Raw genomic sequence first — 144,179 nt, 5'->3', positions numbered from 1 at the left:
GTTTTCATAAACCTAATGTGATATTCCTTGTAGTACTTCCTCAAATTCATAATCTTCTTTAGGCCATTCCTTCCAAATTGCAAAGAGGAAATTCCTCTAGTTTATATTAAACCACAGAGTCTGAGCTTTCTCTCTTTTAGCTTGAGTTCCCTGTAAACAGAACAAGAGATAAAGAATTCATGTGGAAATTGGGGAAGGGGGTTATATTAGGAGTTATATAAATAAGTGATGAAGAAAGACCAGGCAGAGGGAACCACTGACTTGCAATGCTGTTGAGTTCTAAGTTCATCCTATATGGAGCTCTGGAGCTGAGTTGGACCTTTAGAGTTTTCCCAAATTGAGGCAAAGGGGCTGTGCCTTTGTTTCCCCATATTAGCCAGTTGTTGGCTGTGGGCTGTCCCCAGTGACTTTGGGCAAGGCAGTTCCTAACAGTGGAGGGCAATTCCCATTGAAGGACTGAGTTGTGGGTTGTCCACAGTTGTTATTGCCAGTAGCTAGGGTTGGTCTTCAGCGGGAATTCTGGGTGAAGCACCAAATTCTCCATTTGACAATAACCAATTGCAGAATGTTAAAAATGATAATTTAAGGCTCATTAAATTAAGATTTAATTTTTAGCTAATTAGTTTAGGTTGTGCTGAAAGAAGCTGCAGTTTAGGCTTTGGCTACAAATATAAATGATGAGTAAGCACACATATGTGTGGAAATGTATGTATGATCCATCTATTACAATGCTCTTTTAAAATAGGTCATCCAAGCCAGTCTTGACTTAGAGAACCATTTACAATCACTCGAAACTAAGCAAACTGCAAGAACTATGAATACTACTACTGGAGTGTCACTGTCGAATTGAAATAAATGGAATTCACACAATTCTAAATCCCTTATTTCTGTGATATTTTTTGCTCTGTGATTCTTTTCTTCATAAATCTGAAAACAACAACAACAACAACAACAAGAGAAATAGATTCCAATTGAAAAAAGATTTCACCACTTTCCTTGCCTCAAAAGAGCTGGGAATTCATATTAACTAGGCACTTATGTTTCCAAGGAATATTGCCTCACTTCAGGTAACTGAAATTATGGTGTTATATTGTTAGGATATATATGGAAATAAGAAAGTATTTCAGTCAAGAATCGTGACTTCGTAGATTAAGAAAACATGAACAATTAGGGTTCTTTCAAAATATAGTAACTCTTGTACAGTTAGGTCCACCAAAAAAAGGAAATGAGAAGCAGTTCAAGTTCACGATACATTATGGTCTTTTTGAGTGCATTCTACTGAAATACCTCCATAAGCAAAGTTGATTTTATATCCATTGTGGAGACTCAACTTATTTCTCTCTGTCACTGATTTTGAAAAATATATATTTGTACTTCTGCTCCCACAATCAATGAGATGACCCCCACAACTCTCACTCCATCCTAGGTCTCCATTTTGAAACCCTAAGATTAGTTAAGCAAAATCTTGGGATTACACAGCCTCATATACCAGTGTACAGATAATCTATCCATGTCAAATGGACATGCCTGCTCCAAACAACTAGTCAGGGGTTGTAACAGGATGGTTTAGAACATATCCACATCTGCCAATAGGACATGTGGATGTATCCTTGCCAGCAGGGCTACAAGGTCAGGACAATTTTGGTTAGAAGAAGCAAGATGTAGCAGCTTCCTACAGTCATGTAGACAGAGAAAAACAATTCCATTTCCATATTTAACGTTGAGATTTTCATATAAAAACTATTACTTAAATGCCTAGATTTGCCAACACATACACACACAGAGGCACATACAATAAAACACCTCTGAAAATGCTTAAAAATTTATACACCACCTTCAGTTGTTTATTTTTAATTTCAAGATAAAAGACCTCTAGAAAATGGGCAGAAAGTATTGGAGGAAAATAATCTGTGTATTTTTTTTATCAGAAGTTCTAACAAAAAAAAGAAATTAACAGGGAAATATCAAGAAGAATAAAGCAGTCATTAACAAGGATTTTCTCAGAAGACAGCTAGATATATTGTGAAGACAGGGGATTCTTGTTTGGACTTGAGGAAAATTTTGGTTTAAAGAAACAATTTTTAACAAAGATCAGCAATATATAAGCATGTCACAGAAAGGGTTGTTATTATAGAGAAATCTAAAAGCTTGGAAAATATCTGTGTCACATTTATTAATTACCTGATCTTCTTTAAGTTTATGGAACTACCTTTTAAGAAAACTATTTTTGTGGGGAGAGGACATGGCTCAACTGATAGTGCATCCATCTACCATATGGAGGGTCTAGGGTTTGATCCCCAGGACCTCCTGACCTGTGTGGTAAGCTGGCCCATGCGCAGTGCTGTTGCCATGCACAAGGAGTGCCGTGCCACGCAGGGTGCCATGCAGGGGTGTCTCCACATAGGGGTCCTCCACGTGCAAGGAGTGTTCCCCACAAAGGGGAGCCACCCCGCATGACTCAGCAAGGTGATGCAACAAAAGAGAGACACAGTTTCCCAGTGCCATAGGATAATACAAGAAGACGCAGAAGAACACATAGCAAATGGACACAGAGCGTAGACAACAGGGGGGAGGGGATAAATCTTAAAAAGAAAACTATTTTTTTTGTGCTTAATCAATGCAATAACAGCTAATGATAATGCTATATTATACTGATGTGGAACTAGAATTTACAAAGCTCCCTCATTTGACCTTCATGCAGATGCTGAGAAGAAGTCAAGGTAGAGCAAGAACAAAGACTCTCTTTTTTTTTTTTAATTTATTTATTTTTTTATTGACTTTGTAATAATATTACATTAAAAATATATATGTGAGGTCCCATTCAACCCACCCCCCCACCCCACCTCAAAGACTCTCTTTTAAGTCCACTGTTCAGGGCACTGAGATACTCAATAACTATTTGGTAAGCTAACGATAAGGAAAATAGAAGGAGAGGTGCAATTTAGTCACATGAATAATGAATTCAGAACTAAAGCTTAAGTGTTCTAACATGTGCTCTCTACTCTTTCACTTTTCCCTATTTTGAAGACTAATAAAAATCCATAAGTGCAATTTGTAATGGGTTTTAAAATGCAATGTTAGAGGAGAGTTTAAGCACATTTTGTATTATAGTATTAGAAAACCAGGGATGTTTTACGTAAATTCCTTTATGAATATGATATTTTAATTTATCTAAACCACGTATTTCATTTAAAATTCTCTATAAGTAGTAAAACACCATATGGGAAGAAAATGACAGACCAGACACTAACTGCATTTTTTAATGTGCCAAAATTCCATTTTTTTTTAACATGCGCCTCCAATTCCAGTGGTAGCTCTTCAGTGGAAAATATGATTTCATTATAGGAAAGCCTCAGGGTACAAAAGCAGTGTGGGTTCAAAAACTAACTTTTTTCCCCAGTGAAAGAAACATCAAAGCTTCTATCTTATAAGAAAATATTTCTAAAGGTGAAGAAAGTATTTTTGCTACCAAGGAAGAGTTTACATTTTGTCACTCGCATATTTACATTATTTTTTTAACCCCCCCCCCCCACATGGCTTGCGCGTTGTCTGCTCTCTGTCCATTCACTGCATGCTCTTCTGTGGTTTTTTTTTTTAACTTGTCTCCCTTTTTTTGTTGTTGCCTCACCTTGCTGAGTCAGCACTCTGTGGCACTTGTGGGCTGGGTGGCTCTCCGTGGTGCTAGCGGGCTAGGTGGCACTCCGCGACGCTTGTGGTCTGGCAGCTCTCCGCAGCGAGCGGGGGAGCCTGCCTTCACAAGGAGGCCTGGGTTGCGAACCCAGGGCCTCCCATATGGTAGATGGGAGCACAACTGATTGAGCCACAGCCGCTTCCCATATTTACATTATTTTTTAAAAATCAGAGTGTGGGAGGTTATTGTTCCAGTTAAATTTGCAAAGTCCATAGGTAGCTTAGGGCAGAAATTCAAGGCATATTTCTTAAAGCGTGGCACATATACCTCACAACCTGTAATCACTCTAGCAGCTTGCTAAGAAAAATATTCCTGGGCCCAACTCCAGACCTGTTAGTAAGAATCTCTGGGAAGCTGGTGCAGGAATCTGTCTTTTTAACAAGTGATCCAGGCGATCCATATATTCACTAAATTTTGAGATGTATTGATCTTATAAATGCTTCCTTTATCTGCCCTTAATGAAGAACTAGGCTCAGTTACTGTACTAGGGCAGACATTCGAAGCAGAAAATCAATGAGAATAAAGAAAATCTTATAATGCCATCTGAACATATGTACTTATCTGCTACCACAGATATTGCTACTAATTCTCTCTGACCAATGTGTTTTATTCTACTTTTTCATTTTATTTTATTTATTTTATTTTTTGACCAATGCAGTTTTGTTTTGTTTTGTTTTGCATGTGTGTGTTTTGTTTGTTTGGGTTTTGTTGTTGTTGTTAGACTAGTAAAAAGAATTTATTTGGGAAACGGGGGGAAGAACAGAGCTTGCTGAGAAGTGGGAGAGAAGTATAGAAATATACACCAAGATTTGGTGTGGGCTTCTCTAGCTAGAGGGAGTGAGCTCTGCCTTGTGTGGTTTCCTTTTAAACTGCTCATTATTCCTCTCCGTTGCTAATGCTAAGGGAATGGACCCCAGCTATTATTGGTTATTGCACCAATGATGGGGGCCAGTGGTGAGGCCTGTATGGAACATCTGAGGCCAAGGGGAGGTCCTGGAAAGGGAAATGGGGACCTCAAGTTTAAACTCGAGGTCTCTGTGGGGTTTGCAGCCATGAGGTCTTGCAGCCGTGTTGTCTGTCGGCCATATTGTGAGCAATGTGTTTTAAGTAGACAACGAGCATCTCTAGTGTTGCCAACTTGGAATTTCTTAGCATTTAATAAACTATTTTTGGAGAAACTATTTTTACAAGAGCCAAGCTTTCCTTCTTTTTAGAATACCTAAAACATATTTGTACAGATTAGATACATTTTTAAAGTTTGTCTCACTGAATTGCTTATTACTTGTAAGTCTATAACAAAAAATGTAAAAATATCAAAACCAAATCACATTTATGTGTATTGTAAAATAATTTTGAATGCAATGATATGGACATTTTAAAAAATGAAATTCAGAAAATAGTATGTAAATTTTTTGAACTGTGAGAAAATAAAATACAGGATGGAGTTTTAAAAACTTCTGTTGTTGTTTGATGAGAATATAGGTGAATATAACTTTAAGTCTTATATCTGTGTTTTCCAAATTTTCCACAAAGAACATGTATTGCCTTTGAAATAAAATAATAAATATTAATTTTAAGACATCATAGATAGTTTATTTGAATGCATTAGTAATAAAGGTTCATTTACTTGCCTAATTGTGCATTGTATATCCATTTAAAAATATTGATTGAGAACTTACTGAGTCCCGGGCTTTAGGTTTGGTTCACAGATGGGGTAGTGAATAAGACAGCCGTAGTTGTAGAGCTTACAGTCTAGTGGGGGCATATGGGCAATTAAAACACACAATTAAGATTTAGTCTGAAAAGTGACATAGGGGAAGACATACGTGATTCTCCAGGAACATTACACAAAACTCAAAACCTAAGTGGAAGAAATTAGGTAATGCTTCTAGGAAGTAGAAGCTACTAAATTGAAACCAAATATGAATAGCTGATGATCAGGTAAAAGGAAAAATAAATATAGGTATCAGTATGGTGCTTTCAGAACCTAAAAGCAGTATAGTATGGCTAGCACTTGCAGTGAATGCATGTGTCTGTGCGTATCCACTAAGAGAGTCTTCATATGTAAAAGTAGGCAAAGCTCAGAGACCAGCAATACAATCTGGGCCTAGATAATGAAGGACCTTGTAAACCATGCTTCTATATTTGGATTCTGTTTCAAGTAAATAAGAATCAATCGACAGGTTTTAATAAAAAATATGATCAAAATTGTTGTTTTAAAGAGTGATGGAAAATGCTGTAAAAGTTAGCTGGATAGGGCAAAACAGAAGTTAATAACACTAGTTAGAAAACTGTTATATTATCCAGGTGACAAGTCATGGGAATGGGACTAAACGGAAGCAATGAAAATGAAAAATGAGAAAATCAAGACTTGTAGTCAAAATTCTTTATACCTGACTTGGGAAACCGATGAAAGGTAATGTCATTTGCAGAGGTAAACATAAGAGAGTACTTTTGTGGGTAGAGGAGTGAAGCGAAGGTGAATAGTTCAGTTTGGGACATATTAAGCTTGAGATGTGTGTGACATATCCAAGCTTAAATGTCTAGAAGGCAGTAGGATGTATATAGTCTGGATCACAGAAGCATATGTGAGAAATAATGACATCATTATTCAAATCTAATCAAATGGATTTGATTCTCCAGGAAAGTACAATGAGTGAGATGAGAAAGAGGCCTAAGATACAACTCTGAGGCAGATGCCCCAAAGAAAACACAAAAGAACCTTTAAAGAAAATGAGACAGAGCTACCAGAGAAATAAGTGATCAATTAGACAAAACCTGCTAAGGCAGAATAAATTCGATTAAGAGATAAATACTTAAATTGTTTAATACTGCTAAGAGATGAAAAAATAAGGAACAGCAAGGTTTTAGCAACAAGAAAGTCATTATTTACTTTTATAAGGGCAATTTTAGCCATATGATAGGAGCAGAAGTCAGATTATACTGGGCCTGGGAATAAGTGGAAAGCAAAAATGTAAAAAGAGAGAGTGCAAGGGAACTATATGCCATCAAATCTATTTGTGTTGTGTTATTATTTTTTTAACAGGGAGTTTGGAGGTTGTTTGAATGCTAAGGGAAAGAACCTAAATAGATGGAGATTTAAAATATAGAAATGGGAAAAAAATAGCTAAATTAGAAATTATTTGCCCGCAGTGTTGAAATGTACAGTAATTGAAATTAAGCTTAGGAGAGCAATTTTTCTTATAAAACACACCTTGAGATTAAGTTGAGAGACAGCTTTTTTAATATATAGAAGGGGAAAAAACCCTGCTCTCAGAATTAATCCATGTGTACTACCAGTTGCATCTAGCACAGAAACCCTGAAAGATGGGAGTAAGGAAGTAGGTGATTAATTGGGAGAACCAAAAATCATAAAATAAATTCCCCCACAAAAGCTCATCCACCCACCCACCAGTTAATACACTTTATTTCCAGAGCAATGATTAATCCAGAGATATTGTAAAAATACAACATTAGTTTCCATAAATACCAAGATTTCTTTCCCTCTATTTCTTGCTGCTCATTGTAACCACATGTAATCTTTAAGCAAAATATGTTTCCTTAATCTCACTTCATTCCTCTGCTCCTTATAAAACCTTCTTGGCTAAAGTCCCATAGAATTTTTCATACTTTCCTTTAAGCTTGTTTACACTGTGGTTTTGCTAATAAATAGTGCATTCACCAACCTACAACCCAGCAGCCAATTCAAAAAATATATAGAATTTCCCCTTGAATGTAAAAAATATGTATATAGAACTTACTCTATGTAGTGAGCAATAAAAGAAACTTGGCAACAGAGTTATTTCTAAAACTGTGCTTGTAAATATGGAAAACAAAATTCAATCAACTGTAGTCCTTGGAATTTTATTTTGTTATTAATTTGTATAGATACAAGAATAATTATATCTACCCTCAAGATATGTTTATTAGATTATAGAAAGACACTAACTGCATCATTCTCTTGTCTCAGTGACCAAAAATAAGTACTTATATACCTAATTAATATGCAATATTTTTCTATGATAATCTCAAATTCTGCAACCAGACCTAGAGGAAGGAGGAAAATGAGCAAACACCATTTTAAACAAACTTCCCAACCTGCCCCAGAAACCTAAAATAAATAAAAATAATTAATCCTTTTGGATACTGGAGTCATATTTTCCAGAAATGAGCTCTTTTGAAAGCAGTGGGCATGCGAAAACTACTAAAAGAGTGCCAGAAAGTTAAATGAAATTCCTTCTATGTATTTTTTAGTTATATAATTTATCTATTCTCATTGCTTTTTAAACAAACTCTTTCATATAATGTGCTAACCTGTTTCATAGCTACAGACAAGCCTTGGAACTAGAAAGAAGATCCTTTTGGTGATTCCTTTCTTCTTTAATAATGTTTTTTTAAAGAGTAAGATAAAAGAATTCTAATTCTATCTTAGGGAGCAATTGACCCTCTTTTTAGTTCAATGAACTACTGCTGTATGTAAAATGCTGATAAAACTACTAAAATCTTAGCTTAATGTGGACAAGAACAATGTGGTCCACTGTTTTAACTCAAGAGCCTAAAAGAGCACCTGACGCAGAGTAGAATACAAAAACTGTTTGACTGAATAAATTATCTTCATTAACTATCCCTCATAAAATAATTTTCCTTCTTAGTTTTATTATTATGAAAGGAAAAACTAAAGATCATGATAAAATTTGGAAAAGACCCCCAAATTAGTAAGTGATGGAGTTGATACTCAAAGTCAGGTCTTCTGAAACTAATTTTTGAACTTTGGCCTTGTAAAATAGACATTTAAGCTCATATAGAATAATCCACAAACATTACCTCACTTTGCAAGATATGTCTTATTATTGCCATATTTTAAGATTTATAAATCTATAACCAAAAATAACACAACCCATTAAATGGTTGACTTGGGAATCAAATCCAGGTCTATCAAAACCTAAAAGCCATAATTTGGGATTTGTTTAAATAATCTGGTAATTTGATTCCAGGGTTAAAATTCTCATTTTGGGAGGCAACTATCATATTTACCGTATATTTGCTACATTAATAAGTCATATTATATTACCCAATGTTTATTTCTAATCATTCTTTTCTTGCTTATGGTTGATGTTACTTTGGATTTGAAGGCTCTTAAGGGCTAGTGGCGTAATTTTTTAAAAAGCTGTAGACTTTTATAACTTTTGCTTCTCTATGATATTTCATCCTCTTTTTTCTAAATCATGGAAATCATATTGAACTAAAAGAAGCCTGAAAATAGACATTTCATTGCTCATTGCTATAAGAATTGTACGACTGACTCCCTAGCTATTAGCTCCTGGCCTCTTGAATTCTCATGTTTTTTCAGCTTTATTTTCTCCCAGGAGAAATGAGTTCAGAAGAGGGATTTTTAAAAGAAAGCCTATTATAGAACAGCTACTGAACACCACCTAACATTGAGCAAAAGCCAAAAATGTAGGTGAATGCCACATTACTCATTGCCCACCCACTTGGATCAGTCCATTTGTGACCCAAACCAAGGTGAGTGGGTCAATGTGGGGGTGGACCTGAAAAGTGGCTTATGCTCTGCTATCCCTTTCTCACAACAAAGGCCCGAGCATTTAGATATTCATTTATCCATGTAAGTCTCTGAAATTTGGAGAGCACTTGTTGGCATTATATATTATCAAACTTGCATTATAACTTCCTCAATGACTGCAATGTTACAATGGAGGGAGATAAGGAAGCTTTACCCCCAAAAGAGAAAAAGAAAAAGGACAACCTGAGTAGCCTAGCACACTGGACGCAAAAAAATGTTGAACTGTTAAACTTACAAGATCAACTAAATCATTAAAGGAAAAATAATAACATTTCCACCTAGAATGGACAGGACAAAAATGCATTATTCCCTTCCTTTTTTCTTTCCTTCTCTTTCTTTCTTCAAATTGTATGGCCAATTGGAGAAAGAGTAGAGAAATTCTATATCATAAGCTAGAATGGCTTGTAAATTTGATTCTATTCATGCCTGCAGAGAAGTTTCCTAGGCTTTGTGGACTGGGCCTGTGAAGAGTTTGGCATCATTGATTCTCAGAAATCAATTCTCTGAGTTTGGGTTTGTGGATTATTGGGGGAAGTAGAATCTGGGATGCTTAAGGGTTTTGGGTACTGCTTGCTTTCAATCTCTTTTGGACTTAACATCGTTGTCTTTTTGTAGAGGTTGAGCTTTCTTTTTAGAGATTAACGTGTATTTTTTGGAATGCTGTTACTAGAAGTAAAGAAACCTCATAATTCTATTAATTTAGTAATGAGAAATAATTTCCATTTGTCCATAGGTGAAATTAAGTAAACATGTAAGCTCTTAGAAGTCCACTGACTTAAATATTATGGTTATTGCAGGATTAAATGGAGTACTGCACAAAAATATTTTCCCTCCCTCCCCAAAATCCTTTGACATATTAATAAATCTACATTAAAACGATCACGAGGGGATTTTTCCTTTTATTTTATTATGATTTCTCTTATAGAGAAACAAGAAAATTTGCAATCAGTAGGACAGAAAAGTCATGGGATGTAATGAAAGATAAACCACAGGACAGAAAACCTCACCTCAACAAAACCAAAGCATGCCCAGGAGAGAGCTCCATGATAACGGCCTATTTGGTGGGAGCCCGGAGAGGCATTCACACAGTTGGCTGGTATGGATCCAAGAAATGAGCTTTGGATCACATAACTAGGCTCATTAACTGAAGGGCTGTTTATAAAATAAATGAGACAGCCCCTTTCCCTATTGCACTTATTTTAGTTAGCTGGCTGCAGCATCTGCTCCCTGCATAGCCTTGAGAATTGGTTTCTAAACAAAAGGAGAGATTTTCCTGACAACAGGGAAGAGGGGGTGGTTTTAAGGAGAATAGGGTTTTGAGGCATTTCTGGAATACCACAAAATGAACAAAAGTAAAGAAATGGGCAGGAGAACACTAACAATGTCCCCCTTACTTTCACATTAATGAGGTCCTGAGCTGGTCTGGCCTCTCCCAACCAAGGCACTGAAAGAAAGGCTTGCTTGTTGACAAGACCCAGAATTCAAAGTTCTCATTCAATGTGTGTGTAAGGGACATGGGGCATGTGGATGACAAGAGTGAGAAAAATGCTTGTATTTATTCCTTATTCAATAAATAAATACTTACTAAACGTCTACGATGTACCAATGTTCTAGACACAGAATATGGCTGTGAATAATACATAGTTTCTGAGGAGCAAGGACTCTCAGTTCTCTATTGAACAAAATACTGGTAGGTTTTCAAGCATATCTCAATCCTTGTTCTTTTACCTGATTGGGAATTAATTTTCCAAATTGAAAAGTTGAGTAAACTTCCTAGTTTTATTTCAATGAATCGAATACTGTATTTGTTAACAAAAGTAACAGTGTTCAAATGTAAGTGTTCGGACTCACTTTGAACATTGGGTAGATTTTAGCATAAACTTACCATAAACAAATATTCCCCTTTTGATCTGAACGTAAAAACAGCTAGTGTACATAAAAAGTATTGCTAAAATTAATATTTCTTATTGAAATTATTCTTGAATATAATCCCAGGATTTGTTTTGCTCATTCATTCTTCAATGCTTTTGCCTTCCTTTACTTTTTCTCTCATTAGACATATTCTACCTGCTTTCAAGAACTAGCAAGGGCAAATTAAATTTCTTGTATGAAGATTTCCAAGACCACTTGGATTTTTTTTGCTTAATCACCTGAAAGCTTGTGGTTCCAATTGTGAATTTGTCCATTTTGTAATATGTTATCAGGTTTAGCCTTAAAAATAAATGGGATAGCTGATTTACCATGATTCCTGAAATTCTGTCAAAAAAATGTGTTCCATTGGAGTAAACGTTACTTCCTTCAGTTCAATTAAAATGCAAATACCACCAGATGGTATATGTTCCACAACTTCTTACCACTGTTTAATTAGATTGCTTTCCTCAGTAACGGTAAGAGTAATTGAGGAAGCCAGACAATTTTAAGGTATTTGTTAGTCTGAGAATATTCAGAGGGGAAGAAAAGAGAGGAAAAATTTTGAACTAAGTGGATAAAGTACTCAAAGCAAATTTATATATATACCCATGACAGACCACCTACATCAACATTTTCCAAGAACCAATCTTAGATATTTTTTTGTGCTGGTCTGTAATTTCATCCTTTGTATGTCTTTTTGCCTAACAAAACTGCAAATTTCCTTAAGGAAAAACTACTGTGATCCAAAAATAGTTTCTACTACAGTATTTGGCACTCAGGAACTTGGAATACATGCTTTTTGTTTTAAAAACTTCTTTTGCTTATTTTTACTTTTCTACAATAAGAAAAATAAAATATAAATAGTGTGGTATACAATTACTTATAATCAGTGTTGCTATGAATTTTTAAATAAATTGTCATTACCATGTAAATGTTGCCCAAGACTCAAGGGCATTGTGAGTCTCAGGCACTGTTTATTGAATAAATGCTAATTTAACAAATGTTTAATGCTGCCTGAGTTTTTTGCTCTCTTATACAGTTATGAAGAAAGTGAAGTGGAGAAGATTTTGTTGTTAAATCTCTCCTAATTATTTATTATGATTTTAAGTGATGTTTTAGAGAATACAATGATTACCCCTAGAGGTGATATCTGTATGCAATTAAGGGGCTAAGCCTAGTGTCCTTGATGCATATTTTAAGACTGCAGTATTTTGATTTTAATCTAATTTTAAAGGAAATGTTTATTCCTTGTCATTCTTCTTTTATTTGGTTTGCCTTTTGCATAACTTCTTTCCATTTCTAAGGAGATTCTTATATTTCTATTACTGGTATTTTCCTTTATGGCCTACATTCTACTTCAAACAATTTCTCTCCTTTTTTCATAAGTCCTAATGAATTTTTCTTCTCTTTTCTTTCTTATTCTTCACTTATTTCTAGTGATCTCCAATGGCACATAGCGGTACTCATAGCCATTGCTTAGATCCTGTTAATTTTAGGTATCATTTGCTGGACCCACCATTAGTTTGGATGTGTGCCCATGGAAAAATCACTTCACCTTCTAGGCCTTGGTTGCCTCATAAAAAAATGAGAGGTGGGCATGAAATAGAGAAGAAAGCAAATTCTTTTTTTTTTTTAAGTTTAAATTAAAAAAAAAACTTTATATTACATAAATGTTACACAAAAGATATAGGGAATTCCCATATGCCCCCACCCACACACACACTTTCCCACATTAAAAACAACCTTCATTAGTATGGTACATTTGTGATAATTGATGAACACATATTGAAGCATTTCAACTAACCATGGACTATTTTTACATTATAGTTTACACAGTATCTCACACAATTTTGTTGGTTATGATGAAACATACAATGACCTATATCCATCATTGCAATATCATATGTGACAATTCCAATATCCCAAAAATGCTACCATATTACACCTATTCTTTCCCCTCCCTCCCTTCAGAACCTCTGGTGACCACTGTCTTTATATCAATGATAAAATTTCTTCCATTGCGAGAATAATAATAGGTCTATAATAGAATAATAAGTCTACTTCAGTCCATTTTTCATTCCCCAATCTTGAACCTGTTTCTAATTGAGAGGGACTTTAGGTCCCATGGGGCAAATAGATGGAAATATCTTGCTTGCAGAAGCAAACACTCTCTGTTCCTCGGGCTGGGTGTTGTCCATCATCTCCTTGTTTTTTGTCCTGGGTGAGTCTGGTGAACTAGAGTGTAGGTCGTGCAACTCTGCTGAGGTTCAAGGCTCAATTGGCACATGAATGGACCAACGATTTAAGTCTCTGGGACATATATTTAACAAGTATTGTGCTAATTATAGGTTCAAATAAAAGGAACAGAAGAGCCGTGTGTAGGGGAACTATAAATGAGCATAAATTCCAGAGTAAGGCCCACTGACAGGGTGCAGAGTTCCTGAGTTTGCCTGTCCTGCTTATATGTCTGGATGTCTCTAAATTGCTCAGGAGCCCTGCTGTTTGAGGCACTGTTTACTTTGGCAGTCAATGAGATCCTGCTGAGATGTCCATAAGTATAACCTCGGAATGACCTCCCGACTCATTTTGAAATCTTTTAGCCATAAATATTCATTTGTATTTAATATTTGCTCCTTTTGGTCAGGGTCTGTTTTCTGGATGCATTGCTAGTTGGTGCTAGGTAATAATCCCTTTGTGCCAGGTAGGCTCATTCCTGGGAATCATGTCCCACATGGAGTGGAGAAGGTAGTGTGTTTATATGCTGACTTTGGCTTAGAGAGAGGACACATTTAAGCAATAGGAGACTTTCAAGAAGTAACTCTTAGAAAATATATAATACTAGGCTAAGTTTCAAGTTTACAAGCAAAGCTTCATAAATACAACCATCAATATCAAGGACCTCATAGTGGAAACAATTAAAAACAACAGCTGGGGGGGTACTGGGCTCCTGGCCGGGGGGTCACTGTTGTGGGCCCTGGGAGAGCAGCGGCAATCCTCCAGGTGCAACGGCAAGAACCAGGAAGGAAGGAGGGCCCAACAGTGGGCTCTTGATACTAATGGCTACACTTCTGAGCCTATGCACCTGCAGTAAGAACAAGGCCTAGAGTAGCATTGTGCCTGGGGGTTTCCTCCTGACAGCCTTCATGTTACTCAAATGTGGCCACTCTCACAGCCAAACTCAGCGTGTAGATGTGATGCATTCCCCCCAGCGTGGGACACGACACCCGGGGATGAGCCTCCCTGGCACCGAGGGATCACTACCACATACCAGCTGAAGAAGCAACTAGAAAATGACCTTGAATTAAAGATTCAATGCGGAACAGCAGAATATACCTGTCTACATATAATAACATGACTTCGGGAAGCCGTTTGACCTAATGTAAGGGGGAAATGGAAAGGAGAAATGAGATTATAAGGCTGTGAGTCTCTAAAAAAGAGTCTGGAGGTTGTCAGAAGGAATACTCCTATGTACAACTGAACAGAGTCTAAGAGACAGATAAGGTAGATACAACCCCAGGTATTGGTTCTTTTGAGGGATAAAGAGACCCACGGATTCTATGGTCATGGCAGAAGGGGTTCACTGCCATGACAGATGGCCCTTCTTTGGAGCTGGTGTTTCTGCGTGATGGAAATGGACTCAGAGGGGATCTCTTTTCACAAGACTTGCATGCTACTTTATTGGAATTGTAGTTGGTGCTGAGTTTAAGATATATGTAGGGGATTTGAATCTCTGGACTGATAATATGACACCCAGGCCCAGAGCCTCAACAGACTTCAGCTCCGACACTTTGACTTATTGGACTTACTCCACTCAGCTAACATGGAGTTGAAGAAGGTCAACCACCACAACATGGAGCCTAGAGTGTCTACAACTAGAAGCGGGAAGAGTGCATCCAGTACCCATGTGGAATCTAAGCCCTCACTTGACATAGGTGTGCAATGGGCACAACCAATCCAATGTCCACAGAGGAAATGTGCAATGGGTGTGGGAACGGTAGCCATGGGGGCTGCTGGGTGTGGGGAACGGGAGGAAGAGATGAGATGTGGAGGCGTTTTCGGGACGTGGAGTTGTCCTGGATAGTGCTTCACGGACAATTACGGGACACTATAGATCCCCCCAGGGCCCACTGGATGGAACGTGAGAGAGTCTGGGCTATGATGTGGACCATTGACTGTGGGGTGCAGTGATGCTCAGAGATGAACTTACCAGGTGCAATGGATGTATCACGATGATGGGAGAGAGTGTTGCTGTGGGGGGAGTGGGGGGCAGGGGCGGTGGGGTTGAATGGGACCTCATATATTTTTTTAATGTAATTAAAAAATAATAATAATAAATAAATATTAAAAAAAAATATCAAGGACCTGGCATAACGGTCTGTCTTCCTTCACTAGGCACTATCCTTGTACTTTGGTGATTCTTGCCACTCTATTAGAGAATAAAGCAGGACCCCCCCATGGTGGGAATTCAATATTCTTTCAGTTATTGTTTGGGTCTCGACCCACAGAGGCAATGCCCTGTGAACACTTGAACATATTCATATGCCTTAGAGGCATACCCCAGGTGCACCCCTCCTCACACATCCTCCCATCACCAACACCCCACACCAGTGATCCTCCTCCCTTGCCACAGGAGTGAACTTTCTGTGATCCAAAACCTCTCCAAAAATGAAACCAACCAAATAACCAAATAAAATTATTAAGAAAATAAAATAATGTTGCAAAAATGACAAATAAAATACCCAAACTTTTTAAAATTTAAATAATATAAAAATTTTTTAGACATTTTGTCTTTCATCATTATAAGACCTGTTGTCTTGGATATATAGTAACAATTTCTTCCATACAGTTCCCCAGTGTCTTATCTTTCCATTTCATCTCCAAAGAAGCTTTAGGTTACAGAGAAGTCGCATAGAAAATATAAAGGATTCCCATATACCCCATGCTTATTAAGTGTCTGGGCACTTTACATATTCAACAATGTACCTACTACCAGATACATGCTACCATTGGGGTTATTTTTCTCAAAACTTACTCTTTTTGATGAGTACTCAATTCATGCTCATTTTATTATATTAAATATAGATTCAGTAGGCTGAACTTAGTAATTTTCATCTTAATCTGTTTTGGCTCCATGTAAAATTCAACTATTATTTTTCAGTGTATTTCTAATATAAAATCTCAATTTCAAAGCTTCCTTCAAGTCATTCAGGTTAAATTAATGAATAACTGCCAAGAATAAGTTTTGTTTAGGTTGTGGACTTTCTCTTCCCCTACCCCCTTTTCTTTATCTGAGCTACTACTAATGATGCAAAGAGCACAAATTGCATTTACATGAATGTCACACATTGGTGTGGTTGAGTTCACAGCTTTTCTCATTTGGTAATTGCTTTCCAACTACTTTCAGAAAAAGTTTCATTTTCTGAAACTTCCTAATTTGGGAATAGTAAAGACTGAGTGACTAATAAATATAGTTGATCGTTCTGGTCCTGCGTACTCTTTTATGTTTCAGTAATGCTCCAGAACGTGCAACTGCATCTCTAGTAATTCGGCTACCTAAATTCTTTCAAAGCTTGTTCCATTTCTGCCCCAAGCTATGCCTATCTCTTCCAAGCTTACAGACCCCCTCTCTTATTTATTGTCATTATCCTTGACTTGAGACCACTGGGCAGAGAAGAATCTTCTTTAGAACTTCTCAAAAACTTCAAGGAAGAGAGAAGGGGTGGATTTTGATATTTGTCCTTTTTTACCCTGCTGCTCAATAGCCATCTAATGTTTGGATTCTTTCTTTCACTCTCTAAGGACTGGGCAGCATGGGCTAGTTCTACCTAGTAAACCTCCTGTTAAAAATACTAAAGTCTACTCTTCCTGTCAATACTTCCCAAATTTTATGAGTGGAATTTTTGGGTATATCAGCAATAAAGAAAGAGAGTCTAAGACAGGAGGACCCAGTCCCTCCAAACTCTAGTTTCCCTGAGACTATGCATGATACTGGTGGTCTCTGGAATTACCCATTCACTCTACAGTAAAATGGTAACTGAGAGTTGGGAGAAGTTGGCCTATCATATGGCCTCAATGGTGAGGGATAAGATGGTCTTGTAATAGAAACTGCAAAATACATTTAAAGAATGCCGCTGAGTTGAGTACCTGCTGCACCATTAAGAACCAAGATATGAGGGGAGGGGATGTAGTTCAGTGGTTGAACACCTGTTTGCCATGTACAAGGTCCTGGGTTCACACCCTGTTACCTTCTAAAAAACAAAAAAACAAACAAAAACCAAGATGGTGTACAATTAGTTGGTAAGAGGGCTCCATGGGACTCCACTCACAACAAAAGCACAGACCATAAGTTACACCAGTCACAGGATGTCAGTAAGTAAACAGTAAGTAACCAGTAAGCTAATAAGATCTCAGAAAATAGAAGAACCAATGCTAACTCAAAGGACGGTCTATTGGAAGCTCCTCCCCCACCATTCCCAAGACAAATTTATCCCTATATACTGATGCCATCTTGACTAGGAGAAAGAGATGGGATAAATTCATTTAATAATCACAGGAACCCCTGGAGTCATTTCAATTATCTTTTCTAAATCTAGATGGGAAAATAGAAGTTCTAGAGAATAATTGGTCATGAACACAAGTCAAATAAGTGTTAACAATGGAATTAGAATCCAAGAAGTCTGCAACCAGACACCATATGAGTATTAGACTTTTTTGCTTTACTGCCACCTGCAAAAGATGGTAATACAAGGATTAATAAAACAGCTTCAGCCCCTGAAAGCTCATGGCACAAGATTACATCTTATTTGAAAACTACTATAACTGGAAGGATATAAAAAAGTTCTTTGAGGAAATTTAAAGGAGAACTTATTTGACAAGAACAAGATATTTACATTTCACCATAAGGGATGAACAACTACTAATATATAGCTATTGTGTGTGAATATATAACAAATAATATATAAAGTATGCCATTTGCATAAACTGTCCTCAACTTTTGCAAGTGAACCAACCCCAAGCATCAAGCAACTAAAACTATAAGTTTCAAGTCTAGTATTTTACCTTGTTCAAAAACAGTAGTGAATTTCCTATTCCATTTTCAACTTTGCTCCACTTCCAGATTAGATTGTCCCTTTATGTCCCTAGTTTACAAAATCATAATCTTAGTTTCGAAGCATATTCCTTAAGTGCACTCCTTAGACTGAATGACTGAATTCTAGTTGAGACCCTTAGAATTCTCTTGCAGGTAAATATTCCATTTACCTATCATTCTATTTAAGTGATAATATAATTCCTTGCCAGTCTAAATCCTTATAGTGAGTGTGTGGTCCCTTGTAACAACACCATGGAGGCTCTCATGAGAGGAAAATACAGACTCTGTGCAAAGGCAGAGTCCTTCCAGGCAAATGGGCACGACATCTGGAATCATTGTTCATTTGGACTCCTTGGGAATTCTGAAAAGACTTATAAATAGAATCCTACATAACATCTAAAGCTAGGGGCAATAGCATAGGAGAATAATCTACTTAAATGACTCTTTTACTTAATTTTTGTTCCTTCACTCAAATAAGACCATACTTTTTCAAGCTTGTTACAATACAACAGTATGACTTCTAGGCAATCCTGAGAGAGAGATAGGCAAAAAGTGAGAAGCCAAATGTCTGGAATAGCTTATTGAAACAAGCAATGAATCTTTCCATACCGAGCTGGCAAATATTTATTGAAAACTTTTGTACAAGGAATTGTGCAAGGTTTTAAGGAAACAGCTATTTTTACTCTCCTAGTGTTTATAGTGTATTAGTAGAGTTAGGAAAATGCCCCGTAGTAGACAATCCTACAGGATCTTCAAGACATACGGAATTTCAGAGTTCAATCTTATTTCTCCAAAATCTCTCTCTTTTCAAAAAACTTCTTCAAAAGTTTTGACTGAATTATGCATGTTGTAAATTTCCAAGAATCCATGAGATTCTTCCTCATTTACACCAACCTAACTGATTTGTATATCAAAGAAACCAAAATGATTGATACCAGGATAAAATTTGTCCTATAGTAAGTGGGCTCCTGGATGCAGACCAGATACCTGGAGCAAATTTCACCAAGAAGGTGATTCTGGTTGTCCAAGGGTATGAGCTAGTTAGCATCATTTCTGCCTTACCTCACGATCATGTCTGTCTTTCTAAATCTTAGATAAATTATCTATTTATTTTACAGTCTCCTGTACTGCATTCTACTCTTAATAAGGGAGAAATTGTGTTTTAATCATCTCTGTGTCACCAGATCCTACCACTCTGGTTGCACAAAACAGCTTCTCAGTGAGAATTTGTTTAACTAATGTGAGGAAACTATTATAAATAATCCACCACTATAATGAAATAATCATCAGCATTACTTACGATGCTGAACTATTAGAATCAATCTAAATATCACTTAGCAGTCAATCACACAGACATTAAAGAGATGTTTATATACATTGGAAAATAACTTTGAATATAAATTTTACTGAAATACCATGATACAAATTACATATAAAGTATGACCCCAAAACTTTAAATTTTTAAGCCTAGTCATAAGGTTAAAGACTGGAAAAAGTTGTGTCATTATTTATCATTAAGTAGTAAAATAATAGAAGTTATTGTTGTTTTAAAAGTTATTTTATCCTGTATTTTGCAGTCTGGCATCACTGCAAATGATAGTATGTTTACTAATCCTATAACATATATGATAAAAAAAAAAACAAATGCAGGAGGAAGGGAAAACAAAATGAAAGTGGTAGGAAAGGCATTTTGTAATATATGATTACTAGTGCCTTGCTAATAACAAAATCAAATACTTTACAAATATTTAGCCAATTAACAAATATGAATAGTGTTCTCTGAATCATAAAAATGCAGAAAAGAAATATTTAATCCCTTGTAAAAGTGTACACTAGCCATTGTAATATTGCTTCCTTACACTCAAAATGTTCAAAATGTTCTCACTTTCATTTTTTTCTCATTGTTTTTGTAGATTTGGTATTATGCCAAGAGGAACATCTTCCAGCTGAATAAATACAGTTTTCCCCCAGTTCATTGGAGCATTGAAATGTACATTGAGAATAATTTGAAAATAATTTGTAGTTTTGGCCGAAGCGCTAAGATTTTTTTTTTTTTTTTTTTTTTTTTGAGCACTTGCCAGGTTTTCTCTACCTGGTTAATCACTTTTGGAGAGATGTAGGACTTCCTTAATTATTTCCCATTCCTCTCAGAACACATAATTCAGGGAAAGACTAACTCAATTTGTGAATTTTCGGCTTGTATGTAAAGTTAATTTCTTATGGGTGGAGTCGTTATGATTCTCGTGTTCTTGTGCTCTATAACATCCTGGGATGGGAAATCACTTATGTATTTAATCATTTGTATCTCTTATTTCAATCTTCAGCCTTCAAATGTTCTATTTTATATTATTACAGAATTATTCACATGGTTTAGGAAACAGGTATAGTTAAATTAAAAAAAAACACAAAGTTTGCCAAAAGTACATCTGGAAACAATGTTAAAGGCATCGATTCATTTCTACAGATTGCTATAGGAAAGGTATTCTTTAAATGGAAAAAAAAATATCTTCAAACTATTGCTGTTCTTTTAGGAATCATTTCTAATATTTCAATGTTCAGTAACACTTTAATATCAGTAGTAACTGTGGAAGAGGCAAGTACTGATAATGTATATTCAAGTTAATTACAGTGACAGATCTTGGATTTCATTTCTTGGTACCACCCAGTTAAGAAAGAGCTAAATGCACAATGTCAGTTTATGGATATCATGTACATAACAGACAGAGGTTTCTTGGTATGTTCCTACTGCAGCCAACTGAAATGCCTCCATCCCTCCCTTCAGTGTAATGAGAGAACCTTTTTGGGCTTTGAGGCTTGCTAATGCAAACCTCTTTAGTTGTATCTTTAAAAACAACTATCAAATAACCCTTTTGTAAGCTCTACTTTCTGTCATCTACTCAGAATCTGTTCTCTTCTTATATTTTTCTATTTAGTTTGGCTTTTGACCCAACGTCTATCCCCTCAGGTGGTACCAATTTGACTCTTGGGTTTTCCAGAACAGAATGTGCTTCCATAAGCCAGCTGGCCACAAGAAATGTGATTGTGGCAATTTACTGACACAGTAAGCTGCTCCCTGGCCCATTCCAAAGTTGCAGGATCTCCCTCAGGATAAAAAAAAAATCCCTAAAAAGACAAGCAGGTAACACTCTACATCGTAGTAAAAGTCTACCAGCATAAATCATGGATTAAGGACATATTTATACGCAAATTTACTGAGTATTTTAGGCAAGCATTCACATTGAACAAAGACTTTAATCGATTAGATTTATGTTACAAACATTTTGTTTTGATGACTGCAGAAGAGAATTTCATTAATTAGTTAATGCATGCATACATATGTCAAACAAACATAATTAGGAGTTTACAATGCTCCAAACAGTATGATACACATTGATGTTGCAAAGATACTCTGGCTGGAAGACAAATAAATAAATAAAAACAAATATTTACAATGCAACATAATAGTGATACAGACAAATATTTACAATGTAATATAATAGTGATACAAATTCTGGAATCACATTTTAACATGAATATATGTACAGAAAATCTTAATTTCACAAGTAATCCATTAATATTAGAAATATAGTTCCCATCATTACTACTTCTTAGAATCATGAGTTCTATAAGATTATTATTTACTGTAAAATTGTTACAGTTTTAATTATCTTAAACATTTTCTCTCAAGCTTTGATCTGCCTACACTAATATTTGTTCCCATAAAGAGGTCCAACTATGCACAAGACATTGTGCTAACACTTTTGCTGTATGGCCTAATATATCCTTAAAGCTACCTGGAAGGAAAATTATTGCCATTCCTATTTTATATATAAGAAACCAAACTTACATGAAACTAATTTTAACAGTTTAGTATACTTCAGATTGCAAGCATCAGAAACTCCAACTGAAAATGAATAAACTAAAAACGTCCCCTAGTTTGCCTTCAGTCTCTGGCTCCATTCAACATATGCCATAAACATGCTGTATTAGCTCGAGAATTTACCTCTTCTTCTTTCGAGTTCAGTGGGTAATTCGAAAGTCTGGGTAATTAAAGCACTATATTATATATAATCTTCTCATCTGACTGTAACACTGTTGCAGCAATTGTCCCCTTGTGATACAGGCAGTACATTAACATGACGTTCTTGGTTATTACCTACCACCTTGTCTCTGATGTCATTTTTGGGTGGCATTTCTAACACGCCTCAGATTTCTAGTCTCTCAAGCATCATAGACAACAGACCCTATGCCAATTTGCTTTTAACAGCAAAATGATATATTCTTCTTAATGGCTTCCAATAGGCCACTTTTAACTAAACTTTTCGGTTTCTTATAAGGTCTTACTAAGTGCAAAATGTCACCAAACATAATCCAATGTTTGAAATTTTTCCTTTTAGCTCCTTAGAGCAGGCTCACTAGGGTCATTGTCTAAATTCTATGACCCAAAAGTCAACATCTAATTAGCTGATTCACCACCACAAATAAGAATTGCCAGTCTCCTGCTCCAGGATACAAGATATCTCAAACTGTCTATTCTATTTCTAGTTATCCAACTTTAAAATGTTAGGGCCTATTACTTAGAATACTTTCACATTCTGATACGAAAATCTGAGTCAGTGAGAGTTCTTTAGTGCAAATAACTGAGAACTCAACAGTAAATGGCTTCAGCAAAAAAGGAATTTATTGGTCTATATAACTGAGACTTCCAGAAGTAGAGTCCATCTCTGGCAGAGATGCAGTAAGGCACAAACCATGTCATCACTGTTTCATTGTTTCACGTTCTCTGAGCAACGCCTTCTCAGTGGGCTTCAGCTTAGTGAGATGGCTGCAGCAGTGCCAAGTGTGGTAGAGTCTCGAGTGAAACCTGGTGAAGGAGCATCACCCCAGCTCTAGCATTTCAAACAGAAGCCTGTTCGCCTGTTTTTTGCTCTGATCTTGTCTCATGCCCATACCTGAGTCAGATATTGGGTCTGAGGCAACATAATACCCTGATTAACTGAATAAGTTCACTTGCTCCAACTTTGAGCCAAGGAGGAGGACCAATGTAATCACGTGGGCTGAGAGTTAGGGTAACATAAAAGACCAAATAAAAGGAGGTGTTTTTTTTTTTATGGGAAAAGAGGGAAATAATATGTAAAACCAGTTAAGAGCAGGCCACACTGATGTTGGATAGCTAGCATGTGACAGGAAGAGAACTTGACCCTACATAAGTTTTAAGAACAAACCTCACAACTCTCTAATTCCAATATTAAAGGTTTCCACAAAGTAATAGTCTAATACCCTGTATCTTTCATATATTAAATGAATATATGAAAAAAAATATCTTATAACCCCTTTTTAGTATATCATAATATTTTGCACTTGATTTTTATCAATGGCACTTTTTTGTGGTTATTAACAAATCAAAAATGGGTTTGCAGTTCATTCTGGTGCAACTTCAAGAAACAGAGCCTTCATTATCTGGTAACGAACCTTAATCTAAAAGAAACAATTGAAAGATAGCACAAGTAAATCTGTCATGCCCACACAAGCCCAAAGGAATAAAATTTTTTGAGATAAAAGAGTATCCTGATACTAGCATAAAATTCCCCTAATTGAACCAAAGAGATGGGCAAGAAAAGGCAAGCAATCAGCCAGTTGTTACAGCCTTAGAAGAGAGTGGAAGCAATATGACATTTAGACAACAGAACAGAATTGACAGGATTTTTTTGAACGGGCACTAATGTGAGTCCTGGAGAACCCAGCCTTAATGTCTATACTGAAATTTGTGGGGCAGCAAACACTGAAGAATTTTTTTAAAGTAGAAATAGAAATAAAGGAAGAAGACAATGAAAATTTGATTAGCACTTTTGTTCAACTATTTCTATGATTCTTGAAGGAAGGACAGGTGGCCTATTAGCAGCTTGCTGGGTGATGGTGGTATTGGACATTGTTACAGTTTGAAAAGTATATGCACTATGCCTACTTTCATCAATGCATCTAATACTCCTTTCTCTTGGTTGGGGGCAGGGAGCTTTTACTTGGCACCATTTTCTAATTAGAATGAGAAAATTTTTTGAAATCCAACTACATCCTAATTTAATTTTAAACACACCCATTGTGACAATGGAGAATTTTAGAAAAGTTCGGAGCTCTAAAAATTGTTAAAGCACTCTGAATCTGTTTAAATACTACTAGAAGCTCCTTGATTCTTGGGGTTATAAAAGTTAAGGGAATAGCTTCCCAACTCACTTTGAAATCTCTTAGTCATAAAAACTCATTTGTATTTAATATTTCCTCCTTTTGGTCAAGGTTTTTTGTTTTCTTCCAGGTTTACTGCTAGTTGGTGCTTGGTAATAATTCCTTGGTGCCAGGGAGGCTCATACTTGGGATTCATGCCCCACACCAGGAGGGAAGATAGTGCATTTATATACTGACTTTGGCTTAGAGAGAGGCCACATTTGAGCAAAAAGGAGGCTTTCAGGAGGTAACTCTTGGGCAATATATACTACTAGGCTAAGTTTTTATTTCATAAGGATAAGTTTTGTAAGTACTACCATTAATATCAAGTTCCTGGCATAATGGTCTGTCTTCCTTCACTTAGCACTGCCTTTGTACTCATTCTTGACATTCTCTTAGAGAATGTAGCCAGACTCCCCAGGATGGAAAGTCAATATTTTTTTGGTTGTTGTGAGAGTCCCCACCCACTGATACCATTCCCTATGACCACTTGAACATATTCATATGCCTTAGAGGCATGTCCCAGGTGCACCCCTCATCACATATTCCCCCTATCACTGACATCTGGCACCAGTGATCCACCTCTGCCATTCTGTAATCCAAACCTCCTCAAAAGCAAAGCCAAATAAATAAACGAACAAATAAGAATAATAAAATCAAATAATAATAATAAATAATAAAATTAAAAAATAAAAAATAAAAAACAGTAGAATTTTAAAAAGAGACAGGAAGTTTTCCAAAAGTTATGCTTATGCACGTTTCGACATGATGTCATTGACTGCCACAGTAAACAATACCTCAAACAGCAGGGCTCCTGAGGGATCTAGAGACATCTAGACAATATAGGATGGGCAGACAATCTCAGGAATTTGGGTCCCTGATTTGGCTTTACTCTGGAATATATGTTCCCTAATGTAACAGAGTTACACTCATTTATAATTTCCCTACACATGGCTATTCTGCCCCTTTTATTTGAACCTATAATTAGCACTATTCTTGTCAAATATTTGTCCTGGAGACTTAAATCATCTGTCTGTTCATATGCCAGTTGAGCTCTGAATCTCAGCAGAGTTGCAACACCTACTCTCCAGTTCACTGGACTCACCAAGAACAAATAACAAAGAGATGATGATGGGCAGCACTCATTCTAGGAAGCCAAGAGTGTCTGCAACTGCAAGCCATATGGTTCCATCCATTTGCTCCATGAGATCTAAGCCTCCTGTCAATCAGAAAGAGAGAATTTTGGTATAGTGATTCCTCAAGACTGAGGAATGAACAAGCATAAAGAGGAATGTAACTGTGGACTATAGTCCACTAAGATACGATTATCTTAGTAACGTAAGAACTTGTATTAGTGATATAAAAGCAATGGCCACCAGAGATTCTGAGGGGAGGGAGAGGGAAGAATAGGTGCAACATGGGGGCATTTTGGGGACATTGGAACTGTCCTGCATGACACTGCAATGATGGATACAGGCCATTATACATTTTGTCATAAACTATAAAACTGCATGGGGCAAAGTATAAACTATAATGTAAACTATAGTCCTTCATTAGTACAATGCTTCAGTATGTGTTCATCAATTGTACCACACTAATGAAAGATATTGTTAATGTGGGAAAGTGTGGGAGGAGGTGAATTGAGGTATATGGGAATTCCCTATATTTTTATGTAACATTTATGTAATCTAAAGTTTCTTTAATAATAATAAAAAATTGAAAATAAAGAAATAAATTGAATGAAGGACTGAGGCATTAAAAAGATCAAAAATAAAAATAAAATAAAATAGACTGCACTACCATCCAGAGGGAGAAGGGAGAAACCTCCTCTAAATTCCTAGACAAAAGAAGAGCTAATATTTTCATGAACATTTACAATTTACAAGGCATATTCAAAGTCCTCCAAACAGCCAATGATATATTTTATTTTATGGAAATTTTATAATTTATGGCAGTAGTGTACTTAGTCAAAGCATTTCACTTCATATATTCTAAATATCTTACTTTTTTAATGAAACAGAATTTTCTAAGTTTCATCTTAGGACAGGTTTTATAATTTGCTCTGGAATCTGAGAATCCCAGTCCTTCAACTTTTATATTCTTGATGACTTTAAGTATTTACCTCTGGAATTTCTCCAGAATTATCAATATAATCTGCACAATAGCACAATATGTAGATTCTTATGAATTTCCCTTGCATTGTCCTAATCAATTAATGAATTCTGAAAGTTTTAGTCTTTTTTATAAGCCAGATACTGTAGTAGACAATGTTATCAGAACAGATAACAGTAACAATCTTTTGCTACATTAAGCAGGGATAATTGTAACAAAAATGATACATTAAGATTACTACTTTCAATCAATTTCATGTTTAATTCCTACTCAATAATCATCTGTCATGAGTCAAACAATCTGATGGGAATAGGAATATATTAATAAATAAAGCATATTCTCTGCTATCAGGTAGTGTTAGAGTAAGTAGCAATCATTTAATACAGTGTGTTAGATATTACACTTAAAAATGTTTGTCTAATTTCTTGTTAAATTTGATTTTTTAATAGGAATATAAATTATATAACTAATTTATAATAGGTTTCCATTTCTCTACACTAGTGCTATTAAAGATAGAATGTTATTCTTAATCTAAGGAAGTTCCACATATTTATTACAATAATATTGTGGTATTGTTTCCCCCAAAGAATAGATAGTATAATCACAATTATCATTCCTTCATTTCATCAGTGAATTATTTTCAAACACATACTAAACCAATTCTGTTTTAGACTCTGAAGACAGAACAAAGAAAATGCATAAAACATCCTTTCTTTCATGCAGCTTATATTGGAGACAAAAGAGTAACTAAAAAATGGAATGTATAACATTTTTAATAGTGGTAAATGATAAGGGAAAATAAAGTGAAGAAAAGAAAGATAAGGAGTACCGACTGCAATACACAAAAGGACAAATCTAGGGCATAAATTACCAAAATAGGGAGCAGAGGCAGGGCTTCATGATTTTGAAGCACTTAAGTTTTGGTGTCAATAAACATGGAGTTACAGAAGAAATGGTAAATCAAAACAATGAGATGGAAAAGTCGAGAAGCAAAAGAGTCCACCTGAGAACGTTTTTAATGGAGGTAGCAGAGATTGAACCCAGAAACTTGTATATGGGAAGCAGGTACTCAACCACTGGCCTATACCCACTCCCAAAAAATAACATTTTTAAAGGTCGAATATGTATGCTAGATACAGCAAAGATCAGAATGGACGTAATAGAAATAAAATATTGTAGATAAATGTAATAAAATGGAGAAAAAACTTAGAGGGAAAACTAGCTTTGGGGTCTGACAAAGCTTATCCAAAAAAGATAACTGGTGTTCCCAGAAAAGAAAACTCAACCAAAGAAGAAGAAAAAATTTCAAGTATATAGCAACAAGAAAAATACCTTGAACAAAAGGGGGAAATGGTAAAGACAAATGAGTTTATAGGTTAAGAGACTTCAAAATGAGTTGGGAGGTCATCAAAGGGGTCATGCTTACACACATCTCAGCAGGATCCTAGTGACAGCCAAAGTAGATACAACCCCAGGTAAGGGTGCTCTTGAGGGCTACAGAGAAACCCAGGTCCTCCAGTCATGACAGATGGCTCTGGAATTCAGTGCCTTGCCAGTGGGTCCTACTTTGGAATTTGTGCTCCTGATTGTGATGGAGCTGGACTCAGATGTGACCTCTCTACACATGCCTTTTCTGTCCCTTTTACTGAACCTGTGCTTGGTACTGGGGTTGGTGTTTGCTCAGGGAACTTGAATCTCTGGACAGTCTAGGTGTCAGCTGGGCCCTGAGCCTCAGAAGAATTGCAACACATACTCTCTGATTCATTGGACTTACCGAGGTCAGCTAACAGGGAGGTTATTATGGTCAGCCACAACACCAGGGAAACAAAAGAGTCTACAGCTGCAAGCAGAATTCCATCCATCAGCAATATGAGATCTAAGCCCTTTCTCAATTAAGAGGTGGAGTGGACATCACCATCCCTGGGTCCCCAGGATGGGGGAATAAAATATGGATTAGAGTAGCCTTACTGGTGTTCTACTACAGAATTACTGCGACTATAGCAATGGAAGAAATTGTATCGTTTATGTGGAGACAGTGGCCATGGGAGTTGCTGAAGGCAGGGAGAAGGAAGAAGAGGTGTGATATTGGGCATTTTCAGGACTTGGAGTTTTCCTGAATGATATTGCAGGGACAGATGCAGGACATTATATATCCTGCCATAACCCACTGAATGGACTCGGAGAGAGTATAAACTACAATGTAAACTATAATCCATGTTGTATAGCAGTGCTCCAAAATGTATTCATCAAATGCAATGAACGTACCACACTGATGAAAGAAGTTGATGTGGGAGGAGTAGGGCATATGAGAGGTGGGGTATATGGGAACCTCTTATATGTTTTAATGTAATATTTTGTGTGATCTATGTATCACTTTAAAAAAAGATGATAAACATAAATAAATAAATAAATAAATATAAATAAATAAATAAAAGAAAATTTCAAGGATTTAATACAATAAGTTTTCCCTGGAAATTGAAAGAAAAAAAAGAATCTTCCGGTCACTGAATACTATACAGATGGACATTGTTTTAGTTTGCTAAATTCTGCCAAAGCAAAAACCAGAAATGAGTTGGCTTTTACAAGAGGGATCTATTAACTTATGAAATCAAGGCATCTTCAGAGATGCTTTCTCCCCAGCTGCAAACAGGCATATGGAGTCATCCATTCCTCTCTCCCCTCTCCTCCAGGCCTTGTTCCTTTCAGCTTCCAGATCTTGGGGCTTCCTCTCTCAGCTTCTGAATTCCTCTTTGTCTCTGCAACTTTTTCCTATGTCAGTGGCTTTTTATTTGTCCTTTTATAAAGGACTCCAGTAAGAGGATTAATATATTCTGGATCATGCCCTACTGAAGTGATCTAATCCAAAGAAAGGTCCCTTAACTGGCTCTAATCAAAAGTCCCATCCACAATTGTTTACATGCACAGGAACGGATTAGCTTTAAGAACAAGATTTTCTGGGAGCCACAAAGGACTTAAGCCACTACAGACATTGAAACAATCTGATTAACATATTGAACTCCAAAAATCAAAGAATTTTTCTGTCATTGTCATAAAATTAGGTCACCCTGTAGATCAACAATATGAAGCTAGCCTTTATATTTGTGAAGTAAAGAAAATAATCCTCAAAACATAATATATCTAACTAAATTTTTTTTCAAGTATAAAGGCTGCCATTCATAGACCACAAAGAACATAGGTTCTTCCTATAAAATCTACTTGTTATCGCTATCTGGCCATATAAGAGAAAACATGAAAAAAAAATCAGTAATGGAAATCTGTGGCTGAAAAACAAAATAAAAACAGGTAACAACTTTGAACATAAGCATATACGGGAGACTCAAACACTGAGGATTGGTGGTTGCAAGAAAGGTTGCAAATATTATAAACTCAAAGTAAAAATAGTATTAGCAGAAAAATCAGAATGTTGGTAAAAATAAGATGAAGGAAGAATGACAGTACAAATTTCTTAATCTTTCATAAGAAAGAGTCATGAATAGAGTCAAAAGTTGGATATACAGTTAACAGAACAGAAAGAGGTTAGTCCCTTAAGTGGTTCATAAAATTTTTCTCTTAAACTTAGAGGAATCATTTAAGAATTATAGTATTTTATGGCAACTAAACATTGCTGAAATTCAGAAATTCTATTTCACTTGATTTTTCCCTTCTAATAATTCAAATACTAGACATGATATGGTTTATTACTATTTTAAAAGCATTACATCATGGCTGTTGTCAGCATTAAGCTGGGTAATACAGTAAAAGAATTTTAGGAAATGATTATATACTTAGAAAAATTATCATTCCTATAAAATTACATTAAAATAGTTCTGCCCTTGTCTCTAGCTATAAACCTCCTTCCATATGTATATATGCATGAAGATATTTGAAATGAGGTTCACCAAATTTTTTCACTGCTTCAAACATGGTGATGGGATTTTGTTTCATTTGTTGTTTTACTTTTATGTATTTTTAAACCAAACAACTTCTTTCATAGTTAAGAATCTCTATAATGTGCTCTGAGAATAAACAGAAAAACTATGTCCTTAGGAGTACCTTGTTTTGGATATATTGTGTGGATTATGCTAGATGCTTTCATGTACAAATATCTGAATCAATTTTCACAAATACAAATATCTATAACTAAGTTATTCAGAAAACATAAAAAGCTCCAAGAGGTGATCACTCTTGTCTAGTGTCACATTGAAATTAAACAGCCAACTTAGTTCAAAATGTCTCTCTCCAAAGGCTGTGTATTCCCCCTCCATCACACAATTCCATAATGAAATTTTTTTTAAACATTACCATGGCTACTACACCAAGAAAAATAAAACTGGGTGCAGAAATGAACCAGAGGTCAATAGTAATGAAAGAACTTGCCACCTAAGGGCTAAGTGTGGAGGAAGTCCCGAAGCAAAGAGTGAGCCATCTGAAACTTTGCAGAAATGGGAGGCAGAGTCAGGCAAAGCTCTAAGGATAAACAGAAATACATAGCCCCAGCAAAAAAGGAAGGGTACCTCTGTCTATCAGCTTCAGAAAGGCACCGACTCTTCATGGTTGTTGGAGAAAGTGGGGGTGGAGAACAGATGTCATCTAGCAAAGACATTTTCCTGACTGTAAACTCTATCTTACAGCAATCTATTGACAATGAAAAATACATTCAATATTTTATATATTATTTCAGTCATACTTAAAATCTATGTTAACAAGAATTGAAAGTTTATTTTAATAATGTTTAGGAAATGTGTAACTCTTAGCCATGTAAGCATAACTGCAGTTCCAAATATTTCTACCAGAAATGTTAGACATCTACTGCAATATCTCCTCAATGACTCACAAACATGCCTTATTCATTCACACTTCTTTCTCTACCTTTGCCAATTTTAGCTTCCTGAACTGGATATTCCTCTCTTTCTCTGAATGTTCACATTTCTGCCATCTTTCTGGATGGAGATTTTTCCACAATAACTGCTGCTGCATTCACCCATCTCTTTAGGCTCTGAGATTTTCTTTTAAAAAATTTACATTTATCCACAGTATACAATTGGTTTCTCTGTACAGGGTTTTCTCCTTTTTTGATCTGTATGGTTCTTAGGAGTATAGACTATGTCATGTGCTTCATAGCCCCCAAGAACTTATATCATAAAATGTATATAGGAAATTGCTGCTGTTTGCTGTTAACTAGTACTTTGGGATCATTATCAAAAATCTTCTACCTATTTTGATATGTATTTTTAAAGTATCTTGTACATTCCTTTTTTTGAATATGTAGCAGAAAATTTGAACTTTTGTTTGCTTGCTTGTCTCCTCATCTAAACAGATCTGCTTGAAGGCATAGCATTCATATTGTATGGAGTTCAACTGTATTTAACAGTAAAATACCATTTAAAAATAGCTTTTAAAAAGGGAAAGGTGTATTTCATTCCTTCTCATAAAGGAAGTCCAGCAGGAGGCAGTTGAGAGCTGATATAGAAACTGTGCGGCCATCTGGGCTCATCTGGATGTGCTCCTCTGCCTTGGTCAATGATAACTGCTTGAGCGTTGCCCATTGCCTCCACTTGATACAGAGCAGAATGCAGAAGCAGGATGCAGAGGCGTGACATAGCTCAACTATTTAAAAATACCAAACACATTTACACCTTAGTTCTTACTGAAACTTAGTTACACAGCCCCATTTAACTTCAGATTACAAGTATTAATGTTGAATAAAAATCAGTCGTAGGAGGAGAACTTATATTGCCAGGCCCAATAATGATCACAGACTATTGTATTTCATAGTTTTCAGTATATGAAGGGCTCAATAACTAAACACAGCAAGTGGAGACAATTTTTCAAGGTGTTTGGCAGCATTTAATAGAAGGATCTATTGAAATCTGGAGGGTTAAAGACTTAGAAATGCCATGTAAAATGAGACCTGAAGTATTAATATAACTAAGCATTAATTAGGTGAAACTTGCAAAGGAAGAAGATCAGATTAGGCAGAAAATGAAAGATTTTAAGTGGAAGGGAACATTAGTGTTCTAAAATTGAAAGATATCGGAAGGAGAAAGAGTGAACAGAAAGCCAAAGGGAGATGACACAAAATAACAATGTAAATATTGACAGGGTCACTTCTTTTACCTCAACCACCACTTCAGGTCAGTTAGTCTCAAACTAAGCCCTCTGGTCATAAAAGTCTTCCTTTTAGGAACTGCTCAAGATGTAGGTTCTCTCTTCTATTCTTAGGGACAAATATTATGAAATTGTATGGTCTTTTATTTTTACAATAGGCTAACAAATATTGACTACTTATTAGTAGCTGCATTTAAAAAGGGTTACTAAATTTTGTATTCATTATTAGAGTTTATTGAGATCTCTATTTCCAAGAAAACTGTTAATCCACTGAATCACTGCTGTGTACATCCATGGGCACATGGTTGGAATTCCCAGATTTTTCATTGCTGATGTTGTCTTAAATTGCTTGTTTTCAACTGATGCTATTCTTGCTTTTTAATTATAAATTATCGTTAGATTAACTTTGTCATTATCAAATTAGTTCCTTGAAGATTGTTTGGTTAACTTTATATTGTATGTCGATGCATATTTGCATCAATGTTATCTTTGGCATACGATTTTCCAATATCTCAAGTTTAAAACTTGGATGCATTTTGGTTCCTACATGTGGCAAACAGATCCTAGCGCAACTGTCACAATTCCAACCTCCTAGTGTTCATGCTCTGTATATATCCTTCCCTTGAATATGGGAAAGAAGATGTGATTTCCTTCTAGCCAACAGAATATGGCAAAGGTATTTTACACATGTAATTTAAGTCCCAAACCAGTTTGTTCTGAGTTAATTAAGAGGAAAATAAATCAGGTGAAGGAAGTGCCTGAGGCTCAATCAGATGAGCTCCTGTCTACCATACGGGAGGCCCTCAGTTTGCGTCCTAGGGCCTCCTTGTAAAGGCAGGCTCGCCCGCATGCTGCAGAGCACCGCGGGGCCCCCAGACTCCTCAGAGAGCCGACTCAGTAAGGTGATGCAATGAAAAGAAGGAAGACAAGTGAGAACACAGAAGAGCCCGCAGCAAGTGGACATAGAGAACAGACAGCAAGCAGCCGCAGGGAGGAGAGGAAATTAAATAAATAAATACAGACACAGAAGAACACACAGTGAATGGACACAGAGAGTAGGCAACACACACACACACAAAAGCCACAGAAGTGGGAGGGAGGGATAAAAAATAAATAAATCAGGTGGGCTGGTTTAGTCAGGCGAAAGCCTTTTAAAGAGGTTTAGGCCTAGAGTCAGAAACTCTCCATTGATGGCTTTGAAAAAGTACGCTTCCCATGGTAAATAGCCGTGTTGAAGAAGCCCATGTGGCATGGAACTGTGGGTGACCTCTAGCAGCTAAGGGTGGCCTCCCGCAAGGAACTAAACCCCTCTATCCTACAGAAGGAAGGAAATGAATTCTACCAACAGGAAGATTTTTCCCTAGTCAAGTCTTCGGGTGAGAAGGCATACCAACCAACACCTGGATTACAGCCCAATGAAACCCTGGGCTAAGGACAAGTTAGGCAGTGCCTGGACTCCTGACCCTCAGAACCTATGAGACAATGAATCTGTGCTGTTGCAAGGCACTACGTTGTGGTAATTTATTATATAGCAATAGGCAATTAATACACTAAATTATTTACTTTTGTTTCTTTTGCTAAAGTATTCCCATATACCTCTCACCCCTCATCATACACAAATCTCCTCACCACTAATATCTTAGCTTTAGACTTTATTTCATTTTAATATATAAATGAATTACTTATACCTCTAGTGCCAAAATAGATCTGTTCATATTGTCCACACACAGAAACTAGGGTTAATACACTGACATTTTATTGTTATCACAATGTTCATTACTGGTGGCTTAACAGGTAGAGTAAGGAGGGATATAAATTCTTTGTTCAAGTAATTAGGCCAATCAGTTTGACAGCAACTGCTTGACATCATAGATATTCAGAGCTTGTCTTTCTTGCAATTTGGACTCTCAGGTCATTGTCAAGAGGAGGAATGTTTCACTCACCTATATAAGTAAAACAGTGCTTTGCACAAAGCAGTAGCTCAGTACTTATTTATTGGATATTTGAACAAAGAAAATAATGATCAGACTCATTCACAAATTATCAGACCCTACATTACCTGATTAAAAAATGCATCTATCCCTGCACAAAAGTCATTTTGACAAAGTTCAGCACCCTTTCTTGATAAAAACACTCCAAAAGATAAGAATAGAGGAAGCTTTCACAATACGTTGAAGTACATATATGATAAATCTACAGCTAGCCTTGTACTCAATGGTGAAAGACTGAAAGCTTTCCTAGTGAGATCAGGAACAAGACAAGGATGCCTACTGTCACTATTGTTGTTCAATATTTTGCTAGATATTCTAGCTAAAGCAATTTGGCTAGATAAAGAAATAAAAGGCACCCAAATAGGAAAAGAAGATGTAAAACTTATACTTTTTGATGATGATATGATCTTATATCTAGAATCTCCTGAAAAGTCCACAACAAAACTACTAAAACTAACAGATGAGTTCAGCAAAGGGGAGAGATACAAGATTAATATGCGAAAATCAATAGCACTACTGATGTGCAATCTGAGAAGGAAATCAGAAAAAAAAATCCACTTATGATAGCAACTAAAATGATCAAATATTCAGGAATAAACTTAACCGAGGACATAAAGGACCTGTATTCAGAAAACTACAAAACATTGTTTAAAAAAAGCTGCAGACTTAAATAAATGGAAAGACATTCCGTGTTCATGCATTAGAAGACTTAGAATTGCTAAAATGTCAATTCTATCCAAATTGATTTACAGATTCAAGGCAATCCCAATAAAAATCCCAACAGCCTTTTTGCAGAGGTGGAAAAACCAATTATCAAAATTATTTGGAATCAAAAGTGTCCCTGAATAGCCAAAAAGATCTTTAAAAAGAAAAAAATTGGAAGACTCATTTTTGGATTTTAAAACATATTACCTAGCTCCAGTGGTAAAAAAATATCACAGTACTTGCATAAAGACAGACACATTGACCAATGGAATCCAATCAAGAACTCAGAAGTAAACCCTCACATCTACCGAAAAGTGACTTTTGACCATGCAGTCAAGCCCTCTCAGCTGGGCCAGAACAGTCCAGTTAACAAATGGTGCTGGAAGAACTGAATATTCATATCCAAAAGAAAGAAAGAAGACCCCTATCTCACACCTTATACAAAAATTAGCTCAAAATGGGTCAAGGACCTTAGTATAAAAACAGCAACCATAAAACTTCTAAAAAAAAGTGTAGAAAAACATCTTCAAGATCTTATGGTAGGCAGTAGTTTCTTAAACCTCATACCCAAGACACAGCAACAAAAGAAAAAATAGATAAATGGGAATTCCTCAAAATTCAACATGTTTGTACCTCAAAGGACTTTGTCAAAAGGCTGAAAAGGCAACCAACTCAATGGGATAAAATATTTGTCATTGACATATCTGATAAGGGTTTAATACCTATGGTATGCAAAGAGACCATTCAACAATAAAAAGACAAACTACCCAATTTAAAAATGTGCAAAAGACAATTGTCCAAAGAAGAAGCAAATGGCCAATGGCCAATGGCAAAGAAACACATGAAAAAATGTCCAACATTTCTAGCAATTAGGGAAATGCAAATCAAAACTACAATGAGATATCTTTTCACACCTATTAGACTGGCCACTATTAAAAAGTCAGAAAACTGTAAACGTTGGAGAGGAAGTGGAGAGACAGGAACATTTTTCACTGTTAGTGGAAATGTAGATCGCTACAGCCATTGTGGAAGACTGTTGGGCAGTTCCTAAGGAAGCTGAATATAGACTTGATATGTGACCCAGCAATACTATTACTAGGTATATACCCAGAAGAACTGAGAGCAGAGTCATGAACAAACATCTGCACACTGATGTTCATAGTGCCATTACTCACTATTGCCAAAAGTTGGAGACAACCCATTTAGTTGTCCACCAGCTGATGAATGGATAAACAAATTGTGGTTATACACATGATGGAATATTATGCAACAGTAAGAAGAAATGAAGTCATGAAGCACGTGACAACATGGATGAACCTGGAGGACATTATGTTGAGTGAAGGAAGCCAGACATGAAAGGACAAATACAGTATGATTGTACTATTATGAACTAAATATACTATGTAAACTCATGGAATTAATAATTAGAATATAGGTCACCAGAAAATAGAAGGAGGGTGGAGAATGGAAAGCTGAGTGTTAATCTGTGCAGAATTGGTAAAAAGGTTGTTTGTTCTTTGGAAATGAATAGATAAGTTAAAGCATACAATGGTGTTTGTAACTAGTAGTGCTATTGTATGGGTATAATGGTAGGAAAGTCTAAGGTCATATATATTTCTAGAAGGGAAGCTAAAAACTGTAATATGGAACTGTATAAGATAGTAAAATCTCATGTAAAACATGAATATGGGTGATATTGCATATAGAAGACTGTTTTTACAAAATATAAATGCAAATATACTAGAGAGGAGGGAAAAAAATAGCAACTATATATGCCACAAGGCATAGAGAGATTGAGAGGTGACGAGTTTTGTTTGTTTTGTTTATTATTATTATTGGAATAATGAAAGCGCTCTGAGAGTGATGAATGCACAAACATGTGGTTACACCAAATACCATTGACTGTATTCTTTAGATGAATTTATGCTTTATTAACATGTATCAATAAAATTGGGGAAAAAAAAGATAAATAAGAAAAAAGATTGTAAAAAAAAATGCTCTGAAGACTTAAAGTCTTCAGATTGTTCCTATACCAGTTGAGCTCTGAAATCTAGCAGAGTTGCGGCCAACTTCTACTCTCCAGTTCTCCAGGCTTGCCCTGGACAGCTAACAAAATGATGAGGATGGGCTAGCCCCAGCCCAAAAGTAAGGAGTATTTTCAACTGCAAGCAAAATAATTTCTTTCCAATGCCCCATAATATCTATAAGCCTTTTCATCTGAACCAGTTAGAACAGACATCATCCCAAACCCTTAAGACTGAAGAATGGACAAAAATGGTAGTGGTGGGGGAGGTAACCATGGATCAAAGCAAATTTATTGCTTTTGTAGTTATTGTCTTGTGCTGAGTATTTTGCAATATTGATATCAAAAATAGTTTAATTTAAAAATGTCCTATAAAAATGCATCTATCCCAATAATAAATAATATTATTTTTTATAATGTTGACAAATTGTTTTAGGAGTTGAATAACCAGAATGAAAATAAAAATATTAGTTGATTCCATACAAACTCATTTATTATATGTACTAAAATTATATACCAGGTATATTTTTGGTACAGCTATCATGAATTTGGGCAATATATATGGCTTTTTTAGGACCTGGGTGTTCTATTGACAATTGTATCTTATGATTCTTTACAAATGCAACTGGAAAATTGGTATAGATCAGAATATTGTCTTATATTTTGCTGCAGCTATGCAAAAAATTATGAAGCAAGAAGGATTGCAGTTTAGTGAAAGGAGCACAGGATTTGTCAAGACTTATCTCAACTGCTTTCTTTAGCCTTGCAGAGGCACTTAAAACTTCTGAACCTCACTTTCTCATGCATAAAATGGAGATAATATACCTACATTATTTGTATGAGTTCTTTAGAGGATCAGTTAAACAGCATTTTGAAAGCACATTTTGAAAGAAATGATGCATAAAACCCTGCACAAATGATGATCTTATTTATGGCTTTGTGTTCATGGTTTATGTCATTGAAGAATTTCATAAACTTTATAAATTTAATATGGAAAATCATATATTAGATTTATATAGTAACTTTCCATGAAGAAAAACTTAACATTCTATAACATGAAATATAAATGCTAGGAATGATTTTTTGATTGCCAAGAAAATTATTAACACAATAGAAATAGGGGAGACGAACCATAAAAAGTTACTGTACTATGTATTTTTACTGGGCACAGTGTGATCTATAAACAGAAAAATAAAAATAAAATACCTGCTGTACCTTTCCCTGTATATTTCTCTCTCAAGAATATCGCTAACATTCATAGGGAGGAGACAGGCTGACATTGAGAAGCTGATGACTTAGAATCCACTGTTCTAACCCAACTTTCTTTTCTCCTGGGAGTGTTATGGATGGGCTGTGAGGGGAAAAACTTGCTATTTGGAACTTTCTACACATAGCCTGTTTATTCATTCATTCCACAAATATTTGTTGAACATCTTCTATATGCCCACAGTTCTAGCCAGAGAATACAAAGATGAATAAGTCACAGTTCCTGTCATTAAGAAGCTCACAGTATAACTGGGGGGAAAGTTTACAAAACTGTTCTTTTTTTTTAGATGTTTTTCTGGTGACTGCCTAGAATACTTTTTTGGGCAGAGCATTGTTTCATGGGCAGTCAGAACAGAGACACAAACCTGCTAGAACAAGGGCTATAGAAATGCTCTGAAAAGAAGAGTAGGAATTAGTAACATATAAACACACATACACAAAGGCATTCCACCCCCAAGCCTACAGACTGCATGAAAATATATTAGGAAATACATTAAGGAAGCAGAAGCTCATTTTCAAGCATTTTTATTTAAGTTTTAGATCTACTCAATAAAATGTATGCCTTATGGAGAATAAAGTAGAATATATAAGTATAAGCAAATAATGATAAATATGGATTTCTTTTTCTAATAAATTTTCAAAACTTGTTGGAAAATTTCTGGACTGGAGATTCAGAAATATTATGAAAACAAAATATCACACAAATGACTAAATAATCCTTAACACCACTTTGCTGGTTTAGATACCAGAAGTTTTGTACCTTTTACATCAGGGAGTTATACATATTTTTACTCTCAATGTCACTTGAATAAGGATCCAAAGCATAGCTCAGGTAGGTATTGGCTCGTGAATACAGAAAAGATTTTTGTCTGTTTGTTTCTTTTGGGAGGATGAGATTGAAACTTCTCAGAGAATCAACAAGTCAGCTGCTTGGTAGTTTTAATTCTGAACTTTTGGGAATGATCATAACCTTTTTATAACAGTTTCAGTAAAGAGTTCTTCCTAAGACAGCCAACAATACTCCTCAGTCAGGTATGCTGGACATTGCTGTGAATACTGGGAAATAAACCAAGGAGAATATATTATAACTTTAAAATGTAAGCCAAAATACACACCAAATTAAAATACTGCTCTGTTACATTTGGCTCTTTTAAAGAAGGTGTAGCCTTTCAATTCATAGGAAATAAAACTGAACAACATTTTAAAGAAATTTTGATTAATTTCCATTTCCAAGAGAGGAATAATGCAATTTCAATGATTTATCTTCTTACCTGCTTTTTCATGTCCCTTTACCAAATAGTTCCCTTCCATCAACCTTCGATTGCTCACTCCTAGGTTCTTAGCCTAAGACTTCTCAGGCTTAGTTCTTGAATTGCTATGCTGCCCAGCCTAGCTTAGAATAAGGTAGTACATTGTCTTTGGATGTGTTCCCTAGAAGCTTACCCTGAGAGGATTCCATGTGAAAAAAATATATACTTTCTAGGGAAATGGAAAGGGAAGAAGATCATTTAAAGATGTAGTAACAAGTCCTGTGGAAGATAACATTGCCTCAAACCTACAGCTGAACTCTGGAGACAACATAGGTAAATCACATCTTAGAGATGTCCTTACCAGAAGATGGAGCATTAAAACCTATTTATCTGCCAATCATTTTGAGGGCTGCTCTCAAGGGGTAGTATATGTCCAAGTACTTGCCTGTATCAGGGAGCATAGGCAAAGGGAGTACTTCTAGCCTGAGAGTAGTCCTCCAAAAAGAGACACTGGTACTAATGGCCGGAGAGAATACACACTGGAGTATGAAAATGGAAAAGGTATCAGGGAATACATGTGGACCATTGACAGTGTGTACATCATGCATATTATCACCTTCAAGTATTAAAAAATACACTGTTTCAGAAAACTAGGACCAAATTCCAGCATTCATCTTTAATTAAAAGCTAACACAAACCATTTTAGTCGAAAGGAGTATTTATTGGTTCATATGGTTAAACCACTGTTAGGAAGGCATAAACTTTTGCCCCATGGACCAGAGAAAGAGAACTGCCCTTTTCATTTCTACTCTTCTTTGTGTGTCACATTTGCCTTCATCCATAGAGTAGATGGCAGTGCCTGTGTTAGCTCTTGACATTATACTTCACAACACCACCATTCTTTACTCATGGTTTTAATTTTTAAAGTGCAGGGAAGGAAGGACTCTGATTGGCCAGGCTTAATAAAGAACTTATCTCCTCTGTAATTACTGTGGCCAGAGAGGAATTTGCTCTGATTTGGACACATGTGTAGAGAGGAGAAAGAATTATTCTCCAGTCATCTGAGCTTTAGTTTCTTCATTAATATAATGTGGTTCAAAATATCTCTCCCATTTATTTCATAAAATTATTGGAAGTTTTGAATATGGTAGCATCAATAAGAGTGCTTTACAAATTATGAAATTTGGCTAGTCTGCCTGTTATGTAAGATGCTGAAATGTCTCTCTTATCTGGTCATCTAAGATATGTTTTTATAGTACCAGTAACACTGAAGAGTGAAGTAAGGATTAGACAGGATCACAAAGTCCTAACTTTCAGTAAGTGAAACTCATATTTAGTTGCCCTGACAAATTTGGAGCCATAAATCTTGATGTCTAGCTCTCTTTTTAAGACAAGTATATTGTTAAAGTGAGAACAGAAAGGAACAGCTGGTTTTCTCATCACTTTTTTACAAAAGCTAGATATTAGAAAAATTATCAGCTCACCAGCTGGGCCACGGTGTCCTTTTAGAAAAAGCAACCTGTAGGAATCCATATAATTAATTTATTTCTTCTGAGGGAAAAGACATGCAGTTTAGACTCTTAAATTCCCTACTTCTCTCAATAACTCAGACTGAAAACTTCTCCTACGTACCATTAGTCACAAAATTTTGTTGAATAGCATTTTGCAGACTCTGCTGACAATGTACCCTGATGTAGCTACTAGTTGTTATTCAATGTGAAGAGCAAAATGAAGACACACCCCTAACCCTGAAGGACCCCAGGGCCAAATTGGGAGAGGTAAAATGTAAAGTTCTTTTCAGTTCTGCCTTTCTTTTTATTTCTGTTTCCCCAATCTTTGTTCCAAACCTTATCACATCATGCTTAAATTATAGTAGCTGCCTTCTAATTTGTCTTTCTGTCACCAGTGTTTTCTACAGTCCAACACATGGTCTGAGTAATTTTTCTAAAACAATTATTGTACCATGTCATTTTCCTAAAATAAAACAAAAACTCTCTGGCTCCAAAATTTCTATAAGATAATGTTTATTTACTGATAGAATGCTAGAGCTTCAGGGAAGTTTAAATTTCCACTGAATTCAATCCAACTTTAGATAACTTTCCCTGACACATAAGGATAAAACTTAAAGAACATAAAAGAGCTAATAAGATACCTGGTGCTAGGCAGAAATTGCGGAAAGTTTAGTGGTCTTTATATTGTGACACTGAGTATAAATAAAATTTCTGAGCAATGGAGAAATAAAAATAATACATTAAATATGATCTGGTATACATGGGTGAAAAATAGAGAAAATGAAGGTTGAAAGGTTAGTTAGGAGGTGAAAGCAACTACCTAGGCAAGAATTAATTTGAATGGTGGCAGTGGAAATGGAAAGGAAAGCACAGATGCAAAAGACATTATGAAAGATAAATCGACAGAACTTAATGACTGAGCCAAGGAAGAGGGATATGTAAAAACTATTTTGAGGTTTTGGCTCTGGGAGAATGACAGTAGGTACTATTACCAGAAAATGAAAAGCATAAGGAAGAGTAAATCTGTTGAAGTTTTTTAAGAAGGAATGATGAGTTCATTTTTCACCACATTAAATATTCTTAAACTGGATATCTGTTGTTCTACCACCATTCACGGTTCTCCTGGTAACGCTTTGGCAAACCATTGCTTCCTGATCCTCATTTGACTCCTCCAGCTCCTCCAGCTACAGGTAAGGCCTGTGTACCAGACCTCCAATGAAAGCACTGCATTTTGTGTGGTGATTGATTCAAGGGAACTCAAAACCCAGTTGGAAGCAATATTACAAAATGAGGTGTTGCTAAAGCAGTTTGGGAGAAACAAGTGTTTTTCCACTTGCTTCCAAGAAGTTAGCATGATATGTCTGTGGACTATGACACAGAGCCTGAGAATGAAATCAAAGCAGCACAAGGCAATGCCGAAAATGGAGTAAACCTGGTTTCCTGATGGCATCCTTTGAGCCCCTAATTCAAGTCTTACTCTACATTTTCAGTACAAGAAACAACAAATTCTCTTTGGGCTTAAACAAGTTGAGTAGACACTATTGTCATGGGCAATGATAAGAATCATGACTGAGTGATCCAGCTGCTTCATAAAAACCATTGAGATAATGGGAATGCTCACCTGAAAACAAACCAGAAATTCTTCCTAAGAAACATAGTAGTGGAAGAAATCATCTGAGACTCAGGAATGTTGGAGAGATTTACTGTCATACTGTCAAAATTAACTATTATTAATTTGTACAATATTTGTATAGTAAAATTTCAAAAAATTAATTTTAAAAACTCATTCCTAGAGAAGGGAACAAGATGACAACAGAGTAAGGAGCCTTAAGAGTCAGCTCTTCCTACAGTGCAGTTAATTATCTAAATCACCTTTGGGAACCCAGGAGACCAGATAAACATGCTGCAACATCCTTGGAAGAACAGAAGGAGGAGATTGTCCATCTGCAGTAAAGATCATAAGTAGAATATCTCATGCCATGGAAGACGTCAGACCCATCCCTGGCTGGCAGCACAAGACACCTCAGGAGCTGCTCCCTGGCTTAAGTTGGAGGCTCCATTTCTTAAAAACGGGGAATAAGAGATGGGCAGACACTGCCTTCAACTACTGAATAGTAAGTTTGGCTGTCTGGAGTCCAATCCTAAGAACAGCTAAAGCTTGAACCTGTCCAAGATGGAAGGAGCCTGGTGTCCTTCCATTTCGATTCTGCCCCCAGCATGAGGAGAAGCAGGTCTAATTGAAAATCACAGTGAAGGTAAGGACCAACTTATTTCCACCCCAGCCAGATTGCTGCCCTTGCCTGGGCTCCAGCCCTGCCTTTAGCAGGAAGAAAGCTGAGGAGAACAGTACCAGTCTCTCCAGGCAACTTTTGGACTGCATGGGTTAGATTGTTGGCCACCCATGTGGCTACATCACTGCCCCCAATAGAACAGGAGTGGGGACAGTGTTTCCTCAGCCTCTTCTGGGAACTGTGGGCACTTTTGGACTACATGAACTAGATTGTTGGGCACTCCCATGGTTCTGTCCCCACTCCTGGCAGGGAAAGAGGGACAGTGCTCTCTCAGCCTCTCCAGGCAACTGCAGTGGCTTTTGGTCCACAAGGACTAAATTGTTGGGTAAACCTGTGACTCCATCCCTGCCCCCAATAGGACAGGAAGGTGGTCATCATTTCCTCAGTCTCCCCAGGCAACTGCAGGTACTTTCAGCCCACATTATTATATTATTGTACACTCCTGTGACTCCATTCTTCCCCTTAAGGGCAAGAGGAGGGACAATGTTCCTTCAACCTCTCCAGACGACTGCAATTGCTTTAGGCCCAGTCTATCTGGGCAACTGCAGTTTTCACCAGCATGTCTTAGTTTGTTGTCCATACCTGTGACTTGATCCCCACCTCAAGCAGGGAAAGAAGGGGTATGGAACTTCATCAGTCTTTCCAGGCAACTGAAGATGGTCTTGGCCTTCATGGCTTGTATTACTGCACATGGCTATGACTCTGACAGGGGAGAAAGGTGGGAGAAGCTTCATCAGCTCCTGGGACAGCAAGGGCAGTCTTACATGCCCCTGGCTTACAGTATCAACCACATGGCTTACAGTATCAACCACATCCTCAGCTCTTACTCCACAACTAGCAAGGGAGAAAGGACAAGAAACAGATGAAAAAGAGCTGAAAGTATTCAGATTTGGTAAAAATGAGTAACTAAAAATGTTCCAAATTAAATTCATCCAGGTATCAAAGAGGTTTATAGCACAAAGACAATCAAATGGTATAGCCTAGACTAAAGAGACAAACTGAGCCGAGAATAAATAAATCTAGTAAATAAGATGCTGAGACACCAACAAAAGTTATAATCCATACCAAGAAGTAGGAAGATATGGCTCAATCAAAGGAACAAACTAAGCTTTCAGATGGCATAAAGAAATTGTGACAACTATTCAAAGATGTTCAAACAAATCTTAATAAATTCAGTGAGATGGCTAAAGAGATTAAGGATATCATGAAAACACTGGATGAGCACAAAGAATTTGAAAGTATACATAAAAAAATAAGAGATCTTATGGGTGTATGTAAGGTACAATAAATGAAATTTAAAAATACACTGGAGGCATATAACAGTAGATATGAAGAGGCAGAAGAAAGGCTCAGTAAGTTTGAAGACAGGGCCTCTGAAAGTGAGCACAAAGAACGAATAAAGAAAAGAATGGAAAAAAATGTAAAAAATTCAACATATTCTCAGAGAACTAAATTTTGGTAAGAGACATGCAAACATATTTGTTACGCATGTCCCAGAAGAAAAGGGAAAAGGGGCAGAAGAGATATTTGAGGAAATAATAGTAGAAAATTTCCCAACTCTTTTGAAGAGCATAGATATACATGTCCATGAAGCACAATGTACTTCCATCTGAATAAATCTGAGTAGACCAAGTACGAGACACATACTAATCAGAATGCAATTGCCAAAGACAAAGAGAATCCTGATAGTGGTAAAAGAAAAAGGGATTTGTCATACACAAGGGATGCCAAAATAAGATTAAGTGCTGATTTCTCATTTGAAATCATGGAGGCAAGAAGGCAATGGCATGATATAGTTAAGATAGTGAAAGAGAAAACTACTAGTCAAAATCTTATATTCGGCAAGATTGTCTTTAAAAAATGATGGTGAGTTTAGAATATCCACAGATAAACAGAAACTCTGAGACTTCGTAATCAATTCACCAGCTTTGCAGGAAATAGTAAAGGGAGTGCTAACAGCCAGAAATCAAAAGATAGGCAAGAGAGACTTGGAAGAGTCTAGAAATGAAGATTTTATCAGTAAAATGAACTAAAAGTATGAAAGGAGTGCTGAAGATAAGATATGGCAAATAAAACCCATAAGTTAAAATAGGTGAAGTAAGAACTACCTTTATAGTAACAACATTGAATGTAAATGGGTTAAACTCCCAAAAAAACACAGACTGGAAGAATGGATAAGAAAATATTAGCCATCTTTATACTCTCTATAAGAGACTCACCTTGGATCCAAAGATAAAAATAGGTTGAAAGTGAAAGGCTGGAAAAAGATACTTGTCAAGAAGGTGAAATAGCAGTCCACTTAATGGGACAGAATATTTGGAAAACATATATCCAATAAGGGTTTGATTTCCATGCCATATAAAGAAATCATACAACTCAACAATAAAACATCAAGTATTCCAATTAAAAATAGGCAAAAGACTTAAATAGACATTTCTCCAAAGAGATATACAAATGGTAAAAAAGCACATGAAAACAGGTTCAGTATCTCTATTAGGGAAATGCAGATCAAAACTAAAATGAGATATCATCTCACCCTTCATACAATGACCATTATTTCTTTAAAAACAGCAAACAATAAGTGCTGGAGAGGATATGCAGAAATAGGAACACTCCATCATTGTTGTGGGAATGTAGAACGGTATGGCCTCTGTGGAAGACAGTTTTGGTGGTTCATCAGGAAGCTAAATATACAACTGCCATATGATCCAGCAATTCCTCTACTAAGAATATATCCAGAACAACTGAAAACTGTGACACAAACAGACATCTGCACATCAATGTTCATAGCAGCATTTTTCACAATTGCTAAAAGATGGAACAAAATGACGTGTCCATCAACCAATGAATGGCTAAACAAAATGTGGTATTATACATATATTGAAATACTATGCTGCTGGATGAAGAAATAAAATTGGGAAACATGATGACATGGATGAACCTTGAAGACATTATGCTAAGTGAAATAAACCAGACACAAAAGGACAAATATTGTATGGTCTTACTAATGTAACTAAATATGAAGCATAAACTCATGACATAATCTAGAGTATAGGTTATCTCTTAGATTGGAAGAGGACTGAGAAGGGATATCAATGTTTAATGTATGTAGAATTTAGTTACCCTTACTGTGAAAGTGTAGAAATGAACAGAGTTGATGGTAACACATTACAGTGAGTATAACTAACACAGGTGAATTATAAATGGGATTGTGGCTGAAAGGGGTAGTCTATGGACATAAATGTCAATTCAAAGAAAGCTGGAGAATAATCTATGGACTGCATGACAGTGAATCTGGTGATGGACAAGGATTTTGGTTAATAGTACAAATATGAAAAGGTTCTTTTATGAACTAGAACAAATGTCCATGACTATTACAAGGTGGTAAGAAAATGGTAATGCATGAGAAAAATACAATTAATGTAATTTACGGACTATAGTTAACAGCAATATTGTAATATTCTTGCATCATTGTTGAAGAAGATACTATTTCAATGCTAAGGGTCAGTAATAGGGGATATGAGACTTTTTCTTTTGGACTAAGAAAATGTTCAAAAATTTACTGAGGCGATGACTGCACAACTCTGATGCAAGTGAGAGACACTGAAAGTACACTTGGATGGATTGTACAAGTCATGTGATTGTATAACACAGTGAACCATGTGGTAGAAGATAGACTGTGGTTAACAGTACAAATATGAGAATGTTCTTTCATGAACTATAACAAATGTACAATACTAATACATGGTGTTAATAATAGGGGGTGGATGGAAAAAAATATACCAAATGTAAGCCAAGGACCATAGCTAGTGGTAATAATCTGTTGAAGTTTTTCAAAATCTATAACAAATGTTCCTCACAATGTATGGTGTTGCTGGAGGGCTGATGTTTGGAAATTCTGCACATTATGCATGATTGTTCTGTGAGCTCACAACCTCTCTAATTTAAAAAATATATATTAAAAAGTAAATCAGAAAGAGAGAAGGGAAGAGAAAAATAAGAGCTTTCTTGAAAGCTAAAATCTTAGCATTTATGGGAAACCGAAATGCATATTTGTCATTTATTTTAAGGTGAACATCTGTTGAGACTTTTTTTCATTCTTTTTCTCATCTTTTTAAGTATATGTCATACTTCCCTGGGCATGTGCATGAGCTGAACTGTATCATTATATTTATTTTATATTGTAATCTCCCTCTGAATCCATAAGCATGCCTTTCTTTGACATGTGTTTTCTTATAAACCCACAAATTACTACTGTAAGGGTAATAGTATATTCCCTCTTTGGAGTTTTGGCATTTGCAAAGGCTGCCATGTCTTCATTAGTGTCCTCCTTGCCTTTTCCATTAGAATTCAAGGGAATGAAACCCCAGAATCAAGAGCAGGAAAATGAATGCTTGAGTAACTGGCATCACTGGCACATATTTTATGCTTCATTTGATACTTTCTTTAAAAAGTAAAACCAAAGCCCACATTTTTAACTAAAATGTATGGTGCTTTTTCTTTTCAGATCATGATCTGCTCTTTGATTTTTCTAAACTACTGGTATCCTTTTAATTAATTCATATTTGTTTGCAATAAAAATTATATATATAAGAATATATATTTTATCATGTGTATAAAAATGAATCAAAGTACTGAAGAAAAATATGTATAAAGCAAAACTAACTTTTGCATATATATAATCCATACACATATATACATTATTCTATTAATATACATTTTATGCTAAAATGTATAGAATTTATGTTTATATAATTATGTTATGCAAATAAAAGAATGGCAGTGAATATAGTTTGATAATTTGTTAATACAATTGTCTTTCTTTTCTTGTATTTAAAACAAATAGCTCTCAGTATTTAGTTATTCGGGGACACTCAGTCAATCAGAAAACAAGTATTAAGCCCCAATTATGTTTCTGCATCACAAGGGATTCAACCTAAATGCATCAGAAAATCCCATTATCCCTGAGTTCATAATCTAGTGAGTAATAGAAAATAAATAACCAATGTACAGAGGCAATATTAAGCTGAAAGAAAGGCATTCAATTGCTGACTTGGGAAGTATATCAGCTGAAACAGCCAAGATAAAGGCCACCCAAAATTTCAACAGTTCCTACTAGCATGTCAAGGTCAGCACATGCAAAACAAAGCTTCTGATCTTTTCTCCAACCTCCCGCCTACAAAATCTGCCCTCACTGACACCTTTACCATCTCAGTTACTGACTACGTGTCCGTACAATTGCTGGATCTGCCTTCAGATTATCTCCAGACTTCTGAACACTTGTCACCACACTTTTGCCCCCACCCTTATTCTGAGCCACCACACCTCTTGCATGTGTTAACTGGAGTCACTTCCTAGCTGGTCATTGTGATTTTGCCCTTGTTCCTCTATGTTCTGTTCTCAATAACAAGGATTTTTCCTTTAAACACAAGTTAGAACATTCCACTGTTTTGCACAGTAAAAGCCGAAGTCCTCCTGAGAGTTCACAGTGCTCTACAGGATTTGGTCTCCTGCCACCTCTCTGATCTCATCTACTCTTTAATCTCCCCCTTGTCACATTGGCCTCTTTGCTGTCGCTCAGACATACAGAAAAAAGCCCACCTCAGGCCTTTTGCTCTGGCTTTCCTCTGCCTGGAAATCTCCCTACCTCCTTCACCTTCTTCAAGGCTTTGCTCTATCGTGACCTTTATAATGAACCCTACATGGATCACCCATCTAAATTTGCACCCCAGATATTTCTATACTATATTTTTCCATAGCACTTGTCACTTTCAAAAAACATGCAGTATAATCTTCCTTTTTGTTTTGTTACTGACATGCCTGCTCTAGCATAAGTCCCACAAGGGCAGGCATCTTTGTTTTGTTTACTGATTTATTCCAAAACTTTAAACTAGTGCTCAATAAATATTTTTCATAAGAATTGAATGAGTATGGATGGAGGCCTGCAGAAGATAAAGTATAGGTTTTAAGTCAAATGATCTTACCTCTGATTTGAATTTAACATCTTAGAACATTTTACAATGTTTTCTGTAGTCATTGCAGCAACACCATATAGTGGATTATATTATCATCCCCATTTTTTACATGAGCAAAATAAGGTACAAATAACTGAAGTGAATTCCCCTTGTCACATAACTGATATTTGATGAACCCAAGGTTTGACCTTGTGTTAACTGAGGCCAGAGACAGCAAGTTTTGTTACTGCTATATTGTCTTGATTGAGTACCCTTGATCAAGCAGTTTGCACTATGAGCTCTTTTTCTCTCATTGGTTAAATGGGGATACTAATGCTTTCCATGTTATAAAAAGTAGACATAATATGTGTAAGTACCTGGCAGATAATAGGCAATCATTAAATTAAAATAATATTCTAGTTCTTCCCACATGATGAGTACAGTGCAAGAAGTCTCAGTCAAGGGAAAATCTCACAAGATGTGTCTCTGCCCTTAGAAGTCATGTGGGAATCAGGTCAGGGCTCCATGTAAAGGGCCAGGAAACATGTTTATCCAAATTCAATTTAGACCTTCAGCTGGACAGCCAAAATCATTACTCAAAGCTCAGACTAGCTTAGCTTAACTCTACCTAATAACAAAAAATGGCCCATTTTTTCAGAGTGTCCTTAATGCATATTGTCTTTTTGTGGAAACCAGGGCCACAGAGACCTTCAGACAGATTCAATGGTTTAGAGAACTCCATGACAAACCCATACTGAGAGCTTAGTCTCCATTCCAGCTCTGCCACTTATCCAGCAAGTACTTGTTGGGATTGAACCGTGTCCCCCATAATAGGCATGTTCAGGTGGATCATTGTGAATAGGATCTCTTGAAGATGTTACTTCAATTAAGCTGTGGCCTAACTGAATCAGGTTGACATTACTTGGATCACTGGAGTTCATTATAAGCAGAATATAATTCAGATGAAGAGAAGCCATGAGGAGCAGTCAGAAGCTGGAATTCAATGGAACCTTGGAGATAGAAGATGCCCCCTGTGCATTGCCATGTGCTCAAAAAGCCTCGATATCTCAAAGATTGCTGGCCAGCCAGAAGATACAGACCCTGGGAGACAGTAACCTTTCTAGCCTCTGAAAGCAGGAGCCAATAAATTCCTATTGTTCGGCCAATCCATCATATGGTATTTGTTTTAGCAGATGGAAAACTAAAACATTACCCTTAGGCACATCCCCCACTCTGTGCATTACAGACCGTAAGTGAAACTAATAAAACTAACACTCACATAGTACTGACTCTGGGCCAGGCCATGTCCTTACATAGTAGCTCCTTCAACTTTCCAAAGAACAGGAATATTAGGGAAAGAGACATCACTGGGCTGAGCCATGTCCTTACATAGTAGCTCCTTCAACTTTCCAAAAAACAGGAATATTAGGGAAAGAGACATCACTGGGCTGAGGTCACCAGATGTGACAACAAGAAAGAATTAGACGTTAAGCTAACTTTTGAAGGACAGAGAATTTAGATAAGCAGAGAAGCAAGATGAATGCATTCCCCCAAAGAATGGCAGCAATGACTCTGCAAGTTGATAAACATGCATTGAGTACTGCATGCCAGGCACCTGCTAATTCTACGCACAATACATAAGTAAGGAAATGTTCTTAAAGCAGAAGAGTTTACACATTATACAGTCTCTGTGGGAAGACAGAAGGATGCATTGAATCATTATGTGGGGCTAACTCTGTCCAATACTGTAACAGAAACTTAGCAAAATGCTTGGAAGCAAAGAGAAAGAAAAGATTAATTTTAGAGGGTCATCAGAGAAAATTTTACAAATATGTGATATACGAATATGAGAGACACTCAGGATTGTGATTATTTGGAAAATATTTAAAGTCATTGCTGGCAGAGAGCCAATCTGACTGGAGGCCTGGGACTGTGAAAGAGAAAATGGCTCAAAAGCAGAAATGCATGGAGCCCACAAAGGGCAAAAGTGAGACTGGGTATGAAAAGATAGTGTTTTTATGGTGCTATTGTAAATCAGTTAATTTACTCTGATTCTCAGTTTAATAAGGAAAACTAAATGGCGAAGAAGGCACCCTCATAGCAGTTCAGGCAATCGATCCCTACTTTGCAGATGTGTTGATTGATATGTGGACTTCTAGTCACTGTACACATGGAAGCATCCCTAGGGGACACTCGAAAGCTTGCTGACATTTTCTCTCTCTTCTCTCTTTCTCTAAATTGCCACATCTTAAGTACTTTATGTCTCAGGAAACACAGCTAAATCCATTGATTCTCACAGCAAAGCAAATTTATTCTTAGAGGACTAAATACTGACTCTGAGAAAACATACTTGGGAAGCATCCCCCCACCCCTCCCAGTGCATTCCAGGCAACGTAAGGTCTAAATTTGAACAGATGGACTTCAGTGCAAGTAATTACAAGCTGCAACATAATTTTCCTTAAAACTACACACATACTAGACAAACACTTATTTGTGGTTATAGAGTGGATAAAGTTACTATAAAAATAGTAGCACACTTTATAGTAGTGCCATATGCCATAATTTACCTTTGCTCTATCTGAGGTGTCATATCTTATTTCATAGTTAATATTTAGTAACTAACAATTTAATGTACAAATCAACAGCCAAAGCAAGAGAATAATTAGAAGAGGCAAGCTCCACTTTTTACATGGGAAAAACATAGTAGATTATGCAAAGTGCCTGGGGATTATACAGAATGAGGCAGCGATTTTCTGTCATGAAAAGCATAGGACAATTTTCAAATAACTCCCGTTAAGTGGCTTACTGCATGTATATGCAGAATAGAAGTAAATGCCTGAAATACACTCAATTTCATATACACCTGTTAAATCACTCAAGTGAGTCCTTTTGCCAGATGCACACAATGCGAATACAGCGACACCAGGATTAGCCGAAAAGAGTTTATTAGCAAGGGCCAGCCCAGTGGAGACTGGAGGACAGTAACTTCCTCAAATCAGTCTCTCTGTGCTGAAATATGTGCTGATTTTTATGTAATTTTGATTTTGTGGGGATTGGGTTAGTATAATGAGTTAGATGGAGTGAGATTATGTGGAACAGGAGGTGGGTTTTAGCTAAACGTGCTGTTTTAAAACTCGGTTGGTCATATGCCACATGTAAGAAAATGGTGGTGGTTTATGGGAACTTCTTATATTTTTTAATGTAACATTTTTTGTGACCTATGTATCTTTTTTTAAAAACAGACAATTAAAAATACAAAATTTAAAAATGATGATGTGGTGGTGATTCTGAACGTGATTTGTACTGTTATAATGAAGGAAAGGCAACTTTTAGATCGAGCATCCTTTAACTGAGCATGTCCTAGTGACCAGGATTAGGTTATTCTTGTTTTAAAGTGAAAGATACAAACAGGTTCTAACGCAGATTTTGGGATTAGATCATTTAATAGTCTCATTGCTATGCATAAGGTGAGATAAGTTTGCTATTAATATACATAAAGGAGAAGGAGTTTTGAAACTAAGGAATAGAAAGTTTAATAAATCTGTAGGATCTTACTTCTGCCAGGGGTTAGTGAAAGCAACAACTTCACTTGTCCTCCGGAAATAGAATTAAAATTTAGTATAATACAATCATCCACAAGTGAATGTAATGACCAAATATCATAATCTGTCCTTGCTGACCTATGTTTTGGAAAAAAATGAGAACCAAGGAATTACCCTTCTATGTTCTCACCATCTAAAATAAGTCTGATAAAAATAACAATAAATACATTTTCCTATGCTATAGAATTATTTGAGCTGTTGGAGTTAATTAAATAATGTGGTTGAGTCAGTTTGCCCAAGGATTCAGAAGTTATCTTGGCATTCTTAGAAATTACAAAGCTTCTAATCCATTGAGTAGTTTATTGGAAGGCTGTGAACACCAGTTTGCCACAGAGTGAAAGGGAATTCAATTCACTTTAAAATGTCAGAGCTCATAAAATTTCCCAGAGTAAAAGCTGGGAGTTTAGTCTCCAGCATAAAATCACCACTTCTCCAGCATCATTTGACAAAATACTAGCAATCGCTCAAGACCTATCTCAAGTGCTACTTCATTCTTTTTCCTCCCATCCCCATCAAATCTTTTCCTCTTATAACCCCATAGAACTTTGTCCCTCCTTTACTGCATTTACTTTAACCTGACCCCCATATTCTGTTGTTCATTTATTTCACTCTAAGCTGCTTAAACCTTGAGGCTGTGTTATTCATTTTTGCATCACTTGCATTAACCAACAAAGCAATTTAAAAACAGTAGTGGGGGAATGGATGTTGCTCAAGCAATTGGATGCCTGCCTTCCACATGGGAGGTCCCGGGATTGGTTCCCGGTGCCTCCTAAAGAATACAAGCAGACAATGAGCAGACAGACAAAGGAGCCATCTCCTGGGAGGTGTGGGGGAGGGGGGGAAAGAAAACTGTGAACATAGGAATTTAAGAAAACAAACAGTAGTCACCTCATGGCTATGGAGAATTAAGTTGAAATTTGACATTTGTTCTTTCTCTGTATTTAAAAGAAGTATAACTACATTGCCATTACTTTTTTCTTTATTTTTAAAGAAGTTTTACATTACATAAGTGTTACATCAAAATATAGGAGGATTCCTACATATTCAACCTCCCCATCCCACACTTTCCTTCATTAACAACCTCCTTCATTAGTGTGGTACATTTGTTACAATTGATGAATATTTTTTGAAACATTGCTACTATGCATGGTCAATAGTTTATATTATGTTTTACATTTTGCACTACACAATTTTATGGGTTTTGACAAAGTGTATAACGGCCTGTATCCATCATTGAAATGTCATGCAGAACAATTCTCAATGTCCCCCAAATGACCCATGTTACATCTATTCTTCCCTCTTCCTGCCCTCAGAACCTCTGTTGACCATTGTCTTTATATCAGTGTTACAGGTTCTTCTGTTACTAGAATAATAACAAGTCTACTTTGGTCCATGGTTTCATTTCCCCCTTAAGTTTGTTCATTTCTCAATCATAAGGATTTTGGGATTGTGATGTCCAGTCTGCTTCTGATTGAAAGGAGATTTAGATCTCATGAGGCAGATATATGGAACTCTCTTGATTACAGTTGTAGATATTCTGTTTTTTTGGGTTGGGTGTTGTCATCATCATCCTTTTGTTAGACATCCTGGGAAAGTCCAATGAACTGGAGAGTAGGTATTGCAACTCTGCTGAGACTCAGTACTCAACTGACTTATGAACAGCTCAAAGATTTAAGTCTCTGGGACATATGTTTAATGGGTATAGTTGTAATTATAGGTCCAAATAAAAGTGCAGAAGAACCATCTTTAGGAAAATTACAAATGATATATTGGGGAGACAAGTTATCGTATATTCCAAGCTAAGGCCCACTAATGGGGTGCCAATTTCCTGAGGTTGTCTAACCTGCCTGTATATAGTATCTAGAAGTCTCTAGAGCCAATAGGAGCACCTCTGCTTGAGACACTGTTTCCTGTGGCAGTCAGTGAGATCCTCCTGAGATGTGCATAAAAGTAATCTCTGGAATGATCCCAGCTCACTTTGAAATCTCTTAGCTATAAAAATTCTTTTTTATATAGTATTTCCCCCTTTTGATAAAGGTCTTTTTCCAAATTCATCATTAGCCAGTGCTTGGTAATAATCCCTTGGTGCCAGGGAGTCCCATCCCTAGGAGTCAGGTCCCAGGAAGGCAGTGATCTTATACGTTGAGTTTGGCTCAGATAGAGTATGTTGCCATTCTTTTTATAATTGGTTAAATTACTTATACTACATTACTTCTTTAAATGGTTCATGTAATTTCATTGAGAGAGATGAAATAAAACCAAGGAACTAATCTTTTTCTTTTGGATATTATGTCTTGTAGCTCTTTTTATCAGAGATATGGAGGAAAATGCATGTTTTTTTTCCCAAATGATATTTTTTATTTTTTTTATATTTTTAAAGTAAACATTATTTCAGCTTCAAAAAATAAATAACAGACAAAAGGCAGCTAAACAAATTACAGAAGCATTACTTTAACATATTCTCTCCAGGCACATTTATCTAGTTTAATACTAGAAACAAACCCACCTATTTCCCCAGAGTTCAGAAAGATACATAATGATCACAGTTTGGTTGAATGACATGAACAAGGTCTACTTGTTAATGAAGAAAATGAAGAAAAACATGCTTAATCATATACATACCTTGTAAAACAAAATCCCATATTCTTTTTTTACCCTTAGCATTGATATAGTAACTTCTTTACCTTTGATACAAAAATATTACAATATTACTATTAACTATAAGTTACATTAGTTGTATCTTTCCTATGTATCATCATAGTCTTAACAGTTGTAGTAGAAGAATATTCTTGTACTTTTATTATTAACCACAGTTCTTGTCTACCACCAAAATCACTGTTATACAGTCCTTAGATTATCCTCCAATTGTCTTAAAATTAACACTATAACAAATGATATTTTTGAAAGAACAAATAACTAAGTGCAACCATCTTATAAGTAGAAGATATTTTCAATACAGGCATTTCAGTAGTGTATAAGTATTTTTTGCAATCTTCAGTATTCTATTTCATGACAGCACCAATGATCTATCAATTATTTGTTAGCACCAACAATTAAATAATACTTTGTTAGATTTTATGGTAAAATCACCACTATAAGCACCAACAATTTGATGTTCTCATGTAGGAATCAAACAATTGCCAATTAATCCACAGTAAATTGGAGCCTCTCTTCTCAAAGATCTTCAGAGTTCTTTGACATGTGAAAGAATATAATATCATATTATAAAGATATTATAAAATTCAAATTAATCAATGTCTACAAAATTATCACAATTCATTATTAGAATTAAAGCAGGATTTTAAGCCATTGAATTTTTTAATGTATCAATTTTATTGATACATATTGATAAAGCATAAATCCATCCAAAGTGTTCAGTGGTATTCATATATTTACATACTTGTATATACAACACTTCAATCATTATTAAAGCATTTTCATTATTCCAATAATAATAATAATAAACAAAAACCAAACAAAAAATGCAGCACTTCTCAATTTCTCTATGCTATACCTCCTATACGTAACTGCTTTTCTGTTTCCATCTCTCTAGTTTATTTGTATTTATATTTTGTTAAAACAATCTTATATGCAATGTCACTCATATTCATGTTTCACATGAGGTTTCATGTTATACAGCCCATGATACATTTTTTAGCTTTTGTTCTAGTAATATACATGACCTTAGACTTACCGTTTCAGCCACTGTCATACCTATATAATAGCTCTGCTAATTAAAAACACCATGATGTGTTTTCAGCATTTCTATTCATGGAAAATGTTTTTCATTTGTTTTAGAATTGCCAAAGTACACATAGCCTTAATAAATTACTATGTAGATTTATTTATATTTTTAAAATATCTAATAATTACTAGACAGAATATTCCATGAACTAAGTTCTTTATATTTACTATCTTATATAATTCCAAAGAAACAACAAAAACAGAGAATTCAAATACTATATGCTAAACATTTATGCAAGTGCTCTTTTCACATACAGATATTTTGCTTTACAAAAACTCTTTGAAATAGGTCCTAATATTACTATTTCTAATTTACAGTTGATGAAACAAACTGAAGCCCAGACAAATTAAGTAACTTCCCTGTGGTCACACAGCTACAAGGTGCCATACCTGGATTAGAATCAGGCTTAAGAATTCATGATCTAACTGCTATATTAAATAGTTATTCTCTTTACTTAGTAATTGGAGGCATGGAGATGTTTAGTAGGTGGCAAAATGAGAATTTGAAATCAAGTTTATTCTGTTTGATGTCTATGACACAGACCTAATGGTGATAAAATATTTTAAACATTTAATTTAATAAAAAATAGTAACTTTCTTTTTTAAAAAACATTGGGTATATGCTTTAAATATTTTCATGATTTGTCCCACATTACACTTTTCCATATCCATCATGAAAAGATTTGAAGAACTTAAATATATTACTCCTTTTTAGTTCTTTCTCATAAATTGGAGATTAATATATTCTCAAACACTGACTTGATAATATTTTTGCATGTGTTAAAGGATGCTTTTATAATAAATATCCACAACTCCCTTTTAAAAATACCTTGATTTTTTAAAACTGAATTTCATTTGCTGTTCTGTTTAGTGTGACATGTTTTGCTGCCCAAGTGGGAAGTTGCCATGTGCAACTTCAATGGATTCTTTCTGAGGTCCCAAAATAAACCAAATTATACAGCAAGCAGGGATATCACTAAAGTCTATGTAAATAAAGATATAAAGAATTAAATGCAACCTGTCATTTGCCTTGTGACTATTGAAAGCAAAACTATTCATGTTGTTCCAAATAAAACTCCTGAGGGTCACATTTTTTTCTAAAAGGGTGGTAACTAATAATGAGCACTTTTTAATATGGAGAGAAAAGGTCTTTTGAAGACCTGGTCAGATCTAGTCTCTATGATCCCTCTTTGCTTTACCATATCCCAGACCTCTTCAGAAAGATTACAGGACTTTCTTTCATCAACCCATACACCACTGAGAGCAACTTCAAAGTGAATTGTCACAACAGTGTGCAGTAGTCTGTAAATATAGTTAGCATAATATGGAAGCTGTTCAGTTTGTGGTTTAAAAAAAATGTTTTCAAACAGGGAAAGTCAAAGGCATAGCACCTCAAAGGCTTTTTGTTCTTTATTTTTACCTATTATACCATCATTTCTCAAGGAACAAGCTTTATGAATTTTGGAATTTCCTTCTGTGACTTTATCCTCATCTCCCCAAGCTTCCAATTGGCCATCCAAGTCTTTCATAAATCCTTCTTCATAATCTCATGTCATGATTTGTATAATAATCTCTTAGCTTTCTAATCTCAAGTTTTTCTCATCTCCACTTCATTTTATATAACACTAATAATGTTATCCTCTGAAATCTGCAATTTATATACTATAGTACCTTCATGCTTAAGAACTTCAATATCCAGAGAAAAACCCAAATTTAGAATCCTGAGAAATCCTCCTGCTCACCTAAAAATAATCTTCCATTCTAGTCTGCCTTCACATACACAAAAATCAAACCTTGATTACTTGCCCACTGATGTAAATCCCATAGCTTCTTCAAGGATCACTTCAAGCTGCATCCCTTCCTGAATTCTTTATTCCCTCTTCCCTGAGAGTGCTAGGCATAGGGAATTTTTTCATCCTCTGACTTCCTAAATGTTATTCCTTGTATTGCTCATTTACTTGGCACCTAAGAAATGTTGCTTTCTATTTTTCATTTTATTTTTTTTATTATTTTTTTAAGATTTATTTATTTATTTCTCTACCCCCCATTCCCCCTCCTCAGTTGTCTGTTCTCTGGGTCTATTTGCTGCGTCATCTTCTTTTGTCCGCTTCTGTTGTCAGCAGCACGGGGATCTCTGTTTCTTTTTGTTGCGTCATCTTGTTGTGTCAGCTCTCTGTGTGGGTGGCACCATTCCTGTGCAGGCTGCACTTTCTTTTGTGCTGGGTGGCTCTCCTTACTGGGCGCACTCCTTGTGCATGAGCCTCCCCTATGCAGGGGACACTCCTGTGTGGCAGGGCACTCCTTGTGCGCATCAGGACTGTGCATGGGCCAGCTCCATATGGGTCAAGGAGGCCCAGGGTTTGAACAACAGACCTCCCATGTGCTAGATGGACGCCCTTACCACTGGGCCAAATCCGCCTATTTTTATTTTTAAATTTGAATATCTGAATAGATTAACATCACAGGCTGTTCCATGTAGTACATATTGTTATATTTCTAGCACCATGCCCCCAAATGGAGTTAATAAACGAGAATTTAATAATGCTAATGATGATAATTGGCCTTGAATTAATCTGTTTGTCACATATGTTTGTGAAGATATTTAAGCAAGAGCTGAGAACCCTACACGAAGAATGCTTTAGCGTAAACACACTATTCTGTAGGAGACAGAACTTGAGAACATCTAACATCCATTTTGTATCTAATATGCTGTAATATTCCTTAATTCTACATATTTTAGAAAGGCTAAAAGTGATTAATCTAATCTTAATGAATGTCATATAATTCATACTACATAATTCATTCAATTGAAAAAAAAAAGGTTAGCCACTTCTCTATGTTAATTAGTAAAGGTTCTCCAGAGAAACACACCTGGCAGATACACAGATATGAGCTATACACACACTATAAATAAATTAACAACAATAAACACCATATTAAAGGAGAGAAGAAAGTTTTATACATTCCTTGAAATCTCATTTACAGTAACACTGAGTCTTTCTAGAAATCATATACCTGTTTTTAAATTTTCTTTTATTTTTTATCACCAATATCCAATAATATATGCATTTGATTTAGAAGATCCCCCATCTAAACGAGATTTCTAACTTCATCATAATATTCCCAGCTTGATTCATTATATCTAAATACTTGAAATACCAAAGCTACACTAAAAGTCATTGACACAACCTAAAATCTTGCATCTCTTGTTCAAAGATAAAATACCACAATGTGATTGGGATGGTTTGAAGCTATATGTGCCCTAGAAAAAGCATGTTTTAAAATTCAATCCATTCCTGTGGGTATGAACCCATTGTAAGCAGTACCTTTTGATAATGTGATTTCATTTAAGTGTGAAGCACCTCAATCAGGATGAGACTTAATTGCTCAACTGAAGTCCTTTACAAACAGAATGAGTTCAGAAATGAGAGAGAAAACCCCAGAAGCAAAAAGCTGGAATCAAGAAAACCAGAAGAAAAGAGAGAGGCCAACAGTTGTCATCATGTACCTTGTCATGTGAAGGGGGAGCCAAGGATTGCTAATAGCCCGTTTTCAAGAAGAAAGCATTTCTTTGATGATGCCTTGGTTTGGACATTTTTATGGCCTCAAAACCCTGAACAAATAAATTCCCATTGTTTAACTCAACTCATTTCATGATATTTGCTTAAACAGCCTAGGTAACTGAAATAGTTATTATTTTTATTACATTAAAATTTATAATTTAATTCTTCTAATGTATCATTATTATCAAAAATCATGAAAGTAAATTTTAAGTCACTTGATTAAAATATGAAGTATTCTACAAAACCCAAATGTTTTAATTTGGTGATAATATGGGAGATGTCTTTTCTGCCACTTCCTAAAATGTCCTGCTTTCTTGTGAATATACATTAAGAGTTAAATGATGCTTATAAATGTGAAATAATATTGAAATCAATTGCCATCATTTGTGGTATATAACTGATTACAAGTGTTTTTTAATTTTTTTTTAATTTTACCATTTGACATATAAAATTAATTAGTTATTTCCAAAAGCAAAGGTTACATAAAAATAATAGACATTCTCAAGCACAACTAATGAAATATATTTAATTCCTGCTGCAGATACAAATAATTGAAGCTTGAAAGGAGAGGAAGTAGATCTGTCTTAACAGCTAATTCCTTGCTCTTAGCAGGTACAAAATAAATATTTATTAAATAAAATATAAAGGAAAAAGGGAGACAATAAAGAGGAAAATAAAAGGAAAACAAATGAAGAAAGAAAGGGTGGAAGGAGAGGAGAAAGAAATGAAGAAAGAAAAGGAAGAAAGATATTGATTAAGTAGTGTAATGGAAACTGCTGAAACACATAAATTGAAATTTTTCATTGCCTTTCACAATAGGAGTTTATTTTTCTTTCATGTAAAGTCCCAACAGATGTCCCTGATCATCCAAAGGTCCTGTTCCTAGATGTGCTTCAAGAACCCAGGCATTTTTCATCTTGCCCCTGCCATTCTCAGCAAGTGGGTTCTGTGTGGAACAGCATGTCCAATGATTATATGATACAATCCTAGAAGTGGTACACATCACTTTGAGCACATTCCAACAAGTTCTGTGAACAGCTATCCAGTTTCTGCCATAGAAAAAATGGAAGGAAAGAACTAAAAGAAAGAGAATGGAAAGAAAGAAGCTGATTCACACATTGACACAGAGCTAATAGGTAACATATATGATTTGAAGCCACACATTCTGGATTTTCATCCTAAGCAAGATTATTTCCATTGTAACTTGCTTCTCTTGAAAGTATCAGAATCAGAATGAGATATAGGTAGGCTGGAAAAAATAGAATGAGTTTGATAGCATTCCTTCCTGTTGAATTTTTTGGAAGAGTTTGAACAAGATTGGTATTAGATCTTCTTTAAATGATTGGTAGAATGCACCGCTCAAGCCATTTCCTCCTGGACTTTTAATTTTCAGGAGGCTTTTGATGACTGTTCCCATTTTTTTAATTTGCAGTTGGTTTATGCAGGTCTTCTATTTCTTCTAAGGTTAGTGTGGTTTGTTCCAATGTTGCCAGAAATTTGTCCATTTCATCAATGTTGTCTAGTTTGTTGGCATACAGTTTTCATGATATCCATCTAATGACCTCTTTTATTTCTGCTGGGGTAGTGGTAATGTCCCCCTTCTCATTTCTGTTTTTATTTATTTATATATTCTCTCTATTTTCCTTTGTTAATTTAGCTAAGAGTTTAGCTGATCAATTTCGTTGATTTTCTCAAAGAACAAACTTTCAGTTTTATTGATTTTCTCTCTTTTTTTAATACATTTCATTTCTTTCTGCTCTAATAATTATTATTTCTTTCCTTCTGCTTGCTGTGGGGTTGGTTTACCATTCTTTCTCTAATTCCTCCAGCTATCCAGTTAGGTCTTTGATTTTAGCTCTTTCTTCTTTATCAGTATAAGCACTGAGGGTTATAAATTTCCCTCACAGCACTGCCTTTGCTGTTTCCCATGTGTTTTGGTATGTTGTATTCTTGTTTTCATTTTTCTTGAGATATTTACTGATTTCTCTTGTAATTTCTTTTTAAACCACTGAGTATTCAAAAGTGTATTCTTTAATCTTCATTTAATTGTGAATTTTTCCTTTTTTCCACCTGTTATTAATTTCCAACTTAATTTCATTATGATCAGAGAAGATGTTTTATATGATTTCAATGTTTTTAAATTTATTGAGATCTGACATGTCTCAACAATATGATCTATCCTGGAAAAATATACATAAGCACTTAATAAGAAGCTATATTCTGCTTTTGGGGGATATAATGCTGTATAGATGTCTATTGTAATTAGTTCATTTATCAAGGTAGTCAAGCTCTCGTTTCCTTATTTAACTTCTGCCCATGTAGATACAACCCCAGGTATTGGTTCTTTTGAGGGATAAAGAGACCCATGGGTTCTATGGTCATGGCAGATGGGGTTCACTGCCATGGCAGATGGCCCTTCTTTGGAGCTGGTGTTTCTGCGTGATGGAATTGGACTCAGAGGGGATCTCTTTTCACAAGACTTCCATGCTACTTTATTGGAATTGTAGTAGGTGCTGGGGTTTAAGATATATTTAGGGGATTTGAATCTCTGGACTGATAATATGACACCCAGGCCCAGAGCCTCAACAGACTTCAGCTCCTACACTTTGATTTATTGGACTTACCCCACTCAGCTAACATGGAGTTGAAAAAGGTCAACCACCACACCATGGAGCCTAGAGTGTCTACAACTGAAAGCAGGAGGAGTGCATCCAGTATCCATATGGAATCTAAGCCCCCACTTGACATAGATGTGCAATGGACACAACTAATCCAATGTTCACAGAGAAAATGTGGAATGGGTGTGGGAAGGGTAGCCATGGTGGCTGCTGGGTTTGGGAATGGGAGGAAGAGATGAGATGTGGAGCCGGTTTCCGGACGTCGAGTTGTCCTGGGTGGTGCTTCACGGACAATTACGGGACATTGTAGATCCCCCCAGGGCCCACTGGATGGAACGTGGGAGAGTGTGGGCTATGATGTGGACCATTGACTATGGGGTGCAGTGATGCTCAGAGATGTACTTACCGGGTGCAGTGATGCTCAGAGATATACTTACCAGGTGCAATGGATGTGTCACGATGATGGGAGCGAGTGTTGCTGTGGGGGGAGTGGGGGGTGGGGGCGGTGGAGTTAAATGGGACCTCATATTTTTTGAATGCAATTTTTAAAAATAAATAAATAATTAAAAACAAAAAACAAAACTTCTGCCCAGATGTTCTATCTAAATTGGAGTGTTGAAGTCTCTAACTATTATTATAGAAATGTTTATTTTTCCCTTCTGTGTTGCCAGAGTGTGTCTCGTGTATTTTGGGGCACCTGTGTTATGTGCATAAATATTTATTATTGTTATTTCTTCTTAGTGAATTTTCCCTTTTATTAATAAAAAGTAACCTACTTCATCTTTTATAAGATAGTTGCATTAAAAACCTATTTTTATCTGATATTAGTATGACTACACCTGCTCTTTTTTGAATTCTATTAGTGTTTGAATATCTTTTTCCAACCTTTCACTTTCATTTTTATTATGCCTCTGCATCTAAGTTGAGTCTCCTGTAGACAACAAATATATGGTTCATGTTTTTTTTAATCCATTCTATCAGCCTATGTCTTTTTATTGGGTAGTTCAATCCATTAATATTCAGTGTTATTATTACATAGGTTTTAATTATTTTGTACGTTTATCTCTTGCTTTCTGCTGCCATATTTTACTATTGTCTGTCTTTTAAACCTTTCAATTTCTCTTCCTTATGTTCTTCACTTCTACACTCTTCTCCAGAGCTCTCTCCCTTGTCTTTTGCTAACAGGATGTAACACACCTTTTAATATCTCTTGTAGATTCAATCTCTTGGTAACATACTCTCAGTTTTTGTTTGTAAGGACTATAAGCTCAGCTTCATTTCTGAAGGATAGCTTTGCCAGATAAAGAATTCTTGACTGGAGTTTTACTTTTTCAGTACCTTAAATATATCATCCCATGACTTTCTTTCCTCCATGGTTTCTCAAGAAAGATCAGTACTTAGCCTTATTAAGGTTCCCTTGTAAGTAATGGATTGCTTTTCTCTTGCTGCTCTTAAAATCCTCCCTTTATTTTTAGCCTTTGACAATCTGAATAGCAGATGTATCAGAGTATGTCTATTAGGACTTATTCTGTTTGGGGCATGTTATCCTTCTTGAATATTAATATTCATGTCTTTCATAAGTTTGGAAAGAGTCAGTATTTCCTTAAACATAATTTCTCCTTGTTTTCCAAACTCTTCTCCTTCTGGAAGACTTATAAAGCATATGCTTGTGTGTTTCATGTTGTCATTCAGTTCCCTGAGACACTGCTAAATTTTTTGCATTCTTTTCTCTGTTTTTTCTCCTATCTTTGCATTTTCAAATGCCCTGTGTATTAGTCAGCCAAAGGGATGCTGATGCAATATACCAGAAATCTGTTGGCTTTTATAAAAGGGTACTTATTTGGGGTGGAAGTGTACAGTTGCCAGATCATAAAGCATAAGTTACTTCCCTCACCAAAGTTTGTTGCCATGGGTTGGCACAAGATGGCTACTGACATCTGCAAGGATTCAAGCTTCCCCTTCTCCTTAAGGCTCCATGGTCTCGGTTTCTTCCAATATGAACTGTAGGCTGGGATAAGTCTCATCTCTCTCATAGGGCTTATTTCTCTCTGGATTTATCTGCTCTGCTTGCTTCACAAGACCAGCTTTAGACTATCAGGATAATGCCTTTTCTCTCTTCCTGGGGTCTCTGCCATGTGTAATGGAGCCTTCTCTCTTTCCTCTTGTATCTGTTTCTTTGTATATTTACTTCCCAGGGCTTCAATATCAAAAACTCTAAGTTTCTCTTCTGCCATGTCATTTCTCGGTGAGTCCCCTTGGTGGGTGGGGACTCGATGTCCTACTGACATGGCCTGATCAAAGCCTTAACCATTATTTAATCAAGTAAAAGTGAAACCTCTGAATCCATTCAAATCTAATATGCTCAGTGGACCAGACCAGTTCACAAACATAATCCAGTATCTATTTTTGGAATTCATAAACAACATCAAATTGCTACACCCTATATTCAAATTCACTTACTCCTTCTAACATTTCAAATCTGCAGTTTTATGTAACTAAAATATTTTTTATCTCATCCATTTATGTCTCTCATCTCATAAACTCTTTTATTTTTTTGAAAGCTTTCGAATTTTTCTTTATGCTCACACAGTGTCACCTTAATATCCTTTACTTCTTTAGCCATATTTTTCTTCATCTCCTCAAATTGATTAAGAAAGTTTGCTTGAACGTAATTTATTAGTTGTCTTAAATCCTGAGTCTCATATAGATTCTTGGTTTGTTCCTTGACTGGACCATATCTTCCTATTTCTTAGTATGAGTTGTTATTTTTTGTTGATATTTAGGCATCTGTTTATGTTGATGATATTCCTCTGTTGATTGATTTCTCTCTCTTGCCTAGGGGTTTTATTTCATAGGATTTCTTTAATTTTTAGTTTAAAAATCACCCTAACCCAATTCTAAATAAAGATATTTGAAAAAGAAAATTATAAACCAATTATTTTAATGAATATGGTTGCAAAACTCCTCAACAAAATACATCCTAACCAAATCTAAAAACACATAAAAGAATTACACATCACAATCAAGTAGGCTTTATACTAGGTATGCAAGTGTGGTTCAGATAAGAAAATCGGTGTAATACACCACATTAATAAATTGAAGAAGAAAAATCACATGATCATTTCAACTGATGAAGAAAAGGTATTTGACAAAATACAACCTCCTTTCTTGATAAAAACACTTCAAAAGATTGAAGTAGAAGGAAACCGTCAATATGATAAATTGCATATATGAGAAACCCACAGCTAATATTGTAGTTAATGGTGAGGATGGAAAGCTTTTCCACTGATATTGGGAACAAGACAAGGAGGCCCATTCTTCCCACCATTATTGAATATTGAGCTAGAAGTTCTAGCTACAGCAATGAGATAAAAGAAAGATAAAAGGCACCCAAATAGAAAAGGGAGAAGTAAAACTTCCATTATTTGCTGATGATATGATCCTATACTTAGAAAATCCTGAAAAAATCACAACAATACTATTAGAACTTATACACTATTTCAGAAAAGTGATGGGATATAAGGTTAATAAACAAAAATCAATAGCTTTTCTATATACTACTAATGAGCAATTTGAGAAGGAAGTCAGAAAAAACTCCATTTACAATAGCAACTAAAACAAACAAATATTTAGAAATAAGTTTCTGTATTCTGAAAACTATAAAACATTGCTAAAAGAAACCAATGATAATAAATAATTGGAAGGATATTCTGTGTTGATGGGTTGGAAGACTAAATACCATGAAGATGCCAATTTTACCCATATTGATTTACAGATTTAATGCAATCTCAATAAAAATTTCAATATCCATCTTTGTAGAATTGGAAAAGCCAATTATCAAATTTATTTGGAAGGATAAGGGCGTCCAAATAGTAAAAAATATTTTAAAAAATAAGAACGAAGTTGGAGGACTCTCAAAGACTTTAAAGCATATTATCTAACTCTAGTGGTCAAACAAACAAACAAAAAACACAGCAAGATACTGGCATAAAGATAGACAGATTGACTAAAAGAATCAATCTAGGGTTTGTAAATAGACCCTTACATCTATGGTCAAGCAATTTTTGACAAGTGTGTCGAACTTACTCAGCTGGGCCAGAGCACCCTATTCAACTAATGAGTTGGCAAACTGGAGATCAATACCTAAAAGAAAGAAAGAGGACCTTTATCTCACATCTTATACAAAAATTAATTCAAAATGGATCAGAGACCTAAATATAAAAACTACAACCATAAAATTCTTAGAAGAAAATATAGGGAAATCATCTTTAAGATCTTGTGGTTGGTGTGGTTTCTTGGGTCTTACACCCAAAGCATGAGCAACAAAAGGAAAAATAGGTAAATGGGACTGTTTCAAAATTAAATACTTTTATTCTTCAAAAGGCTTCGTCAAGAAAGTGAAATGCATTGTGCAGAATATGAAAAAATCTTTAAAAACTGTATACATGATAATGGATTGATCTCCATGTTATAGAAAGAGCGTGCACAACTTAATGACAAAATGGCAAGAACCATCATTTTTAAAAATGGGCAAGAGAATGAACAGACATTTTTCTGAAGTGGAAATATAAATGGCCCAAACACTTGAAAATATGTTCACCATCATTAGCTGTCAATACTGATCAAACTTGCAAATGCAAAAGATGAGGAGACAATCCTGAAATCTGTAAGAGAAGAGCAATGTGTAATACAGAAGGCATCCCAATTAGACTAAGTGCCAACTTCATATCAGAAACCTTGAAGGCAAGAAGGCAATAGATAGAATACTTAAAATAATGATATAAAATAATTACTATCATTTCAAAACTGAGGGAGAGATTAAGAAATTTTCAAGTAAACAAAAGCTGAGGGAGATAATCACTACTAGACCTGCCCTGCACGCAGTGGTAAATGAAATTCCTCAGGGGGGAAAGAAATGACATCACACAATGTTTCAAAGTGGCCTAAAGAAATAAAGGCCACTGATAAAGGTAGTCATTTGGGTAATTATAAGTGCAGGTACAATTGTATTTTACTTTTCTATGTGTAACTTAACTTCTGAACCTCCTTCATGTGCTAAAATAGAAATGCATAAAAAGTTATGATATATCTATGGTTTTGGACATACAATGATAAAAGTATAATTTGTAACAAGTACAACAAATATGGGCAACCAGTGAAATATGAGAACAGTATATTTTTGTGTCACTGAATTCAAGTTAGTATCAAATCAAATATGATTATTATATATTTAGAAAGTTAAATTCTAGCCCAAGTACAAAAGTGAAAATATATAAAAACAATATCCAGACAGAAATCATAAGAGATTCAATATACTACAATACAAAAACTCAAATAAAAATGAAAGTAGGCATTAATGGAAGAATTAAGTGATATAAAAGCTTTAACTTCGAAAAAAAAAGCTTTAACTTACAAAAGCTAAATAGTATAATTGCAGAAAAAATTCTGAATTATGAATAATGATTTTAAATGTAAATTATTAAACTTTCCAGGGAAAAGACAGACATTAGCAAAATGGATTAAAAAGAATGACCAAACTACATGCTGTGTACAAGAAACTCACATTAAATCAAAGACATGAGTAGGTTTAAACTGAATGGATGGGGAAAAAATACCATACAAGGAGTAACCAAGAGAGAGCTGGGGTCACTATACTAAAATTTGTTAAAATTGTCTTTACGTTAAAAAAAAATACTGTTAATTAGGAACAAAGATGGTCATTATAAACTGATAAACTGCTCAATTTAATAAGAAGATGTAACAATTATAAATATCTATGCAATGAATAATATATGAAACAAATATATGAAACAAATACTGACAGATCTGAGGGGAGAAATTGTCAGTTCTACATTAATACTAGGACACCTTAATACACCACTTTGAATATATAAAACATCTAGATGAAAATCAATAAGGAAGTACAAAACTTAAGTGATAGTCTAAAGCAACAAGATCTAAAATACATCTATAGAATACATCACACGTAACAGCAGAACACCAAATCATCTTGAGTACACATAGATCAAATCTTGGATCACAAAACTAGTGTCAATACATTCGATTATATTAAATTCATATGCTGTACCTTCTCCAATCACAATGGAATGAAGCTAGAAATCAATAACAGGAAGAAATTGATAATTCACAAATACGTGGAAATTAAACAATATATTCTTATCAGTCAAAAGGAGGTTAAAGATGAAATTACTAGGGAAATCAGGAAATATCTTGAGATGAGTGAAAATGAAAACACAAGATACTAAAACTTATGGGATACAACAAAGGCAATGCTGAGAAGAATATTTATAGCTTTAAGTGCATTTATTAAAAAAAGAAGAAAGACCACAAATCAAAGACCTAATTTCAAAGCTGGAAGAGCTAGAAAATGAACAAACAACTCAAAGAGAGCAGAAGGAAGGGAATAGTAAGGATTAGAGAGAGATAAATGAAATAGGGATTAAAAGCATATGACTATGTTCAATATTCATGAAATGTTGTCTGAGTGGGTGGAGACCCACACAATAACTGAAAGAATATTGAATTCTTTTTTTTTTTAAAGATTTATTTATTTATTTAATTCCTTCCCCCCCCCCCCCCCGTTTGTCTGTTCTCTGTGTCTGTTTGCTGCGTCTTGTTTCTTTGTCCGCTTCTGTTGTCGTCAGCGGCACGGGAAGTGTAGGCGGCGCCATTCCTGGGCAGGCTGCTCTTTCTTTTCGCGCCGGGCGGCTCTCCTCACGGGCGCACTCCTTGTGCGTGGGAGTCCCCCACGCGGGGGACACCCTTGCGTGGCACGGCACTCCTTGCGCGCATCAGCACTGCGCATGGCCAGCTCCACACGGAGCAAGGAGGCCGTGGTTTGAACCGCCGACCTCCCATATGGTAGACGGACGCCCTAACCACTGGGCCAAAGTCCGTTTCCCTGAATTCTTATCCTAGGGAGTCCTGTTATATTCTTTAATTGAAAGGCAAGAATCACCTGAGTACTAGGGCAGTGCCTAGTGAAGGAAGACAAACCATTATGCCATGTTCTTGATATTGATGAGTGTACTCAAGGATCTTTTCTTATAAAATTAAAACTTAGCCTAGTATTATATATTGCCTAAGAGTTATCTCCTGAAAACCTCCTTGTTGCTCAAATGTGGCCTCTCTCTAAGCCAAACTCAGTATATAAATGCACTACCTTCCCCCCTGGTGTGGGCCATGACTCCCAGGTATGAACTTCCCTGGCACCAAGGGATTATTACCAAACACCAACTAGCAATAAATCTGGAAAAAGACCATGACCAAAAGGAGCAAATATTAAATGCAAATGAGTTTTTATGGGTAACAGATTTCAAAGTGAGTCAGAAGATGATTCCGAAGGTTATGGGTATGCTTGACTCAGCAGGATCTCACTGACTGCCATAGTAAACAGTGTCTCAAGTAGCAGGGCTCCTGAGTGCTCTGGAGACATCCAGACACTATAAACTGGACAGACAAGCTCAGGAATTTGGCATCCTGTCAGTGGACCTTACTCTGGAATTTATGCTCCCCAATTAACAGAATTACAATCATTTGTAGTTTCCCTACATCTACACATGCCTCTTCTGTCCCTTTTATTTAAACCTATAATTAACACAATACTTGTTAAGTACATGTCCCAGAGACGTAAATCTTTCATCTGTTCATGTGCCAGTTGAGTCCAGAATCTCAGCGGAGTTGCAATAACTACAATGAGCTAAAGTAGACATTATTATTCTATTATAGACATTGTTATCCTGGTAATGGAAGAACTTTTATCATTAATATAAAGGCAGTGGACACCAGAGGTTCTGAGGGGAGGGAGAAGGAAGAATAAATGCAATATAGGGGCATTTCCAGGACATTGGAATTTCCCTGCATGACATTGCAATGATGAATACAGGCCATTATATATTTTGTCATAACCTACAAAATTGTGCAGTATAGAGTGTGAACTATAATATACTATAGTCTATGGTCAGTAGCAATGCTTCAGTATGTGGTCATCAATTTTAGCAAATGTACCACACTAATAAAAGTTGTTAATGTGGGACAGTAGAAGAAGGGGAGACAGACATATGGGACTCCCCTACATTTTTTATGTAACCTTTATGTAATCTAATGTTTCTTTAAAAATAAAATTTAAAATTAATAAAAAGGAATAAAGAGAATCAACAAAACCAAAACTTGGTTCTTTTAAAGATCAACAAAATTGACAAAACTTTAGCTAAATGGATGAAGAAAAAAGGGAAAGGAGTCAAATAACAAAAATTAGAAATGAAAAGGGGGTTCATTACTACTGAAATAACTCCACTGAAATAAGAGTACAATAAAAGAATACTATGAACAGTGGTCTGCCAATTAAAAATTAGATAACCTAGATGAAATGGATAAATACCTAGAAACTTTCAAACTACCTACATTGACTCAAGAAGAAATAAAAGATCTCAACAATCCAAGAACTGTAAAAAGATTGAAAAAGTAATAAAAGACTATCAACAAAGTAAAACCCAGGAACAGATGGCTCCACAGAGAAATTTTACCAAATATTCCAAGAAGAATTAACACCAATCACACTCAAATTCTTCTAAATTATGGAAGAGGAGAGAATACCGCTTAATTCATCCATGAGGCCTACATTATCCTCATACCAAAGCCAAAGAAAGATACCACAAGAAAAGAAATTTATTAGCAATATCTCCTATGAATACAACAATCCTCAACAAAATAGTTGCAAGTCCAATATGGCAACACATTGAAAGAATTACACAAATTGAACAAGTGCAACTGAAAATCAATTAAGAAAGAAAGAAAACCAATTAATAAAACATACCACATTAACAGAATGAAGAAAAGAAAAGCATAGAATGCTCTCAATTGTTGAAGAAAAGGTACTTGAATAAATCCAGCATCACTTCTTGAGAAATATACTTAGAAATCTAGGAATACAAGGAAACTTCCTCACAATGAAAAAGGGTATGTTGAACCTAAAGCTACCATCATACTCAATGGTGAAAGACTGAAAGCTTTCCCTCTAAGATCAGGAACAATACAATGTTGCCTAATGTCACCACTTTTATTCAACATTGTATTAGAAGTTCTTGCCAGAGCAATTATGCAAGAAAAAGAAATAGCTGGCATCCAAATTGCAGAGGAAGAAGTAAAACTTATTCAGTGCAGATATCATGACCTTATATGCAGAAAATTCTGAAATATCCACCAAAAAACTCCTAGAGCTAATAAATGAATTCAGCAAGGTGGTGAGATACAAGATCACACCCAAATATCAATAGTGTTTCTATATATGATGAACAACCAGAAGAAGAAATAAAGAAAAAATTCAAGACTAAATATTGTTACTATGTCAATTCTACACAAATCAATTGACAGATTCAATACTATGAATCTATGCTATGAAAATTCCAACAACCTTCTTTGCAGAAACAGAGAGGCTAATCATCAAGTTTACATGAAAGGTTAGGAGCACTGAATGGTCAAATCCATCTTGAAAAAAGAATGAAGTTAGCAGACTCACACTTACAATCTTAAAAAAACATCTTAGAAAACAACAATAATCAAAATAGCAAGGTACTGGTTCCAGGACAAACATAAAGACAAATGTATTTGAACTGAGACTATAGAAATCAATTCTCACATTTAAGACCAACAGATTTTTGACAAGAGAACATTCTAAATTAGGAAGGAAAAGACTTTCACAGTAGATGCTGAGAAAAGTTCATCTCTCTATGCAAGAGGTGGAATCTTACCTTGCACCATATGTAGAACTCAAAATGGATAAAAACCTAAATATAAAAGTCAGAACTCTAAAACTCTTAGAATAAGATCTAATGAAGCATCTCCAGGACCTTATGTTAGTCACTGATTTTTAGACTTTACACAGAAAGCACAAGCAACAAAAGAAAAAAAAAATAGATAAACAAGACCCCATCAAAATTAAAAACTTTTGTTCTCAAAGGTCTTCATCATGAAAGCAAAATGACAACCTATACAATGGCAGAAACTATTAAGAAACCACATATCTGATAAGGGTTTAATGTCCAGAGTAAATAAAGAAATCCTTCAACTCAACAATAAAAAGACAAACAATACAATTTAAAAATGCACAAAAGGGGAGCAGATGTGGTTGTGTGCCTGCTTCCCATGTACTAGGTCTTGAGTTCAATCCCAGGACTTCCTAAAAATGAACAAATTATAAAACAAAGTCTTATTGAGTGGATGAGTTCCTGATTCCCATGTACAAAGTCCTGGGTTTAATCACTGGTACCTCCTAAAAAAAATGGGCAAAAGACTTGAGGAAACATCTCTCCAAATAAGATACACAAATGGTCAAAAAGCACATGAAAAAATGCTCAAAATCATTTACTCTCAGGGAAATGCAAATCAAAACCACAATGAGATACCATTTCATACCCACTAGAATGGCCACTATCTAAAATTTGAAAATTACAAGTTTTTGAGAGGATGTGAAGAAATAGAAACACTCATTCATTGTTGGTGGGAATGTAAAATGGTGCAGCCACTGTGGAAGAGAGTTTGGCAGTTCCTCATAAAGTTAACTGTAGAATTACCATAAGATTTGACAATCCCACTACTAGGTATATGCCCAAAAGAACTGAAAGCAATGACGAACAGGCATTTTCACACTGATGTTTATAGGAGTGTTGCTGCCTCCCTTCACCCCTCCTCCTAGCCTTTGTTATCTCCCTTTTCCAGCCGTTGCTATCCTTCCCGCCAGTCCCGTCCACTTAGCCAACTCATAATCTGCCCCCTTTCTTAATCACCGCCTACTTCATAGCTGCCTGCACAGTTCCGCCTATCCACTACCGCCCTGTAGTTTACCCGCCCCAATTCCTACCCCTCCCTTGACCCGACCTTATATAATCAAGTGTATTTCCGCAATAAATTAGACTAGCTCATTCTCACAGGCTGTCTCCATGGTTTTTACCGCACGTCCCCCACGCCTGGAGAACCTAGGCCTACGTGTTGGCCTAGGGGCTCACCGCCGAGCCGTGGAAGCCCGCCCGGTCCTCGTAGGTTGCTAACTTAGAGTAGCAGCCCACAGCAGGGGTTGCTAACTTTGAATAGCAACTCACAGCAGGGGGCTCGTCCAGGATCCTTTCCTTCCACCGCCCTCCGGCCCCTCTCTGCTGCTGCTGCTGCTGGCTACTGGCGACCATTTCAGCTCTCCAGGTAGGGACCCCATCGCCGTCTTTTCTTCTCCCACTATGGGCACCTCTCTCTCCTCACACCATACCCCTCAGGTTCGGCTTTTAGCCACCCTGCTTGATACCAATGGAGTCCGCGTTTCCCTAAAACAGCTCCAAAAATATTGGGACCTGCTACTCCCTCTTAATCCGTGGCTCGCCACCTGCCAGCTCTGGAGCCCAGACACATACTCTCGACTCATAGATCGAGTCACCTCCGCCATAGAGCATGAAAAGCGGTCTTTTCCGCACGGCCTGCTGCCTGCTCTAGTAGCCATACACGCCTGCCTCCTTGGTGCACCGTCAGAAGCCATCCGAGACAAATCAGTTAAGCAACCCAATGACTATGAGCCCGATGATCCTGGCGACCCAAATTCTCTGTCTGACCAGCTCGCCGCTGCTCTCGAGCGCGAACCTCCCCGCCCGCGCTCCCCACGGCCCGCAGAAGCCGCTTCAGTAGCTCCTCAAAATAGCGGACTTTCTCCTTTTTCTTCCACCTCTGCCCAAAATGGCGCACTTCCGGCTTCTTCTTCACCTATGTCCGAGCCCGCCGGTGGGAACAAAGGCGCCTCCTCTCACCTTTACCCGCCCCTCCCTGTCTCGTCATCTTCCGGCCCTGCCCCGGACATAATGTCGCCGCCATCTTGGCCGGCCCCCGGAAATGACGTGACTTCGCCGCCATCTTGGCCGGCCCCCGGAAATGACGTGACTTCGCCGCCATCTTGGCCGGCCCCTGGAAATGACGTGACTTCGCCGCCATCTTGGCCGGCGCCCAAAAATGACGTAACTACATCGCCATCTTGGCAGGCGCCTAAAAGTGACGTCGCCGCTCCGCCATCTTGTCCAGCGCCCAAAAATATCCCGCCGCCAGTTTGTTGCCGCCTTGACACTGCTAAGCCATCATTCTCTCATCTGTTTCCCGCTACCGTTCATCCCTCGCCACCACCGTATGGCAGCAGCTCCCCACCTGCTTCTAGCGAAGCACATTCTCCCGCCCCCCAGCTATACCCGCTCAACCCGCTGCCCACGCAGCAACGCCCTCAGACTTGGCTTCCCTTCACAGCCGAAGAAGTTAAAACTCTTCACAAAGCTGTTAAAGAAGACGGCATAGGTAGCCCATATGTCCAACAATTAATAGAAGAGTTAGGGGTTCAACTTGCTCTTCCTTATGACTGGATTTCTCTAGCCCGTTCCATCCTTCCGCCAGGCCAGTTCCTTGAATGGCTTGCTTACTATCAAGTAGCTGTTGATAAGCAAGTGGTAGAAAATGTCCAGGCGGGTATCCAAGATCCAGCTGACGCCTACACAGGAATTAACAACTATGCTGACCCTCGTTCTTATATAAACATAGATCCAGGGTTTTGGCACCGAGTAAAAGCTCTTGTCCAGCGATCGTTCTCTTTAGTTTCTACCAAGCAGTCCACCAAATTTGCACAAATGCTTCAAGACTCACAAGAAACCTTTCCAGCATTTGTCGCACGCGTTTTAGAAGCATGCCAGCGGAAAATTACTAATGAAGATGCTCAGTTTGTGTTAGCAAAAGAACTCATTCTCGATGGGTGCCTTGCACCCTTCCGGGCCGTTATTCTTCCTATCCGTGATAAGCCAATACATGAATGGGTATTGGCTTGTCGAGATATTGACCCACAGACTAAAGCACTTACTGCTGCCTTCGCTTCCGCCATGGCTGTGTCATCTGCCTCCACTTCTGCCTGCTTTCGATGCGGTCAGCCCGGTCATTTTGTCCACGAGTGCCCTCAACAGGCAGCTCCCCGCCCTGCCGTAGCACTGCACAGACCAAGAGGCCCCCCCACACCATGCCCGCGCTGTGGCAAGGGGTATCACTGGGCCCGCGATTGCCGCTCATCGCAACGTATCTCCCAGCCTTTAAACTTCCAGCGGGGCAGGCCTCAGCCCCTCCCCCAAGAGGCCCTCCAGAGAGCTCCAAAACCTTAATGTGGACAATGCCTATCAAACGTCACCAAAAACCTTCCTTAGAGCTTAAAATAAACGGACAATGGCTTGAAGGGCTCTTAGACTCTGGTGCTGAAATCTCTTGTATTCCCTTTGAAATCGCCGCCTTCAATCATTGGCCCCTCGAAACCGGCCCTCAAGTCATCGGCGCCACGGGAGCTGCTACCTCCTGGAAAACCTCCCAGCCTCTGCATTGGAGCGACCGAGAAGGTCACGAAGGCCAGATTCGTCCACTCGTCCTTTCTTCAGTCCAAACCATCCTGTGGGGAAGAGATGTACTCAGCCAGCTAAAAGCTCGAATCACCACAGAAGCCTTCATAGCTGCGCCGCACCCCCCCCTCATAGGGGCCACTGCTCCCATCTCAAGACCTGACCCTATCCCTCTGGAATGGGACACAGAGGAGCCCATCTGGGTCGAGCAGTGGCCCTTGCCAACTCATAAACTGCAAGCTCTCTCTGCCCTCGTCGAAGAACAGCTACAAGCAGGGCATATTGAGCCGTCTACCAGTCCCTACAATTCGCCAGTCTTCGTCATCAATAAGAAGAACACGAGCAAGTTCCGCCTCCTTCATGACCTTCGAGAAATTAACAAACATATTAAGCCAATGGGATCACCTCAGCCTGATTGCCCGCATCCCACTGCAGTCCCTCAGCATTTTTATGCAGCCACCATTGACATCAAAGATTGCTTTTTCTCCATTCCTCTTCACCCGCGAGACTGTCCACGATTTGCGTTTACAGTCCCGCGTACCAACAATCAAGGAGCAGCACTCCGATTCCAATGGCGAGTACTACCACAAGGTATGCGGAACAGTCCAACTATATGTCAGCTCTATGTCAATCATGCCATTGAGCCGCTACGCTCTAAGTTCCATCCAGAGCACACATACATCATCCACTATATGGATGACCTCCTTTTAGCAGCAAGTTCTAACACACTTCTCAATGATTTACTCTCTGCAGTTATGACAAACCTTTCAAGTCTTGGATTAATAGTGCAACCTGACAAAGTAAACCCACAGCCACCTTTCCAGTTCTTAGGCTTTCATTTTCATCAATATATTCGGCCCACCAGCCCGCAAATCCATGTTTCTGATCACATGACGCTGACTGAGCTCCAACGGCTTTGCGGACAAATCAATTGGCTTCGATCAGCACTCCCCATCACAACAGCGCAAATGCAACCCCTTTTCGAGCTCCTGCAGACTAAGTGCAGTCCATCCGCTGCAGTCGTTCGCCCCATCACCATCACCCCAGCTGCCAAAGAAGCCATCCAACAAGTAAATGCTGCACTCCAGCAATGCCGCCTAGAGCGATTCTCTCCCGATCTCCCAATCCTTGCCTTAGTTTTGCCAACACCAGTCACCCCAACGGGTCTCCTATGGCAAGATGGTCCTCTTCTTTTTCTACACACGTCAAAAAGTAAACTCCCAAAAATCTGCCCATTTACAAGGGCTTGGATCACATTAGCCACTGACTTAGTACTTCTCTCCATACAAACGTACGGCGTCCCGCCACACACCATCGTTTGGCCCTTTGATGCAAAAGAAGTTACCTCTCTCATCATGAATAATGCCCAAATGCAAGGCCTAATAGAATTCTTTCGTGGCTCTTTTGACAATCACTATCCGCATCATCCACTACTACAAGGGGTATCTCAATTAGCATTTTCCAACCCGTTCCATCCGCTGCCCGCAAGAAAGCCAATTCCTTTTGCCATCACTGCTTTCACCGATGCTTCAAAAAAGGCATTCGCTGCTGTCATATATACGCCAAGAGAACCTAAGCCACGACAATTGGTGTTTGCTAATGACTTTTCTGTCCAAACAGGTGAACTTTTAGCTGTCGCCGCAGTCCTCAATCTCTACCCGGACCAGCCTCTTAACATCTTCACAGACAGCTTATACACTTTACAAGTGTGTCGCAGCCTCCCGCTTGCTACTTTCCTACCCAGTGACTTAACTATTGACCAAGCACTCGCTTTTGTACAGCGACTGCTTGAAGAAAGGCAACAACCCTGGTTCATTGCTCATATCAGAAGTCACTCTGGCCTGCCAGGACCGCTAGCTCAAGGAAATGCCCTCGCCGACGCTTTAGCATCTGGCCGCCATGTATGCCCAGTTGCCATTCAAGAAAACCTCACTGACAAAACAAGACTGGGAGACTTTGTCAACCAAGCTAAGCTCCTACACTCTCAATTCCACTTCTCAGCGCGATCCATTCAAAAGCTCTTCCCAGACCTCCCCATTGAAACATGCAAACATCTTGTGCGCTCCTGCCAAACATGTGCACCTTTGCTGCCTCTTGGACCCTTGCAGCCTCGCGGAGATAATCCCCGCGGCCTACGGCCTAACTCCCGCTGGCAACTTGACGTCACACACGTTAGCGCCTTTGGACGCCTTAAGTATCTTCATGTTGCAGTTGATACTTTCTCGCACCTGTGCTACGCCGTGCCCCTCACAGGAGAGAGCGCTAAACATTGCATCAAAGCACTCCGACAAGCCATTCTATTCATGGGAATTCCCTGGGATCTCAAAACCGACAATGGACCAGCCTATCGCAGTGCCACCTTTGCCAGCTTCGTACAAATGTACCACATCACACACCATTTTGGCATCCCCTACAATCCACAAGGGCAAGGAATTGTTGAGCGCACTCACCAACAGCTCAAGCTACTCATTCAAAAAGAAAGAGCTTCCTCCCCCCATAAAGCCCCTGCTGACATCATCACTGCCTGCCTTATTCATCACAATCTCCTGACCTTCGATGACAAGGGACTTTCCCCAACCCACAAACATTGGGGACCCATGTGGCAACCCTCGCAAGTCCCTCTTGTTCACTGGAAAGACCCTGCCACAAATCTTTGGCAGGACCCGGCTCCCTTGCTAGCACAGGGGAGAGGTTTTGCTTGTATCTTCCCAGACTCTGAGCCACAACCACTCTGGGTCCCTGGGCGCTATATCAGGCCTGCCACCGACCCCAAGGTTCCCCTTAATGATAAGTACCCTATGCCCTCCGTGAGAGACAACATTGACAGCAGAAGCCCAGATGTCGCCCCATTCGCTCAAACTCAGCACCAACCAGCCCCTCCCTGAAATGCTTATATTTAAATAAGTGCTCTCTCCGAGTTTCTTTCTGCTGATTGCCCCTCCTCTGTGAGGGCTCTCTTCTCCTTCTTTTGTCATTACAGATCTCTCAAAGGACCCAACTCTGCATACTCCACAAGAAAAGTCTTTGCTACCTCCGCAACCCGCCGTTGAAAAGTGCCTGACCTTCACCAAAACGTGCTTTATAGTTCATCAGAAAAGAACTCTCAGTGCAGATGCTCCTCAAGCTCCCCTCGCACCCACTCTTACTCTGCTTCTTTCTTGTAATTTTCATTTTCTTAACAATCTTCTCAGCTGTTTGCCTCGCAGCTACAGCCCCAACAGATTGGAACCTCCGTCAACGCCTCCTCCTCGCTGTCGCCTTTCTACTTTTAATTGGCATTTTCACCTCTCTCGTCGTCCTTCTCCCATGACCACTATACGCCCCCAGGTAAATTCACCCGAGTCTACCTCTCTGACACCGTCGTCCATGGGAACCACACCAGCTCTTTCTCGCCGCGAACGACGTCGACAACGTTTCTTTGCCCGCCGCCTAAGCCGTCTTTCCCTTGAAGATGATGACCCCATCGAACGCCAAGTTCTCCAACTCCTCCGACGAGCCCGCTCTGTTCATACCCCCGCCTCCTGTTCCCCTACCCTCCCCTACCTCATCCATCTCCTCATTCTCATGTTGTCTCTAGCCTCCTCTGCCCAAAGCTCCTCCTCCCATCAGCCATTCAACTGGACCCTGCAGACATTTCCAGAAAAACGTGTTCTCGCTTATAATGTTACTAGTGTCGCTCCCTCCTTTTTCACGCACATCTGCCCTCTTGCTGGAATTTCCTTCCATCTCGAATGCCAAGTGAGTAACATCAAAAAAGCAAAAGTAGGCTTCCACCATTCCTCATCCTGTCGAGGCGGGAATACAGCATGCCTGCTTTCTCGAAACAATCGTCTCCTTGGCCCTCAATTTAACCCTGTGTCTGGTTTTTACATCTGTCCTGCTAGTGCTCGAGGTTGTCATGACCCATCACACTTCTACTGCCCCTCTTGAGGATGTGTGACCATGGCCCATGGATGGTCCGGCGCCGCCAACAGAGACCCGCATCTCTCTCTCCAAGTAGCCAACAATTCCCGTTGGGACTTCATTTCACTGACAGTAAAAAACCCAAACGACGATACATGGCTGGCCGCTCGCCCCTATGGACTCCGGTTGTATATGAGCAACTATGATTGTGGCGCTTTGTTTGAAATCCAAAAGCGTGTTGTCTCCACCCCACCCTCTGCTATTGGTCCCAACCACATCCTTAACCCTCCTCCCTCACCCACTGTTCACCTTCTTCCGTCCTCATCTACCCCCTCAAAATCTCTTCCACCTCGGCCGCCGTCGTCCCTTCTACAAGCCCCACTTCCCCCCCCCCCCCCCGCTTCAGGTATACAACCACATCCTCTCATCCCCTCTAGTCCCTACTTCAAACTCCTAAACGCCTCCTATTCCTCTCTCAATGCCTCCCACCCCAACCTCACTCGCTCTTGCTGGTTGTGTCTTTCCCCCAGCCTCCCCCTCTATGATCCACTTGCTATCCCTTCACCACTCTTTACTTCCTCCACCGACGATTCCCCCTCTTCCTGCAATTGGAATCAATCTACTCATGTCCCACTCACTTTTACGCACATCTCTTCCAAAGGTTTATGCATTCACCCCCGTTCTTCCCACACTCCTAGCCTTACTGCCTGTACCAACTATACCTCCCCAAACATCTCTGCCAAATACTTAGTTCCCCTAAACACCACCCAATGGCTCTGCTCTTCCACCGGACTTACCCCATGCTTATCTGTTGCCACACTTAACAAGACCAAAGAAACGTGTGTTCTCATCCTCCTCACGCCTCGAGTCATCTATCACACTCCTCTACATTTCTTTGAAGCCTTTGACCACACTCAAGAAGCTATTTACCTCCACAAACGCGAACCTATTACTGCTGTACTCACTGTCACTTCCCTCCTAGCTACAGCTGGAGCTGCCACTGGTGTTGCAGCCCTAGCCACACAAGCCTCCGCCCTCCAAAACCTCAGACAAGCAGTAGACTCTGATATCATCTACCTCCGAGATGCAGTCAAATATCTTAGAGACTCCCTCAATTCCCTTTCAGAAGTTGTCCTGCAAAACCGCCGAGGCCTTGACCTCCTCCTCCTCAAAGAAGGTGGCCTATGTGCAGCTCTGGGAGAAGAATGCTGCGTCTATGCCAACTATACCGGTTTAGTAGACTCCAGCTTAAAAGAACTTGAAAAAGGTCTCAACCAATGCCAACTTGAACGAGCCCAAACTGCTGGTTCCTAGGGCTTTCTGCAGCCCCTCCTCCCCTATCTCCTCCCGTTACTAACCCCAGTTCTGCTCATCATCCTAGGTCTCACCGTTGGTCCTTGGGCCATTCGACGAATCATCCGCCTTGCCAAAGATCATGCTGACAGTGTATTTTCCTCATTTGTTCAAATCCATTACCAACGTCTTGCTACCTCTGATTCCATTCCTCAATCTCGACCACGTCCTCACCCCCCTTCCCACTGTACATCCCGCCTGTGAAGCTGCTTGCTGTGAAGCTCTCTGACTTTAGCCGTCGGTACGGGTTCGCTTCCCTCGGCGTAAAGGGCTTGGGTGCACCTTCCGCCCCCCTTTATTGCTATACGTCTGAGAATTCTTCGCAGTTAAGCTAGCCACAGCGCTATCCACCCCAAAAAAGCGTGCGCAACATCATGTTAGATATTTCGTCTAGCACCGGCACGCACCAACCCTAAGGGCTATGCATACATTCTGGCCAAATGATATGTCATTTGTCCATCGCCAGTCAATCCTGCCCCCTTTTTCTCTCACCCTCCACAGCCCATCCCTCTACTCTCTCACACCTTTTTTTTTATAAAACAAAAGGAGCAATTGTTGCTGCCTCCCTTCACCCCTCCTCCTAGCCTTTGTTATCTCCCTTTTCCAGCCGTTGCTATCCTTCCCGCCAGTCCCGTCCACTTAGCCAACTCATAATCTGCCCCCTTTCTTAATCACCGCCTACTTCATAGCTGCCTGCACAGTTCCGCCTATCCACTACCGCCCTGTAGTTTACCCGCCCCAATTCCTACCCCTCCCTTGACCCGACCTTATATAATCAAGTGTATTTCCGCAATAAATTAGACTAGCTCATTCTCACAGGCTGTCTCCGTGGTTTTTACCGCGCGTCCCCACGCCTGGAGAACCTAGGCCTACATGTTGGCCTAGGGGCTCACCGCCGAGCCGTGGAAGCCCGCCCGGTCCTCGTAGGTTGCTAACTTAGAGTAGCAGCCCACAGCAGGGGTTGCTAACTTTGAATAGCAACTCACAGCATAGGAGCATTGTTCACAATTGCCAAAAGATGGAAACAGACCAAGTGTGCATCCAGCAATGAATGGATAAACAAAATTTGTTACATACATGCAATGGAATATTATTCAACCATAAAAATGAATGAAGTCCTGATACTCATGATAATATGGATAAACCTTGAAGATAATGTGTTGAATGAATTAGCCAGATGCAAAAGGACAAATATTGTATGACATCACTGATAAGTAGTTAGAATAAACAAACTCATAGAGTAAAGATCTAGAATATAGGTTACTAATGGACAGGAAGCGGGTAGAGAATAGGAAGTTAAGGCTTAAAATGTAGAGTTTCTTTTTGATAATGGAAAATTTTTGGTAATGGGTGGCAATGATGAATTATACATTTAAATGTTATTACTAGGGGTAATTTTAGGTTGTAGATATGTTACTAGAATAAATTTATTTTAAAAAGTTCAGGGAACAGTACAGAATAGTGAACCCTAAGTTAAACCATATACTATGGTTAATAGTACCATTATAAAATTGTGCTTTCATGAATTGTAACAAATGTCCCACACCAATACAAATTGTTTCTAATAAGGTAATATATGGTATTTGACGCATCATTTTTTCATAAACCCACAACTTCCCTAATAAAAAATATTATTGTGATTAATAAATTTAAATCGACATTTGGAATCATGCATCTAGTTCCAAAATTCCAAAGTACCTAAAGAACACTGAGTGGCATTCTCTTGATCTAACTGAATTATGCTGCCTTACACTGGCATAGGCAGTCTTCATACTTCTGACTGTACTTTTTTCATCATAGAATATAGATCTTATAATATTCAATAAATATCTAAATTTATTTAAGCTGAAATTTAACTTTAGCATAAAGCAGAATGAGTAGAAAAATGATGATCCAATTTTGAGTTTAAGATAATGAGCTTCCTATTCGATAGGTAAGTTTATAACAGAAGAAATCGCTTTGTCTTTGGTTAGAACAAATTTTACCTAAATGTCCACTGAGACTGAAATAGAAGATATCTTTTGTTTATTAGAAAGTGAAAAAAAGATGTAACCTAAAATTCTAGTTTCACAACTCCATTTGTATACATAGTTCATCTCAAGGAATCTTACAGTGATACACTTCAGGATAATTATCAAGCTTTTTCTCTTTTTTTTAAAGACCTATATTGAAGGCTTCAACAATGACATTTTTATCTTATGTTTCTGAGACCAGTACAGATTTTATTTAACATTAAAATTGTTTTCTACTAAATCGCGTCTTATGGAAAAATTACATTTTTAATCATTTTTAAGAAGATAACAATATGATTGCTTCTGTAATGTTCTGGGACTTATTTACAAAATTTCTTTAAAAATCAAATGAATGTTTATAATGCAAAGCATGAACCTTAATGCAAACTATGGACTAGAGTTAATTATAATGTATCAGTATTGGTTCATTAATTATAACAAATGTACCCTATTAATGCAAGATGTTAATGTATTAGTCAGGGTTCTCTAGGAAACAAAACTGGCAGGACAGGAGATATCTGTCAATATTATGAGATTTTATAAAATTGTCTCACATGACTGTGGAGATGCAAAAGTCTAAATTTCATAGGGCCAGCAGAAAGAAAATCTGGCTGACTGAAGTAGAGATGAAAATTCTCTCTTCTGACTGCTGAAATCATCACTTCTCCTTTTAAAGCCTTCAACTAATTAGATGAGAATTCTTTCATTGTTAAAGGCAATCTCTTCAAGTTGATTATAGATGTAATTAGCCATAGATGCAATCAATTTACTAATAATTTAATCCATGAAGGGTCCTCACAATAACAATTAGACCAGTGCTTGCTTGATCAAACAACCAGGCACTATTACCTGGCCAAGTTGACACATGAGCTTAAACATCACAGTTAATAATAGGGAAAACTGTGTTGAGGGTTGTGGGTGGGAGTGGGATGGGTATTTGAAACTATATCTACTATATGATCAATTAATCTCTAAATCTAAAACTGCACTGAAAATTGTCTACTAATTATTTTTTAAATCACATGATTGTAGTGTCTCAAACATTATTCTATAGAAATCAATGCCTTATACATACGTTTTGAAATTTCTCATACTAAATTAATACCATCTTAATTTAAATATACATTTGAATTAAGAAAAAAAGGCAGCACCTAAAGGTAAAGACTTTCTCTTTTCCTTCCTCCCTTCCTCCCTCCCTTCCTCTCCCCCTCTCCTTCCCTCCTTTCTTCCCTCCCTTCCTCTACTCCTCCCTCTTCTTTTCTTCCTTCTTTCCCTCTTATTTTTAAAAACATTTTTATTGAAGTATATCATTCATATAAAACATGCATAAATAATAAGTGTATAGTAAAGATTGTGAACTTACTAAATAAACATGCACAACATCATACAAGGATCTTATACATTATCTCTTCACCAATACCTCGCTTTATTGTGAAACAATTTTTACAAATTATGCAAGGACATTGTAAAAATATTACCACTAACTGTAATCCCTATCTTTAATTTGGTGTATTTTTCCCAAAATCCACCCTATTTTTTAAAAATATTTTTTTATGACAGAAGTTGTGAACTTACAAAACAATCATGTACATGTGTAGATATCATAGACAACACCCCTTCACCAACACACCACACCATGGTGGAACATTTGTTACAGATTATGAGATAATATCATCAGATTATTACCATGACCCATGGTCCATAGCATATATTTTGGCACACTTTTTCTGTACACCTTCTTTATCAACACAGTACATCTTTGGCAGTTATGCAAGAATATTATAGTATTGCTGTCAACCAGTCTATAGGTCACACAAACTATAGTTTTCCCATGCTTCTCCACAATCCCACCACCCTGAAATAGTGATGTACATCTGCTCTAGCTCACAGAAGGACACTTTTGCATTTGTACCCTCAACCATAATTCTCATCCATCTCTGGGTTCTCTGTGTTATTCAGTCACCAGATTATTTTTTAGCTTTCTTTCAATTGATATTTACTTCCCCAGACTACCCTTTACAGCCACAATCCCATTTATTAACCAGCTGCTACTCATTATAACGTATTACCATCAACTCTATCCATTTCCACACATATACAGTCAAATTAATTAAAACTTTAAAACATTAATCATCAGTAGTTCTTCTCAAACCTCCTCTCATCTCCTGATAACCTATCCATTAGGTTTTAACTCCATGTTTTTATTCTTCATGTTTAGTTCATATTAATGAGATCATGCAATATTTTTCCTTTTGTATAATGTCTTCAAGATTCATCCATGTTATCATATATTCCCCAGTTTCATTTCTTCTCATTGCATAATATTCCATTGTATGTATATACCACGTTTTGTTTAGCCATTTATTGGTTGATGGACACGTGGGTTGTTTCAATCTTTTGGCAGTTGTGGATAATGCTGCTATGAACATCAGTTCATAGATATCTGTTCATGTCATAGGTTTTAGTTCTTCTGGATATATTCCTAGTAGAGGAATTGCTGGATCATATGGCAATACTATATTTAGCTTCCTGAGGAACCATCAAACTGTCTTCCACAGAGGTTGCACAATTTTACAATCCCACTGACAATGGAGTGTTCCTATTTCTCCACATCCTCTCCAGCTTTTATTGTTGTCTGTTTTTTTAATAATGGCCATTCTATGCAGTGTTAGATGATATCTTATTGTATTTGTTTTGATTTACATTTCCTAATAGCTATTGATATGAAACATTTTTTTTTCCATGTGCTTTTTGACCATTTGTATTTCCTTTTTGGAGAAATGTTTATTTAAATCTTTTTTCCATTTTTTTCATTGGATTGCTTGTTCTTTTATTGTTGAGTTTTATGATCTCTTTATACAGAATGGAAATCAAACTCCTATCAGGTATGTGATTTCCAAATATTTTCTCTCTTTGAGTGGTTTGCCTTTTCACCTTTTATTTAAGATTTTTAAAATTTATTTCTCTCCCCTTCCCCCCCCCCCACCCAGTTGTCTGCTCTCTGTGTCTATTTGCTGTGCGTTCTTCTGTGACCGCTTCTATCTTTATCAGCAGCACCAGGAATCTGTGTTTCTTTTTGTTGGATCATCTTGTTATGTCAGCTCTCTGTGTGTGCAGTGCCAATTTTGGACAGGCTGCACTTTCTTTCAAGCTGGCAGCTCTCCTTACGGGGCGCACACCTTGTGAGTGGGGCTCTGTTATGTGGGAACACCCTTGCTTGGCAGGGCACTCCTTGCGTGCACCAGCACTGCACATGGGCCAGCAACACACAGGTCAAGGAGGCCCAGGGTTTGAACTGCGGACCTCCAATGCCATCCATTGGCCAAGTCCACTTCCCTCAGCTTCTTGATTAAATTCTTTGAATCACATAAGAGTTTAAGTTTGAGGAGGTCCCATTTATCCATGTTTTCTTTCATTGCTCATGCTTTTGGTGTAAGGTTGAAGAATTCACCACCTACCACAGGTCTTGAAGGTGCTTTCCTTCATTTTCTTCTAGGAGCTTTATGGTACTTCCTTTTATATCTAGGTCTTTGATCCATTTTGAGTTAATTTTTTGTATAAGGTGTCAGATAGGGATCTCCTTTCTTTCTTTCTTTTGGCTATGGATATCTGGTTCTCCCAGCATCATTTGTTGAATAGACTGCTCTGTCCCAGTTGGCTGGGTTTGACAGGCTTGTCAAAAATCACATGTCCATAGATGTGAAGGTCTGTTTCTGAACCATCAGTTTTGTTGCATTGGTCTCTCTGTCTATCTTTACGCCAATCCATGCTGTTTTACCACTGTTTTATTACTGCTAGGTAATATGATTTAACGTCTGGAAGTGAGAGTCCTCCAGCTCCACTTTTACTTCTTAAAATGTCTCTTTTAAAGATGTTTCTGGCTGTTTGGGGCCACTTATCCCTCTGGATAAATGTGATAATTGTGTTTCCCATTTGTTTAAAAATGCTGGTAGAATTTTTATTGAAATTGCTTTGAATCTGTATATCTTTTTTAAAAAAGATTTATTTATTTCTCTCCCCTTCCCCCCCACCCCCCGCCGGTTGTCTGTTCTGTGTCTATTTGCTGCGTCTTCTTTGTCTGCTTCTGTTGTTGTCAGTGGCATGGTAGTCTGTGTTTCTTTTTGTTGCATCACCTTGTGTCAGCTCTCCATGTGTGCGACACCATTCCTGGGCAAGCTGCACTTTCTTTTGCGCTGGGCGACTCTCCTTACAGGGCATACTCCTTGAGTGTGGGACACCCCTGCATGGCACAGCACTTCTTGCACGCATCAGCCCTGCACATGGGCCAGCTCCACACGGGTCAAGGAGGCCCGGGGTTTGAACCACGGACCTCCCATGTAGTAGATGGATGCCCTAACCACTGGGTCAAGTTCACTGCCTGAATCTGTATATCAATTTGGGTAGAATTAACAACTTAATGATATTTAGTCTTCCAATTCATGAGCATGTTGTTTTTCCAATTATTTATGTTTTTTTAAATTTCTTTTAGCAATGCATTATAGTTTTCTGAATACCAAGTGCTTTACATCCTTGGTTAAGTTTATTCCCAAACATTTGATTCTTTTATTTGCTATCATATTTTCTTTCTGACTTCTTCCTCAGACTGTGCATTGCAATGGTACAGAAACAACACTGCGTTTGCTTATTGATCTTATATGCTGAGACTGCTGAAATTATTTATTAGATCTTGGAGCTTTATGGTAGATTTTTAGGGACTTTCTAGATATAGGATCATATAATTTGTGAATAGTGAAAGTTTTACTTCTTCCTTTCTTATTTGGGTGCCTTTTATTTCTTTTCCTTGCCAGATTGCTCTAGCTAGAACCTCTAGCACTATACTGAACAACAGTGGTGACAATGGACATCCTTGTCTCATCCCTGATCCCAGTGGGAAAGCTTTCAGTCTTTCACCATTGAGTACAATGGGTTTTTTCATATATGGCCTTCATCATGTTGAGAAAGTTTCCTTCAAGTCCTATCTTTTGTAGTATTTTTATCAAGAAAGGATGCTTTATTGGGTCAAATGCCTTTTATGCATCAAATGATAAGATCATGTGATTCTCCTTTGATTTATTAATGTGCTGTATTATGCTGATTGATTTTCTTGTTTTGAACCATCCTTGTATACCAGTATAAAACCCACTTGAATATGATGAATAATATTTTTAATGTGTTGTTGGATTTGATTAGCAAGTATTTTATTGAGGATTTTGCATCTGTATTCATCAGAGAAATGGGTCTACAGTTTTCTTTATTTTGTAATATCTTTATCTGGCTTTGATATTAGGGTGATATTGACTTCATAGAATGAGTTTGGCAGTGTTCCTTCTTGTTCAACTTTTTGTAAGAGCTTGTGTAAGATTGGTATCAACTCGTCTTTGAATGCTTGGTAGAACTCACCTGTGAAACCATCTAGTCCTGGGTTTTTTATTTTGGGGAGCTATTTGATGACTGTTTCAATCTCTTTACTTGTGACTGGTTTGTTGAGGTCTTCTGTTTCTTCAAATTCAGTGTACGTTGTTTGTACATTTCTAGGAATTTTTCCATTCTATCTACGTTGCCTCGTTTTTTGGCATAAAGTTGTTTATACTATCCTCTTATGATTGCTCTTATTTCTGGGGAGTCAGTAGTAATGTTCCCATTTTTGGTTTTTATTTCATTTATTTGCATCTTTTCTCTTTTTTTCTTAGTCAGTCTAGCCAAGGGTTTGCTGATTTTGTTAATCTTCTCGAAGAGCCAACTTTTGGTTTTGTTAATTCTCTCTATTGTTTTCTGTTGTTGTTGTTCCCAATTTCATTTATTTCTGTTTTGATCTTCTTTATTTCATTCATTCTACTTGCTTTGGGATTTGTTTGCTGTTCTTTTCCTAATTGCCCCAGCTGTGTGGTTAGGTCATTGATTTTAACTCTTTCTTCTTTTATAATGTAAGCTTTGAAGGTTATAAATTTTCCTCTCAACACTGCCAATGCTACATCCCATAGGTTCTGATATGTTGTATTCTCTTTGTCTTTCATCTCAAGGCATTTACTTCTCTTGAAATTTCTTCTTTGGCCCACTGAATAGTTAAGTGTGTTGTTTTCTCCCATATGCATGTGAATTTTCCCTTTTTCTGCCACTTGTTGATTTCCAACTTCATTCCATTATGATCAGAGAAAGTACTTTGTATAATTTCCACTTGTTTGATTTATTAAGATTTGATTTGTGAGCCAACATATGGTCTATTCTGGAGAAAGTTCCATGAACACTCGAGAAGAATGTATATCCTGCTCTTTTGGGTGCAATGTTCTTTTTTTTCTCCTGTTTCATTATCATGCTTTATTTTGTAGAATTCTGCTTTCTTCCTTTTTTAATTTTTATTGAATTACATCATTCATACATGAACACACGTAACAATAAGTGTATAGTAAAGATTGAGAACTTACAAAATAAACATACATAACATTACACAGGGGTCTTATACATCATCCCTCCACCAACTCTTTGCATTGGTGTGAAATATTTGTTAGAAACTATGCAAGAGCATTGTCAAAATATTACTACCAACTATATTCCTTATCTTACATTAGGTGTATTTTTCCCCAACCCATAATATTTTTTTAATGTTTTTTTTCTTTCTCTTTCTAAGATTTATTATTTATTGATTTCTCCCCTCTTCCCTACCCATCCCACCCCATTGTCTGCTTTCTGTGTCCATTTGCTATATGTTCTCCTTTGTCCACTTACACTGTTGTCAGTGGCACCAGGAATCTATGTCTCTTTTTGTTGTGTCATCTTGCTGTGTCGGCTCTCTGTGTGTGTGGCACCACTCCTGGGTGGGTTGCACTTTTTTCACATGGGGCAGCTCTCCTTGCACGCTGCACTCCTTGTGCATGGGGCTCCCCTATGAGGGGGACACCCCTGCATGGCACAGCACTCCTTACTTGCATCAGCACTGTGCATGGGCCAGCTCATCACATGGGTCAGGAGGCCCTGGGTTTGAACCCTGGACCTCCTAAGTGGTAGGTGGATGCTCTATTTGTTGAGTCAAATCCACTTCCCAGCAATGTTCTGTAATGTCTATTAGGCTTGGTTCATTTATTATATTATTCACACTTTCTGTTTCTTTATTGATCCTCTGCCCAGATGTTCTAGCCAATGCTAAGAATGGTGTATTGAAGTCTCCAACTATTATTTTAGAGATTTCCATTTCTACTTTCAGTTATGTTGGTGTTTGCCTCAAGTATCTTGGGACATCCAGGTTAGGTGCATATACATTTATGATTGTTAGTTCTTCTTGGTGAATCATCCATTTTATTAATATGTGATGTCCTTCCTTGTCTCTTTTAACAGTTTTTCTTTTAAAGTGTATATCATCTGATCTAAGTATATTTACCCCAGCTTTTTTTGGTTATTGCATGTTTTGAATATCCTTTACCAACCTTTCAATTTCAATCTATTGGTATCCTTGCATCTAAGGTGTGTCTCTGGCAGACAGCATATAGATGGATCGTATTTTATTATCCATTCTGCCAATATGTGTCTTTTGACTGGGGAGTTTAATCCATTAATGTTCAATGTTATTACTATAAAAGCAGTTCTTTTTTTCATCCATTTTGATCTTTGGGTTTTACTGTTATTTTATTTTTACCACTCTTTTGACACTTTTAGTTACTAGTTACTGATACAGTCATCATTTGTATACTCTCTTCCAAGTTTCTCTCTCCTCTTTTCTTTTCATGCTGTAACATTCCCATTAGTATCTCCTGAAAAGCTGGTCTTTTTGTTGTAAACACTCTCAGTTTCTGTTTATTTGTGAATATTCTAATCTCATCCTCATTTTTGAAAGATAATCTTGACAGATATAAAATTCTTGGCTGGCAGTTTTTCCCTTGCAGTATCTTAAATATATCATATCACTGCCTTCTTGCCTCCATGATTTCTGATGAGAAATTGGCACTTAATCTTATTGGATTTTCCTTATATTTTATTCATTGCTTTTCTCTTGCTGCTCTCAGAATTCTCCCTTTGTCTTTTGCTTTTGATATTCTGAATAATATGTGTCTCAGAGTTGCCTCGGAGTTGGAGTAAAAAAAGTGGCTACCAGACTCCTTCTGACCTGACTAGCTCTTCTTTGGATTATATTTTAGCCTGCCAAATTTACTAATCAGTAGCTGAAGTCAGTGCCACACCATGTCTTCCTCCCCCATTTTTTTAGTAAATGAAGCTTCCAACTTCAGCCACAGAATAACTCCTGAGGTGGCTTGTGCCATGGGCACCAACTTCCATGGCATGGAGGGCTCTTCTCATGAATCTTTTCTGAAAATGAGCTGTCTCCTCCTTCCATACTTTCAAAGATGTTGCAGGATGCTCTTCCGGTCTCCTGAGGCCCCCAAACAGGTGCTTTAGATAACTCTGGGTGATTACTAACTGTCCTGTAGCACGAGCTGACTCCAGGGGCTCCTTACTCTGGCTCTTTCCTTTCCCTCTTATTTTTGTTTATTCTGTTAAAAATACTCTCTATTCTTTTATCAGTCTTTCTTACTAGTAAAAATATGACACACACACACAAACATACACACAAATTATATGAGCCCTGACCTTGGAGCTAATCATTTCATATGTCTCTGAAAAATGACTGAAAATTAGGGATTAATCCATACCATGCTGAGAGAAAAATAGCCAAGATGGAAATTATTTTAATGTCCTGTAAGAAAGTTGGTCATGGCTATAACTGGAATGCATAAAAGAAGCAAGATGAAAACATTATGACAATAAAAAATAATGACTGTGGGGCATAGGGAAAAGAAAAGATTAATATACCATTCCTTTATCATTATCAGATGTCAGAGTAAGTTTTGGTCATACAAACTCCATTTTTTATTATCAGTGTAGTTCAAAAAATCATGAAGGCATGAGTATCATGAAGGGTAGTTGGGTAAGTAAATTTTTTTTTGTTTTTTTTTTACACATTATACTAAAGTCAATCCCTTCAAGAATGTCCTAAGAAAATCTAATGACAGCAGTTGTTTAGTTGAGATATCCAATTAGCCACCTGAAACTAAAATGTAAATATGCTCTCTAAATCATTTTATATAGTGTCTCATGCATACAAAAATTGTTCAGTAAAAATTCTTTGTGTCAATTTTCATAGTTTATTGAGGATAATAATCACTTATAAGCAATCACCCTGGCTCTAAGAAGCTAATGTTCTAGCAGGAGGTGAATATAAATGTATATAGATAAGTAGATAGATGACAGATATAGATTTAAGATATAGATAACAAAGATATACCTAGAGAATATAAGAGTATAAGGATAGAATGGGGAAGCAGACTTGGCCCAGTGGATAGGGCATCCGTCTACCACATGGGAGGTTCATGACCCATGTGTAGCCAGCCCATGCACAGTGCTAATGTGTGCAAGGAGTGCTGTGCCATGCAGGAGTGTCCCCATGTAGGGGAGCCCCACGCACAAGGAGTGTGCCCCTTAAGGAGAGCCACCCAGTGTGAAAGAAAGTTGAGCCTACCCAGGAATGGCGCTGCACACGCAGAGAGCTGACACACAAGATGATGCAACAGAAAGAAACACAGATTCCCATGCCGCTGACAACAACAGAAGTGGACAAAGAAGAACACGCAGCAAATGGACACAGAGAGCAGACAATGGGGGGGTTGGGGGAGGAAGGGGAGAGAAATAAACAAAAAATTTTTAAAAAGACTTGATTCTTTAAAAAAAAAGGATAGAATGATGGGCACTGTTTAATTATTATTAAAATTTAAACAAATCAAATTGAGAACCAAGTATAGCATGATTAAATTTTTAAGAAATATACAGGCAGGATCAGCTACATAATTTGTGGGGCCCAATTCAAAATGAAAACACAGAACCTGTTGTTCAAAAATTATAAAGAATGTCAAGATGATCACAGCAGAGTATTAAACCAAGTGAAGAGGCCTTCTGAGTGCAGGGCCCTGTGTGACTATACAGGTCACACACCCATGAAGCAGTCCTGTAAGAGGACAAATGTTTGTTCTTAATCTGTATTTTCATGGGTCAGAGTGTAATAATTATTCCTCAAAATCTTATGCCCTTGCTGTCCTCATTGGGTGAGAGAGTATATATTAATATCCCAGTGAATCTCTTTCTAGTTGTTTATGGCCAGCTGCCATCAAACTATAAATTAGATCTTGGACAGAAAAAAAATAGCCAAAATTTATTAAAGTCTCAAGTCTACTGGTATAAGTAGACATTTAAAATATATAAAACTCAAACAAATAAAAGAATGATAAAGTACTCCTTCTAGCAAGTAAATATTTTAGAAACTTTTTAGAATAGACTAATCATTTAAACAATATCAGTACAAAGTTTGAATGGTTCCTTAATTTACAGTCTCTATCTTTTAATTATGATGTTCTAAAAATACTCTTGTTATTGTGTTCACAATGTTGGACTACCATCACTACCACTCATTGCCAAAACACTTCCATCATTCCAAATAGGAGCCCTACACATTTTAAACTTTAATTCCCCCTCTCCTTTCCTCACCACATCCCCTGGTAACCTATATTCTAGATTCTAACTCTATAGTTTGCCTAATCTATTTGTTTCAAAAACAGTGAGATTATACAATATTTGTCCTTTTGTGCCTGGCTTATTTCACTCAACATGATGTCTTCAAGTTTCCTCAATATTGTTATATAGATTAGGACCTAATTCCTTTTTACAGCTGAATAATATTCTATTGTATGTATATACCGTATTATATTTAACCATTCATCAGTTGATGGACACTTGGGCTGTATAGCACCTACTTTTGAATTCCAAAAGTAGGTATTGGATTATGTCTGTAAACTGGTCTGTACCTGGGCATGATTAAATTATGATTAGGGTTTTGATTGGGCCACATCATTAGGTCTTTGAGTGTGGGGACTGCCAGATAAAAGACATGACAAAGGACAGAGTTGGAGGGGTTTTAATGTTGGAGTTTTGATGCCAGAGTTTGATGCTGAAGTCTTAAGCTGAAGCCCTGGGAAGTAAGCACACAGAGGAAAGAGAATCAAGCTCTGGGAAGAGAGGAACCCAGAAAGCCTGAACCCTGGCAGCCATTGGCAGTCATCTTGTTCCAATACGTGGGAATAGCCTTTGGTGAGGGAAGTAATCTATGCTTTATGGCCTGGTATCTGTAAACTCCTACCCCATAAATACCCTTTATAAAAGTCAACAGGCTTCTGGTATTTTGCATGAGCACCTCTTTGGCTGACTAATACAGGTTGTATCTTTCTTTTAGTAATTGTGAGTAATGTTGCTATGAATATTAGTGTGCAAGTATCTGTTCAAGTCTCTGCTTTCAATTCTTTGGGGTATATATCTAGTAGCTGGGCTGTATTGAGTTCTATACTTAGTTTTCTGAGGAACCATGGTGCACAACAGCTGCACCATTTTTCACTGATTCTAGCAATGAACAAGTGTTCCTATTTCTCTGCACCTTCTACAACACTTGTTATTTTTCTTTTTTCCCTTTTTAATAGCAGCCATTCTAATGGGTGTGAAATGGTATCTCATTGTGGTTTTGGTTTGCATTTTCCTGAAGGCTAATGATGTTGATCAACTTTTCATGTTCTTTCTGGCCATTTATATATCTTCTTTGGTGAGATGTCTGTTCAAATCATTTGCCCATTTTTTGTTTTTGGGTTTTTGGGATTTTTTGTTTTTGTTTTTTGATTTTTTGTTGTTAAGTTGAAGGTTTTCTTTATATATTCTGGATTTTAAACCTTTATTGAATAGGTGGTTTCCAAACATTTTCTACCATTGTGTAGATTGTCATTTTACCTTAAGGATAAAGACTTTTGAAAAAAAAAAGTTTTCAGTTTTAATTAGGTACTACTTATCTATTTTTCTTTTGTTTCTTATGCTTTGTGTGTAAAGTCTAAGAAATCATTGGCTAACACAATATTGATCCTGAAGATGCTTCCCCACCTTTACTTCTAGGAGTTTGATAATTCTAGATATTATATTTAGGTGTTTGATCCATTTTGAGTTGATTTTTGTATATGGAAAGACACTCATTTTTAATATTTTCTTATATTTTTATAAATATGTATCCAAGATTTTAATGATTTTTCATGCATTCCGTTAAGACATTTTGTTGTTCCTATCTTAAAATATAAATGACTAGAAAGAAAGCACATGGGGGACTGTATTGAGGTCTCTGATGATACTCCTGAAGATTCCCCAAAATGATGAGAATTCAAATGGGAACTTGGAATCCTGCATTTTGCAATTGGGAATTGGGTAAGTGACAGCTAAATTTTGATGACCACTATTAGTGTAATCTCATTTTTACCCCAATAGCTGAAACCTATAGTAACACAGATTATACACATAAAATATAATGGTTTAGTCATCATCAAAAACTTAAAATTATGAATTACTAAATTAATCTCTTTTTAATAGTAGTAGAATATTATCTCTCCATAATTTGTGCACATAGATGAGTGTATCTATAATAGTAGAAAATAGTCTCTAATTGAGACAGTGTATTAGTCAGCCAAAAGGGTGCTGATGTAAAATATCAGAAATCTTTCAATGTTTATAAAAGGTATTTATTTAAGGTAAAAGCTTATAATTGCAAGGCCATAAGGAGTCCAACTCAAGGTTGTTCCCTCACCAAACTGTTGCCACATGTTAAAAGCAAGATGGCGGGTGACATCTACAAGTGTTCAGCCTTCCTCTTTCCTCTTAAGGCCCAGCTTTTTCTGGATTTCAGCTGAAGTTCTGGAGGGATCATTTCTTTAGGGCTCTGCTACTCTGGTTTCTTCTTAAAGTCAGCTGTAAACTATCAGGCAAATGGCTCATCTCTCTCCCCAGGCTGCAGGATCAAAGCTCTCTCCTCTGCCATGTCTATGGAGCACACTTCCTCTGTATAGTTCCTCTGTGTGGGTTTCTACTTATATATCCCACCAAGGGGTGGGGACTCAACCACGCAAGCCCTAATGACATGGTCTAATCAAAGCCCTAATCTTAACGTAATCAACTTAAATCAATCAAAGGTATCATGCCCGGAGGAACAGACCAGTTTTCAATCATACTCTATATCTCTTTTTGGAATTCATAAATAATATTAAACAGCCAGATTTCCTGTTATAAGCTACGTCTGAGGTGAGCCACATACGTATTTATGAGTGTGTGTCTGCATATGTCCATTTTCTATAATACTCTTTCTAAAGCCAGCCTTTAAATTTTGTTTCAGTTGAAATATGTATGCATTTTCAGGTTTTTACTATGTATTTCTTGATAGACAAATATTTCAATTACATTATTTTTGGTCCCATATAAATATCAGAGCCGAGTCTATTCCACAAGCTGATGATATCCCTTGCTGAAACATTCCCTAAAATTACTTTAGCCACTATAAAATTTTTCAAATAAAACTACCTTTGCTGATGAAGTCACAGACAAACATTCAGCAGCCATTCCCCAGCTCCCATAACAGCTGGGCTCTATAAGCAATGAAGGGGTCATTTGCTGAACATTTCCATTGTGTCTCAGCCTGTGTTCTCATGATGCACCATGTGGCAATTTGCTCTATAAACTTCTATGTATGTCAGGAGAATATTTAAAAGAAATTCATTGGCAGTTGCAAATAGTGAACACTACTTTACAACTAAAAATAATGAAGCACTTAACAAAAAAAGTTATATTTTCTTGTTCTGGTGGGAGTATTACTTTTCCTGATTAATCACAAAAATGTGTGTGTCAATTGAGTACGGTGAACATAATACAATTAGTTTTATAAAAGTACAAAATACTAACAATAGCAGTATGTTCATGGTTTTTATAGTTTACACTTGACAACTTTTTTTCTGTTGTAAGCATATGCATTATAGTTTTTACTTACACGTAATTAAAATAAAAACACAAAAAGGTCATGTTTTCTTAGCTAGATCTATCATTTAAAACCTGATAACATAAAAAAAAAATCCATGCCTTGGAGGCCATCATCACAATAATGGATCCTTCAAAACTTCCCATCTCATTTCCTACAAAAACTGTTATTACTCTTTTACACAAAAATTTAATATATGGGGAAATCATTGAAACAAAATAAACTACACAAAATAATGAGGACTCAGTTTAGTTTTATAATCACTGTATGTAGTAATTTTATACTGTATTTTGTATTTTACTCTCTTTTTACCACCCTATAAATTCATATGACATTAAGGAGTCTAATAGTTTATCATCGATCTGTTGTTTTTTAGAGTATTAAAAGTGTCCTTTCACCAGTATGGCGGTTTCTCAAAAAACTAGCCATAGATTTGCCATATGACCCAGCAATACCACTGCTGGGTATATACCCAGCAGAACTGAAAACAAGGACACAAACCGATATATGTACACCAATGTTCATAGCAGCATTGTTCACTATTGCCAAAAGTTGGAATCAACCCAAATGCCCATCAACAGATGAGTGGATCAATAAAATGTGGTATATACACACAATGGAATACTACTCGGCTGTAACAACAAACACACTACAAACACATGTGATAACATGGATGAATCTTGAGAACCTTATGTTGAGTGAAGCAACCCAGACATTGAAGGACAAATACTACATGACCTCAATGATATGAAATAAACAAGCTGCCCTAGATAGCAAGAGACTGAAGGATAGGCTTACAGGAAATCGGAGGGTGGAGGAAGGATATGAGCCGATGTCTGCAGGGGGGGAATTTAAGATGAGATGGTGGTAAGTATGAACACAAAGAAGAGATAAAATGGGGGCAAGGGGTTGCCTTTGGTTGGGGCTTTACGGGTTTGAGGGTGGCTGGGGAGGGATGGTTGGGTAACGTTGCCCAAAAGTGGGGGGAGGGAGGGGGAGCATACGAACACAGGAGAGGGTCAGGAGGTGGTGGAGAGTAAAATGCCGAGAAAATCATATCAAAATATAATAAAGAGGGTTACCTGTTTAGAATGCTCGGAGGGGAGGGTCTGATGCAGGACGGGCTCCTGGGGAATGCCTAAATGCTCATTCTGCCAGAGTGGGTGACACCATGGGGTAAAATCCCAAGTAGTGAGAGTGGGGGTGGACCCACATCCTGGGGAGGACTAATGCCACCAAATAGAGGGAACTGTATCCCTCGAGAGAAAGGGTGGCTCCCAGGGCATTGGGGCAGTTGAGCAAGTTAGGCCCTGAACACTATTCCATCTATTTCTGGAAGTGGCTCCTCAGGAAACGAAGGTTGGCTGTCACTGTGGGCACCAAGATGGAAGGGAAAATGGACGTTAAATGTGTGGAACCAAAGTAAAAGGGGGGCAAGAGAGGAGTTTTTTGAGAGTACACAAGGATGGATATAAAACATGTAATATTACACCATAACATATAGGAGATGACAGACTGATAATGTAAACCATAATGTAAAACATAGGATAACTAAAAATGTAAAGAACTGTGTATCCTAAAGTATGCACCATAATGTAAGCACAGATATTACCTTGTTAGAAAGCTAATATCTCAGACTCTGTACATCACCTTAAGTAAATATGATGTGAAAAGGGTGTAAGAGTATCGCTGTGGAAGGAAAAAGGTTTTGTGGTGGATGTATGGGAGTGCTGTATATTATATATATGCATTGCTGTGGTCTAGGACTCCTGTGAAGAAATGCTGAATAATTAGGGGGGGGGGGGAAAGGATAGGATGTGGAATTTTTTCAAGTCTACATTCTTTATCTAAGTTCTTTATCTAACTTTATCCAAGTTCTTTATCCATCCTTTAAACCCATCGCTATATACCATTCCCTAGTAAGGGACCATGACATTATATTGGGCTTCAAATTTCGGGGAGTTCTGGACCACAGAGTGTTTCAATAATGGCAATGGAGGGATACTGGTATGGGATACCAATGACAGGTGATATATGGCTGACAGGGAGCTGTACAGAACATATGTCCAGGGGGCATGGTAATGATTGGATATACTCATAATGGCAACAATTAAAAACCACAGCAGGGGGGGTACTGGGTTCCTGGCCAGTGGTGCTCTGCCGCGGTCCCTAGGGGAGCAGCGACAGTCTCCCAGGTACAGCGGCGGGGACCTGGAGGGAGTGAGGTTCAACAGTGAGCCCCTGATGCTAATGACTATGCTTGTGAGCTGATAAACCTAAAATAAGAACAAGGCCTAGAGCAACATTGTGCCTGGGAATTTCCTCCTGTCAGCCTTCATGTTACTCAAATGTGGCCAGTCTCGAAGCCAAACTCAGCATGTAAATGCAATGCCTTCCCTCCAGCGTGGGACATGACACCCGGGGACGAGCCTCCCTGGCAACGAGGGACCACTATCAAATACCAACTGATGATGCAACTGGAAAAGGACCTTATACGGAAGGTTCAATGCGGATCAGCAGAATATCCATGTCTACATAAAATAACATGACTTTAAAATGCTGTTTGACCTAAAGTAAGGGGGAAATGGAAAGGAGAAATGAGTTTATATGGCTACGAATTTCTAAAAAAGAGTCTGGAGGCTGGCAGAAGGATTGCCCTCATGTACAACTGAGCAGAGTCAGAGAGACAGATAAAGCAGATACAACCCCCAGATATTGGTTCCTTTGAAGGCTAAAGAGACCCATGAGAGTTATGGCCATGGCCGATGGGGTTAACTACCAGGGCAGATGGCTCCTCTTTGGAAATGGTGTTTATGTGTGATGAATCTGGACTCAGATGGGATCTCCCTTCATAAGACTTTCATGCTAATGTGCTGGAGGTGCAGTTAACGTTGGGATTTAAGATATATTTAGGGGATTTGAATCTCTGGACTGACAATGTGATAGCCAGGTCCTGAACCTCAACAGACTCCAGCACCTACAATCTGATTTATTGGACTTACCACACTCAGCTAAGATGGAGTTGAAGAAGGACAATCATCACGCCATGGAGCCTAGAGTGATTACAACTGAAAATGGGAGGATTGCATCCAGCATCCATGTGGAATTTGAGCCTCCTCTTGACATAGAGGTGCAATGGACACAACCAATCCAATGTCCACATAGAAGAGGTGGTATTGGATTGAGAAAAGTGGACATGGTGGACGATGGGTATGGGGAAAGGCAGGAAGAGATGAGAGGTGGAGGTGTCTTTGGGACATGGAGCTGCCCTGGATGGTGCTTCAGAGGCAATCACCGGACATTGTAAATCCTCACAGGGCCCACTGGATGGAATGGAGGAGAGTATCGGCCATGATGTGGACCATTGACTATGAGGTGCAGAGGTGCCCAAAGATGTACTTACCAAATCCAATGGATGTGTCATGATGATGGGAACGAGTGTTGTTGGGGGGGGAGAGGGGGGGGTGGGGGAGCGGGGTTGAATGGGACCTCACATATATATTTTTGATGTAATATTATTACAAAGTCAATAAAAAATAAATAAATTAAAAAAATAAATAAATAAATAAAAGTGTCCTTTCATGATTCTGCAACCAGCCCAATGTAACTCCAAATATCTTCAACTGCCTTGAAACATCAGCGCTGTTTTCCAGCTCAGGTGAAATAAAGAAATTACAAGGCCCTTTGAAAAACACTTTCAAAATAACCCTATTCACATATGTCAATAAAGTGTAGCTTCCTTTGCACAGGATTGCTCACCAGGCCCTGTTCACCTCCTAAGCCACATCTTCCTCCACTCACTACTGCCCTCTTCACACTGAGCACCTCTGTGTTTTTAATCTCATGCGTGTGTTCATCCACATTCCTCTATTTTTCCTTAACCAACTCCTATTTGTCCTTTAATTCCCATCCAGCTCATGAGTCTCTTATTCTTGACTCCTTTCCTGACCTCATCCCAACTGCCCATCTGCCAGCCAGAGTCACCTCGGTCTCTGTTTCCTGCATTGCTTGCACCCTCCTCCAAATGCTAATGGACCTCTTCAGACATTGCATTCATCACACTGGATTGAAATGATCTTGCCATTCTGTGTTTTTCTTTAGTGTGTAAAACTATTTGAAGTCAGGGATTACCCCCTACTCATTTTTGTATACCTCATACCAGGAGCAGATTTCTATCACTTATCGGGATTTCTGTAAAAGTTCATTGCATTTAAAATGTCCCAGGAAGGCTGTTTGGTATGATAAATAATTGAGGAATTATTTTGTAAACTATATCCAAGGCCAGTAAATTAAGTATCCCTCAGATTATATTTTAAAGTATAGCAAACAATATTTATTTTTTAAGACTATAATTTTGTAAACCAAGTTTACTAAATCAAGTATTAATCATGCAGGCTGCTCTTGGAAGAACAGTTCCTATTTGATTTCAGTCTGCATGGTTCAAGTGGATTTGGCCCATTCTCCCAGCTCGAGGGTTGAGTACATGGTGGAGGCCTCTCTAATCAGAGTATTTTATTCCTTCCCCCATCCATTCCTCAATTACTCATTGATTCAGGAATGGGCAGTAACCCAACATTGTTAAATCAACTGCTCCCTGGGATTTCAGCTGGAAGTTATAAGTAAAGAGGTTTTCTTTCATTAGCACTGCTAGCTTGGAGTTCTTTGGGACCTTAAGGACTACACGAGTCCAGAGATTTCATAGAATGTTTAGGCTGCTAGGTCAATATCAGGCCTGAGAATTTTACTAGCACAAAGGAAATCACAGCCAAGGATAGAGGCAGAATATTCTGTATCCTCCAACCCAGATACCACCCCAATCATTGCAGATTAGACCAGGATGGGTTTCTATCCTGTGGACCCTCAGGTTAAAGATTGGCTGCTCACACTTGACAGGGCCTGGCATGGAGAGGCTTTGGCTAAACAGAAGCTATGCAGTAGAGAGAAGAATGTACTCAGAGGAAAAGATGAAGAGGCCATTTGCAGAGAAGAAAAGCACAAATAATCTTAACTGCTAACAATTATAAAGTATTTAGACTTTATGTCTAAATACTTTATGTATGTCTCAGCCACTGTTCTAAGGAATCTAAGCAGATGATCTTATTTAATATGGTGGCCATCTTGCAAAAATTCCTTTATACCTCCTACATTCACTTATTTTTTTCATTCCCTTATTCACTTAATAAATTTCTTATTGAACTCCTACCATATACCAGACACTGTTCTAGCATCTGACACTATAGAAGTCACAAAGTTAAAAACAGAAAGTTTTTGCTAGTTTGTAGTTTTTATTCCTAAGGTCGAACACAATTACCTGGCCCATTGCAAATGATTATTAACTATTTGTAGACTGTCGAATAAAGTAAAAAAGGGAAGAAACCAATGATGATTAAACATCGACTGTGTACTAATGAGTGTGCTGTTCTCCACATAGTTTTCTTCCTTTTAGCCACACAACTACCCCGTGAGACAGGTATGAACTAGGAGATGCATGCATGTTTACTAATACACTTTTTTAATTCTGACAAAAGATTAAATAGAATTCCTTTTTATAATGAAATGGCAGTTGAAGAGATTATTTCCATCACTGTAGAATTTTGGGAAACATCTTTTTTTTTCCCTTTTTTTTCTCTTTCTTTTTTTAGAGGCTTTGGATTACATAAATATATGTCAAAAATGTAGGGGATTCCCATATAACCCATCCCCTCTTCTATCTCCCATACTTTCCCCATTAATACCATCTTTCATTAGTGTGGTACGAGAAACAACTTTGAGAAAAGCCTGGCATTGCCTTTCCTAATAGTTGTATAAATGACCTTTGATAATTAAAACAAACAAACAAACAAAACCTCTAGTTATTAGATGTAGAAATTATTTTATATTGCTTATATTGCTTGAAATTAAACTTTATTTCTCTAATACTTTCAATTATCTGAAAATGGCCTTGAAATTTTAAACCATCTATGGAATTTACAAATGACCTGATTCATTTTTAGTAGTTCAAATATCCATTTATAGTCTAATTCTGATACTCTACAATTTTTGTGATGGAATTATGCCACTGTTAAGAAGCTATCTTCTACATATCCAACGATTCTGTTTACTGGAAATTATGGTTATTTGTATGCTCAGAGTACTACCTAACCCAATTAATTTTCAGACAATAAACTAACTCACCTATCATATTCTGTTAAATTATTTGTTTAATTAAAGCTGATTAATGAGTTCTTATTCAGTTGGGTGTTTTCCTGATATTTATTATAGTATAATAATATAATAAAGCATCCTTTTTTGGCATATATTGAAATTTGCTTAAAAAACAATAGAGTCCTATAATATATTCTTGATCGTGCAACAAGCTACTACAAAATTTGGGATGAGCTCTTATTCTGCTAGATTTCAGCATTTTCATCTATAAAATGAGAATTGTGTCCTGCAAAAGATCAATATGAGGAATAATTATTTCATTTGAATAATGAAGAACAGTACTGATATGTAAAGCCTGGATGCTGTCATTTGTTAAGCAGCTTTCCATATTTGTTAAGTATGATTTATTTCAGTAAAACTTTACTGTGTTTTGATTTATCAACTTTCCATGAAAATTCTTTTTGTATTCTAAGAAATGTCAGAACATTTCTATTGCTTTTTAGACTTGCTAAATTTTTTCAATACTATATTTCTTTTTCTGGAGTATAAATAGTTTCTTCATTCCATAGATATAACACAGAAAGGTTTTTTTTTCAAGAAGAAATATATAAATAACTTGCCAAGGAAATAAAAGGTGGCAAGGGTTATGCAAACTTTCCTTATATATAAAAATATTATTAGAATATTTCATCATTTTTTCCAAACAGTCTCATCCCCTCTGTATACCTTGCATGTTTTATCTGATACAGGAAATCTGACATTTCTAAGGAAAGAAGACTTTGCTATTTCAGATGTAAAGAAAGAAAATGGCTTTGTAGCTTCAATAAAGGAGAGTTTTAAAGAATGGAAGAAAAATTGAGAAATACTGTATGGTTTTATCAGTGACTTCAACCATGCAAGCCAATGTTTCATTAAGTTAATTTGTTTAAAAACTTCCATTCATATTAGGAAAAAAAAAGTCACTCCAAACCAAAGTTATATCAAAATAATTATTCCAGTTAAACATAGTATTTTTTTCCATGAGAAAAAACTATGTCACTGTGAGATCATATGTGTTAGCTGTGTGTCTGTGCTGCACAATGTGGGTTTCTTGTCACTGACTAGACCTATAGCAAAATATACAAACATACAAAACTGTGGGGTGCCAGTTTTGAAGGTACCACTTTCTAAAAATATAAAGTGTAGTTTTCCACTGAAGGAACTATCTCTTTCTTTTTTTGGAATCCCTTTCTTTCCATGTTCTGAAGTAGGTTCTAAAACCTGATACTTCAGCACCATATGGAAGAATTATTTTTGCCAGAATTACTCCTTTATTGACATTTTAGGGTAAATTTTACTTCATGGAAGTGATAATTTTGAATATTATTTCATTTCTAAATACTTAAATAGCTTCCAAGAACCATCTCACCTGTCCAGTTTTAGTTAACTCTTTGCCTACTATCTATCTGCTTATTCAAGTTTATCATTAATTTCCAGCATCAGCCTTCAGATACAAATAAGTGCAGTCCTCCAAAAGATCCCATGCTTATTCTACCTTCCTATCACTACTCTACCTAGTCCCTGTTTCTTGTGTAACCAAGTGTCACATTATCACATAGGATATCTACCAATGTGTGCATGGTAGGAGGGATAACAAATTTGGGATAATTAATCCTTCCTTTTTTTCTGTGCTCTTCCTTACAACATGCAGGTTCTCCCCTATAGTCGAAGGACCAGACCGATTGAAATGAACAAGAAGAGCGTGAAGCCCTCTGACTGATGTGATCCAAACATCTAAGCCAGCACTGTCCAAAAGAAATGTAATGCAAGCCAAATATGTAATTTGAAATATTCTAATAACCACACTGAAACAAGTAAAAGCAGGTGGAATTAATTTTAATAAAACATTTTATTTAATGCCATATACCCAAAAGATTATTGCAACATGAAATCATATTTAAAACTTTAAATATATATTTTCTATTTTTTATTCAAAACAATCTATTTTATATTTAGAGCATATCACATTCAGATTAGCCACATTTAAAGAGCTCCATATTATTTGAACTTATAGTTGGTGCTGGAGTTGGTAAGTATATGTCCAAGAGATTTGAATCTCTGGGCAGTCTGTGTGCCAGCTAGACCCTGAGCCTCAGAGCCTCAGCAGAGTTGCACCATCTACTCTCCAGTTAATTGCACTCACTCAGGACAACTAACAAGTAGGTGAGGATGGACAGACATCATACTGAGGAACCAAGACAGTCTACAACTGTAAGCAAGAGAGTCCCTTCTATCAGTCATATGAGATCACAGCCCCCTCTCAATTAGAGGTGGAGTGGGCATCACCATCCCAGAATCCTTGGGTTGGGGAGTAAAATACACTAGAGTGGACTTACTGGTATTCTACTGTAGACTTATTGTGATTCTAACAATGGAGTAAATTATATCATTGACTTGGGACAGTGGCCACTGGAAGTGCTGAAGGGAGCAGGAGGGACAAAGAAGTATAATACAGGGGCACTTTCAGGACTCAGAATTGTCCTGAATGACATTGCAATGGCAGTTCTGGGTCATCATATATATACACCCATAACCTACAGAATTGAGCGGGAGAGAGTGTAAACTTCCATGTAAACTATAATCCATGATTGGTGGCAATGTTCCAAAATGCATTCATCAATTGTGAATGTACCACACTAATGAAAGAAGTTGTTGATGTGGGGAAGTGTGGGAGGTGTGGGGAGTGGGACATATGGGAATCCCTTACATTTTTTTAATGTAAGATTTTATGTACTCTAAGTATCTTTTTAAAAAAGTTAAAAAAATAAATAAAGAGCTCCATAGCCGCATGTGACTAGCAACTACCCTATTGGGCTAGGGCTAACTTTTGGATACAAAATGTGGGAGAAGAGGAGTAAGAGAGCAGAATTTCCTCCAAGACTAAAAATAAATTACCTGGGCAGGAAAGAAAGGAGAGAGAATAAAAACAAAAGGATAGTGGTTCCAGAAACTGCTTCACAAGAAGAGTAACTGCTGAGGCAATATAAAGCTGGAGAGAGATTCATTACAGATGAGATTATAGATAGACTTGTATGGAAGAACACAGAATGAAAAATGGACCTTCTTCTCTGTACTTAGCTCAAGAGAAGCTAAGAGAACTTCTAAATTGGAAGGGCATAGTCGGCATAAAAGAAGATGTGTTTCAGCCTCCCTTTTACAATCATGGACCAGTCATGTCTGCTACAATACTTTGGCACAGGGCCAATCTCCCCCAACCCCCAAATCTTGACATAAGTTCGTATAAATTGGGGAAATAGATGGATGGGTGTAGCTCAAGCCCAAAGTGACTGAATTGAAAATTTCCCGATAGCCCAACAGAATGGAGCTTAAAATAGAAATTGTTGAATTATATTATTTATAAGCTATTATTTGTAGTCTTATATATTTATATCCACCCTATGTGTGAATTTTTAGTTTGTTTATCAGGCTAAATGCCTCTAAGCATTGCTAGGGTCAAAATTTCTCGAAATGTTACTTAATACAAATGTACCTTTTTGTCACTCTATTCTTAAATTGAAATTTTGAAATCCTACCTCCAGCTATTTTTAGAAGTTCCTGGAGATAACTCGTAAGTGTGTATGAACAAGAATTCTCTTAGCTAATGCATTTTCTCTTCTTCTTGCCTTCCATCCTTCTCTATTTTCCTTAAAACAAAGAAAGAAACAAAAGACAACAAAAGATACCTGAGTGTATTTAGGAGGTTGTATAAAAAGAGAGCACATAGGCTCTGGAATCAATCAACATTAGTCCAACTCTCACCTTTACTACTAATTAGATGCCCAACCTTTTAGTTCAAATTGTTTAACCTTGTTAAGCTTTCAGTTTTCTTATCTGAAAATTAGGGATAAAAATTGTACCTAAATAAACAAGTTGTGAGGATTAACTCCAATGACAAATTAAAATTGCTTAACACAGTGATTGGCAAATAATATAAGCTCAATGAATGATGGCTCTTCTTATTAGATCTCCTCATCAAAGATGCTAAAACCAATATTATAGTTTTGAAAGCTCTGAATAAATGGAGATATCTCCATGAAACTCCAAAAAAATTGCTGCCTTTTGCCTGCCGCATCTATTTTTACCATGCCGTCAGAAATTATCTTATTTTATTTAATCTAAGATATCATTAATTCTAAGATACATCATTGTAAACAAAAAACCACCACCAATTAAACAATGACATTATACTTTCTTATCACATGGAATTTTTATTTATTTTTTATTCAAAGAGGCTTTTGAACTTCAGTCGTAGACTTTCACATAATTCACTTGTGTACACATAAAAAGAATAATAAAAGGGAGAAAAATTGATATAAAGTATTTCTACTACCTACATTCAAATTTCTACTCTCATGCATGACTGTTCAACAAAATGTCACTGATGTCTCTGTTTTTCCATGCAAACAAAATCTCCAAGACTGCTATCAATGCAACATTTTGTAAAGGGCCCTCCATTATTGTCACTATGATGTTCTTCCAAGCAGCTAACATCCATTCTGTCTATTCTACAAGTTTTGATGCTCTTTCCTTAGTAATGATAATCATGTCAATGTCAACAAACACACAAACATTTGTATATTATATCATTATATAAGACATATTTCTTTCTGAGGATCCAAGTGAAAAAAAAATTGAAACCTTACACTCTGATCCTCATTTCTCTTCCTTAGAATGTGTTCTGACTCAGTTTTATCCTACATTCCTCATAAAATCAGATGCCTCTATGTGTAAGCACACCTACACAGACATGAGTAATGTACACGTCTTAGAAGGAATATCTCCTAAGCTGCCAAATTTTAATCTATTGCCAAATGTGTTTGCCAATTTGCCTTCTCCATTCAACTTTGTCCATCTGCGTTCTCCACAATTACCTTCCAAGTTAAACATTGGACAGAACCTCCATTAAATAATTTGGAACCACATGCCGAGTAGAATCTCCCTTACATTTTAGAGAATCTGGTTAAAATATTATACATAGATAGCAATTTAAATGAGCTAAATATTTGGAACTATGACCATTTATTTTCAAAGTTCACGTTTTAATAAAATGTTTACATATTTCTCATAAAATGATTACATAGATCAGAAAATTATAATGTAATTTTAAAGCTTAGTACTGATGGCTAATGGACCACAGTGTAAAGAAGAAATAAATCAATTGTTTTAACATATATAGGATACCTGAACTGAGAAACATACTGTTGATCTCTTTACTTCACAACAGACTTTTCTTGTCTTCGATGTTAGTGTAATGTTTCGTATTTTTAAATTAAAATGACAATAAAAATAAGTTTAATGTGTCTCTTACTTGCTATTTAATTTTACTTTGAACTGGATTCCTATCACAGTTTATTTGCTCTTCTTTTCCTCTCTCTATGCCTATTTTCACACATTGGGCTGAATTATTTCATTACAAAGTACTGAATAGAATCATACAAATTTAGACCACGCCAAACATTTGCTGCATGCAGCTGGACTGGGGTAACTCAGACAGCTTTCCAGAACCCACACACACATGCACACATACAAACAAGTCAAACTGAAATGAATGGAGCTATTCATGGAAGTAGGGAGAGGGACCTGTGCAAACCTTGAAAGAACTGTTGTTCCATATATACATATTCTACCACATCTGCCATTTTTATTTGTGGAATGCAAATCTTTCTGTCCTAAGGTTTACTGCATTTAGACTCTTATTCATTAGTCACCATTTCATATTCACTTTTTTTTTCTGGAAAATGATAGTAGTTTGACTACTTAGCTTGTTTTTCATATGAAAATAAACAGCATGGTTAGCACACTCCCAGACAAGCTAAAAGCAGCCATTGAAGGACTTGAAACTGACAGTTAATTCATAATTCATTCACTTGAATATATGGTTTTGATATGCTTAAAACTGAGCCAGGTTTTTCCTTCTTGTGCAAACTTTGTTGTTGGCAGTGTTTTGGAATTTTTTGCAGAATTGGGAGGAATGACATACGGCATGGTATAATAATTCCACAATATTCTGACAATTTTTTTTCTAAAAGGTGGAAAAACTATATTAAGTATTTTCAAATGATTTCAAGAGGCATTTTAAATAAGGAACCTTTTTTTAAATATAGTATTTACATATGTATAGGTATTACTTGAGTGGGTTTATAATTATGAAAAAATAGAAGCTTTAGGCTGGGATCATTTCCCTAAAGTTAAGTTTATTTTGTTTATTATCCACTACTCTTCTTTGGTCATTCAGGTCAAGCAGTAATTACCCATCAGTAAACAGGGAAATAATCCACGTGTTCTGGATCTGAAATTTACAGCTAAACACCTGTGGATCCATGGCTTTCTCCACCCCACTTTGCAGCATCTCCTTACCTTTCCAAGAATCATCATCAATTTTTAAATCTACAAAAATGTTACTTAATGATCTTTCTGGACTACTATGATCATGTTTTTAGCAAGTTTGATCTCAATATAATCAACGAAAACATCGATTTTTTCAAATATCACCTTCCTCAATATTTAAAACAGTATCTGGAGACACAAATCAGTTTCTCTGAGAAGACAGGAGCAAATGTGTAAATGTACAAAATAAGTAAAAGTGGACAAGATGTTTTGAAACTCCAAGTAGTTTTGTAAAATTAGAACTTTTGGCATATGTAAAAATAGAATCCAGTTTTACCAATTACATTATACACAATCAGCAGACATTTCAGTCCCTTATTTTTCTACTTTAAAATGTATTACAATCAATTTTTCAACTAGGTTTTCTTGTTGGAACTAACAGATACCTACTCTAACTCATGTCTTCTTCTGGGACTCCATGAAAAGTTAAACTGCCTAATATTGTCCTGGTTCATGGAGGTTTAACTTATTTTTAAATCCTTTTTTTTTTTTAATTTCCTCACCAGATTCACTTTGAAAAGTTTATATTCCATTATCTTCCAACTTTTGGAGATAGTGAATAATACCATTATGAACATTGATATGTGCACATATCTGTTCATATCCCTGCTTTCATTTCTTCTAGGTATATGACTAGTAATGGAATTGCTGGATCACATGGCTATTCTATAGTTAACTTCCTAAGGAACTGCCAAACTGTCCTCCACAATGGCTGCACCATTCTACATTCCCCCCACAGTGGGTGGATGATTGTTCCCATTCCTCCACATCCTCTCCAAAATTTGCAGTTTTCTGTTTTTGTTTTTGTTTTTTTAAAATAGCAGCTTATCTAATAGGGGTAAGATGATATCTCATAGATTTGATTTGCATTTCCCTAATAAGTAGTGATGATTATCTTTTCATGTGCTTTTTAGCCATTTTTATTTCTTCTTTGGGAAAGTGTCTATTCAAATCTCTTGCCGATTTTTAAAAGGGGTTGTTAGTCTTTTTATTTTCAAGATATAGGAGCTCCTCATATATGCTGGATATGAGACCATTATCACATAAGTGGTTCTCAAATATTTTCTTCAGTTCAGTTAGGCTATCTTTTCACTTTCTTGACAAACTCATTTGAAGCATAATAGTTTTTAATTTTGAGGAGTTCCCACTTACCTATTTATTTCTTTCATTGTTCATATTTTGGGTGTAAAGTTTGTAAAATCATTTCCTGCTACAAGATTTTGTTGATATTTTTTACACTATCTTCTAGGAGCTTTATGTTATTGGCTTATATTTAGGTCTTTGATCCATCTTGAGTTAATTTCTGTATAGGATATGAGATTTATTCTTTTGGATATGGAAATCCAGTTTCCTCCAGCACCACTTGTTGAAGAGGCTCTTCTGTCTCACTTGAGTGGGCTCAGTGGCCTTGCAAATATCGTTTGGTCATGGGTCTATATCAGAACTCTCAATTGGGTTCCATTGATCAGCATGTCTAACCTTGTGCCAATACCATGGAATTTTGACCACTGTAACTTTGTAATACACTTTAAAATTGGGTACCATAACTCCTCCAATTTCATTTTTCTTTTTCAAAGAAATTTCATAATTGGCTTTTCCAGTTGAGTAAAAATGCTATTGTAATTTTTATTGGGATCTGTAAATCTATTTGGGTAGGATAGATGTCTTAATGATATTAGTTTTCCAATCCATCAACATAGAATATTCTTCCATTTATCTAGGTCTTCTTTGAGTTCCCTTAACAATGTTGTCCGGTTTTCTGTGTATATATCCTTTACATCATTAGTTAAGTTTATTCCTAGATATTTGATTCTTTTAGTTGCTATTGTAAATGCAATTGGTTTCTTAATTTCCTCCTCAAATTGCTCATTATTAGTGTACAGAAATGGTACTCATTTTGTGTGTTGACCTTAGAGCCTGCCACTTTACTGAACTCGTTTATCAGTTCTAGAAGCTTTATTGTAAAGTTTTGGGGGCTTTTACATCTTTCTCACCTGCAAATAGTGCAAGATTTACTCTTTCTTTTCCAATTTGGATTCTTTTTCTCTCTTTTCCTTGCCTAAGTGCTCAAGTATGTACTTCTAATACAATGCTAAATAAGACCAGTGAGAGTGGGCATCCTTGTCTTGTTCCAGATCTTAGAGAGAAAGCTTTCAGCCTTACTCTATTGAATATGATGCTAGGTGCAGGTTGTTCATATATGTGCTGTATCGTGTTGAGGAAGTTTCCTTCTATTTCTATTTTTCAAACTGTTTTTATCAAGAAAGGATGCTGTATCTAATCATGGGATTTGTTTTCTTTCAATCTGTTCATGTGGTGTATTACATTGATTGATTTTCTATATTGAACCATTCATGCATATCTAGAATAAAATCCACTTTATTATGGTGTATAATTTATTGGATATATTGTTAAATATGATTAAGAGGTATTTTGTTGAGGATTTTAGCATTTAAGTTCATTAGAGAGATTGGTCTGTAGTTTTCTTGTGGTACCTTTATGTGACTTTGGTATTAGGGTGATGTTGGCATCATAGAATGAGTTAGGCAATGTTCCCTCCACTTCTATATTCTGGTAGAATGTAAGTGAGATTGGTGTTAGTTCTTTGCAGAATGATTGGTAGAATTTACCTGTGAGATCATCTGGTCCTGGACTTTTTTTTAGTTGGTAGATTTTTGATGACTAATTCGTCTTGTTATTTGTGATCAGTCTGCCGAGTTCATCAATTTCTTCTTACATCATTGTAGGCTGCTTGTTTCTAGAAATTTGTCCATTTCATCTAAGTTATCCATTTTGTTGACATACAATTTTTCAAAGTGTCTTCTTATCATACTCTTTATTTCTGAGGGATATCCTCTCCCTTGTTTTTTATTTTATGTATTTGCATCTTTTCTCTTTTTTCATTGCTAGTCTACCAATAGTTTGTCAATTTTATTCATCTCAAAGAATAAGCTTTTGTTTTTTTATATTTTCTAGTGTTTTTTACACTCAATTTCATTTAGTTCTGCTCTAATCTTTGTTATTTCCTTCTTTCTGCTTGCTTTTCAATTAATTTGTTGTTCTTTTTCTAGTACCTCTATGTGTGCAGTTATGTTTTTGAGATTAGCTATTTCTTCTTTTTAAATATAGGTAATTATGGCTATAAATTTCCCCAGCACTGCTTTAGCTGCATCCCATAGGTTTTAATATGTTTTGTTCTCATTTGCATTTGTTTAAAGGTAGTTACTGATTTCTTTTATAATTTCCTCCTTGACCCATTGGTTGTTTAATAGTGTGTTAACTTCCATATATCTGTGCCTATTCTGTTTCTCTGCCCCCTATTAATTTGCAGCTTCATTCCCTTGTGGTCAGAGAAATCATTTTGTATAATTTCAGTCTTTCTGTTGGAGAAAATATGGCACTTACTGGGACACGGAGACTGAAATAACTATAGACAAAGAAAGATTTATTGAGAAGCTCTCCCAGCAGAGGGAAACTGAAGAACAGACTTCAGCTCCCCTCTCCCAGCATCGTGGGGGTCTGAAGAGAGACTTCAGTCCACTTCTGGAAGGGTGGGATTTGAATTTATACAGAACTTTCCTAGGTGGGGAAATGATAGTTGGTGGGAAGGGGCTGAGGGTCCGAGTGAAGTGCAGGGACCAATAGGAAGCCCTAGAGATGAAAACTTTCCCTGATAGTGACTAGAGGATAGTGAGTTAGGGAGTTATGGTTTCTTGGAATGCTGCAAGAGCAGATCTTTCTTTGTTTAGGAATTTTATCTTTCTCTGATATGTAGGTAGAGAAGGTTTCCATTTCCCTTTATTCCTGTCTCTATGTGGTTTCTTTATTTAACCTGTGGAGAAGTGTCATGCCCTTGGACATGTAGGCTTATGGGGATGGGGTTAGCCTTTCCCCAATGCATATCAGAGGAAACTGAGCTACAGCTTGTTAATTTCAAGCTGTAACCTCTAACATTCCTAACTCTTTGTTTTTATATAGAGTGGGGTGGACCTGGGTTTTGGGGTATAAAGTGCTGGGCAGGATGGGAGGGCGAGGGGATTTGGGGATTTCGGTTTGGTCTGGCTACTTCCTACTGTCAAGGGGCAGAGAAAAGAAGTTCCCCTCCATCCTGTACAGTGGTCTGTGGTTTCAGATCCCGCAGGGGTTGATATTGTTGTTCATGCAGCAGAAAGATGCCATTTACATATTCCGTGGTTATTGACTGTACAGTTCCATGTATGAATTGGACAAGAAGCTGTAAGAGACAAAGAAGCAGCAGCAATACTATCAATAATGATGTTATAATGGGTAAAAGGATTGATTTTAAGGGTGAAGAAAAATAAGAAAGGAATGAGGATAGCCATGACTGATTTCCATAGTTATTCCTAGGGCACTACAGATACTTTGCATGATTTGTGAAGTAAAAGCTGTTCCATTGTTTGACTGCAGGGAAGAAGGAAGGCTAAATCTGGGAATGATTTCTGTTGATAGGTTTTTAACGACAATGTCTGCCCCTTCTGATGCTACTGGGAATGCTTTAACCCACCCAGAAAAGGTGTCTATAAGATTAAGAGATACTTAATTTGTTTTGTTGGTGGCATGTGAGTGAAGTTTAATTGCCAATCTTGTTCCAGTTTGGAGCCTCTATACTGGTGTGTTTTAAAAGAGAGAGAAATAGAATTTCCGTGGATATTAGTTTGTTGGCAAAGAGAACAGTGTTTTGTAATTATTTTTAAGAGTTTTGAGAGCTCAGGATAATGTAGAGAATTAAATAGGAATAATGAGAGTGGTTTGTGTCCTACATGGTATTGATTGTGTAAAGAAGTGAGAACGTTATGTTTTTGCAATTCAGGTAAAAGGATTTTTCTGTCCTTCACAAACCATCCTTTAATTTGCTTTGCTCTAATAAGGGGAAGCTTTGAGGTTTCTTCAGGTATATAAGGGGGAGCAGGATATGGGAGTGCTAGGAGAATGGATGTGATACTGGTGTGTGCACTTAAGTAGGGTTTGGTAGCCTGTGCTTTGACTTCAGCTTTGGCTCGATTATTGCCAACAGATATGGAGGAATTTGATTTTTGGTGCCCTTTGCAGTGAATTCTAGCAGCTTGGGTTGGAAGTGATGCCACATTGAGTAATTGTAGGATGAGATCTTTATTTACAATGGAGGATCTGTTAGAAGTTAGGAACCCTCTCTCCCATAGGATGGGGGCATGTGAGTGTAGAATGTGCTATGAATATTTGGAGTAAGTGTAGATGTTTAGGGTTTGCTTTTTGCCTCTGACTAGTGCTCTTGGTGAGGGCTATAAGCTCAGTTTGTTGTGAGGTTGTGCCAGGTGGGAGAGGACTGATTTAACGGTATAAATTAGGTAACAATAACGTATCCAGCCTGGGTGGAATTGTTAAGTTTAGTGGATTGCCATCAATAAACCATGTGTGAGTAGGATTAGGAAGAGGAATATCTGAAATATTGGGAAGAGGTTTAGTGAGGAGATCAAGCACATCACCACAATTATGAGTATAATCTCTGTTCAGTGTTTCCAGGGATGGGTTGGGATCAATGGAAGGAGGGTGGCAGGATTGAGAGGAGGACAATGGTGTAAGAAGACACCAGGATTTTGTAGAAGAATTGCATGAAGGGTTTGAAGATGGGTGGAGGTCCAAACCCTCTCAACTGGGAGAGAATGGCCTATTCAACAAATGGTGCCTCGAGAACTGGATATCCATATGTAGAAGAATGAAAGAGGATTACCATCTCACACCTTATACAAAGATCAACTCAAGATGGATCAAAGACCTAAATATAAGAGCCAAGACCATGAAGACCTTGGAAAGCAGTGTAGGGAAACATCTACAGGACCTTGTAATAGGAAATGGCTTCATGAATATCACACCAAAAGCACGAGCAGCAAAAGAACAAATAGATAAATGGGACTTCCTCAAAATTAAAGCCTTCTGCACCTCAAAGGAGTTTGTCAAGAAAGTAAAAAGGGAACCCACACAATTGGAGAAAATATTTGGCAACCATATATCTGATATGAGACTTATAACTTGCATATATAAAGAACTCCTATATCTTGAAAATAAAAAGATAAACAACCCATTTAAAAAATGGGAAAAAGATTTAAACAGCCACTTCTCCAAAGAAGAAATACAAATGGCTAAAAAGCACATGAAAAAATGCTCCAAATCTCTAGCTATCAGGGAAATGCAAATCAAAACTACAATGAGATACCATCTTACTCCCATAAGATTGGCAGCTATGAAAAAAAAACAGAAGAATACAAATGCTGGAGAGGATGTGAAGAAAAGGGAACACTCATCCACTGCTGGTGGGAATGCAGAAGGATCCAACCATTCTGGAGGACAGTTTGGCGGTTTCTCAAAAAACTAACCATAGATTTGCCATATGACCCAGCAATACCTCTGCTGGGTATTTACCCAGCAGAACTGAAAACAAGGACACAAACAGATATATGTAGACCAATGTTCATAGCAGCATTGTTCACTATTGCCAAAAGTTGGAATCAACCCAAATGCCCATCAACAGATGAGTGGATCAATAAAATGTGGTATATACATACAATGGAATACTACTCGGCTTTAAGAACAAATACACTACAAACACACATGATAACATAGATGAATCTTGAGAACCTCATGTTGAGTGAAGCAACCCAGGCATTGAAGGACAAATACTACATGACCTCAATGATATGAAATAAGCAAGCTGCCTCAGAGAGCTAGAGACTGGAAGATAGACTTACAGGAAATCGGGGCGGGGGGGCGGTGGAGGAAGGATGTGAGCTGACGTCTGCAGGGGTGGAATCTATGATGAGCTGGCGGTAAGTATGAGCACAAAGAAGAGATAAAATGGGGGCAAGGGGTCACCTTTGGGTGGGGCTTTGCCGGTTTGAGGGGGGCTGGGGATGGGCGGAGGGGTAATATTGCCCAAAAATTTGGGGGGAGAGAGGGGCAACATACGAACATAGGAGAGTGTCAGGTGTTGGTTGAGAGTAAAATGCTGAAAAAACTGTATCAAAATATAATTAGGAGGGTTGCCTGTTTAGGATGCTCAGAGGGGATGGTCTGATGCGGGACCGACTCCTGGGGAATGTCTGAATGCTCATTTTGCCAGGGTGGGTTGTACCATTGGGTAGAGACCCAAGTAGTGAGAGTGGGGGTGGACCCACATCCTGGGGAGGACTAATGTCATCAAATAGAGGGAACTGTATCTCTCGACAGAAAGGGTGGCTCCCAGGGCATTAGGGCAGTTAAGCAAGTCAGGCCTTGAACACTGTTGCAAGTATCTCTGGACGTGGCTCCTTGGGAAATGGAGACTGGCTGTCGCTGTAGGCCCCAAGGGGAGGGGAAAATGGATGTTGAATGGATGGAACCAAGGTAAATGTGGGGGCAAGAGAGGAGTTTCGCGAGAGTACACAAGGATGAATATAAAACATGTAATATTACACCAAAAACATATAGGGGACAACAGACTAATAATGTAAACCATAATGTAAAACATAGGATAACTAAAAAATTTAGAGAACTGTATATCCTAAAGTATGGACCACAATGTAAGCACAGATGTCACCTTATTTGAAAGCTATTGTCTCGGAGTCTATACATCAGTTTCAGTAAATATGATATGAATAAGTTAAAAGATAATCACTGTGGAAGGGAAAAGGTTTTATGGTGGATGTGTGGGAGTACTGTATATTGTATAGATGAATTACTGTGATCTAGGGCTCCTGTGAAGAGAAGCTCAAAAATTAGGAAAAAAGAAAAGAAAAAGATAGGATGTAGAATTTTTCCAAATCAATATGTATTCTATATCTAACCTTTAAACTCATTGCTATATTCCATTTTACTAGTAAGGGAACCTGACATTATATTGGGCTTCACTTTTCAGGAAGTTTTGGATCACAGAGTGTTCAACAATGGCAGCGGAGGAATACTGGTATGGGATGTTATGGACAGGCGATATATGGTTGACAGGGAGTTATACAGGGCATATGTCCAGGGGGCATGGAAATGTTTGGATATACTCATAGTGGAAATAATTAAAAACAACAGCTGGGGGGGTACTGGGTTACTGGCCAGGGGGGGCTCTGTCATAGTCCCTAGGGGAGCAGCGGCAGTCCCCCAGGTGCAACAGTAAGGCTCAGGAAGGAATGAGGATCCAACAGTGAGCCCCTGATACTAATGACTATGCTTGTGAGCCTATACGCCTGAAATGAGAACAAGGCCTAGAGCAGCACTGTGCCTAGGAGTTCCCTCCTGACAACCTCCATGTTACTAAAATGTGGCCAGTCTCGAAGCCAAACTCAGCATGTAAATGCAATGCCTTCCCCCCAGCATGGGACATGACACCTGGGGATGAGCCTCCCTGGCAATGAAGGATCACTACCAAGTACCAGCTGATGATGCAACTAGAAAATGACCTTGAATTAAAGGTTCAACGCGGACCAGCCGAATATCCCTGTCTACATATAATAACAGGAGTTAAAAATGCTGTTTGACCTATATTAAGGGGGAAATGGAAAGGACAAATGAGTTTATATGGCTATGAATCTCTAAAAAAGAGTCTGGAGGTTGTCAGAAGGGTTGCCCTTATGCACACCTGAGCAGAGTCTCAGAGACAGATAAAGTAGATACAACCCCAGGTATTGGTCCTTTTGAGGGCTAAAGAGACCCACAGGTTCTATGGTCATGGCAGATGGGGTTCACTGCCATGTCAGTTGGCCCTTCTTTGGAGCTGGTGTTTCTGCGTGATGGAGGTGGACTCAGATGGGATCTCTTTTCACAAGCCTTTCATGCTACTTTACTGGAGTTATAGTTGGTGCTGGGCTTAAGATATATCTAGGGGATTTGAATCTCTGGACTGACAATATGATAGCCAGGCCCTGACCTCAACAGACTTCAGCTCCTACACTCTGATTTATTGGACTTACTCCACTCAGCTAACATGGAGTTGAAGAATGTCAACCACCACACCATGGAGCCTAGAGTGCCTACAACTGAAAGCAGGGGATTGCATCCAATATCCATGTGGAATCTAAACCCCCTCTTGACATAGATGTGGAATGGACATAACCAAGCCAAGGTCCACAGGAAGGAGGAATACAGTAAGGACCAGAGTGGACTTAATGATATTCTATTCATGAACAATTGTGGTTAATAATCGAGAAAATGTGGCATTGATATGGAAAAAGAGGCCATGGTGGCTGCTGGGTGCGGGGAAAGGGAGGAAGAGAAGAGATGTGGAGGCATTCTTGGGACTTGGAGTTGTCCTGTGTGGTGCTCCAGGGACAATTGCCGGATGTTGTATGTCCTCCCATGGCCCACTGGATGGAACGTGGGAAAGTGTGGGCTATGGTGTGGAACACGGGACATGGGGTGCAGCAAAGCCCGGAGATGTACTCACCAGACACAATGGATGTGACATAATGATGGGGGAGAATGTTATTGTGGTTGGAGTGGTGGGGTGGGGGCAGTGGGGGCGAATGGGGACCTCATATTTTTTTAATGTAATATCTTTTTAAAAAATGAATAAATTGAATAGAATTTGAAAAAAAAATAAAATAAAACAAAACAAGGTGAAAGTAAAAAAAAAAGACGGGTGGAGGAAATAGATGCAGTAGCTTTGTGAGTTAAAAGAGGAGATAAGGAATGTGAGGAAAAAACATTAAGATGATTTATTGGGGATAGTGTACAACTTTCTTGAACTAGGAGAGAAGCTGTAGCGAGGACTTTGAGGCAGGTGGGCTAGCCCAGAATTACCGGATCTAGCTGTTTGGAGAAGAAGGCAATGATTCAGCTACAAGGGCTGTATGGTTGCATTAAGATTCCTAGGGCATATTCTTGTTTGGCATCTATGTAGAGAGAGAAAGGTTTGGAGGGATTGGGGAGAGCTAGAGCAGGTGCAGTTAATAGGGCTTTTTTAAGCTGATTGAAGGGAATTTTGAATAATACGGGGAGATTAAGTGGCTCATATAAGTTGCCAGAAGCAGCTTGGTAGAGGGGTTTAGATATAGATCCAAAGCTTGGAATCCAGAGATGGAAATAGTTGACAAGCCCTAGGAAAGAAAGGAGGTCTGCTTTAGTCTGTGGAAAAGGATAGCTTTTGATGAGCTGGATTCGGTCTGCAGTTAGATGTTTATGTGAGGAGGAAAGGTGGAGTCCTAGATAGCTTACTTCAAATTTTAAAAATTGTCCTTTGCTTGGGGAAACCCGATATCCCTTATTATTGAGAAAGTTAAGTAGGGTGATAGTGTGGGTTATAGAGGTTTGTAAGGAGGGGCTACAAAGAAGGAGGTTATTGACATATTGGAGAAGGATACTGGAGGGGAGTTGAAGATCAGAGAGATTTCAGTGTAGGGCATGTCCAAAGTTATGGGGACTATCTCTAAAGCCCTGGGGAAGAACTGTCTTTGTTAATTGTTGGGGATTTAGAAGGTTTTCAGAATCTGTCCATATAAAGACAAAAATGTTTTGGGAAGTTTTGTCTAGGGGAATAGTGAAAAAGGCATCTTTGAGCTCGATTACAGTGTAGTGTATAGTTTAAGGGGTATGTGGGACAGAAGACTGTACGGGTGAGGAACCAGGGGAACAAAAGTTTGTGTGGCTTCATTAATAGTTCTAAAGTCTTACACAAGACCATAGCTTACATTAGTTTTTTTTACTGCTATAATTGGAGTATTGAAGGGTGAGTTAGTTGGATGCAGAAGGCCAGCATTACAGAGTTTGTCAATGGTAGGTTTCAAGCCTTGTCGGGCAGTGATGGATAGGGGATACTGGGGGATATTTGTGAAAGATGAGGGTTTTTTAAGACTATTTTGACAGGGGGATGGTGTGATGGGACTGAAGGGGAGCCGTTATACCAGACTGGGAATGAATTTCTGTTTGCAGTATAGGGGGAATGTCAGCAGGGATCTGGGAGGGGGGCGGTTGTTGTAGACAGGAGGAGAAGGAAGTTGGTTTGGGAGAATGGGAGTGTATAGGAAATGGAGGAGTGAAGTTTAGACCTAGAAATGGGGAGGGGCAGGTATGGATTATGAGGAATTGGTGGGAAAACATATGATTTTCTATTGAGTATAAAAGTGGTTTGGTAATTAAAGGAGAAGAATGGATGCTGTCAACTCCCAAAATAGAGATAGAGGAAGTAGATAAAGGTCCCGAGTGTTCTAGGAGGACTGAATATGTGGCCCCTGTGTCAATTAAAAAGGAGATCGGCTTACCTCCAACCTTGATGATAACCTTCGGTTCTGACTTACTGATGGAGATGTGGGGCTGTTCTGAACCCGGGATCCGTCAATCATCTTTTGTCAATCTGAGAAGGTCTGGAATGGAAGATCTTGGCTCCAGATCTGTAGGGTGCACTGGAGGAACTCTCCTGGAAACAGGGTTTTCAGGACAGTCCGACTTCCAAGGACCCTTGTGCTGACACACTGGGCAAGGCATAGATGCGGGCCTTGGATTAGGGCAGGAACATGCCCACATTGAAACAGGGCCTTGGTAGTGGCCCGGGGAGGAAGAAGGAGGAGGTTTTCAAGAACTGATTTTGAGGGCAGCAGCAAGGAGGGAGGTTTTAACCTGATCTCTCTTATGCTTTTCCAATTTGACTTCCTCCTCTTTATTGTTAGAGACCTTGAAGATAGCTTTAATTAGGTTTTTCTGAGGGGTTTGAGGGCAATCTTCTAACTTATGTAGTTTTTTGTTTGTTTTTTGTTTTTTTTTTTTATGTTGGGATAAGATTGGGTAATGAAGTAGGTGTGTAAGTAGAGTTGACCAGAGTCTGAGTCAGGATTTAAATTAGTATATTTAAGGAGAGACTTGGTTAATCTGTTCATGGAGGCAGCTGAATTTTCATCAGGTTTCTGTGAGATTTCTTTAATTTTATCATAATTAACTGCCTTAAGAGCAGCCTTTTTCATGCTTTCTATTATGCAGGTTAAGAAATGGGCCATATGAGCAAGGTCAAGTGGGGTCTGGTTGGTAATCCCAGGAGAGGATAGAGGTGGGAACTGCCATGGGACTGGCTGGATGCTTATTGGGATCCTGAGGATGCATGGAAACAGCGAAAGTGGTAGCTGCAGCCCAAATGCTGTTGTTTGTTTGTTTTTTTAAGTTGTGGAGGAGGTAATGATAATGTATGTGTCCTGATATGTGAGGTCATATGAGCGAGTGAGATGTTGAAATTCTTTGATGTATGTAGCAGGGTTTTCAGAGGAAGATCCTAACCGGTCCTCTATTTGGCTTAAATCTGACAGTGAGAAAGGAAGATGTACTTTAACTATTCCTTCAGCTCCTGCTGCTTTCCAGAGGGGCCATGGAGGAGCTGGTGTCAGTGTGGAGTTAGGAGCCTGCATACTGGTAGAGGTGGAGGGCTGGGGTGCAGAAGGAGGAGGAGGTAGTCCTCACCAGTGAGTATGAGGAGGAGAGAAGGGAGGGTTAGAGGGCAGTGGTGATGAAGAGGGGGAGGAAGAAGGGATGGAGGGTGAGTTCGGTGATAACACCGGAAGATTATAGGAAGGAGGCACAGGAGGAGTGTGATCTGAGGGATCAAAGTCAGGGTTTTCAGAAGTTTTAGGGAGTGCAGTTGATGAGGAGGCAGATTTCTGAGGTTTCTGGTGTAAAAGAAGAATTTGGTAGGAAGAACAGGATTGGCAGAGGGAGGGGCAATTTCAAAGACAGAAAAAAGCCTGAATGTAAGGAATCTCTGGCCATCTGCCATGGCACTGGATAAAGTTCTCTAAGTCTTGGAGAACTTGGAAATCAAAAGTGCCATTTTCTGGCCATTGACTTTCATTGTCCAATTTGTATTGTGGCCACATAGAGGTTGAATAGAAAATGAATTTTTTAGGTCTGATGTCTCCTTCTGGGTACAGAGTTTTAAGGTTATGAAGGAGACAGCCCACAGACATGGATTTTGGGGGGGCCAAAATTGAATTCCCCATTTTAGGTGGCTGGGGTGAGACTAAGGACCTCTAGAATGGGAGAGATTCTGAGTGACAGGCATCCCCGAATCAGTCAGATATCTCCAAGGAAATGGGAAGCTGCTCTTGGAGCCAGACATCTCTGGAACCAAGGGGTTTCTTCCTATGAAGACACAGGCATACTGCCTGCTGGGGCCCTCAGGGAATGGTAAGAATCCTGACCTAGCACTAGATTTTTCCAGTGGGCTGTTCTGGACAATGGAATAGGAGAGAGAGACAGCAGGATCCTCTGGCAGAGAACTCCTTAACTCACCCAGCGCAGATTTAATGTCTGGTATTGGATGGGCATTCAGCCATGGCAGAGGGGAGATTCCTCACTAGTCAGTCAGTCTCAACATGACCCCAGTCCTGGGCTTTTGGCACCACATGTTGGAGAGAATATGGCGCTTACTGGGACACAGAGACCGAAATGACTATAGACAAAGAAAACTTTATTGAGAAGCTCCCCCAATGGAGGGGGTCTGAAGAACAGACTTCAGCCCCCCCCCCACCAGCATGGTGGGGAACTGAAGAGAGACTTCAGCCCACTCCTGGAAGGGGGGGGGGGGGATTTGAATTTATACAGAACTTTCCTAGGTGGGGAAATGATAGTTGGTGGGAGGAGGCTGAGGGTCTGAGTGAAGTGCAGGGACCAATAGGAAGCCCTAGAGATGAAAACTTTCTCTGATAGTGGCTAGAGGATAGTGGGTTAGGGAGTTATGGTTTCTTGGAATGCTGCAAGAGCAGATGTTTCTTTGTTCTGTAGGAATTTTATCTTATATAGATAGGGAAAGTTTCCATTTCCCTTTACTCCCATCTCTCTGTGGTTTCTTTATTTAACCTGTGGGGAAGTGCCATGCCTTTGGACACGTAGGCATATGGGGATGGGGTTAGCCTTTCCCCAATGCACATCAGGAGAAACTGAGCTACAGCTTGTTAATTATTGCAAACCTCTAACATTTTCTAAATTCAGTGACACTTGTTCTGTGACCTAGAATATGTGATATCCTGGAGAATAATCCATGTGCACTTGAGAAGAATGTAAATACTCCTGCATTGGGGTGTAATATCCCATATATGTTCTTCTATTGTATGATTTCTTCATTAATGCTCTGTTTAAGTGTTCTGTCTAATGGTGATAATGGTGTATTAACACCTCACCCCACCCCACCCCGCTATTATTGTAGAAGCATCCATTTCTTCCCTTAGTTTTGTCATTGTTTGTCTAATGCATTTGGGGGCATCCTGGATAGGAATATTTATAACTATTCTTTCTTCTTGATAGATTACCCCTTTTATAATATATATTATCCTTCTCTGTTGCTTACAATAGTTTTGCATTTAAAGTCTATTCAGTCTGATATCAGTATAGCCACTCACACACATTTTTGGTTGTTTGATTGTAAAATAATTTTCTAACCTTCTGTTTACAACCTCTTTGCATCCTCAGATCTAAGGTGAGTTTCTTATAGATAGCATAAATATGGTTCATATTTTCTTTTTCATTCTATTGATCTGTGTCTTTTGATTGGAGAGTTTAATTAATTAATAATCAATGTTATTACTGTTAAGGCAGTCCTTACATTAACCATTTTTTCTTTAGGTTTATATATATAATATTTTGTTTTTATTTCTCTTTTTATCCTTTTAATTACTCTTACTAAGAATCTTCCTTTCAACACTCTCCTTCAACTCTCTCTCTCCTGTTTCTTCCTTTCAACCTGCAGAACTCTCTTTAGTATTTCTTGAAGCATAGGTCTCTTGTTGACAAACTCACAATTTCTGTCTACCTGTGAATATTTTGAGCTCTCCCTCATTTCAGAATGACAGTTTTGCTGGATACAAAATTCTTGACTGGAGTTTTTTGTTTGTTTGTTTGTGTGTGTGTGTGTGTGTGTTTCTCCTTTTAGTACCTTAACTATGCTGTACCACTGCCTTCTTGTCTCCATGGTTTCTGATGAGAAATCAGCACTAAATCTTATTGAGCTTCCTTTACATGTGACGTATCTCTTTTCTCTTGCTGCTTTCAGAATTATTTCTTTGTCTTATGCATTTGAAAATCTGATAAGCATTTGTCTCAGGGTAGGCCTGTTAGGATTTATACTGTTTGGAATGTGCTGTGCTTCCTGCATATGTACTTCCATGTCCCTTATAAAAGTTGAAAAATTTTCTGCCATTATTTCCTCCAACTCTCCTTCTTCCCCCTTTCCCTTCTGTTCTCCCTCTGGGGTTCTATAATATGTATGTTTGTGCATTTCATGTTGTTATTCAATTCCCTGAGTCCCTGTTGAATTTCTTTCTATTTAAAAAAAAAATTATCTCTTCTACTATCTGGTAATATCAGATGCTCTCTCTATCTTCAATGTCACTAATAATTTCCTCTGCTTCTTCAAATCTGTTGTTATGTACTTCCAGCATATTTTTAATTTCTTGCATTGTGACTTTCATCACCATCAGATCTGTTTTCTTTTAATGTATTTTTATGATTTCTTTTATAGTTTCCCTGGTGTCTTCTTAATATCCTTTATCTCCTCCCTCACTTCATTAAGCTGATTCATGATATATGTTTAGACATTCTTGATTAGTTGTTCCAAGTTCTACATCTCCTCCTGCTTTTTAGTTTGTTCATTAGACTGGTCCATGTCTTCTTCTTTCTTAATATTGTTTGTAGTTTTTTTGCTAGTATCTAGCTTTCTGTTTATCTTGATGGGCTTATTCAGTTGGCTAGCTTTTCTTTCTACTCTAGGGCTTTGTTTCATTTTGTTTTGTGTTAAGCATCCTCTTTGGCATTTGGTTCCACTTATTCTAAATCTTTGTAGTTTCCATGTTCCCACTCCCAGTTTCTGGAGGAGTTCACCCTGCCATTTCTTACTCCATCATCTTAGATCCCCCTGTGCGCTACTTCATCACAATTAATTGAGATGAGATATTTTTGCAAGTTTTTAAAACATGCTTTTTAACTTTGCCACAATAATACGATTTACTACACTGAAGTGATGATTTAATATTAAGTCTACTACATCTTTCAAAAGAACTTAACACTTGCAAGAATTGGCTTTGTCACTGGGAAAATTTATATACAAACTACCATATTTATAGTAGGTGGTTTTAGTGCCTTGTGATTCATTCAGTATGCTATAGTTGCAATATTTCTTTAAAAAATATTTCGACTAAACTGGAATGTGGGAATAGAGGTTTAATTAATTCATGTAAAATTTTGTCCAAATTCTGTCTTGTGGTATATATGAGTTAAATAGTTGTTATATTTCTATTAGTTAGCTAAAACTCTCTTTTTTTAAATATTTCACCTAATTTCAGAGTGATTTACAAAACAATTTATGGCCAAAAATTGCCTACTAAGTAATAATGTTTCATACAGGAAATATGTCATATCATTACTATCAAATTTTTCAAGAATGATGAGGAAGTTGAAATTTAAAACTCTGAGGCTTCTTTGGATGGGAAGTGAGATAAGAGTCAAACTTAAGACAGCTAAAATTATGGTAAGATAATATAAAATATAATCATGCATTCTTTGATTAAGCTCATCTATACAGTGCCCAACCATATAGAAATAAATGTGCCAAGATAGTTGATAGATGGCGAATAGATAGATAGAAAGATAGGTAGATGATAGATAGATATTAAAAAAGAAAATTTAAACATGACAGATGTGAAGCATTTTATTTCAGTGAATACTCTGGAACTGAAAAGATCGTTAAGACATGGTCCTTCTCCCAGGGAATTTGCAGCTAATGAAAGTAACAGATGTATATATCAAGAATAACAATATACAGTTAATGATCCTTCTTCATGGATTCGGTATTTCTGAATCCTAATTCCCTAAATGTATTTGTAACCCCAGAATTTGCATTCACTTGTTTTCATGTCCTTCATGGACTTGTGCAGAATAGCAAAAAAATTGAGTCCCACAACATGCACATTCCCAGCTGACATCAAACAAGCTATGCTCTGTTCTCCCATTTTCATCTTTTACACCATAAACAAATGCCCATCCCTTCGTATATTTAGCACCACAAATTTTGCCCTTTTTGTGCTTTTGGGGGGAACTTTACTGTTGAAAATGGTCCCAAGCATAATGCTGAAGTGCTGTCTAGTGTTCCTAGTGTAAGGCACTAGTGTAAGGCAAGAAGCCTTACAGAGAAAATACATTTGTTAAGTAACCTTCATATGTGCAGGATATATAGCACTGTTGGTCATGAGTTCTATATTAATGAATCAGCAATAGATAATAAATAATGTCTTTAAACAGAAAAAAAAACATAAAAGAAGTGTAAGTATTGACTAGTTGATGAAAATTTGCATTGGTGACTGAGTCATTTAACAGTAGAGCCTGAGAGCTTTTCTTATATAAATGATTTATTATAGGGATTATTACAGGAGTATTCATACCTTTGTATTCATATCCATGTGTAGTTACATTCTTTTCAAGCTGGAATCTATGATTTTTTAAATTGCTTTAGCCAATAGAATGTAGTGGAAGTGACCCTCTGCCATTTCCATGTCTACACATGCTTTTGTACTCACTCTGAACCACCATGTAAGTTAAGCCACATTGTTGAAGAGACAGTGGAGAGGTCATGTGGAAAAATAGAAGCTTTGAAATTACATGGAGGGGAACCAAGGAACCTAGCTGACAGCCAGGACAGTGACCCTCAATGTGAGACACCTGACAGGCTAGTCCTAGCTGAGATTAAGACATGTAACTGGAAAAAGTCATCTTGGAATTTCTAATCCAAGCAGATATCAAATGGGACAAAAACAAGATTTTCCTGCTATGCCATTTCTGAATATCTGACCCACAGAATAGGGAATAAATAAATGGTTATTGTTTTAAACCACTATATGTTGGGGTAGTCTGTTACAGAGAAACAATAGACAAGAGAGAAATTGACTATCAGAGTATATTCACCAACATATTCAAATGCTTGCACATCAGAAAAAATAACAGGCCATACTAGGAAACAGGAAAAGATGCCTCGAATTTAAATATCCTGAAGAGATACAGGATTTAAAATCATTAGTCAGTGATAATCATGCAACTGTCCAAAATCATTTCAAATAATTTAAGGAAAATATGTATAAAGAAATAAAGAATATTAAGAGAACCTTGGGGAGCATAAAGAACAATTTGGAAGCCTGCACAGAAAAGTAACAGAACTTATGGGAAGGAAAAACATGATGGACGAGATTAAAAATACATTAAAGGCACATAAGAGCAGATTTGAATTGCTTAAAAACATAATTAGTGATTTCAAATACTGAACTTCTGTGCTGGAAAAGAGAGAAGAACAAAAAGAGAAGAGAATGGAAAAAAATGGAAAGTCTCAGGGAATTGAATGACAATGTTAAGCACACGAATTTCACATTATCACTGTCCCAGAAGGAGAAGAGAATGAAAAAGGGTCAGAAAGAATATCTGAGGAAATAATGACTGAAAATTTCCCAACTTTTATGAAAGACATAAATATCAATATCCAAGAAGGACAACATACCCCAAACAGAATAAATCCAAATAGACCTATCCTGAAACAGCTACTATTCAGAATGACAAATTTCAGAGATAAGGAGAGGATTCTGAAAGCAGCAAGAGAAAAGAAAAGCACCACATACAAGGATAACTAGATAAGATTAAGTGTTGACCTCTCATCAGAAACCATGGAGGAGAAAAAAAAAATTATGATGTATGTAAGGTACTGAAAGAAAAGCTGCCAGGCAAGAATTCTGTATCCAGCAAAACTGTCCTTCAAAACTTGGAGTGAGTTCAAAATTTTTACAGAAAAACAAAAACTGATGGAATATGTTACCAAAAGACCAAAATTACAAGAGATACCAAAGAGAGTTTGGCAGTCTGAAAGGAAAAAAACAAGGACAAGAGATTTGGAGAAGAGTTTAGAAATGAAGATCACTAGGAAGGGCAGACCAAAGGATAAGAAGATGAACAATAGAGCCATATGACAACAGAGAGTCAAAGGACAAAATAAGGTAAGTAATGCCTTTAGAGTAATAACATAGGATGTTAATGTAGTAAACTCCCCAATCTAAAGACATAGATTGATATAATGGATTTTTTAAAAGTCCCGTATATGTTCTACAAAGGACACATCTTGGATGTAAGGACACAACCAGGTTAAAACTGAAAGGTTGGAAAAAAGTATTCCATGCAAATAGTAACCAAAAAAGATTGGAGTAGTGGTACTAATATTGGACAAAATAGATTTCAAATGCAAAACTATTTAAAAGGTGAAGAAGGTCATTATATATTAATAAAGTGGGCACTTCACCAAGAAGATTAACTATACTAAATATTTATGCACCTAACCTGAGTGCCCCAAGATACACAAGGCACACATTAGCAAAAATGAAGGGAGAAATAGATTTCTCTATAATAATAGTTGGAGAATTCAATGCACCATTCTCAGTATTGGATAGAACAGCTGGATAGAGGATAATAAAGAAACAGATAACTTGAATAATATGATAAATGACCTAGACTTAAAAGATATCCATAGAGCAGTGCACCCCAAAACAGTATGATTGACAAAGAGAAAAAAAAAGAAAAAATGCAAATAATAAAATAAAATCAGAAATGAGAGGGAGGACATTATCACTGACCCTGCAGAAAAAGACAAATCATAAGATGATGCTATGAACAATAGTAAACCGTAAAACTAGACAATGTAGTGGATATGGACAAATCCCTAGGAACATACAAATCAACCACATTGACCCTAAAAGAAATAAAAGACCTCAACAGACCAATCATAATTGAAGAGATTGGAACAGTCATCAAAAATCCTCCCAAAGATGTAAAGCCTAGGACAAGTTGACTTCACAGATGAATTTTACCAATCATTCAATTATAATCTAATACCAATCTTGCTCAAGTGCTTCCAAAATATTGAATAGAAAAGAATGTTATCAAATTCATTCTATGAAGCCAATATCACCCTAATACCAAAACCAGATAAAGATGCTACAAAAAAGGAACATTGCAGACCAATATCTAATGAATATAGTTGCAAAAATTCTCAACCAAATACTTGCAAACTGAATCCAAAAGCACTTTTTAAAAACTATAATCAAATGGGATTATCCCAGGCATGCAAGTGTGGTTCAACCCAAGAAAATCAACTAATGTAATAAACCACATTGATAAATTAAATAATAATCACAATATCCTCTCAATTGGTTCAGAAAAGACATTTGACAAAATTCAGCACCCTTTCTTGGTTAAGAACACTCCAAAACAGAAATAGAAGGAAGCTTTCTCAATATGGTAAAGTGTATATATGAAAAACCTACAGCTAGTATAGCACTCAGTGGTGAAATACTGAAAGCTTTCCTGCTGAGATCAGGGACAAGACAAGGATGTTATTCAATATTATGCTAGTGGTTCTAGCTAGAGCAATTAGGCTAGATAAAGAAATAAAAGGGCGCAAATAAGAAAAGAAGAAGTAAACTTGCACTTTTCACTGATGATAAGACCCAATATGTAGAATCTCCTGAAAATTTCACAAGAAAGTTACTAGAATTAATAGTTTGGTTCAACAAAGTGGTGGGATAACAGATTAATACACAAAAATCAAGTGTTTCTATACACTACTGATGTGCAATCTGAGAAGGAAATCAGAAAAACAATTCCAGTTTTTAAGAGTGACTAAAACAATCAAATATTTAGGCATAAATTTAACCAAGGGCATAAAGGACCTATATTCAGAAAATTGCAAAACATTGCTAAAAGAAACCAAAGAAGACTTAAATAAATGGAAGGACATTCTGTGTTCATGGATTGGAAAATTAAATATTCTTAAGATGCCAGTTCTACCCAAACTGATATACAGTTTCAATGCAATTCCAATAAAAATCCCAACAGGCTTTCTGCACAAGTGGGAAAACCACTTAACAAATTTAATTGGAAAGATAAGGGACACCAAATAGCCAAAAAGATCTTTAAAAAGAAGAATGAACCTGGAGGACTCCCACTTCCTGGACTTTAAAGCATATTACCTAGGTACAGTGTTAAAAACAGCATGGTACTGAAAAATAAAATGGTCATATTTACCAATGAAACAGAATCGAGAACTCAGAAATAGACCCTCACATTTACAGTCAAGTCATTTTGACAAGGTGGTCAAGCCCTTCCATCTGGGCCAGAACATTCTATTCAATTAATAGTGCTGGGAGAACTGGATATCCATATCCAAAAGAAAGAAGACCCCAATCTCACACGTTATACAAAAATTAACTCAAAATGGATCAAGGACCTAAATATAAAAGTGACAGCCATAATACTCCTAGAAGAAAATGTAGGAAAACATCTTCAAGATCTTGTGGTAGGCAGTATTTTCTTAAATCTTATACCCAAAACACAAGAAATAAATAGTAAAATGGGACTTTTGCACCTCAAAGGGCTTTGTCAAAAGGGTGAAAATTTAGCCATCTCAATAGGAGAAAACATTTCACAATCACATATCCCATAAGGGTTTAATATCCATAATATACAAAGAGATCATACAACTCAACAATAAAATGACAAACTACCTGATTAAAAAATGGGCAAAAGACTTGAAAAGACAGTTTCCAAAGAAGAATATATTGCATATATAAGACTGTTTTTATAAAACATAAGTACAAATATATTAGAAAGAAGGTAAAAAATAGCAGCTATGCATGCCAGGTGATGCAAAGATTGAGAGGTGATGAGTTTTCTTCATTTGTTTGATTTTTGTTTGTTACTATTATTGGAATAATGAAAGTGCTCTGAGAATGATTGTGATGATGAATTCAGAAATATGTGTGTGGCAGTTTGATATTATTTTTACCAAAAAGAGATAATAGATTATGTTTGTAGAGTGGTCTGTTCCTCTTTGATTGTATTACATTCAGCTGAGATGTCTGATTAGATTATTGAAGGTGGCTGGTCAGCTGCACCTCGTGGACTGGTTCTGCCGGGAGAGAGGGCCTTCCTCACGCTGCCGGTGTGATACGGGTTGTCGGGGCAACTTCTCTACCTCACTCTGGGAACTGCCGCCGGGGCTGCAAACCAGCTGCGGCGAAGAGGACCACGCTACGAACTCACATGAACACAGGCCAGAAGAAACAGGAGACTATTGGGAGAGCCAGAGCGTGTGGGCTCATGTGCAATCTGCAGATGAGTTCGGGGAAGAGGAAGGGAAGGGGGAATATATAGGGATATGGTAATTTAGGGGAGGCGCATGTGCCTTGGCCTTGCCCCATGACTCAGCACTTCTGATTCATCATGACTCAGCACTCCTGACTCATCACCTATGACTCATCATGACTCAGCATTGTGATGGCACCCAGGCCCACAACACGGCCTATGCTCCCTACAAATTATGTTTAGATTAGGACTTGGATTCAATCATGTCATTAGAGAGCAACTCAATGTTGAGTCCCACCCCTCTTGATAGGCTGATAAAACAGACATTCATACAGAAGTAGACACAAAGGAGAACACAGAAAAAGACGTGGCAGAGAAGATACACAGAGGACCCTGAGGCCCCAGGAAGAGAGATGAGCCTGATCGTCTATAGCTGACCTTGTGAATAGAACAAAGTAGCTGAGCCCCAAAATAAATGAGCCCCAGGGAGAGAGAAGGGCCTTATGCCAGCCTACAGTCAAGATCAAAAGAAGCTGGGACCATGGAGCCTCAAGAGGAAGAAGGAAGACTGAACATTCACAGATGTTGCCATCATCTTGCATCAACACGTGACAACAGACTTTGGGTGAGGAAGTAACCTTGAGTTGCAGTCTTTAGGACCTTGTGACTGTAAGCTTTTACCCCAAATAAACACCCTTTATAAAACCCAACCCATTTCTGGTACTTTGCATTAGCACACCCTTGGCTGACTAATACACGTTTACACTGAATTCCATTGATTGTACTCTTCAGATGGATTTATGCTTTTTTAATATGTATCAATAAAATTAATTTTTTAAAAAAAGAAGAAAGTGTATAATGTGCCTCAAGTGGAATATTCTTAAACATTTCCATCTCAAGGTCCAACTCTACTTTGTAGTGTCATGTTACTATTTTTCACATTGAACATAGGTACTGCAAAATAGTTTGTATGGAAATATCTTTGTCCCTAACATTCTTCCTTCATTTTTGTCAGAATCACCTTAGCTTTTGAGAAATAAAGCAGATTTTTTTTAGAAGTATGATTCCACTCAAGGATTCCAACTTTCATTTTGCAAAACTTTGTGGAAATTAGCCTGGTCTGCATTCCAGTGGCCTTTTTATTTCTTGTATCTATATCAAAAGCAGTAATAACAACTCAAAAGAATGGAACAGGATACCTTATAATATAGTTACCATATGGTTTCAAAGACTTATCACTTCATTGATTTGGAAATTACTTTATGTAATTCACATAACAGTAGCAAGTAAGCCTGACTGTTAATTGCTATTCCTTGTGTAAGTTAATGGATGTTAAATGATAAAATTCCAACCTTTTTTCTCAAATCTTGTCTTAAATTTTTATGTTTGCATATTTTATTTACATCATTTCTTAAAATCTGCTTTCTGTGGCAGGGCAAGAGTTTTGTTCATTTTGGCCCTTTATATATTTGCTGGAAAATAGCAAAGTTTACTTTCACCAAATGTTCTGAAGTTTACAAAACTTCAAACATACATTGAGAATTTGTTTGGGAGCATCTCTATAATAATGTAGAGAGTTAGCAAATTATCTGGTGTTTTTGGTATTGAATTACAACCTATAACAGGTTTGCTCTTTTGAAAATTATATTAAGCATAGCATTTATCAAGTTAGTACTTTGATGTTGCCAATAGGATAGTTACATTAAAAATAAAGTTCTCTCATGAAACTTGAAAATAGTCCACAGCGCAGTAAATAGTTTATAGCTAGTGAATTCTATACATCATCTCTAAGCAGAATTACCATATTAAAAAATCTGAAACATAAAAAGTCATTTTTTGCATTATTTGTTGATTTAGTAAGTTTATACATAAAGGCAACCAAGCAAATGATATTTGCTAGATAGATTTTTTCTATAAGCACACTGCACTGTATTTAGTATGTCAACAAATTTTAGGAAGATCATGTTAGAAATGTGAAACCCTAGAATACTAAATTGTCTATCATAATTTAGTCATCGTTTCCAATAAGACAATTGCAATGACCTGAAAGAAGCAAAATTAGGAGAATATGGCTTCTGGCAGGTAGTCCTGGAACTACACTCTAGAAATTAACATTAAAATGTACACAAAGAGAAATAAAAACAACCATTTGCAATATGGGAATTAAACCATTTTAGTTTTCCAGGCTGCTAAGACAAATGCCACAATATGAGTTAGTTTAACAACACGAATTTTTTGTCTTATGATGTTAAAATGTTTGCATCCTCCCACGATTGGTAACGTTCTAGCTGACCAGCAATCTTCAGATTCCTTGGTTTTCTGTTTGCCTGATGATGCCTGTCCTCTCCTTTCTTGTCCTGGTGACTTCTGGGCTTCCTGTTCCTCCCTGTGGCTCTCTCTTTATAAGGCCTATAGTAACAGGATTAAAAAGCATCCTGATTCAGTTGACCACACCTTAACTAAAATTAAAATCTTCAAAGGTCCTATTGTTACAATGGGTTCACATCCACAGGAATGTGATTAAGATTATGAACACACTTTTTTCTTAGGTACAAAACTCAATCTACCACAAACCATGTATTAAAACCTAGGAACAAGTTCATCAATCAATAAAGGTGCACTGAGAATCACACTCTAGATCTATACTATACCTCGAAACCAGAGCAAACCAGATGATTATATTTTTTTAAATCTGGGAATTAGAAGTTATCCTACTGTACATCCTAAACAATGTAAAAAGTTATCTTCATCCCAGCTTTATAGGATGCAACTTCTGAACAAATTAAAATCTGTTCTCCTCTTTGTACATATATTCCAAGTATAAAATTGATTAAAGTAAAAGGGTCAGAAACTATATATCTTGAGATGTGCAAAACCTCAGAACAAAATTTTAAACAGGGAGACAAATGTTAGTAACAGAGAAAATAACCTGAGGTTCTAATGATTTTAAGTAAAGATAATGATCAGAGACCAAGGAATGTCCGCATCCTACTTTTCCATTCATGGTTAATTGCTAGATTTTCCCAATACTGTGCTCACAAATAACAATAAAGGTTATAGGTAAGATATATATTATTATTAGCTGAGTTGGAATGTGTCACAGACTCAAGACACAAGCAGTCATTCTTTATACAATTTGCAATCTTGCTACCTAGCAGCTGTCAAGCCAGAAAGGATGAAAATGTTACAGCATCTAAGAGTAGAAAACAAGAGGGGAAGAAAATAATCAAACACCAATTGCTTAACCTCAGTAGAGCTCAGATTCTGGAAATAGAAGAATAGGGGGACAAGCAAGGTAGTTAACTTGCCTGAGCAGTAAGGTTTAAAACAATTTGCAATTGAGTTCTAAAGAAGGAAAATATGAAAGACAATGTTATTTTCTCTGTGTGTCTGTGTGTGTGTGTGTTGAAAACACACATATGACCTCACCCTCAAATAAGTGTAACCTAATCATGGATTTTCACCAAAGATATTAATATTTCCATCTCCCTGGGTCAGAGAAGAGACCCTCAACAAAAAGAGAACAATTTTAAACCATCAAAAAATATATAGAGAAGCTTACTAAATTTTAGACAGTTCTTGACATGTGATATAGCAGTGGACAAGTCTATGTTTGCATTCTTGTGTGGGAAGATAGACAATAAACATAAAAATAAATTTTAAAGTAAGTATAATAAAGAAGGCAAATTTGACATAATGAGGTAGGGAGTGACAAGGGGAAGCACTGCTTTTGGTACAGTGATGGGGAAGTTGCTTGAAGGAGGTGACAATTAAACTGAGTTCTGAATGACAATACAGTTCTTCTGAAGATCTAGGGGGAAAACATTCTAGGCAGGCACCCTCAAGCTTTTAAACCATAAGGAATGTCCTTTATCTGGTCAAAGAATAGAAAGAAGGCCAAGGGAGCTCAGTCATCCTGAATGAAGAGGAAAAATAGATTGGGTACATGGTAAATAGAAGAATCAGTGATAACTCTTGGGTTGCTGGATTATATAACTGCCATTTACTCAAATTAGAATGACTGGGTGGAAGTGTGTTAGGAATAGGAAATCTATATTAGTTGTATTCTTTATTTGCTACACTTATATGAAGAACTATTCCATCTGAAGTTATCACATTGCCAAGGAACACAATATTTAGCAAAGGAAATAGTCTCACCTCATTGTGGAAGAGCCACCAGAAAAACCCATTCATTGTACTAGTATTGAAGTAGAAAAATTGCCTGTTAACTTACCTTCCATCTCAGGTTCTAAAAGAAAAATAAACTTCCAGCACAAGGACATGACAAGAGGGTCTAAGGTAATACTATTTAGCAAATGGTATGCCTTAGGCCTGGATATATTTCTTTCTATCTAAGCTTGAATAAACAAAACAATGAACATATGTGGTCTTATAAATTTTTTTTCTGGCACAAGGAAAAAAAAAAACCCACAATGCTAACATTCTGTATAAATACATGTTCCTAAATATTATAATCTATGGAAAATAAATAATGTTCTAGAAAATATTTGCTTTGTTTATTGAAAAATACAAAATATACCTACTTCATTGAATGAGATGCTGAGATTTATAAGGGCAAAATTGATTTAGACAAAGAATTAAAGTAGAATTGGCCAAAATAATGAAAATAAATAAATGCAAAATTTTAAATGAAATAGCCAAATTAAAGTCCACATGAAGACAAGAATAAGCTGAAATGACACTACAGAAAAATGCATCAGATGTTGGCACCTTGTGAGATAAAAATAATAAAAATGTTACCAAGCAAGGACTCCCTGCTCAAAATGCACAGAGGCTAATACAATGACATTGGAATTTTGAGAAAAGAAAGAGCTTTAATGTAAGGTTGACAGGCATGGAGACAGGAGTCATGGCTCAACTCTGTCTACCTGATCTGAGAGTTAAGGGAGAATTTATGGGAATGGGAATGAGAGGTGGGGACAGAAGTGGGGAGGTTTGATTTGGTATAGTCCAATTGATTAATTATAGAGTTGTCCATAAGTGGTAGAGTGTATTTTAAGTCATATCCTCCTTATTCTATCAACTCTTGTATTTGGTCTGCTCCTGTTATCTCCCTGTCTTCATAACCTTGGTTCCAAGGGAGGTGACCTCTATTCCTATTGTCTCAAAGATTGTCTGAGGGACAAGAGTCAGTGTTTTCTATGCATGCTCATGTTACCTATCCTTCAGTTAAACAAGCTCAAAAGAAAAGTTTATAGGAACAGAGAAATCCACCCCCACCCCAATAGGTTTAGCCTGCCCATGGTTTCAGAATTATGAAAGGTGATATAGAGGCCAGATTAGAATTACTGAGACTGAGAATTGTGAACATATGTTACAAGATTTTATTTTAGGTTCTTAACTATGCTGGAGAAATGAATTTCAAGAGCATGTCAGGGGAGTTAGTAATTTATTCAGGTAGGGAGGGAAGAGAAGTAGGAGATAATAACAGATCAGGGTCCCAGGTAGAAAGAAAAGTGATAAAGTGGGATGATTTACAGGCTACAATTATGCATTAAAGGTTATCAATCCCCAGGTTTACTTGTGTGGCCACATGGCAGAGGAAAAATGGAGAGAGCAGTGCTCAGAGAGCAGGATGGGTTCACAGGCAAGAAAGCATAAGAGAGCATGAGAAAGAGCTCAGGACCTGTGTCTGCCTTTTTGAACTGTTGATTATTCCACCCCTTTGCTAAAGGCAGGAGAAGAGTTCCAGCTGTTTACCATTTTGATTGCTTATTTTTCCCATCAATTTCCCAGGATGGCCCAATGATTAAAGTCTTTGGAGAATATCTGGGGCTTCTCCTGGCTTCCAGAAGAAGTCTTCTTCTGAGTGACAGAATCTTGGGGAGGGTCTTCCAGCAGCCATCTTGGTGTTATTGATGTCCATGTGGACTTCTTCCCAAGTTCCAGATCGGTCTATTGATTCCCTATCTTACTAACCCAATTCACACACCCTAGCAAGAAACCTGAATAAATAAGAGTAATCAATAACTAAGTACTAAAGAAAAAAAAAAAAAAGAAAACTTTCCTGAGCTGAACTATTACTCAAATTCCTGAGCCAAAAGAATTAATTTTATAAGCCTAAGAAAATAAATTTCAAAATGACTCAAAATGATATATAAGTACCCAGACAGGAAAGAAAACATGTCACCAATGAAAGTAAAAAAGTTGGGCTATCCTCAGATTTCTCTCCTAAATACCCAAGTGAGAGAAGACAACAGAGAATGCCTATAGAATTTTAATAGAAAAAGTTTGTTACCTGAAAATTTCACATTATACAATTTATTGTTCATATGTCAAAACAATAGAAAACATTCCTAGGTTGTTAGGACTCAGAAAATATTATAGCCCAACACTCTACTTAGAAATAAAAGAATCAATAATAAAATTAATAATAAAAACATGATTAAATAAAAAGCTAAAATATAGTATGGAAATATGGGAATAACAGTACTGGTTATACATGAGATAGATGAAATACATTCAATTAATACAACAGAATTTACTTATCCTTGAACATCTTTCAGCTCCTTTGTTAAGAGCCCACCATATGCAAGGTAGGAACTCTTCTAAGTACAGAGGATATAAGAATAAACAAGGGAGACAGTGGGTCCTGCCCTGCTGGAGCTATATTTTACTGGGTCACATAGGCGTTAGGCAAATGACAGAAGAGTGTCAATGGTCTGAGAAAATAGAGGAAGATCAGGAGGTATAATCAGAGTGCAATTTTAGATAGGTGGGCCCCAGAAGACCTTTCTAAGGAACAGTAAACAGTGAAATGAAGGAACAAGATTTTAAAGGTCTTAGAGAAGACTTTTCAAGAAAGTTCCAAGTACCTGAGGTAGAAGTGAGCTTGCCATGTTTGAGGAATAGCAGGGAGGCAGCTTTGAGAAGATAGCAGTAAGAGAGAAGGTGGTCAGAGTCCACAGTAGAGCAGTCTTCATGGGCCAGATAACAGTGGGCAATTTAGTCATGGTAAGAACTTTGGATTTCATTTCTGGCAGCTTCAAAACCAATGTAGAGTTTTAAATAGAGGACTCTTAATGATCTAATATCTTTAAAAAGCATTCCTTTTTAATTTTATGGGGAATAAACCAAAAAGTGTGGAGGGAAATCAATTATGAGGCTACTGCAGTAACTGCATTTATGATCCCTTATTAATAAAACAAAGATTGCAGTGTCTTGTGAGGAAGGGGAGAGATAGGAATTTTAAATTCCTGATTATGCATGAGAAGGCTAAATTTATTGTACTTTGATAGAGAAATATATGTTAAAGTAAGTATTTGATAAGTTTAAAGGACAAATGCTAGTAGAATTTAAAATAGACTAAATTCCAAATAACTATCAAAGATAAAAGCAGACCAAAGTAGACATGAGTCTTATCTTTAAGTGCCTACAGGGGCTGGGAGTGGCATCTGTGCCCCACAATTTGCAGAGAGCCTGGACCATTCTGAAACTTGGAGGCTTGGAGAGGGTGCTGTCTCCTCCCTTTGTTCAGGGAAAGCATGGGCAAGTACTTGGAAGGGATGGTATGGGTGGGGCTGCCAATTCAAGGACAAAACATCATTCCACAGATGATGCTCAGATCTTGAAATCTATGGCATTTGTCTTGATGCTTTAGAATTATTTGCAACCCATGACACCTGTTTACCTTCCAAGTTCTCCATTTTGGAATGGAAATTTATCCTATGCCTTAGCATATTGGAAGTAGATAACTTGTTCTCTAGGTTTCACACATTTATATACAGAGGTAAATTATGCCCCAAGACAGACCACATCCACATACAGTTCATGAGAGAACACTCTCATATTTGTATTGTTAACCACACTTCATCTTTTACCACATGGCTCACTTCCATGCTTTGCACAATCCATAAAAACTGCCCACTCAGTGACTCTCACCTTCATCAAGGAGTTGTGCAGTAAACTTTTGAATATTTTCCTTAGTCCCAAAGAAAAAAAAAAATGAAAAGCATACCCCCATTATTGACCTTAGTGTTGATAGTAATTTCTTTGACATTGATGCAAGAATATCACAATACTACTGTTAATTATAGTCCATAAGTAACATTAATTGTATTTTCCATTTATTAACAACTTGTAATAGTGCTGAACATTTGTTCTAGTACTAAGAAGAACATTTTTGTATTTATACTTTTATCTGCAATCCTCCTACACCACAAAGGCTCTATGCTACTCAATCCATGGATTATTCTTTAGCTTTCTTTTAATTGACATTTAGATACCTAAACTACCCCTTACAGCCACAATTTCATTTATGAGCTACCTGTGTTAGTTTTATTCACTATAATGTGTTACCATCGACTCTATTCATTTCCACACTTTTAAAGTCAAGCTAAGTGAAAATTCTACACCCATTAAGCATCAGTTACAATAACCTACATTCCAGGCTTGTACTCTATGTGTTTATTCTTTGTACTTAGTTCTATTAGTGAGAGAATACAGTATTTATCTTTTTGTGTCTGGCTTATTTCACTTAGCATAATATAACGTCAATGTTCATTAGAGTTGTCATATGTGTTCCAATTTCATTTTTTAATTACAGCAGCGTAGGATAATATTGTATGTATATACCACATTTTGTTTATCCATTCAAGGTTGATGGATACTTGGGTTGTTTCCATCTTTTAGCAATTGTGAATAACACCACTATGAATATCATGTGCAAATGTCTGTTCATGTCACTGTGTTCCATTCTTCTGGATATATTCCTATCAGAGAGATTGCTGGATCATATGGTAGTTCTAGATTTAACTTCTTGAGGAACTGCCAAACTTTCTTCCACAGAGAATGCACCACTCTACATACCTACAAACAGTGAAGGAGTGTTCCTATTTCTCCATATTCTCTCCAGAAATTATTGTTTGCTGTTGTATTTTGTTTTGTTTTGTTTTTAATTTTTTAAAATAATGGTCATTCTATGAGGTGTGAGTTGATAGTTCATTGTAGTTTTGATCTGCATTTCTGAAATAGCTAGTGATGGTGAATAATTTTTCATGTGTGTTTTTTTTTTTGCCATATGTATTTCCTCTTTGAAGAAATGTCTATTCAAGATTTTTGCCCATTTTTTAAATGGATTGTTTGCCTTTTTATTTTTAATTTTTTATTGATGTATGTCATTCATACATGAATATGCATGTATGAATGATAAACATATTACCTAGCTACAGTGGTAAAAACAGCATGGTATTGGCATAAAGATAAACACATAGACCAATGGAACCGAACTGATGGTTCAGAAACAGACCCTCACATCTACGGTCAAGGATTTTTGACTAGCCTGTCAAGCCCTCCCAGTTGAGGCAGAACAGTTAATTCAACAAATGATGTGGGAAGAACTGGATTATCCATAGTCAAAAGAAAGAAAGAAGATCCCTACCTCACACTTTATATAAAAATTAACCCAAAATGGATCAAAGACCTAAATATGAAAGGAAGTACAATAAAGCCCCTAGAAGAAAATGTAAGGAAACATCTTCAAGACCTGGTGGTAGGTGGTGGATTCTTAAACCTTACACCAAAAGCATGAGCAACAAAAGAAAACATGGATAAATGGGACCTCCTCAAACTTAAACATTTCTGTGATTCAAAGAACTTCAAGAAGGTGAAAAGGCAGCCCAGTTGATGGGAGAAAATATTTGGAAACCACTTATCTGATAAGGGCTTGACTTCCATTCTATATAAAGAAAGCATACAACTCAACAATAAAAAAGCAAGCAATCCAATTAAAAAATGGGCAAAAGATTTAAACTGACATTGCTCCAAAGAGGAAATACAAATGACCAAAAAGCACATGAAAAAACATTCCATATCACTAGCTATTAGGGAAATGCAAATTAAAACAACAATGAGATATCATCTGACACAATATAGAATGGTCATTTAAAAAATCAGACAACAGTGCTGGAGAGGATGTGGAGAAATAGGAATGCTCCTTCACTGTTGGTAGGAGTGTAAAATGGTGCAATCTCTGTGGAAGACAGTTTGGCGGTTCCTCAGGAAGCTAAATATAGTACTACCGTTATGATCCAGCAATTTCTCTACTAGGAATATATCCAGAAGAACTAAAAACTATGACATAAACAGACATAGTGGCATTGTTCACAATTGCTAAAAGATGGAAACAACCTAATTGTCTACCCACCAATGAATGGATAAACAAAATGTGGTATATATGTATGATGGAACACTGTGCTGCAGTAAGAAGAAATGAAATTGGGACATATATGGTAACATGGATGAGTCTTGAAGACATTATACTAAGTGAAGTAAGCCAGACACAAACGGATTGCTTGACTTTTATTGTTGAGTTTTATGATATCTTTATATAGAAAGCAAATCAAACCTTTATCATATATGTGCTTTCCAAATATTTTCTCATATTGAGTAGCTACATTTTCACCATCTTAACAAAGTTGTTTGATACTTAAAAGTGTTTAAGTTTGAGGAGGTTCCATTCATCCTTTTTTTTTCTTTTGTTGCTCATCCTTCCAGTGTAGTATTTAAGAAACCACCTACCACCAAGTCTTGAAGATGTTTCCCTACATTTTCTTCTAGGAGTTTTATAGTTGTAGCTTTAATATTTAGATCTTTGATCCATTTTGAGTTAATTTTTGTATACGGTATGTGATAGTGGTCCTCTTTCTTTCTTTTGGGCATGAACATCAAATTCTCCCAGCACCATTTGTTGAATAGACTGTTTTGGTCCAGCTGGGTGGGCTTGATAGCCTTGTCAAAAACCACTTGACCATAGATGTGAGGGTATGTTTCTGAAATGTCAGTTCTGTTCCTTTTGTCTACTTGTTTATCTTTATGTCAGGACCATGATGTTTTTACCATTGTACCTAGGTAATATGATTTAAAGTCCAGAAGTGAGAGTCCTCCAGCTTTATTCTTCCTTTTAAGATGTTTCTGGCTATTTCATCTTCCTTACCCTTCCAAATAAATTTGACCATTGGTTTTTCCATTTCTTTAAAAATTGTTGTTGGTATTTTTATCAGGATTTCATTATATCTGTATAGAAATTTAGGTAGAATTGACATCACTATTTAGTCTTCAAATCAATGAACACTAAATAAGTTTTCATTTATTAAAATGTTTTTAAAAAATTTCTTTTAGCAATGCATTGTACTTTTCTAAATAAGGGTCCTTTAAGTACTTAGTTAAGTTTATTCCTAAATATTTGATACTTTTAGTTGCTATTTTAAATGGAATTTTTTTCCTGAGGACCTCAGATTGCACATTACTAGTATATAAAAACACTACTGATTTTGCATACTAATCTTGTATCGACCACTCCGCTGAACATGTTTATTAGCTCTAGTAGCTTTGTTGTAGATTTTTCAGATCTTTCTAGGTATAGGATCATACATCTGCAAATAGCAAAAGTTTTACTTCTTCGTTTCCAATTTTGATGCTTTTTATTTTCTGATTGCTCTGTCCAGCACCTCTAGCCCTATATATTGAACAGCCCTGGTGATAGTGGGCATCCTTGTTTTGTTTCTAATCTCAACAGGAAAACTTTCAGCCTTTCACCATGGAATACAAATTTAACTACAGATTTTTCATATATACCCTTTAACATGTTGAGAAAATTTCCATCAATACTTATTTTTTTGGAGATTTTTTAATTAAAAAAATACTGTATTTTTTCAAAAGTCTTTTCTACATCAGTCAAAATGATCATGTAATTTTTCTTCTTCCATTTATTAATGTG

The sequence above is a fragment of the Dasypus novemcinctus genome, chromosome 9 (assembly GCF_030445035.2).
Source record: "Dasypus novemcinctus isolate mDasNov1 chromosome 9, mDasNov1.1.hap2, whole genome shotgun sequence".
Lineage (NCBI taxonomy): Eukaryota > Metazoa > Chordata > Mammalia > Cingulata > Dasypodidae > Dasypus > Dasypus novemcinctus.
Note: the sequence above shows the minus strand (reverse complement) of the source record.